Consider the following 144,179-nt stretch of genomic DNA (forward strand, 5'->3'; position numbering starts at 1 on the left):
TCTTGCATACTCTCGTTCAGGTAATATAAGTGGCGAAAAATTGAAGATCACTCCGCTCATTTAATTGAGCTGCAAAGTAATGCTTTTCGGTGCTAAACAGATTTAACGGCTCTTTCTTCAATTCAAAACATCTTTCCAGGACTCTACCATTTGACTACCAGCAGCTCTAAGTATGCAGAACCAACGTGCCATGTCGAGATCCCGCTTAGTGGCACAACTCTGTGAGCAGTCTTGTCTTAAGAGCCCTAAACTTAACGAAATTTACCATGTTAATGATTGAATCTTAAACACTTTCAAGCTCTGCTGGAATTGTCTCCACTACCAGAGCCTCACGGTGTATGAAGCAATGTGCTAAATCTACTGTTGGGAAATCATGATTCAACCTTGCAACAAAGCCACTGAATCTTCCACCCATTGCTGGTGCACCGCCTGGGCTAACAGAAAGACCCTCTCTAGGTTAACCAGTTTCGTTCCACGGTGTTTGATATAGAATTATATACATCTGATCCACCTGACGTTGACAGTTCAGTACACTCGAAAACGAATCCTCATCAACAAATTTTCTCTAACTCAGTAATTGTCATTTCTTACTTATATCGGCTGAAATGAACCATGGACCTTGCCGTTGGTGGGGAGGCTTGCATGCCTCAGCGATACAGATGGCCGTACCGTAGGTGCAACCACAACGGAGGGGTATCTGTTGAGAGGCCAGACAAACATGTGGTTCCTGAAGAGGGGCAGCAGCCTTTTCAGTAGTTGCAGGGGCAACTGTCTGGATGATTGACTGATCTGGCCTTGTAACATTAACCAAAACGGCCTTGCTGTGCTGGTACTGCGAACGGCTGAAAGCAAGGGGAAACTACAGCCGTATTTTTTCCCGAGGACATGCAGCTTTACTGTATGATTAAATGATGATGACGTCCTCTTGGGTAAAATATTCCGGAGGTAAAATAGTGCCCCATTCGGATCTCCGGGCGGGGACTATTCAAGAGGACGTCGTTATCAGGAGAAAGAAAACTGGCGTTCTGCGGATCGGAGCGTGGAATGTCAGATCCCTTAATCGGGCAGGTAGGTTAGAAAATTTAAAAAGGGAAATGGATGGGTTAAAGTTAGATATAGTGGGAATTAGTGAAGTTCGGTGGCAGGAGGAACAAGACTTTTGGTCTGGTGATTACAGGGTTGTAAATACAAAATCAAATAGGGGTAATGCAGGAGTAAGTTTAATAATGAATAAAAAAATAGGAGTGCGGGTTAGCTACTACAAACAGCATTGTGAACTCATTATTGTGGCCAAGATAGACACAAAGCCCATGCCTACTACAGTAGTACAGGTTTATATGCCAACTAGCTCTGCAGATGATGAAGAAATAGATGAAATGTATGACGAGATAAAAGAAATTATTCAGGTAGTGAAGGGAGACGAAATTTAATAGTCATGGGTGACTGGAATTCGTCAGTAGGAAAAGGGAGAGAAGGAAACATAGTAGGTGAATATGGATTGGGGGGAAGAAATGAAAGAGGAAGCCGCCTTGTAGAATTTTGCACAGAGCATAACTTAATCATAGCTAACACTTGGTTCAAGAATCATAAAAGAAGGTTGTATACCTGGAAGAATCCTGGAGATACTAAAAGGTATCAGATAGATTATATAATGGTAGGACAGAAATTTAGGAACCAGGTTTTAAATTGTAAGACATTTCCAGGGGCAGATGTGGATTCTGACCACAATCTATTGGTTATGAACTGCAGATTAAAACTGAATGCAAAAAGGTGGGAATTTAAGGAGATGGGACCTGGATAAACTGAAAGAACCAGAGGTTGTAGAGTGTTTCAGGGAGAGCATAATGGAACAATTGACAGGAATGGGGGAAAGAAATACAGTAGAAGAAGAATGTGTAGCTCTGAGGGATGAAGTAGTGAAGGCAGCAGACGATCAAGTAGGTAAAAAGACGAGGGCTAATAGAAATCCTTGGGTAACAGAAGAAATATTGAATTTAATTGATGAAAGGAGAAAATATAAAAATGCGGTAAATGAAGCAGGCAAAAAGGAATACAAACGTCTCAAAAATGAGATCGACAGGAAGTGCAAAATCGCTAAGCAGGGATGGCTACAGGACAAATGTAAGGATGTAGAGGCTTGTCTCACTAGGGGTAAGATAGATACTGCCTACAGGAAAATTAAAGAGACCTTTGGAGAGAAGAGAACCACTTGTATGAATATAAAAAGCTCAGATGGCAACCCAGTTCTAAGCAAAGAAGGGAAGGCAGAAAGGTGGAAGGAGTATTTAGAGGGTTTATACAAGGGCGATGTACTTGAGGACAATATTATGGAAATGGAAGAGGATGTAGATGAAGACGAAATGGGAGATAAGATACTGCGTGAAGAGTTTGACAGAGCACTGAAAGACCTGAGTCGAAACAAGGCCCCGGGAGTAGACAACATTCCATTAGAACTACTGATGGCCTTGGGAGAGCCAGTCCTGACAAAACTCTGCCATCTGGTGAGCAAGATGTATGAGACAGGCGAAATACCCTCAGACTTCAAGAAGAATATAATAATTCCAATCCCAAAGAAAGCAGGTGTTGACAGATGTGAAAATTACAGAACTATCAGTTTAATAAGTCACGGCTGCAAAATACTAACGCGAATTCTTTACAGATGAATGGAAAAACTGGTAGAAGCGGACCTCGGGGAAGATCAGTTTGGATTCCGTAGAAATGTTGGAACACATGAGGCAATACTAACCCTACGACTTATCTTGGAAGAAAGATTAAGAAAAGGCAAACCTACGTTTCTAGCATTTGTAGACTTAGAGAAAGCTTTTGACAATGTTAACTGGAATACTCTCTTTCAAATTCTGAAGGTGGCAGGGGTAAAATACAGGAAGCGAAAGGCTATTTACAATTTGTACAGAAACCAGATGGCAGTTATAAGAGTCGAGGGGCTTGAAAGGGAAGCAGTGGTTGGGAAAGGAGTGAGACAGGGTTGTAACCTCTCCCCGATGTTATTCAATCTGTATATTGAGCAAGCAGTAAAGGAAACAAAAGAAAAATTCGGAGTAGGTATTAAAATTCATGGAGAAGAAGTAAAAACTTTGAGGTTCGCCGATGACATTGTAATTCTGTCAGAGACAGCAAAGGACTTGGAAGAGCAGTTGAACGGAATGGACACAGTCTTGAAAGGAGGATATAAGATGAACATCAACAAACGCAAAACGAGGATAATGGAATGTAGTCAAATTAAATCGGGTGATGCTGAGGTAATTAGACTAGGAAATGAGACACTTAAAGTAGTAAAGGAGTTTTGCTATTTAGGGAGTAAAATAACTGATGATGGTCGAAGTAGAGAGGATATAAAATGTAGACTGGCAATGGCAAGGAAATCGTTTCTGAAGAAGAGAAATTTGTTAACATCGAGTATAGATTTAAGTGTCAGGAAGTCGTTTCTGAAAGTATTTGTATGGAGTGTAGCCATGTATGGAAGTGAAATATGGTAGATCACGTAACTAATGAGGAGGTATTGAATAGGATTGGGGAGAAGGGAAGTTTGTGGCACAACTTGACTAGAAGAAGGGATCGGTTGGTAGGACATGTTTTGAGGCATCAAGGGATCACAAATTTAGCATTGGAGGGCAGCGTGGAGGGTAAAAATCGTAGAGGGAGACCAAGAGATGAATACACTAAGCAGATTCAGAAGGATGTAGGTTGCAGTAGGTACTGGGAGAAGAAGAACCTTGCACAGGATAGAGTAGCATGGAGAGCTGCATCAAACCAGTCTCAGGACTGAAGACCACAACAACAACAACATCGGCTGAAATACACGACCATCGCTTAGCTTTTCATGAACATTGCACTGGAATTCTGAAGACATGCCATCAATTTGCCGGGAAAAATAGTATCGTTTGGCAATGGAACCAAAGATATTTCCATCTCGGCGCCATCACCTAACATCTATTTTACTATTTCGTTACATGCGGCGAAAAATACATCCTCTACAATAGTACGTAGTTGCATTTTTTCGCTACTATTTTGCCAACTTCGTAACTGGCCACTTCTGCTTTTTGAGAAGTAGTTGCTCTCCATACAATAGCTTTGGCCTGCTTTTCTGCTCATGAAAATCAATCGGATAAGATAACTCTTATGTTTCCCAGATAAGTGCTCATCATTGCCATTCAGATGTCTTTCGAGTTTAGTAGGGATCATGGATTCAAATCTTTGTTTTTCTCCGCACACGACGCGTTCTGCTAACAGACAGTTTTGAGGTGCACTGAACGTAAATCCAAAATTTTAATAATTCTCTTGGGACTTACGAAATATTCGAGTAGTTTGCATTGCTCTCAAGAGACTTACACCTGGAATCGGTTCGTTCTCACTTTTGCTTCTGTTATTTGTTTCTGTCACTGAGTAGTCTTCTACTTGTTTCCTTTTAATCAAAAACTTATCCATATTCGTAAATTAACATTAACAAGACAATACAAACATGTGTGTAACTAAATATCAGCCGCAAAATACGCCACAACACGGACTACGTCAGGACTTTAGGACTGCTAGTCTACAGACAAATGATTGGTGAAGGCTAGCTGTGCGCAAGCCAGACAGAGGCTCTCGTGCTGTTACTGATTCGTACGTCAGCCTCTCCTCATGTTTCCAACTGAAATGTCAGTGTGCCACGGGAACTTGCTACATTGTACAGTGCGCCACGAAAAAAAATGTTTGAGGACCATTGATCTAGAAGAATTCCAATGGAGCTGAGGAAAAGATTGCTGAGTGTTATGTCTGGAGTTTAGAGCATATTTTGTACAGCAATGAAAAATGGACAGTTAAAAAGAAAGAAGAAAAATGTTTAAATAGTTTTGAAATGTGGTTATGGGAAAGAATGCTTCAGGCGATGTGGACTGACAGACTCAGGAATGAAGAAGTGATGAAGAAATGCCACAGGGAAATAAAGATTATTTGAAGTGATTAGAGGCGGAAAATATCCTGGCTGGGACATATGCTGCGTAGGAATTGACTGCAATAAAGAATTATGCATGCAAAAGTGGAAGGAATGAGGAGAAGAGGTAGGAAGAGAATTGGAATGATGAATAACATTAGAAGAGGACGAACATACAAACAGATGAAGATGCGGAGAACAGTACACGATGGAGAGCTTCCAGCTGAAACTTATCGTAAGATCAAAGACCTTGTTAAAATAACTAGACTCCCTGAGGGCGCTGCAGTCGCAGGATAAATTGAACTTTCGGTTGGACGCCATTGTGGTGGTAAGAGTCTGTTAAGTGGAAGTGTATTGCGGATTTTAAGGGCTCGGATCGAACATTATGTATTTATCGGGGGGATAGTGTTTCTTAGACGGAATTGTACTGTCTGTACATTCCAGTTTACTTGAAGAACATTGAGGAAGAGTTTGCACAGCGTTTAAATGCGCAAATAAATTCGGGAGGCCAACCGGTATTAACTTTCATAGTTACGTGGATCTTTTAGATGTTCTTATGTCAACGCACTTGACTGATAAATGTGTCTACAACGTGACCACATAATGGACGTGCATTTAATTGCAGGTTTCCTGATTCAAAACCACCGCTTTCAGAAAAATTGTTAAAGGCTGTCAGGAGGCAAGTTTTCCGCCCTACAGAAAACGATTTTCTGTGCTCAGAACATTTCGAGTGGAGTTGTTTTCTCGCGGTCGATGTAAATTGCGTCCTATCAGCCAAGTATTCAGCGAGCCATTCGCGTATCTATGAAGACAATCCGTACGATCGTCTGTTGGTTAATATCCCTTTCTGATATCTAGGAAGACCTGTTCATCTGTATCCAAAGTCTGCAGGATGTTGACCACGAATAAAAAAAGCTTTTTTTTCTCAGGAATAACTTGTACTATATCTGTTCAGATATTATGTGAGAAGCTGCTGCTTTTCTTCCGGGAATGTATTAATGGTTGAGCTTAAAACATGCTTCAGGATCCTGCAACAGACACAGGCAGCAGCCTGAATTGACATAGGATTTGTTCGGTAGGCTATTCGACCTTGTACTGTGTGAGTAGACAACAAAATGACTCGTTTCGCGTTGAAAAGTAATGCAACACTTTTTTCTCGTCCAGTTTCGGTTGAAAAAACGCAGAATTTGTCACGGAACATCTTTGAATATCCCCGCTTGAGTCGCCATAGTTTTAACGAAGTTCCGATAGATGGTGGCGTCTACAGCTGCGGTGCGCTCCAAACAGAGAACTGTCATTGAGTTTATTTTGGCGGAAAAACCAAAGCATAGCAGATATTCATATGCGCTTGCAGAATGTCTACGGAGACCTGGCAGTGAACAAAAGCACGGTGAGTCGTTGGGCGAAACGCCTGTCACCACCGTAACAATGTCACGTAAACCTGTCCGACCTTCCGTGTTACGACCGGCCACAAACAGATATGACTTCCGCAATGTTGGAACGTGCGGACTGTCTCATTCGAGGTGGCCGATGGATCACAATTAAACACCTGACTGCACAACTCGACGTCTCCGTTGGTGGTGCTGACACAATAGGTGTGCGCCCGCTGGGTTCCTCACCGCCTAACAGAAGACAATAAAGAACAATGAAGAACTATCTGTGCCGAATTGTATGCGCAGTAGGAGGCTGATCGTGACAGTTTATTGTCGAACGAAACAGGCTATGAAGCGTGGGTCATCATTTACAACCGGAAACAAAACGACAATCCATGTCGTGGGGCCACACCACATCTCCTCCGTAGAACGAGTTCAAAGCAGCACCCTTGAAACGTTCCCTTAGAAAAATTAGGAATGACTGTGCTAGTAAACTTCAACGTTATTTGATTTTCAAACAGCTGAGCAAAACTCAACGTACTCAAACAGTTTTCTCTTTACTTATTCTGATCATCACTTCACTGAGACACAATATTTTTAGCGCAACGCAATCTGACTTTCAATGATCCCTACAAAAGAATGGCCCTGACTAGCAATACCTATACCTTTCATGAATCACTTACCTCAGAAAAATCTTCGTTACTCGAACTACTGTAATACAGCGAGCGCCAATACTGCCAGCTAAGTAAAAGATTCTAACTACTGAAGGCACTAACTACGGATAGGCATAGTTAGCAAATGAAATATTTTGATAGAGAACAAATATTGTGTTTACCTTAATAGTGTTCAAAAGTCATCATATATACACTCCTGGAAATGGAAAAAAGAACACATTGACACCGGTGTGTCAGACCCACCATACTTGCTCCGGACACTGCGAGAGGGCTGTACAAGCAATGATCACACGCACGGCACAGCGGACACACCAGGAACCGCGGTGTTGGCCGTCGAATGGCGCTAACTACGCAGCATTTGTGTACCGCCGCCGTCAGTGTCAGCCAGTTTGCCGTGGCATACGGAGCTCCATCGCAGTCTTTAACACTGGTAGCATGCCGCGACAGCGTGGACGTGAACCGTATGTGCAGTTGACGGACTTTGAGCGAGGGCGTATAGTGGGCATGCGGGAGGCCGGGTGGACGTACCGCCGAATTGCTCAACACGTGGGGCGTGAGGTCTCCACAGTACATCGATGTTGTCGCCAGTGGTCGGCGGAAGGTGCACGTGCCCGTCGACCTGGGACCGGACCGCAGCGACGCACGGATGCACGCCAAGACCGTAGGATCCTACGCAGTGCCGCAGGGGACCGCACCGCCACTTCCCAGCAAATTAGGGACACTGTTGCTCCTGGGGTATCGGCGAGGACCATTCGCAACCGTCTCCATGAAGCTGGGCTACGGTCCCGCACACCGTTAGGCCGTCTTCCGCTCACGCCCCAACATCGTGCAGCCCGTCTCCAGTGGTGTCGCGACAGGCGTGAATGGAGGGACGAATGGAGACGTGTCGTCTTCAGCGATGAGAGTCGCTTCTGCCTTGGTGCCAATGATGGTCGTATGCGTGTTTGGCGCCGTGCAGGTGAGCGCCACAATCAGGACTGCATACGACCGAGGCACACAGGGCCAACACCCGGCATCATGGTGTGGGGAGCGATCTCCTACACTGGCCGTACACCACTGGTGATCGTCGAGGGGACACTGAATAGTGCACGGTACATCCAAACCGTCATCGAACCCATCGTTCTACCATTCCTAGACCGGCAAGGGAACTTGCTGTTCCAACAGGACAATGCACGTCCGCATGTATCCCGTGCCACCCAACGTGCTCTAGAAGGTGTAAGTCAACTACCCTGGCTAGCAAGATCTCCGGATCTGTCCCCCATTGAGCATGTTTGGGACTGGATGAAGCATCGTCTCACGCGGTCTGCACGTCCAGCACGAACGCTGGTCCAACTGAGGCGCCAGGTGGAAATGGCATGGCAAGCCGTTCCACAGGACTACATCCAGCATCTCTACGATCGTCTCCATGGGAGAATAGCAGCCTGCATTGCTGCGAAAGGTGGATATACAATGTACTAGTGCCGACATTGTGCATGCTCTGTTGCCTGTGTCTAGGTGCCTGTGGTTCTGTCAGTGTGATCATGTGATGTATCTGACCCCAGGAATGTGTCAATAAAGTTTCCCCTTCCTGGGACAATGAATTCACGGTGTTCTTATTTCAATTTCCAGGAGTGTATATCTACCAATTCATGACATCCTTCTTTACAAATTTCCTTTTTCTGGCGGACACACGTCCAGATCGTCCGCTTATAGCAACCTCTCAAAACTCTGGCGTCTCTCTCTCTCCACATCCACCACTGCTGGCGGCTCACCTCCAACAGCCCAACGCTACGCGCCGTTCACATCTAACTGCCCAACACTACACAAGGGAATATTTCAACAATGAGTCCAACCAGCCACAGACTGCACACAGCGCAGTCAGTGATTTTCATGCAGAGCACTACGTGGCGTTACCAACCTAAAAACCTAAACAGCCTACTTACACCCTCAACCAGTATACTCATGGTGACGGTATTCAGAGACTCTGAAGGGATTATTCTGTTCGATGCCCTCCCTCGTCGTGCAACTGTCAACTCTGAACTATATTGTGCTACCCTCAAGAAACAAGAAACGACTGCAGCGTGTTCGTTGCCACAAAGATTTTCAAAAATGTTCAAATGTGTGTGAAATCTTATGGGACTTAACTACTGAGGTCCCTAAGCTTACACACTACTTAACCTAAATTATCCTATGGACAAACACACACACACACTCATGCCCGAGCGAGGAATCGAACCTCCGCCGGGAGGAGCCGCACGGTCCATGACTGCAGCGCCTTACACCGCTCGGCTAATACCGCGTGGTGCAACAAAAATGCAAACGAACTTCTCCTTTCCCGCCTCACGCAAGTCTGCGTATCCCAGTGGAGCTCACAAAACTTTACCCCCGTATGGGTTGGAGATTTTCCCCGCTTAGGTATTGGGCGTTTGTGTCGTCTTTCATCATTCTCATTTCATCCTCATCGACGCGCAGGTCGCCGAATTGGCGCCACCTCAAAAGACTTGCACCAGGAGACCAGGTCTAGCCGCCGGGAGGCCCTCGCCACAAGACAGTGTTTGGGATCGATGACCTCAGCAGTTTGGTCCCAAAGGAACTTACCACAAATTTCCAAAATTCCACGACATTTTCATTTCATTGGACTGCTTTTCCTCAGACAGCCTGCAACCCGGATCCCGAACCTTCCGACTTCGATCTGTTTGGCCCAATGACCGACGTATTCTGCGGGAAGCAGTACATACCTGATGGGGAGATTATTGATGCAGCAAGGCGTTCGCTCCGGCGTCGACTAGCAGAGTGGTACCATGTGGGCAAACAGGCCCTCCCAGTGAAGTGACGTAAGCCAGTCGCGTTGAACGGAGATGATATATTGAAAAATAGGGTTTTGCAACTACACTACTGGCCATTAAAATTGCTACTCCAAGAAGAAATGCAGATGATAAACGGGTGTTCATTGGACAAATATATTATACTAGAACTCACATGTGATTACATTTTCACGCAATTTGGGTGCATAGATCCTGAGAAATCAGTACCTAGAACAACCACCTCTGACCGTAATAACGGCCTTGATACACCTGGGCGTTGAGTCAAACAGAGCTTGGATGGCGTGTACAGGTACAGCTACCCATGCAGCTTCAACACGATTCCACAGTTCATCCAGAGTAGTGACTGGCGTATTGTGACGAACCAGTTGCTCGGTCACCATTCACCAGACGTTTTCACTTGGTGAGAGATCTGGAGAATGTGCTGGCCAGGGTAGCAGTCGAACATTTTCTGTATCCAGAAAGGCCCGTACAGGACCTGCTACTTGCGGTCGTGCATTATCCTGCTGAAATGTAGGGTTTTGCAAGGATCGAATGAAGGGTAAAGCCGTGGGTCGTAACACATCTGAAATGTAATGTCCACTGTTCAAAGTGCCGTCAATGGGAACAAGAGGTGACAGAGACATGTAACCAATGGCACCCCATACCATCACGCCGGGTGATACGCCAGTATGGCGATGACGAATACACGCTTCCAATGTGCGTTCACCGCGATGTCGCCAAACACGGATGTGACCATCATGATGCTGTAAACAGAACCTCGATTCATCCGAAAAAAATGACGTTTTGCAATTCGTGCACCCAGGTTCGTCGTCGACTACACCATCGCAGGCGCTCCTGTCTGTGACGCAGCGTCAAGGGTAACCGCAGCCACGATCTCCGAGCTGATAGTCCATGCTGCTGCAAACGTCGTCGAACTGTTCGTGCAGATGGTTGTTGTCTTGCAAACGTCCCCAGCTGTTGACTCAGGGATCGAGTCGTGGCTGCACGATCCGTTACAGCCATGCGGATAAGATTCCTGTCATCTCGACTGCTAGTGATACGATGCCGTTGCGATCCAGCCCAGCGTTCCGTATTACCCTCCTGAACCCAACGATTCCATATTCTGCTAACAGTCATTGGATCTCGACCAACGCGAGCAGCAATGTCGCGATACGACAAACCGCAATAGCGATAGGCTACAATCCGACCTTTATCAAAGTCGGAAACGTGATGGTACGCATTTCTCCTCCTTCCACGAGGCATCACAACGACGTTTCACCAGGCAACGCCGGTGAACTGCTGTTTGTGTAGGAGAAATTGGTTGGAAACTTTCCTCATGTCAGCGCGTTGTAGGTGTCGACACCGGCGCCAACCTTCTGTGAATGCTCTTAAAAGCTAATCATTTGCATATCACAGCATCTTCTTCCTGTCGGTTAAATTTCGCGTCTGTAGCACGTCATCTTCGTGGTGTAGCAATTTTAGTGGACAGTTGTGTAAAAGAGTGGGGAATGATACGGTGTATTGGAATCGTGAATAAAACGAAGCTTCTATCAAATTAAAATGTGTTGCATTGCTTATTGAACGACCCCGTAACTCTAGCAAACCATTAAATCGCTTTGACGTCATTTACGTAACTGCGTTTCCTGTCTGTGTCAGTCATTTCGAAATTGTAGACGTTTCGCGTCAAGAGTACTCTTGCGCCGGAACACTGAAGAAAACGGCGAGGGCCCACGTCGACGGCAGAGCTGTGACCCGACTGACTTTTGGCTACGGCAGCGGTGCACCACTAGCAGCGCGTCCCTGCGACCTCGCAGCCAGCTGTGGGTGGGAGGGAGTGCGGCAGATAATGGGTGAATGGGTGTCAGGGCGCCGCCACTTAGCAGCCAGTTACCGCACAGCCGGCGACCAGCCCGGTCCTCTGCCTGCGGCGCGGGCACAGCAAGTGTCAACAGCCGCCGTACACTGTGGCGGACCTCACGTAGGTACGTCAGTTGCAATCTTATGGCTCCCTAAAAGCCGATCTCTTTAGCTATCCTCTTCCTCGTGTCTTCAGTGGAGGTCTTACTCGGCGTGATGTGAGTGTAGGTTGGTGGTGGTGGTGGTGGTGGTGGAGGTTAAAAAGGTTTAACCCTTTCGTGGGCAAAATTATTGAGCAGTTATTTTTAATGAATGGAGAGCAGATAGTAGTTAACAGGTATGTGTATTTATCATACAAAATATCAAATTTGCTCCAACTGTGAAAGTAAGGTCACACAACAAGGTGGGAAGTATTCTTCCCACTGCCCTTCCTTGGAGTTAAATGACAAAAACAACTTTTTCAATATATGTCATATTTATTTGATAAATTTACTTCTCTTGTTACAGTGATTGTTCACAATTACTTGGCATGAAATTTTCTGAAACATGGGTCTATGCAAAGTGGTATTTGACAATATGCACAAACACAGCGAGTGCTCTTTTCCGCAGCTTTGGCACTACAATGACGGCACATCCAGTAGGTTTCTCCTAAAATGGGTTGATGCTCCCCTACAGCCACATGGCGAAAATCTTCAGGTACTTTACCCCTTTTTGCCAGAAAGACATGTTTTTGTCCACGCCTTTTTTGGGATGAAAAGCCAGCGATCAATTGTCTGGCTAGATGGATCCTGTATGTGAGCTAATCATGCTGTCCACTTTCTCTTTTACTTATTCTCCACAGGATAAAACTGTTCACTGCAGCAACGTCCACCAGGAAATAAAATATTCTGTGCCACCATTTTACAGAACGTCTGCCAATAGCATACCTTTCTCGTAATTGATCAAACTTATCGACACCACACATTATTTTGTTGTATTCTGCCACAACTTCAGGACAAGAAATCTCTGTACTAGTACCATCCTTGTTTTTCCTTTTCACTGTGGCTGTTTCTCATGGGTCATGAATTGAGGACAGGACTGGGCGGTCATCCGTCCATTTTACTGCAGAAATGGCTTCTTTTGTTTCAAATTGGAATTCTCCTCCTTCCAATTTTATGTTTTCCTTCATAAATTTGGGTAAATCAAAAGTATTTACTTTATACTATAGCTTTGAGGAAAAAATCACAAAATGTCACGCAAACAGCACCCCTACAGAGCAACACTCAGCTATACAATGCCTCTGCGCGAAGGTACAGCAAAAACGGCGGGAACTTCCGATTGGAAGTAGTACCCTATACTGCTCACTAGGTGGTAGCACCGTACAGAGGTGGGAACTGTGAATCCCACGGGACTAGGAGCGAGTTCATTGTAGTCGGTTGGTTGGTTGGTTGGGGGAAGGAGACCAGACAGCGTGGTCATCGGTCTCATCGGATTCGGGAAGGATGGGGAAGGAAGTCGGCCGTGCCCTTTCAGAGGAACCATCCCGGCATTTGCCTGGAGTGATTTAGGGAAATCACAGTTCATTGTAGTGGGAAGCATGTTTCCCACGGCTCACGAAAGGGTTAAAGGTCACTTTTTTATGTTAATCTTGAATAACACGAAAACCACGGCTTCTAGCGAAAGTGCTTTCCTATACAAAATTAAGTTATATTATACACTGAAGCGCCAAACAAACTGTTACAGGCATGCGTATTCAAATAAGGAGATACGTAAACAGGCGGTGTGCGGCGCTGCGGGCGGTAACGCCTATATAAGACAACAAGTATCTGGTGTCGTTATTACGTCGGTTACTGCTGCTACAATGGCAGGTTATCAAGATTTAAGTGAGTTTGAACCTACTGTTATAGTCGGTGCACGAGAGATGGGACACAGCATTTACGAGGTAGCGGTGAACTGAGGATTTTCCCGTACAACCTTTTCACTAGCGTACCGCGAATATCGGGAATCCGGTAAAATATCAAATCTCCGACATCGCTGCCACCGAAAAAAGATCTTCCAAGAACGGGACCAACGACGAATGAAGAGAATCATTCAACGCGACAGAAGTGGAACCCTTCCGCAAATTTCTGCAGATTTCATTGCTGGGCCGTCAACAAGTGTCAGCGTGAAAACTTTTCAACGAAACATAATCGATATGGCCTTTCGAAGCCGAAAGCCCACTCGTGTACTCTTGATAACTGCATGACACAAAACTTTACGCCTCGCCTGGGCCCGTCAACACCGACTTTGGACTGTTGATGACTGGAAACATGTTGCCTGGTCGGACGAGTCTCGTTTCAAATTCTATCAAGCGGATGGAGACAATCTCGTGAATCGATGACCCCAGCATGTCAGCAGGTGACTGTTCACATTGGTGGAGGCTCTGTAATGGTGTGGGGCGTGTGCAGTTGGAGTGATATGCGACCCCTGATACGCCTAGATACGACTCGGACAGGTAATACGTACGTAGCATCCTGTTTGGTCACCAGCATCCATTCATGTCAATTGTACATTCCGACGGCCTTGGACAATTCCAGCAGTGCAGTGTGACACCCCATACGTCTAGAATTGCTACAGAATGGCTCCAGGAACACTCTTCTGAGTTTAAACACTTCCGCTGGCCACCAAACTCCCCAGACATGAACATTATTGAGCGTATCTGGGATGTCTTGTAACGTGCTGTTCAGAAGAGATCTCCACCGCGTCGTACTGTCACGAATTTATGGACAACCGTGCAGGATTCATGGTGTCAACTCCCTCCAGCACTACTTCAGAGATTAGTCGAGTACATGCCACGTCGTGGTGCGGCGCTTCTGCGTGCTCACGGGGACCTACACGATATTAGGCAGGTATACCAGTTTATTTGGCTCTTCAGTGTATTTGCGATCAGAGAGATCCTATTCATTTTTTCTCTACGATGTCCTGAGAGGAGAAAGAGGGTGACTGTTCGTCGTCCAATGCGGCTATTGCGGCGACGTAGGAATTTTCGCATAATTTTCCGTTTCTTGGTCGGATGGAAGACGCTTTTCACCAATACACTTGAAGTAGAATTTACACAGCGGAAGGGTGATCCTGAGGATTTTATTTTTTTAATATATGTATGCTGAGGACTCACATTACAACATACAGGATTGAGCCGTGTATCGACTCGTGCTACACCTTGTGTTTGAATTGCATTGGTTTTCCTTTTCTTCCCCTGACATGTTTGTTTGGTATGTTGTCTGTCATTAAGTGGCTGCTTGGTTGTCTTTTTCCTCGGCTATCGATACCTGCGTTTTTCCTTCCGGGAAACTGCTATGGAGGAAGTGAGGTCTTTGACCGGTGGTAACTTCGTGTGGTGGCGCGGAAGTAGGTGGGGGGGGGGGGGGGGGGGGGGCGTGCGCTGAGAGAGTCTGGTGGACACGGGAGGGAGTGTGGCTCGCCAGCGCGGACCAGGCGTGGTCGGTTGTACAGAGTCGCCACGTGATGAATGTCGGTGGTGTGTAACGAGAGGGTGGAGTTGACGGAAGAGCTCCCCGCGGGTTGTTGTATACAGAATCGCCCCACGAGTAGTTGCTGTTAATTTCACCTTGGTGCGACGTTAACAAGCTTCTTTAAGTCCTCCGTTTCAACAGTGGAGTTTAAGAAGGAGACACTTAACATGAAGGAGCGGTCACTACCCGCCAACGTTGCAGAGAAGACGTGAACTCCGGTGACAGAGCGTGTTGTCGTGTGACCGTGGCGTGTTGGGTACACTGGCGACGCGAGCGCGGTCGGATGTGTGTATCCTTGCCATCGGAGGTCGTGTACTGCCTGTTCGAGCATAACTGCAAGTTAAGTTAGTGGGAGGTTTAATCATTACGTAATAAGTTTGCGTAACCAGTGTCTCTTCCGCCTTGTGGCCTCCGGCGATCGTGTTTCCTGTCCCCGCCACCGGTGTAATTGAAGACAGTGATCTTTCCTCCTCCTCTCGTTACTGCCCGATGGGAGGTGTAGTTTTGGCAGTTTAATTGTTTCGCTATTCTGTCTTGTGTTATGAGTAAATTCATGCATCTTGTTGGTTGATCATGTGGTCGCTCATTCAGGACTGTGTGGTGTAGTGTTTCCTTGCACGAGGTTAGCTCTAATTCTGACAGCAAGTTAAGCCATCTTATAACAAGTTTTCGCTGGCTAAAAGCCGGTGCAGTGACCAGCCTGAGAGTGGCAATTGTGTTTACGGGCGTATTTAAATTGTTCAGTATTCTGCCTAGCCTGAACATCCCTGAGTGGGTGATTTGTGGCCGCCTTACACGGGTCCGTCATATCTGTTATGTTCTAATGATATTCCAGGACACTTTTGTTTAAAAACCTTTTTAAATTCCTCCATCCCTTTATTGTCATTAACCCTGTGTTTGCTGAGACCTTTGATTTTTTTTAATGGTGTTGGTAGCTTCACTACCTCACCGTACTTTATTAACAAAGTTCTGTATTTACTTTAGTAGCCTTTTTACTAATGTTCTTTAAATTTTTTTAAACTGTTATATTGCTATAAATTACTTAATTACCGTTAGCGGCTTGTTTCGAAAGGCTGTTATTGCCGTATTGTTAGCTTCTCTTTTTTTTTTTTAATTTTTAAACCGTTGTATTGCTATAAATGACTTGATTACCATTTTTAAAAGAAATTTTAAAGTTGTTGTACTGCTATAAATTACTTGATTGCCGTTAGCGACGTGTTTAAAAGGCTGCTTATTGCCATACTGCTAGTTTCTGTAAAATATGAATAAAACATTTATGTGTGAAAATCTCAACTCGACAGTAAACTACTAGAAATTTGGCCCCGTTTCTCAACTTGTGGTGTGACTTGTAGTAACCGTAACCACTGTGTGTGTGTCAAGGATGTAATGGGGTTTGTTGGTAACAAGTATGCTAACATGTATGCTGATGCCATAACTAATAAGGCAGATACGTATATTTATAGAAAACAGGTACGTATTGAAAGAATTACTATGGATGGCAGTGCTTCCAGTATGTTTTGGGAGGAACAGGAGCTGATGGAAAAAACACATATTGCTTGTAGTAACAGATTTGCTCAATTTAGTGTTCACGGGGTTTGGTTGGATGTTCCGTGGAGAGTATAAATGGTAGAAATAGATGGAAATTTGTTACTTATAAGAAGCCTAAACAACTACCAGAAGTTAATAAAGTGGAATACAGGACTACTCTAGAGACTTTGTGTAAGGCAGAAAATAAACTGTTTCAAGGGGCTAATCCTTTTGATATTGCAAGCGATGGAAGTAACGCAGCTTATTAAAAATAGTGTTTTAATGCTACGAAATTATTGTTTATTGTTCTATGAAGTGGGATAATATTAAATGTGTGTACAACGTCTCAGTACAGCCTTTTCAGGGTCAAATCGTGTTTTGGGGGTGTCATAATGTGTTGAAGTTGATGGGTAGAAAGAAGTGCGAGAGAAGATAGTCCTGCAAACCGAAGAGCGAGAAGGTGACTCTCCATACTCTCTTCCTTACTCGGTCACAAGAAGAAACTACGGCGTCACTCTCCAAATTATACCGCCCCTTGCGCAGTGTGTCTTATTTTCTACAAAGTGCGTTACCACTGCACGGCATACACGTATGGATTACTAATAACACTAAACGCAAGAAACGCATATGAACAGCTTCTACGAAAATGTCTGCACGCTGTTTTACACTGCTAGATGGCAAATTGATTCTTAGTCATTATGCCCAGCAGCTGTAGCGTTGTCCCGAGAAAGCCGACTTCCCCCAATACAAGCGCTGCTTCCCTTTCAGTTTTCAGACAGGCTGTACCACCGCAGCTTTTCCTCTCTGGATGTTTTATGTAAGTAGACGAAATAAGTTAACTGAGGTTGCGTTTAGATCGTGTAGTTATTTTCAGCTTACGAAGCGAATACTTATTTGCAGATGTTAAATGAGTTATTGCAGACCTACGAAGGAGCAAAGTGCATGACCACAATCGAGCGACCTGCTTACCCTGAGACGACTACCACCCCCCTACAACCCCCTCCCTTCCAGCCCGCTACACAGTTTATCCCTTAATACGGCTGTAGTGCACTTACGTGTGATACACACATTTGATATTTGTTCTTAACCCGCTTTATTAAAAATAAGCATTAACTTCATACCATTAACACACTATTTTCAATAATCGGTGATTTTCCATCGTCTTCAACGCAAAAACTATTAGTCCTACAGAAAAAATGAATATATCTTTTTTGCGGGAGATTTATGTAGTTCAAATTTCCACTTGGGAACATTTTAGAGTTGTTCAAGAAAAACATAAAGTTATCTTTAAACACCCTCCTTCTCCACCTCCCACCCCCACGCTGATACTCCACCGTTCAGGATTTTTGGTATGTTGTTCACAACACTCCCTCCTGACACTGTACAGAAACTTGCGACTACACGAATTTTTTCAACAATTTTTTTCGTTGACTGGACTATTTTTCTTGCGTGTCTTTCCGTGATGATATGAAACACACGGAAAAAAGATCAACTGCTGTGTTAAAAGAAAAATGTGTATCTGCCAGCAAGAGTGACCACCTTGTGGCATTGTGTCGTAGCACCTTAGTGCACAGGTTGTGGATGTATCGTTCTGAGACGTCCAACATTTCTCATGGAAGACACCAGCCGATTGCCATAATCTCTCCCAGAGGTAAGGTATCTTGGCCAGCTGATGGAGTTCAGCCGTCGGGAAATGTCGAAGTGGGTGCAAATCGAGTTTGCGAACTCAATTTTGCACTCTCTGTAGGCGATCTATACGCTCATCGGCGGCGTTTCCCCACATGACAGCTGTGAAATTCAGAACTGGGGGCAGTAGCGTCTTGTACAGAATAACTTCTACGGAAGTGTGGACGTCGGGTTTAGCGTTGGGTAGAACAGACGAATCGTTAGTTTTTCTTCACGTTGAAGCCATGTTAGACGCCTGTCGGAAGTGACACATGAGACCTCGACCGTCTCTTCCATTACACAGCTGCACCCTGCATCTCTGTCAACATGAAGCCCATGTGAACTGAGCGACTCGCTACGACGAGGCTTTGGCTGTTCGCTGCCATAAGGGCCCACCTGCATCATGCCACCCAGGGCAACAGGTCGTTGCAGGCTCATGCTACGCGTAAACAGAGCAGTTCCTTTCGTGTACGGCACAAGCTTAACGTGTGGACATGTTGGAAAATCTGCTGTATACAATCTGTGCCTCAATGCATGTTGGCAAATCCAAGAATACAGATTGTATGTGAATGCGTGGACATGGGAAACAGTCCGCTCTCTGCAGAGTACAACTGAATGTGTGGGCATGTTGGTCCGTTTGCTGTGTACAGACTGTACCTGAATGCTAGAATACGATAGCAAATCTGCTGTGTGTAGAGAAAGTACTTGAATCCATGGACATAATGAGTAGTTCACAATGTACAAAGTGTACCTGAAGGTATGTACGTGTTGGAAAGAGTGTTGTGTACAGAGTGCACCTGATCGCCTAAACATGGTAGCAAATCAAATGTGTGCAGAGTATCTGATCATGTTGACATGTTGGCAAGTCCGTTGTGTACAGATTGTACCTGAATGCATGGACGTGTCAGCAAATCCACTGTGTGCGGACTGTACTTGAATGCATGGACATGGCGGGTAATCTACTGTGTACAGAGTCTACCTAAAAGTGTGGACATATTGACAAGGTTGCTTTGTACAGATTTTACGGTAACACCTGAACATGGTAAGAACGCCGCTGTGTACACAGTGCACCTGAATACGTGGCCATTTTAGCAAGTATACAGTCAACCTGAATGTGTGGATATGTTTGAACGTCTGCTGTGTGCAGATACCAAATCTGTATGGACGTGATGAGTAGTCCACAATGTACGTGAGCGTACGGACATGTTGGCAAGAGTGTTGGGTGCAGAGTATATTTTATCGTCTAGACATGGTAGTAAATCAACTGTGTACAATGTCTATCTGGCAGTGTGGACCTGTTGGCAAATCGGTTGTGTGCAGATTGTACCTGAATGGGTGGACATGCTAGCAAATCCGAAGTGTACTTGAATACACGGACATTGTCGGTATTCTACTGCGTACGGTGCATACCCAAAGTGTGAATATGTTTGGAAATCCTCTGCATGAAGAGAAGAGGCACTATAAACGTTGCTGTCGATAAGAAGAAACAAAGCTGACGCTTTAAGGTGCTGTCGACGATGAGATCATTGCAGATGAAGCTGAAGATCGGATCTGACGAGTATGTGTTGTTTTTCAGAGTAACAGTTGCGGTCCTTTCCCTAACCGAATGAAAGAAAAGCAGAAAATCTAGACTTCGATGGCCGAACGAGGTGTCGCAGTTGTTATCATAAGAGGGGAGTTCGAATCTGACTCCGACCATCGAGCTTTTCGTTCCTCCCCTAAACCGATTAAAAGCAATTCTATGATAATTCATACGGAAAAAACACTAATGATCGCCTTCTCAGTCCATTCCGAGCTTATGTTTAGACTCCGATAACCTCATCATCTAGACAGACACTGAACCCCAGTCTTCATGATCAGCTGTAGGGGGTATGAAGCGAGTTCGTCTCGAATGCGAGTCCACTGTCTAAGTAATGCGCCACCTTCGTCTGTTTGCTCGCTGAGTGTGACCACAAGACACTATTGTTCAGTTTTATTCTGTTCGTAATTGCCTGCTGTGTGAGGTTTGCAACTGTTATCTATTTCATAAATAAAGAATATTTCGTGTCAGCGACACAATAACAGAGCGACGTGGTACAGTTGTTAAGACACTGGACTCACATTGGAAAGTGCCATTATCAATCCATCTAGCTTTAGGTTTATCTCAACTCAGATAAATTATTCGCAACATCTGGCCAGCCGAACTCGAGGCTGTATGACACGACGGCCGCAGATGGCTCTCACATGCCCTTCAGCACTTACAAGCATGTTGCTTTCTGAGTATCTTATTTCCTGATATCTTGGATATTCGGGAATCCAGCCGGATGTTCGCGTCGTCCTCGCACGATATTTCAACAGCGTGCTTCGCTGTCTTCTTTAGGTGCTACCTGAGACTGGTCCTTGGGTCGATCGAGTCCAGTATTGTGTTCCGTCTGTGGTCCGCGCCCACCACACGCGGCTACATTGGCCCTCTCTTGTCCGCGCCCGGCCTGGCCGTCTTCTGAAGTCCAGTTCATGATCTGGGGTGTGTCAAATCTGGTCTCTAATGTATGACACCTTGTCTCACTGCTGTTCACTCGGTCTCCACCTCTATTTCTTGTAGAATCCCGGAGTGTCCTGCGTTGAGTTTTCACAACCTCAAGCGCTGTATTCCAGGCAGTGCTGATTTGGTATCCTAAGTCACGGTTGATTAGATTGTCTGTGACCTTAATCTCAATGGCTTCTTTAATGAAATATCGTGCGAGGACGACGCGAACATCAGGCTGGATTGCTGAATGTCCAAGACGTTAACAGATCGCCGGGAAAGCATGAAGAATTACATCTTATTACCTGTTGAAAAATGATTTATAAGCATATGTAAAGAAAGATGCAATAACAAACCTTCTATTCTGGCCTCAGAAAGAACTTCGAGAAAATAGTCGCGCCATCTAGCTCTTCAGACTGATGTGTCAATAATACGTACTCGGAGAATTGTACGTGAACCCAAAATAAACTCTTGCAAAGTGACAACAGAGCGTGCTCTCCCTCTGCCCTCCGTGAAATATCTGCAGGTCTTTTCGATAGTTTATTTTCCGAGGTTTTCCTATCCTAGAGAGGATACAGTCGATTTCGTTCCCCATCCTTGTTCAATCCAAGCTGCTGTTACGTCCACGGCGATTTCGACTTTCTGCACGATACCTTAAATTGTATTAGTTCCTGAAACGAACTTTTCGATCACATCAGTGTTATCATCAAGCGCCTTATGATTACTCTAATGTAATGGTCTCTTAGTTAATGGTGCACTGTTATCTTGAATTGTATTAATGCAGTCCACAACGTATTTCAATGGTCAAACCATCACCAGGAGAGATACGTTGTCTTTTACATCTATAATTGTGTTGATGTATGCCCCTGACAGTATTCACGTTTCGCTTCTCACTCAATCATCACCAGGTGGATTACTTTGTGTTTAACATGCTGAATTACACTATTGCAACTGCATGCCTTCATATGTTCAGGAGTGCAAGGGAAAAACGATTGTCGGCAAGCATTCGTATGAGATACATCTTCGCTGGTTTTTCCATCATTGTCATTTCACAAAATGCATGTAGTAGGAAGTAATTACTACACTCTTTTAGAGGTTTCCATTTCACTGAAGATTTATTGCTGCTATAGTGAATATGGAGTACATGAAATGTTTAATCTACAGATAAATAGCACAAGCGGTTATGAGGTAGCAGGTAATGAAACAGCCATATTATTACGTTGTCTAGCCTCCATAGGCACCACTGCAGGCACTACTCTGGCAACCACTGGATCGTACAGGCGGCGAATACTGTCCTGGGATACGTTACGCCACGCCTACTCGACTCTGCAAGGGTTGTTGATTGACGAGTCACACGAGTAACTTTTCGTCCCATCATATCCCTCAAATGTTGGATTGGAGCCAAGTCCAGAGATCGTGCTGGCCGGAGAAGTCGCTGTACATCTTGTGGAGCACTTTGAGTTTCACGGGTAGTGCGTGGGCGAGAAACAACGCATCACCTTCCTGTTACAAGAACAGCAAAAGAGCAGGCCTAATACTCTACTGGCCATTAAAATTGCTACACCAGGAAGAAATGCAGATGATAAACGGGTATTCATTGGACAAATATATTATACTAGAAGTGACATGTGATTACATTTTCATGCAATTTGGGTGCACAGATCCTGAGAAATCAGTACCCAGAACAACCACCTCTGGCCGTAATAACGGCCTTGATACGCCTGGACATTGAGTCAAACAGAGCTTGGATGGCGTGTACAGGTACAGCTGCACATGCAGCTTCAACACGATACCACAGTTCATCAAGAGTAGTGGCTGGTGTATTGTGACGAGCCAGTTGCTCGGCCACCATTGACCAGACGTTTTCAATTGGTGAGAGATCTGGAGAATGTGCTGGCCAGGGTAGCAGTCGAACATTATCTGCATCCAGAAAGGCCCGTACAGGACCTGCAACATGCGGTCGTGCATTATCCTGTTGAAATGTAGGGTTTCGCAGGGATCGAATGTATGGTAGAGCCACGGGTCGTAACACATCTGAAATGTAACGTCCACTGTTCAAAGTGCGCGTCAATGCGAACAAGAGGTGACCGAGACGTGTAACCAATGGCACCCCATACCACCACGCCGGGTGATACGGCAGTATGGCGATGACGAATACACACTTCCAATGTGCGTTCACCGTGATGTCGCCAAACACGGATGCGACCATCGTGATGCTGTAAACAGAACCTGGATTCATCCGAAAAAATGACGTTTTGCCATTCGTGCACCCAGGTTCGTAGTGAAGTACACCATCGCAGGCGCTCCTGTCTGTGATGCAGCGTCAAGGGTAACCGCAGCAATGGTCTCCAAGCTGATAGTCCATGCTGCTGCAAACGTCGTCGAACTGTTCATGCAGATGGTTGTTGTCTTGCAAACGTCCCCATCTGTTTACTCAGGGATCGGGACGTGGCTGCACGATCCGTTACAGCCATGCGGATAGGACGCCTGTCGTTTCGACTGCTAGTGATACGAGGCCGTTGGGATCCAGCACGGCGTTCTGTATTACCGTCTTGAAGCCACCGATTCCATATTCTGCTAAGAGTCATTGGATCTCGACCAACGCGAGCAGCAATGTCGCGATACGATAAACCGCATTCGCGATAGGCTACAATCTGACCTTTATCAAAGTCGGAAACGTGATGGTACGCATTTCTCCTCCTTACACAAGGCATCTCAACAACGTTTCATCAGGCAACGCCGGTCAACGGCTGTTTGTGTATGAGAAATCGGTTGGAAACTTTCCTCATGTGAGCGCGTTGTAGGTGTCGCCACCGGCGCCAACCTTGTGTGAATGCTCTGAAAAGCTAGCCATTTGCATATCACAGCATCTTCTTCCTGTCGGTTAAATTTCGCATCTGTTGCACGTCATCTTCGTGGTGTAGCAGTTTTAATGGCCAGTAGTGTAACATTCTGCACGTACCGAGCTCTGGTTAACGGCTCCTCCAGAAACACCAAAGGTGAACGAGAGTTGTCGGTCATCGCACCTCAGTCCATAATGCCTGGGAAGGGGTCAGTCTGTCTTGAACGAATGCACTTTACCCTGAGAGCGCTCACCAGATTTACGTCGTACACGCAAGCAACCACCACTTGCACGCAGGCAGAATCTGCTTTCATCCCTACAGTCCAAGGCGAGCCATTTTGTCTTCCAAGTGGTCTTCTGACTGCATCAGTCGAGCCGCGCACGTCTATGCTGTGGCGTGGTTGGAAGACGGGCTAGAGGTGTGCGTACTGATGGTCCCACTCCCAATAACAGGTTAGCAACAGTTCGTGTTGACACGTCTGGGTTCATAAGCCCTTTTATCTCTGCTGTGGTAGCTGCACGATCTGTCACTGCTGCCTTTACAATATGACGATCCTGGCGGCAGTCACTGTGCTTCGTGGACGTCTACTGTTGGAGAATATTCACGTGACCATTCATACCAACATCATTGCACAACTGACGCAGCATGTACAGCCTGTGTGGCAATTCTCCGAAAGGATCATCCCCCCCCACTCGGAACCACCGAGCGAGGTGGCGCAGTGGTTAGCACACCGGACTCGGGAGGTCGACGGTTCAATCCCGCGTCCGGCCATCCTGATTTAGGTTTTCCGTGATTTCCCTAAATAGCTCCAGGCAAATGCCGGGATGGTTCCTTTGAAAAGGCACCGCCGACTTCCTTTCCCGTCCTTCCCTTATCCCATGAGACCGATGACCTCTCTGTTTGGTCTCTTCCCCCCAAACAATCCCATCCCATCCCATCCCACTCGGAAGGCCACAATTTGACCAAACTCGCTCAGTTGGCTGTAAGAGGCACGAGCGTGTGTCTCAGTGGTATGGTTGTCTGCTGGCTTCCCACGTTTGCACCGCTATGAGCCTTCTGATCGCGAATATTTCCTTTTTTGCTGTTTTTTTGAGTCATCAGTCTTTGGACCGGTTTGATGAGGCCCACCACGAATTTCTCAATTTCTCTCCTGTGCCAACCTCTTCATCTCAGAGTAGCACTTGCAGCCTACGTCCTCACTTATTTTATGTATCTATTCCGATCTCTGTCTTCCTCTACAGTTTTTGCCCTCTACAGCTGCCTCTAGTACCATGAAAGCCCATCCCTCATGTCTTAACAAATATCCTATCCTCCTGTCCTTTATGCTTGGTCAGTGTTTTCCAGTTCTGGGCAGAACCTCCTCATTCCATACCTTTCCAGTATGCCTAATTTTCGATATTCTTCTGTAGCACCACACCTCAAATGCTTCGATTCTCTTCTGTTCCGGTTTTCCCACAGTCCATGTCTCACTACCATACAATGCTGCTCTCGAAACGTATTCCGCGCGGAGTGGCCGCGCAGTTTGAGGCGCCATGTCACGGATTGCGTGGCCCCTCCCGCCGGAAGTTCGAGTCCTCCCTCGGGCATGGGCGTGTGTGTTGTTCTTAGCATAAGTTAGTTAAAGTAGTGTGCAAGACTAGGGACCGATCACCTCAGCAGTTTGGTCTCACAGAATTCCACACACATTTGAACACTTTTTCCAAACGTATATTCCCCAAATCAAGGCCTATGTTTGATACTAGTAGGCTTCTCTTGGCCGGAAGTGCCCTTTTTGCTAGAGTTACTCCACTTTTGACGTCCTCCTTTCTCCATCCGCCATTGGTCATTTTGCTGCCTAGGTAGCGGAATTCCTTGACTTCATCTACTTCGTCTACTTCAATCCTGGTGTTAAGTTTCTGGATGTTCTCATTTCTGCTACTTCTCATTCCTTTCGTCTTTCTTCGATTTACTCTCAGTCCTAATTCCCTATTAAAGGGTAGACACAAACGGCGCTCTGGTAGCAAAGCCACTAACCTGTCTGTTAGCAGACGACGTCTTGAAACACGAACCACTTCGGCCACTTATGGAAACACCCACCAGGTGAGCTCCAACAATCTGCCCACATTCGGATTCACTTAATTCCGTCATAATGCACTGACAATTATTCAGAACACTGTCCTGTGAACGACAAACACTTGCAACGTAATGTGACTTTGCACAGGCGCCGTCTGTGATCAAATGCAACTGCACAACTTCCAGGCTTGTTAGCATCTGCATTTTCGTTCAGGCATGCATTTCTTATGGTGTTCACCTACTTTTGTCCAACACTTAAACACTGCATTCGAAAAGCATTCACCCAAAAATTTGAGAAGATAATTTGTCATGCAATTAGTTTAAGTATTATAAAGTCACGAATACCTAATAAATTTGACAATGTCATAATTTACACAATATGAAATCGAAGTGTGCGCTCACCATTATCAGCAGTTCACAAAGCACTATGACCTCCAACGCAGGTCTGAAGACGATGACTATGTGAGCTACTACAAGTGTCGAATCCTATTTCTTTCAGTTATTTCCTACAGCGTTTACTCTTATAGCAGGTGTCAAAAAATATGTTCAAATATGTGTGAATTCCTATGGGACCAAACTGCCGATGCCATCGGTCCCTAGACTTACACACTGCTTAATCTACCTTAAACTAACTTAACGCTAAGGACAACACTCACACCCATGCCCGAGGGAGGACTCGAATCTGCGGCGGGAGGGGCCTCGCAGTCCGTGGCATGACGCCTCAAACCGCGCGTCCACTCCGCGCAACATACCGGGTGTCCTCCTAAGGAGTCGTCGGGCGCATTTTCTGCGATGTTTCGACAGATATTCGCAGTTTCGTCGTTGTACGTAAAGTTTAGCTGTAGCTGGAGTCAGTCCAAACCAATACTATACACATCACGCCTTCTATGCGACGCGCAGTGCCTATGGGCGTCACGAACAAAAGATTTTAAAGCGGAATTTCACATGTCCATTCGACATAACGTCCCCTAATTAGTCTAGTGCGATATTCGTTTTATCGAAATGTATTAATAGAGGCAGCGAGTACGAAGAATAACCAAACACTCGAGCAGCCACTGAGCAGCGTTGCTGCATGGTAGCAGTAGTCAGTGCAGACTGGTACGGTACTGTCACTGCTGCAGTACTGGCTACTCTATGTGTTTTATTCTCCCTGTTAATACATATTGATAAAATGAATACAGCACTCGACTAATCGAGGACCGCTATATCCTAAGTATACGTAAAATTCCACTTTAAAAATAATTTTGTTTGTAACGGGATACAGACAGCCGTTTTCCGTCTACACTGGGCGTTGCACGAAACACGTGGTGAATACTACTTGTCTGGATTGATTCCACCTACTCATTTCAAAAATGAAATTGCACTCATCTGCCAAAGCACCAGAAAAGTTGGGTAGGAGGAGGTGGCAATCCCCATAATTCTCCGAACGTTTTCAACTCCGGATGTATCCGGCGACATTTCTGGCCAAGGAATGGTTTGGCAAGCACGAAGAAAAGCAGTAAAATCTCTTGTCGTGTTCGGGAGGGCATTGTCTTGCTGAAATGAGCCCAGGATGACTTGCCAGTAAGGGTAACAAAACGGGACGTAGAATATCGTCGCCATACCGTTGCGTTGTATAAGTGCCACGGATGACAACCAAAGAGGTCCTGCTATGAAAAGAAATGTCATCCCCGAACATCACTCCTGGCTGTCAGTCCGTACAGTTTGGTAACCCACTGCTGTCCAGGGCATCTCCAGATGCGTCTTCAGTGGTCATCGGGGCTCTGTTCGAAGCAAGACTCATCACTGAAGACAATGCTGCTCCAGTCAATGAGATCCAGGCCAAAGACGTGGTTGGACACACCCCAGATAGCAGGGGGAAACCAAGCTGACTGTTGCCTGCCATACGGCCTGATAACCAGGAATTATGGTTTTTGTTGCCATACTATTCCATAGCAGGACCCCAATGGTTGTCATCCACAGTATCCTTACAGCACAGCGGTACGTCGACAATATTCTACGCCCTGTTTTGTTAACTATCTTGGCATGTCATCCTGGGCTTACGTTTCAGAAAGGTAATGGCACCTGCACACAGCGAGAATTTCTACTGATTGTCTTCGTGCTTGCCAAAGCCTCCATTCACCAACAGTGTAGCTGGATATACCTTCAGCTGACAACGTCCGAAGAATTATGGGCATGATCCTCCAACTAGCTTGGGATTTTGACTATCCAAAGCACCAATTGGATAGAATTTGGCACGAAATCCCTCAGGGAGACATTCAACAAATCTATCAATCAATGCCCAGCCGAATAACTGCCTTGTTGCAGGACCGCCTTATAAAAGGAAACAAACGGTAAAAATCTAATGATTTAACTGAGAATATGTTCGTGGTTTCATAACTACTTTCTTACACTCTGGTGCATTCAATTTCCCCGAAAGTAATTGTACTTCACACGACCTGTTATCCGCCTGAACTGCTCGTGCAGGATAAATAGTAATAATTTCATTAATTTACTTACCAAGCTCTTCTACTGATAGAACTAGGTGCGTTTCCCGTTGTTCAGGTACAAGTAATACTTCATTAACCGTTAATCCATCTGTCAATAACTCTCCATCCAACTGCATATGAGTGAGTCGTATAACATTAAAGGTAGTGACTGGGTGTTATACGTTAATATATATACGTGCTTTATCAGAGTAAAATTTAAATGCGGAAACATGATAGTAAAATGCTTCGCTGCTCTGATTTAGGGAAACAGCATAATGCAGACCTGCGGGAAATTCCCTTTCTGCTTGCAGTAATCTTTGCCGAAATATTTTTTGTGTTAACAACGTAGTGCTTAATAGTTTATGCGGAACAATGTGGACAGATTCTTGAATTCTTTCCAATTCTTTTATAGCGCCTCTTGAACTGTTTTCTAATTTTCCCATCAACCTAAATATCCCTACTCTGCTGTTAATGTTTTCATAGGTTCTGCATCATACATAAATCCTTATTTGTGGTAATCTTTGTATAATTAGCATATTACTGTAACTCAGTTGTTATTTTATGCATCATTTTACTTATATTTACCAATCCTTGCTCCGTACCTGTAATTTGCGCCGTATTTCAGTCCACTTTTGTTTCTGTATGTCGTCCTATTTCTTGCACTTGGCCTATTGTACTAAACAAACTTGAAATATCATCATTATCTCCAATGCCATACAACGGTTTTTATTAGTTTATCACCCGCGTTCAGCCATTCTCTCTCCCTCTGCGCCAAAAATGTGGCATTGTACCTGTTACTAGATGTATCTGCTCTCCCAGCTTATCATAGAGAAACTTAAGTCCATGTTACTCACTCCATGTATCCCCTACCGTATTCCCCATTTTGCTTCCTTTGACACTTCTAAGAACGTATCTTCCAAACTTCTCACTTCGTTACTTACCTCCCAGATGTTAAAGGTCAGTCTCAACGACCATACGTCATTCGTGAGCACCACATACGGCTTCTGCGCGAACAAAACCCCATTCAGCATAGGCTGGATGACAAACCCTTCTGCTCCGAAGAGGAGCAAGATCATAACATTCGCTAAACTCAATCTAAGCATCATCAGCAACATCACCTAGAGGAAATAATTCGCATGTACTTCCTCCCTCCTTAGAACAAAGTGGGAATACAACAAAAAATACCTATATTCTTAAATACACTACATACGTCAATGAAAACAAAGAAAAAATCCTACTATTACCCATTTATCTCTTACATCTCCGACTATATATTTCTAGATCTCAACCCATATGGCCTATTCTGCTGTATTTCTCTGCTCTTTTGCTTCTGAGTTTCAGTACATGGCAATTTCGCTGGTACTTGAGGAAAGGAATCTATGGCCCCTTGAAAAAATTTAATTATACTGATATGTACAACTGAAGTTCGTCCAGGCAATTGTAACTTTACATTTACAGGCGACTTTACCTCGACGACATGGTATGGACCTTGAAACTTCGTCAAAAACATTTTTGTCCAACCCTTTGAAATTTAAGGGTTCGCAAGTAAGACCCACTGAACTATTCGATACTGTGATAAATTCCTCTTACCTAACCCCACGTGCTCTTGACGTTCTAGCTCTTTCGAGTTGACCTATTTTACCTTTTGCCAGACTTCCTTTAGAGTGTTTGCAAATATCTTAATGTATTCACCTTCTCTTCCCAACTTTCGTTGAAACGCATCAAAAGGATATGGCATTTTAGCATTTTACGTCCATATACAACCTTGTAAGGTGATAACGCTGTTCCTGTGTGAGTCTTTGAATTGTAGGCACTAACTACTAAACCTAAATATACAGCACAGTCTAGGTGTTAACAATTCGCTTAATGGCTTAGCATCTTTGAACTCTTTTCGTGTGACCATTTGCCTATCGGTGGAGTGGGATCTTACATAATTTCTTAACTTTCAGTAAGTGACACAACTGCTTAATGAGATCAGACTTGAAATTTGTCCCTTGGTCCATAATAATCTTTTGTGGTAGCCCAAAGTTAAATATCCAAAGATTTACCGTATTGTAAGCTGCTGTGCCCATTTCTGATGCGGTGTTGCTACCATTACTAAAATGCCTCGAAAAGTGATCGATAATTGTTAACACATACTTGTTTCTGATTGACTCCTGCGAAACAGTTCCAAAATATCGGCTCATATCATTTGAAATGGGTAATCAGACTCCGGTTGTCTTTGTGATTGTGTCTTTTGATGGCATAAATCAGAGTGTTGCACACACAGAATGGAGTTCTTGACATACTGTTGAACATCAGCGCATGTTGTTCTCTACCAGAACCTTTCTGCTTCTCTTTTATCTATTGTTCACTTACCCCCATGACAAAACAACATACGATCATGTGCCTGCTGAAATGCCTCTGTCTGCACAGCTGCTGGAACTACAACACGTGATTCACACTTGGTTGATCTACACAGTATTCCATATTATATGATAAACCGTGGCTGTTCGCAATACAGCCTGCATAAGTGCAAAAGGTGGACCAACGTGGGACTGACTTGCTCAATTTGTGAAGCTGTTTCTCTTGAATAAATCATCCAGTTTTTTCTGAAATTAAAATCATTTGTATGTCTGTACATCTGCATCACATCTACTAATTTCTGTCCCATTCCAATAATTCTTTGGTGGTGTGCCTTTAATGTTGTTGACGACTCTATGATAAACCGAGAAATAGCAGCTCTGTCTTTCTATCTCTGATTTCAGATTCTCTCTGATTTTAACTTTGTAAGGACGTGTGTATGCAAACAGTGGTAAGCGCCAAAAACAAGGCTGTTAATAGTAGTAATGTGTGTGGTGTTCGTGGCAAAAAATGCCTTTCAGGGACGACTTGTACAAATTTGAGGATGACGTAGATAACTTCGACTCAGATAAAGATCCTCAGTATGTTCCTGAACGTAAATGTGCTTCAGAAGTTTTTGGTGATCAGGTAAATGTGAATAACGCTTTAAGCAAGTAAAGAACGTTAAACTGCCAGCTTTAGCACTGGTTGCTAAAATTGATGTGTCTGTGTGAGGGAAGAAATGTTATCGCCCATCCTTAACATTGTGCTTAATCATAGATTAAGCTTTGAGTTTATTAATGTCATTATTTCAAACCTTGCTAACGCACATCTGAGTATTATAAATGAAACAGTCCAAAACTATTAAATTTGTATTTTTGACTGGTTTCACAGTAATACTTCGTTAACTCGCCCAGCAAGTAAGCAATGTTCAGTCAATGGAAATTGATTTTAAATGCACTCAGTTTCAAATAGCCAATGTTAAGTACCCATTGATGTATTTTTCAGAATAAAATTTTTGATAGAATTTACAGTTTTAAAAATATGTCGATACGCTTAAAATGTCTGAAAACAAGACGTGTCTTATTTATGTCTATTTATTAAACTATACTGCGCATTTTGTCAAAACAAACAACTTCCCGCTTGCGATTTCTTACAGTCAAGGTTTTCATATCAGTGTAGGGCTTTCCCTTTCTGTCTTACCTTACTCATCTTCCTGTGGTTTACTGGTTCTAGCTGTGGACTCATGAACCATATCTGATTACTTACTGATAACAAGTATGTTCGGCCTGGGGATGTGCACCTTTACCAGGCTGGAATGTTAGCAGTCACGTCGTAAACCAGTCCACGTGTGCATCATCTCACAGTGTCTACTGAAAGGTGTCCTATGTTAAACTTAGTTGTAATTTCTAGAATTCATTATTATTTGCGAGACACTTGGTTCTTGTGTTACTTTATTCTCCGAAAGTCAGCTGTGAAATTTGGAAAATGATATATTTAAAACTACAAGGTGTCTGACTATTATAGGTACAAACGAAAACGGGCGTGTAGATGACAATGAAACAATCAAATAATCCCAATAAACACAGCTCCGGAAACGAATGGTTTCTCTGATACCACTTATACACAAGTGCCAGTGCTACAGTACTGTTAACGTCTAATGCTACGGTTGGATGACGTTCCTTTCAGTGAAAGAAAGCGTATGTCATACAAGCATGATGGCGCACTAACACGCTTTCAAGTGGCTGTTCGGGAATACATAGCAGCTCCCCCATCTAGAAGCAGTTGGACTTTTTTGTGTGGGGATCTTTAAAAGCTTTGGTGTATTTCAAAACTGTTGTGTCAATGAACCCTGGGATTGCATTGTGGATGGTTGTCCATTCATTTGGAATACGCCTGGAAATTTTGAACTTGTGGAACGCTTGTTGCAATGTTTTTGTGCTCAGACACGTAGCTATGTTCATGCACTCAGTCATAATAGGTGATGTTGGGGAATCCATTTGATTGCAGACCTAAGTTATTGAGATAAATTGCATGTTCTATTGTCCCCTACACCCCTTTCGCTTCTGTCTATAACATATAATGCTTCCCCTGAAACGTGTTTGGGGTGGGGGGTGCGGGGGGGAGGAGGCGGAGGTAGAGGGTGGTTCATGACCCGCATGACATCTCCACACCCGCTGGATCCATGTCAGTCTTCGAAATCTCTTCTCAATGCCATAGAAATAAGCATATAATTTCTATGACAAAAAAACGCACCTTGGAGGGATATCCGATTGGGACAGTAACCGATAGATGTGATATATACAGGGTGCATCAAAAAAATGTATACACACTTTGAAGCGTCATAGAAAATTTATTCCCCGTTCTACAATGTTAAATGTCTGGAAATGGAAAGCTTAAAGTCCAATTGGAAAAATAAATGTACTTTGCAAATGTGATTAATGTCCAAACTGGTGGTCTTCAGCATCAATACATTTCTGAGTGTGAGTCACCACTGATTCCATACATCATACCAAAGTGTCCAATGAGATTTCTGCGCACCCCGCCTGAATCTCATTCCAAAGTGCGTCCATGTTACGTGGTTTACGTTTGTACACCCCATCTTTTACTGTGCCCCATAAGAAGTAATCCAGCGGCGTGAGGTCTGGAGAGCGTGCTGGAAACTCGATTGGTCCCCTGCATTCTATCCACTGGCCTGGCACATTGCGATCCAGGTTTGCTCGTACGTCCCTATGATAGTGCGGTGGGGCGCCATCTTGTTGGATATAAAACTCATCATTACCGTATAATGCACGAATGACAGGGAGTATGGAGTCAGCAAGCATTGTTAGGTACGTTTCTGCAGTGACAGTACCTTCAAAGCGGAAAGGCCCAATGAGTCCCCTTGCAGACAAACCACACCACACATTTACACCAGGCAAATTCACAGCCTTTTCAACTGTAATGTGAGGATTATCTTCAGCGCAATACACACAATTGTGCCTATTGACAGTTCCATTGAGTTTAAATTGGGCTTCATCCTACCAAATTATGCTACCCATAAATCCCAGTTCACGTCTCACCATCTCCTGAACCCATTCACAAAATTCTAACCTTAGATCTGGATCGTCTTCACTTAGCTGTTGCACCAGCCTTGGAATGTACACACGAAACTTGCCTTTCTTCAGAATGCATAGCACACTACTAGCACTTACATTACTCTCACGTGCCGCTTGCCTTGAAGATTTTTGAGGCGAATGCTGAAACAGTTCCAAGACCGCAGTTGTGGAATCATCACTTGTAGTTGTACGCGATCGCCCTGATCGACCTTTATGCACACCACACACTGTTCCATGAATTTCGAATTTGCCTCGTAGACGTGTAATTGTTAACCTTGAAGGTGGTTCTGTACCATACTCACTTCTCCACTGTCTTCGAACCGCAGCTACATTCTCAAACTTCCAGTACCACTTAATTATCCGCTTCCGCGCTTCAAAGCTTCAACACACGTCCACCATGTTGCAGTTACTTCCTTGCCACTGCTGCCACCTGTTGAAGAAACATGATATTACTTTCTCACAGATATTTAACCTTGTAGAACGGGAAATAAATTGTCTATGGCAGTTCAAAGTGTGTGTACATTTTTTTGACGCACCCTGTATATGCACAGACAAACAAATAATTACAGTTTCAGAAAAATTGGATGATGTTCTCAAGAGAAAGAGCTGCACAAGTTGAGCAAGTCAATGATGCGTTGGCCCACCTGTAGCTCTTATGCAAGCAGTTATTCGGCTTGGCACTGATTGACAGAGTTGTGGGACGTATTCCTGAGGGATATTGTTTCCAATTGGCTAGCTAGATCGTCAAAATTCCGAGCTGGTTGGAAGGCCCTGCTCCAAACGTTCTTATCTAGGGAGAGATGCGGTGGCCTTGCTGGCCACAGTAGGGTTTGAGTAGTACGAAGACAACCAGTAGAAACTCTCGCTGTAATATAAACCCAGGATGCTCTGCCATGAAGGGAAAAAAGGGGCATATAATATCGTCGACATACGGTTGTGCCGCGGCTGCCAACCAAAGCGATCCTGGTATGAAAAGAAATAGCAGCACAGACTACCGCCGCGCGGGGTGGCCATGTGGTCAAGGGCGCCTTGCCACGGTTCATGGGGCTCTCTCCGTCGGAGGTTGAGTTCCCCCTCTGGCATGGGTGTGTGTGTGTGTGTGTGTGTGTGTTGTCCTTAGCGTAAGCTAGTTTCAGTGAGATTAAGTAGTGTGTAAGCCTATGGACCCATGACCTTGAAACGTCCCCTTTGAACAATTATACATGACTGTGCTTAAACTGACACACAATATTTTTAGCGCAACGCAATCTGACTATCAAAGATCCCTGCAAAAGAATGGCCCTGACTAACATTAAACTATACCTTTCAGAAATCACTTACCTCACAAAAATCTTCATTACTCGAACTACTGCAATACAGCGAGCGCCACTACTGCCAGCTAAATAAAAGATTCAAACTACGGAAGGCACTAACTACTGATAGGGATAGTTAGCAAATGAAAGATATTAATAGAGAACAAACAATGTATTTACCTTAATAGTCATAATATATGTAGCAGTTCATGACAAATTACAAAACTCCGCCATCTCTCTCCCCACATCCACCACTGCTGGCGGCTCACCTCCAACTGCGCAACGCTACGCGCTGTTCACATCCAGCTGCCGCTGCCCAACACTAGAATGGCAGACAACAATGCAAACTAGACACAGACTGCACACAGCACAGCCAGTGATTCTCACACAGAGCGCTACGTGGCGTTACCAATAAGAAAACCTAAACAGCCTACTTACAACCTCATCAGTCTGGTCCCATAGTCCTTACCACAAATTTCCAAATTTCTTAGGAGTGAATTATTGTCGTCAATAATTTACAAATTAACATTGTAACACACTTTTTATAAATTGCAGTATACCGTTTCAGTGTAATGCAGCACTGAAAATTTTTTCAGAAACACATTACCTTTATCTTTAAATGTCAATAACGTATCAACGATACAAACCTTCAAGGTAAAATATGATAACCAAAACCGGAGTTTTAACATAGCACCGTAATGAATGATCTCGTAGTTTCTGGAGCCAAAAGTTGTTGGTTTGCATCCCGTTAAATGCAATTTTTTTCATGTTAGCGTTATTAACACATTCTGTTAGTTTCTTATGAATGTAGTACAAGTGTGTTCAGCAATGTTGGCTGTTATTTACATTCAGTCTTATCTGAGAACAAAGGATGGAATAAACATTTAGCAATTTCTGAGTATGTGGTTAGGCAGGAACCTATGAGGACAGCTTAAATTGCTGCGAGTGAATCGGGGAGCAATAACATTCATATTCTTCCTCGTCACAAAGTCGATAGCCGACCATGCGGTCGCCGATATACGCGTGACGTCAAAATGATGTCATGTTTGCGGGAATTATTGTGGAACGACGCGGCTATTTCAGTGTCCGATCTTCAGCGCTCCGCTATGATTGCTCCATGGAATTCTTTCTGGTTGTCAGTCCGTACGGCTTGTGGACTTACAGACTGGTATCTCAGTGCTGCCCGGGGCGTCTCCAGAAACGTTTTCGCTGGTCACTGGGGTTCATTTCGAAGTAGGATTCAACTCAGTTAATGGGGTTCCAGGCAGAAGGTGGCCGACACCACTTGCAAGAGGGCTTGTTGGTATACAGAGGTCAATGGCAGCCGGTGCAGGGGGAGCCGTGAGCTCAGACCCCATTCTGTGAGTCGCCTATAAATGGCCACTGCCGTCACTGAAGCACTAGCTGCACACCGGATCGACGATAATGGTGAGTCTGGAACTAAAAATGCCTTTCTGACGATTGCTCAGGCCTCTCGTTTTGTCGTCTCTCTAGATCGACCGCTTCCTTCTCGACGCTGTGTTCGGCCATGGTTCGCTCATTCCTGCCAACATCGCTGCTGTTCAAATGTCCAGCGATCCGCCAATTACTCCAAATGGCTTCTTTGAGTCCACCTACACGTCCTCTCTCGGATGCTGATATCTATGTTGGGAGCAACATACTAACGAACTACTAAAGCGCCTAAACAAGTCTGTGTTTGCAATGCTAATGATGTCAGACATAGAAGATATAAATATAAAAAAAACTGGCATATTTTGCTTATTTTCACTCCATTATGTCATATGGTATCATATTTTGGGGTAACTCCACAAACAGAGAATTTTTAGAGTACAGAAGCGTATAACATGAGTAATGGGTAGTGTAAATCCAAGAACATCATGTCGAAACCTATTCAAAGAACTGGGCATATTAACCACAGCTTCTCAGTATATTTATTCCTTAATTAAGTTTGTTGTAAATAATACATCTCTTTTTCCAACTAACTGCTTAGTACACAGAATCAATACCAGGACTAAGAATAATATACATAAAGATTTAAAATCACTTACTCTTGCCCAGAAAGGAGTCCAGTATTCAGCAACACATATTTTCAATAAGTTACCAGCAACCGTTAAGAGTTTAGTTTCAGACAAGGCACAATTTAAACACAATTTAAAAGAATTTTTGGTGGCCAACTCCTTCTGTTCTATCCATGAGTTTCTCAACAGGTGCAGTAGACCATTTTAATGAAAATTTATTATACTTTAATTTTTGACAATACTTGGTTGTAAAAGCCAAGTAACTACCTACTGTGTGAATGATGGATGTATGGAAAGCAGATGTAAGTCTTAAGTCTGTAAATAGTGGAAGTTTAATTTTAAATCTTGTACATAATCTTCTTAACTGAGGATCACTGAAATGAATAATTTACTTTAATTTTTGACAATACTTGGTTGTAATAGCCAAGAAACTAGCAAATGTCTGAATGATGGATTTAATGAAAGCAGATGTAAGTATTAAACCTGTAAATATTAGGAGTTTAAATTTAATTCATGTACATAACTTTACTGTTTATTGACTGAGGATCATTAAAATTAATGAAACTCAAGTTTTTATAATTACATTTTTGTAATGTGTTTATCTGACATGTTCCACACCCAGGAGGATTCCCTCTGTTATGGGTCTATGGAATGAATAATTAATCTAGTCTAACCTAATCTCTAATCTATGTGTACTGCACCCGCGCCTTTCTGTGAGGCATGCGTACTGACCAACTGGGTACTCAAAACGAAATTCTCAAAAACCTTATGCCCCGGTCTCGACATGTTCCCTGTTTGATATCCTCGCCAACTGCACGCTGAGATTGCTCTGCAGCACCACACATTCGACCGTCGCCCGCCATTGTTCATAATTTTGTATTTCCTGACGATATCTGCTTGAATATTGATTTATGACAAATTTTCATGACTTCTTAGTTGTGCATCGTTGTTTTCGTCTTAGAGTCTACTTTCTAGAGAGTATTCTGGGTTGTATGGCCGTGCTCCTGGCGACGTTGAGATTTTTCAGATTGAATCCGTAGACGTCCAGCGCAGGTCTAGACGAAACGCCAGGAAGAGAACAGTTTCTTGAACCAGGGTCTTACAACATGGAAGGCTCTGCAGCAACTAAGAAATCCGTTCGTCAAAGTCTTCATTGTATAGTTAGTATACAGGGTGGCCCATTGATAGTGACCGGGCCAAATATCTCACGAAATAAGCGTCAAACGAAAAAACTACGAAGAACGAAACTTGTCTAGCTTGAAGGGGGAAACCAGATGGCGCTATGGTTGGCCCGATAGATGGCGCTGCCATAGGTCAAACGGATATCAACTGCGTTTTTTTTAAATATTCGTGTAGTACGTAAAGAAATATGAATGTTTTAGTTGGACCACTTTTTTCGCTTTGTGATAGATGGCGCCGTAATAGTCACAAACATATGGCTCACAATTTTAGACGAACAGTTGGTAACAGGTAGGTTTTTAAATTAAAATAAATGACGTAGGTAAGTTTGAACATTTTATTTCAGTTGTTCAAATGTGATACATGTACCTTTGTGAACTTATCATTCCTGAAAACGCATGCTGTGACAGCGTGATTACCTGTAAGTACCACATTAATGCAATAAGTGTTCAAAATGATGTCCGTCAACCTCAATGCATTTGGCAATACATGTAACGACATTCCTCTCAACAGCGAGTAGTTCGCCTTCCGTAATGTTCGCACATGCATTGACAATGCGCTGACGCATGTTGTCAGACGTTGTCGGTGGATCACGATAGCAAATATCCTTCAACTTTCCCCACAGAAAGAAATCCGGGGACGTCAGATCCGGTGAACGTGCGGGCCATGAGACGACGACCGCGGGCTATGTGCCGGACATCCATCATGTTGGAAGTACATCGGCATTCCGTCATGCAGTGAAACATCTTGTAGTAACAACGGTAGAACATTATGTAGGAAATCAGCATACATTGCACCATTTAAATTGCCATCGATAAAATAGGGGCCTGATGTTCCACTTGTGGCAGCCATCGTGGATTTTCCGTTGCCCAATAGTGCATATAATGCCGGTTTACGTTACCGCTGTTGGTGAATGACGCTTCGTCACTAAATAGAACGCGTGCAAAAAATCTGTTATCGTCCCGTAATTTCGCTTGTGCTCAGTGGCAGAACTGCACACGACATGCAATTCCTGGTGCATTGAAATATGGTACGGGTGCAATCGATGTTGATGTAGCATTCTCAACACCGACGTTTTTGAGATTCCCGATTCGACCGCAATTTGTCTGCTACTGATGTGCGGATTAGCCGAGACGGCAGCTAAAACAGCTACTTGGGAATCATCATTTGTTGCAGGTCGTGGTTGACGTTTCATATGTGGCTGAACACTTCCTGTTTCCTTAAATAACGTAACTATCCGCCGAACGGTCCGGACACTTGGATGATGTCGTCCAGGATACCGAGCAGCATACATAGCACACGCCCGTTGGGCATTTTGATCACAATAGCCATACATCAACACGATATCGACCTTTTCCGCAATTGGTAAACGGTCCATTTTAACACGGGTAACGTATCACGAAGCAAATACCGTCCGCATTGGCGGAATGTTACGTGATACCACGTACTTATACGTTTGTGACTATTACAGCACCATCTATTACAAAGCGAAAAAAGTGGTCCAACGAAAACATTCATATTTCTTTACATACTACACGAATATGTAATAAAAATTGTGGGTTCCTATTTTAAAAAAACGCAGTTGATATCCGTTTGACCTATGGCAGCGCCATCTAGCGGGCGAACCATAGACATCTGGTTTCCCCCTTCAAGCTAGACGAGTTTCGTTCTTTGTAGTTTTTTCGTTTGATGCTTATTTCGTGAGATATTTGGCCCGGTCACTATCAGTGGACCACCCCCGTATAGTTCCAATATCTTAAGTGGTGTCATAATTCTGGAGCTTTAAAACCTTAAAATTACTTGCCTAACTCATACAATTTGCGACATTGTTCTCTGTAAGTTATCGAAAACCATTTCTCGATATGTTTACTCGTTCTGGAAATATCTGAGGTTGCCCGTCTTTTCTACATCACTCTGTACAAACATGCTGTTTGGGCCGTAAATAATATATTTCTATTTCCTAGCGGTAGTGTTTCAAAAACGTGCAACCTGTGTAGCACCTCCTACGCAAAATACATTAAACATTACAGTGATTTCTTTTTTAATACAACTTCTTCTGTCACCCTCTTCTGGGTAGGCACCACAGCTTCGACAAATTTCAAGAAAGCCATCGTCCCAACAGGATGTATTTTACAATTGTTCTTTCTTAAGCAATAGTAGTGCGAGGCTCATTTCCAAGTGGAATGTAGGTACATCATCCTCGTCAAACACGATTGTCGAAGTGCACAATCTCGCGATGGATAACCTCAAAACACGTATGCACACGGTTGTTTACGGTAACGCCACATGCGTACTAGTGAAGTCACCAGAATTTTGTCTTTGGTTTCAGGTACGACCACGCGACAGCTACAAGCCCGGCACCCGTAGCAAGGTCGCTGCCCCGTAACGTGTGTTATCAGACGGCGCTGTCCTGCTGCACCGTGTGCACAGCACTGTCGGCGACGCACCTCGGAGAAAGCTGTCGCGCCACAGGCCGCCCCACAAGTTCGTACACCCTCTGTCGACACTCCCACGCGGCCCAGGCGGGAAGCAACACGCACCAGCAGCAACGCAGAGGCCTCCCACTGCAGGAAGTTGCAGACTGTCTGGCTGAAGGTAGGGCCGGCAAAAGAGCAAATATCGGCAGTGGCATTGCTTTCAACGACGTGTAACGTTAATCTTCATGTACGTCAGTGGCGTGTTCTGAAAACGTTGGCCGGCCAGGGTGGCCGAGCGGTTCTAGACGCTACAGTCTGGAGCCGCGCGACCGCTACGGTCGCAGGTTCGAGTCCTGCCTCGGGCATGGATGTGTGTGACGTCTTTAGGTTTAAGTAGTTCTAAGTCTAGGGGACTGATGACCTCAGATGTTGAGTCCCATAGTGCTCAGAGCCATTTGAACCATTTGATAGGGAGAGACATATTCTATCCGCTTCTAGCTACGCCAAGTGAAGAAGGTATAATGGAAGTGTGGTCTGAAATTCACATTGAACATGATATTCCTTCTCTACCAAGTAAACGTTAGGTTGAACCAGAATAAACTCACGAGTGGCGACATATAGAAACTCTACCAGTATCCTTTCTTATACTAGTTATTTATTTTCAGTGACGAAGCAATCGCTATGTAGGGTCACAGGATACTTATTCCATCTTTTATTTGAGCTTCTGTATGCCGATAAAATTGGTTCTGAACTGGGAATGCAACTCAGACCGCTCTTAACGCGGAATTTGATCCCTTCGTGACAAGACAACTCGACTGCAATTTGTTGTTTGTTCAAAACTGCAGATTCCTCAACATCTCCACATATTGGGCGTGAATGGGTTTGAATCCTGGCCGGGCACTAAGGTTTTCATTATGAATTATCAAGCTCTAGCATGAGAACACCTATCTGCTGGTGGCAAATTATTTTGATTTTTAATGCATTTTCATTCGTTGTCAACATTAACGATATCTGACTTTTTAACTCCCAGCGAGACATATAACTATATGCGAGATCACTGTAAGTTCAAGGGTGTTATTCCGAGCTGCTGGTGGAGAAAAATTCGGTAGCTGACGTCTGTTTGTATGTAGTCAACAACGATATGTGTGGGGTTCGATTCCCAGTCAGCACTGAACTCTTCGTCATATTATTTCTAATTGAAACATGCTCACATGTCGCTGCTGGTGTAACAAACCCATATTTAACGTTCGTTTTCTTTAGAATATAACAGCGATAGGTGCCGGGTTGGAGTCCTGGGAAGGAAAAACTTAATATTTCGTCTCGTCAGTTCAGTTAAAACATCTAGCTACTGCCGAGAAAATCCAATATATCACAGCTGATTGTGCTTCGATATCAATCCGATTAGGTTCTGGGTTCGAATCCCTGTCCAACACAAAGCTTTACCTCACGGCATTTCAAGTAAGTTAGTTGTGAAGAAGCATTGTTTAACATCTCTGGTAGTTCGTTAACAGGGACAATAGACGCTGGGTAGGAATTCACCCACGTTAAAAATTTTTACGTTATGTAATTTAAAGTTGATATTTGCTAACTGATACTGTCTAAAATCGAGGTATATTACTCTCATTATGTCTAGTCAGGAATGACTGTTAGTTTCCGTCAGTCACGAAATCTTCATCTGCAAGACCTGGGTTTGAATCCATATGCAGAACGAGACGGTTCGTCGTGTCATTTGAAGTTCATACATATTCGCAACTAGCTGCTCGTGAATAACTTAAGTTTTTAATGTCATTTTTTGTTAAATAACAATTACGGTATGTTACTTTGAAGAGGAAATCATGAATACGACAAACTTCCTACGTGCATTACCTATCTGACGTCATAATGAGAGTGGTAACATTTCAGGTATGTCATTTATTGCAATAAATGTGAGCTTACAAGCCTTAAGGACAGTCTTATCTGTGATAAGGTGTTCCCTGATATTTCTAGTATCGTGGTATTACTTTACATCTTGAGTTATTGCGATACAAAGCAGTGTTTTCCAGTGGTGACTTGTTGGAACCATTTTCGATAGTCAAACGACTGTCAAACACTATGCAGTTGAATCTACTATTGTCGCTGATAGCACACGTTGTTGACATACTTACCTTACCTCCGAGCAAATAGACTCGCCCGTCCCACGTCACCGGCGTGCGCACAATCGAGGGAAACACAGCCACTTGTGAGTGAACGGTCTAACGTAACGGTGTCACTAAGTTTTCGAAACAGGAACAACGGAGTTGGATCGAGATTGAATGTGGCAGAGGTCGTACAGCATGACAGTGCCATCAAGGTCTTCAAGAGGTGTGCGGGGTATCAGCATTGCCGTACAGAACAGTGGCACGTTGGGTAAATGCCTTCAACGAAGGTCGGCAAACTGTGGCAGACATGCATCGGGCAGGTCGTCCTAGCGTCTCTGAAGAAGTGCATACTGTTGCCGCATTAGTGAACAGTGATAGACGCCATACGATTCGTGAGCTCACCCACGAAACCGGATTAGCGCATACGACAGTGCTTCGCATCCTGAAGGAACGCCTGGGCATGCGAAAAACTGCATCACGATGGGTTCCGCATGACTTGACGAAAATGCGGAAATGGATGCGTTACGACGCTGCTCAGACGCACTTGGAGCGCTATGAGCGCGAAGGAGAGTCTTTCTTACGCCGTATCGCAACGCTGGATGAGACATGGTCCACATCGTACGAGCCAAAAGTGAAACGCCAATCGAACAAATGGCGTCATTATGGGTCGCCGCCAAAGTCGAAAGTGCGTCAGAGCCCCAATATGGTGATAGACGGCAGACCGTCAATGCTCAGTATTACTGTTCGTTTTTGGAGCAACACCTGCGACCAGCTTTGCGAAAAAAAGGCGACATTTTCTGTGCAACCCACCCATCATTTTGCACAACAATGTGCAGGCGCATACAGCACAAGCTGTGGCTGCTCTGTTCGGTCGATGGGACGGGGAGGTACTGTACCATCCACCATACTCCCCGGACTTAAGTCCTTGTGACTTTGATTTGATTCCGAAGATGAAGGAACCACTACGTGGCATTCGCTTCAGAACTGTCCCAGAGATTCTACAGGCAGTAGACCGCTCCACTCGCACCATCAACAGAACCGACTCTGGTAACGGTATACTACGTCTTCCACATCGCTGGCAACGGGTTCTACACAACGTTGGTGACTGCTTTGAAAGGCAGTAACAGGAGCAAGCATGTAACTCTTTTGTATCGCTTGTGAATAAATAGTCGCCACTATTTAAGTTCCAACCCTAGTATTTAACAGAACGTGAATTGCGTTCGTGGCGAATACGCCCGCGATGTACATGTATGTCTAAGTTTCGCAAGCCGCATTGCTAGGCGTGGCGGAGGGTACATGAGTGCGATAGCCCTCCGTGTAAGCCTCGACGGCAACAAGATAGGGAGGAAGTTTAGGGCCGTCGACGATATGTCGTTATGGACGGAACACTAGCTCAGATTGGGGGAAGGATGAGAAAGGAAACTGACTGCATCCTTTTCAAACGAATCATTCCGGCATTTGTCTTAATCGGTTTAGGAAAACAACGAAAAACCGTGATCTGTATGGTGGGACGTGAATTTGAATAGCTGTCCTTAACAATATGAGCACAGTGTGCTCACTAACTGGGGGGAGAGGGTGGCGGGGCTTCTACCTTCCCCTTCACCTTCATCGGCGTCGGCTTCTCCTGCCATGTAAAAATTTTTAAAAGTAATACACTCCTGGAAATTGAAATAAGAACACCGTGAATTCATTGTCCCAGGAAGGGGAAACTTTATTGACACATTCCTGGGGTCAGATACATCACATGATCACACTGATAGAACCACGGGCACATAGACACAGGCAATAGAGCATGCACAATGTCGGCACTAGTACAGTGTATATCCACATTTCGCAGCAATGCAGGCTGCTATTATCCCATGGAGACGATCATAGAGATGCTGGATGTAGTCCTGTGGAACGGCTTGCCATGCCATTTCCACCTGGCGCCTCAGTTGGACCAGCGTTCGTGCTGGACGTGCAGACCGCGTGAGACGACGCTTCATCCAGTCCCAAACATGCTCAATGGGGGACAGATCCGGAGATCTTGCTGGCCAGGGTAGTTGACTTACACCTTCTAGAGCACGTTGGGTGGCACGGGATACATGCGGACGTGCATTGTCCTGTTGGAACAGCAAGTTCCCTTGCCGGTCTAGGAATGGTAGAACGATGGGTTCGATGACGGTTTGGATGTACCGTGCACTATTCAGTGTCCCCTCGACGATCACCAGTGGTGTACGGCCAGTGTAGGAGATCGCTCCCAACACCATGATGCCGGTTGTTGGCCCTGTGTGCCTCGGTCGTATGCAGTCCTGATTGTGGCGCTCACCTGCACGGCGCTAAACACGCATACGACCATCATTGGCACCAAGGCAGAAGCGACTCTCATCGCTGAAGACGACACGTCTCCATTCGTCCCTCCATTCACGCCTGTCGCGACACCACTGGAGGCGGGCTGCACGATGTTGGGGCGTGAGCGGAAGACGGCCTAACGGTGTGCGGGACCGTAGCCCAGCTTCATGGAGACAGTTGCGAATGGTCCTCGCCGATACCCCAGGAGCAACAGTGTCCCTAATTTGCTGGGAAGTGGCGGTGCGGTCCCCTACGGCACTGCGTAGGATCCTACGGTCTTGGCGTGCATCCGTGCGTCGCTGCGGTCCGGTCCCAGGTCGACGGGCACGTGCACCTTCCGCCGACCACTGGCGACAACATCGATGTACTGTGGAGACCTCACGCCCCACGTGTTGAGCAATTCGGCGGTACGTCCACCCGGCCTCCCGCATGCCCACTATACGCCCTCGCTCAAAGTCCGTCAACTGCACATACGGTTCACGTCCACGCTGTCGCGGCATGCTACCAGTGTTAAAGACTGCGATGGAGCTCCGTATGCCACGGCAAACTGGCTGACACTGACGGCGGCGGTGCACAAATGCTGCGCAGCTAGCGCCATTCGACGGCCAACACCGCGGTTCCTGGTGTGTCTGCTGTGCTGTGCGTGTGATCATTGCCTGTACAGCCCTCTCGCAGTGTCCGGAGCAAGTATGGTGGGTCTGACACACCGGTGTCAATGTGTTCTTTTTTCCATTTCCAGGAGTGTATTTGGCTACGTTATTTAGGACTTTTGGTTGTTGAGCTAAAAATTTGCTGAAAAGAAAATCCGTCATACGCACGGAAGTCTTTCCACCTATGGCGACTTGGTTTGGCAAAGAAATCTTCGATTAAACTGAAACAAAAGAACATGTGCATACGATGCAAGCTTAAACGGCGGGAGTTTGCGTGTTTGGTGAGTTTTCTTTAAGCCGTGGTCCAAAGCACATTTGTCTTAACCTTCCGTCTTCCACTGCTGGAGACAACGTCAGGCTCCCTAACACACGACTGCGCGATTTCACGATTTTAGACACCGCTTTGGTTATGTCACGAACCGCCCGTTCGTGGATATGTGTAAACAGTTCGGCTTGTTACCTTGTTTGAGATTGTAACAGCTTTCTGGACCGTTTTATGCACTAATGATGTGTCCAGCACTGTAGGACCAAACGTTGGGTAGAGATGATGATGATGATGATGTTTGGTTTGTGAGGCGCTCAACTGCGCGGTTATCAGCGCCCATACACATTTCCAATCCGTACACAGCCCAGTCTAGTCACTTCCATGAATGATGGTGAAATGATGAGGACAATACAAACACCCGGTCCCCGGCAGAGGTTAGTTAGGTTTAAGTAGTTCTAAGTTCTAGGGGACTGATGACCTCAGCAGTTAAGTCCCATACTGCTCAGAGCCATTTGAACCAACTGATGACCTTAGAAGCTAAGTCCCATAGTGCTCAGAGCCATTTGAACCATTTTAGACCGGCCGGGAATCGAACCCGGATCCCCGTGATCCAGAGGTAGGAACGCTAGCCACTAGACCAAGAGCTGCAGACTTGGGCAGAGAAGTATACCTGGACCCGCTACACAACAAAAATCACCAAAAACACTAGCATAACTTCATAAGCGTAATCCATGAATATGCGCTCCCTTCCTGTTGTTGTTGGTCACTAGCCAATCTAAAATGGTTCAAATGGCTCTGAGTACTATGGGGCTTAACTTCTAAGGTCATCAGTTGGTTCAAATGGCTCTGAGCACTATGGGACTTAACTGCTGAGGTCATCAGTCCCCTAGAACTTAGAACTACTTAAACCTAACTAACCTAAGGACATCACACACATCCATGCCCGAGGCAGGATTCGAACCTGCGACCGTAGCAGTCGCGCAGTTCCAGACTGAAGCGCCTAGAACCGCGCGGCCACATCGGCCGGCCTAGCCAGTTTCTCAGACCGAAAACGTAGTGTAACGGAAGTAATTATAACACAAAAAGTTAAATGCCACATCGTCTTCGGCAGTATGTAGAACCAGTACGAATATCAAGAGCTGAGATTGCAAGAGAGTACTAAGCATAGCAGGCAAAGCTGAAGGTGGAAAGAACATATAGAAGGGCTATACAAGCAGAATGAACTTGAAAGCAAGGAAGTAAATAAAAATAAGACAGGAGATGAAATACTGCGAGGAGAATTTTACAGAGCATTGAAAAACTTAATTGGTAACAAGTCCGCTGGAGTAGATAACATCCCCCAGAATTGCTGGGATCCTTGGGAGCCTCGGACATGATTAAAATATTCCACCTGGTGTGTAAGATGTACGAGGCACGTGAAATACCCTCAGACTTCCAGAATACCAATTCCAAAGAAGGCAGCTGTCGAAAAGTGAGAATATTAGCGAACTATCAGTTTAACAAGTCGTTGTTGGAAATACTGACACGAATTTTTTACAGAGGAAGCGGAAAAAAGGTTGAAACCTACCTCGGAGATGATTAGTTTTGGCGCAGAGAAATGCAGCAACACGCGAGACATTGACTTATGTTAGAAGCTATATTTAAGAAAGGCAAACCTACTTTTATTCTTGAGGGTTTGGAGAAAGCTTTTGACAGTCTTGAATGGCATATACTCTTAGAAATTCAATGTAGATAGTAGCGATAAAATACAGGGAGTGAAATGTTATTCATAACTTGTGCAGAAACCAGATGGCAGTTATAAGTGTCTAAAAACTAAACTAAACTCTGCCCGAACAGGTCATGAAGGCCCAACGGTTCCGACCGGCCGCCGTATCATCCTCAGCCCAGAGGCGTCACTGGATGCGGGTATGAAGCGGCATGTTGTCAGCACACCGCCCTCCCGGCCGTATGTCAGTTTACCAGACCGGAGCCGCTGCTTCTCAATCAAATAGCTCCTCAGTTTGCGTCACAAGAGCTGAGTGCACCCCGCTTGCCAACAGCGCTCGGCGGAACGTATGGTCACCCATCCTAGTGCTAGCCCAGCCCGACAGTGCTTAACTTTGGTTATCCTACGTGAATCGGTGTTACCGCTGCACAAGGCCGTTGGCAGTTATGAGAGTCGAAGGACATGAAAGAGAAACAGGAGGGAGCGAGACAAGTTTGTAGCCTACTCTCGATGTTATTCAATCTATACACTGAGCAAGCAGCAAAGTAATCAAAAGAAAAATTTGCTGAAAAAATTAAAGTTCAGGGAGAAAAAAAAAAATCTTGAGATTTACCAGTGGCACTGTAATTATGTCAGAGACAGAGAAGGACTTGGAAGAGACCATAAGATGTATATTAACAAAAGTAAAATAAATTGGAAAATGAGAAACGGACCAACTATACAGGTTCTCGAAGTTAATTCTATTTTCTTCACTTATAAGACTAATTCTACAGTCATCACAATGTGTTCAATTTTAAGATGATTTCTATAGACAATTTTTATTTCTTGAAGATTTTCTTATATCTTGATTAACTTTAAACTGTAAGAACACAAATAGATTTTTTATATGGTTAATTGTAATTTTTTTCTTACTTACATACAACTGAGAATATTTTACAGAGATGTACTTTTAAAGTAACCTCCTTTAAATTGTTTTGTGTTATTATCTGGTACGTTATGCATGCATCAAAGACCTGTTTGATCAGCTAGCGAGAGTTTATTTTCTCAAGATGATTCAGAAAAAAATTCAATACGAGTAGCTCTCCACCTTCCTCGAGTAGACTCAGAGGTACAAAGACGGCCGTGTTTCGACCGTTGGAGTCAAGGCAAGATGGAAAACCTCTGTGGACAGAAGACGTTTTCGGTTCTCTTAAGTCTCATCACGTACTCCTTGGGCACTGCTCCTCCCAGCATTTGGTATCTATTGACGTCGGAAGCTCACCGCTGTGCAGGCATTCCGAAGTCATCTCGGAGCGCAGCCACACCAACCTAAGTATGTCAGCTTCTCTTTGGACCAAAGGAAGCAACAAGATGAGTCCCACGCGAATGTGATATACTCTTGGCACTTGGCGCCTTGTGTCAAATTGTCCAGATAAACGGTTCTTCTTACAATTTGCTCAGTGAAGAAAAATGATCTAACTATGTTATCATCAGCGTGCACTACACATTCACGTTTTTGCTGCCTGTGAAATGTTCCGGAAAACTGTGCGGATTTACCTAATCCCAGATGCGAATATTGTGCCGATTAACTTTTCCAAAACCTTCGCCAGAAAATATGGCATTTCCTAGATAGTTGGCACTTTGTCCTATCTGATCCAACGTCTCAATAGCAAACCGTGGTGAAGATGCAAGTCGTTTCGTTTGAAGGCTTGCGCTATTTGATTTTTGTAAGCGTTCAAGCGAAGTCGTTTATACAGCACCGTCTCAAATAGTGGGCGAAGGAGTTTTAGTTCGGCGAATTGACTTTAATGAGCTTCATTGGAAGATCTCTCTGATCTCCTGTTTTCTTGAGAGGTGCGTTTTCTGCCGGAACCTGTCTGTCTGTTTGCACTACCAGTAGCTAACAACTTGTCATACCGAGCCATAATCGCCTTAACGTTTGGTGACTCACTCTGGAATTCACTTTGGAAATTTCTTCGTACAGCAATGAATGATTTCGTTTCCCCATACCGCACCATACATTGGGCTTCTCACTTGAGGTGAAGTCCTTTCTGGTAATTATTTTCACCTGAAACAGAACAGACGTAATCATTTGAAAAAAATCTACACAAAACTTTCTGAGTTGCTTTACATGATTCACACTGTACAATACTTGTAGTACTACGAATAGCCGGCCGCTGTGGCCGAGCGGTTCTAGGCGCTTCAGTCTGGAACCCCGCGACCGCTACGGCCGCAGGTTCGAATTCTGCCTCGGACATGGATGTGTGTGATGTCCTTAGGTTAGTTAGGTTTAAATAGTTCTGAGTTCTAGGGGACTGATGACCTCAGATGTTAAGTCCCATAGTTCTCAGAGCCATTTGAACCATTTTTACTATGCATATTTGTATGTATGTCAAACACTATGCTTCATTTTATGTATGTCGTACAGAAGTAAGCTCTGGACTGAACTGAATTTATAGTAACCTTTTGGCCTTAAGATGAATTTGTGACAGCCGGCCGGTGTGGCCGTGCGGTTCTAGGCGCTTCAGTCTGGAACCGCGTGACCGCTACGGTCGCAGGCTCGAATCCTGCCTCGGGCATGGATGTGTGTGATGTCCTTAGGTTAGTTAGGTTTAATTAGTTCTAAGTTCTAGGGGACTGATGACCACAGATGTTAAGTCCCATAGTGCTCACAGCCATTTGAATTTGTGACAGTCGAAATGGGTATAGTATTTATGTGTCAAACAGTATTAAATTCTGAAATGAACTGCGTTTTGCAGTGACCTTTCAAATCTGAAAATCAGTCTGCGAGACACGAAGCTGTGACAGTATTTCTTCGTGTGTCAAACAGTAGCAAGCTCTGAAACGGCTGAATTATGCAGTGACGTTCTTGACCTGTAGATTGCTCCACGATAGTCGAAACCCGTACAGTATTTCTACGTATGACAAACATTACTAACGTCTGGAACAAAATGCATTCGGCAGTGACTTTTTTTCATCTCGAAACTGGTAGCCAATACAATTGCTTTCTGATGAAGATGTACTATTGTTCTGTAATAAATTCTTCTTGCTGTTCCTCTAGCACGCATGAGGAAGTGACAATCCCTGCCGTTGCAGGATACTGCACGGTATGCAGCATTTTCTTAAGGTGTTTATATGACGTCACTCCTAGAATTTCCTTATCTGTTTTCCAATGCCTTTCTGCGGTAAGAAATTCTTACCGTAAAAAGTGAGTAAAACAGGAATAGTCTCTATATCGCACTCTTGCCACAAAACCGTCACAACTCACAAGTCTTAATTTTTGAGTTTTTAATGTGACAGGGTTGAAAAAACAATACCTGATCAATCATCAAATGTGTGTTGCTATAATTAATAATATGACCGTTAGAGAACAGATGTATCACTTTAACTGTTTGGAGTGGGAACATACTCAAAACAAGAGCGCTACAGTGTTAGTTGAGTTGTGAATTCCACATAGAACGGATCATTGTTAAGAAACTCAAAACAGTGTTGTACTGTTGTTCTGAGTTGTGCCATTCTTTTGTATTGAAGTCACAAAAAAAAACAGCGCAATATTTCTGTTTGTGTCACTGTAGTCAATGGAAATGGAAATGAGCGTTTGGCGTCATTGGCCGGGAGGCCCCTCGCGGGGCAGGTCCGGCCGCCATATCGCAGGTCTTATTACAGTCGGCGCCACATTGGGCGACCTGCACGCCGGATGGGGAGGAAATGATGATGAACACAACACAACACCCAGTCCCTGAGCGGAGAAAATCTCCGACCCAGCCGGGAATCGAACCCGGGCCCAGAGGACGGCAATCCGTCACGCTGACCACTCAGTTACTGGGGCGGACTGTAGTCAATCATGCTAAGCGTATTATGCCCATTTTGAAGAATCTTTTCAGAGAATTTTAAGTTACGTCTGTTTTAGTTAATAAATTGGAATGTTCCATTTATGTGCTTTGACGATAAAACGCTCCTAATTTTCTACTGTATCCACTGTTAGCACTCTAAACAAACGCACTACTTTTGACCACCTACCACCAATAACATTGCCAGATCCGGAATAACACGCCGACCTTGTGAAGACGCGAGAAAAGCCTAGGAAAAAGATACGGTACTAAGGTGGAGAACGAACTGCACATTGCAGTGAACTTTTCTACCTGGAGATGACTTCGTGACAGGTGAAACTGCTGTAGTATTTATACGTACAGGGTGACAATTATTAAACTAAATGAAAAAAACGTAAATTAGTTATAAAACTACAGCTTGCACACACTATATTCAACATTTAAACGTCGCTACAGATATTCAGGTTTAGGTTATGACATGCTCGGTGTGCTTGCCATCCTTGGTAATGATGTGGCGCAGACGAATGGCGAAATTCTGCAAGACACGCTGAAGTGTCGTAACATCGATGCTGTCGACAACCCCCTGAATGGCTGTTTTCAGCTCAGCAATGGTTTTGGGGTTATTGCTATACATCTTGTATTTAATATAGCCCCACAAAAATGAGTCGCATGTGTTCAGATCCGGACAATGTGGCGGCCAATTGAGGCCCGTGCCTGTGGCCTCTGGGTACCCCAGAGCCAGAACGCAATCCCCAAAATGCTCTTCCAGGACAAAAAATAATTTTCTGCCTCGATGGGGTCGAGCTCCGCCGCGCATGAAACGCATCATATTGAAATTAGGATCATTTTGGATAATAGGGATGAAATCATCTTCCAAAACCTTCACGTACGGCTCGGTAGTCACCGTGCCATCAAGGAATATCGCACCGGTTATTACGTGGCTGAACATTGCACACCACAGTCACTCGTTGATGGTGAAGAGACTTCTCGATCGCGAAATGCGGATTCTCAGTGCACCAAATGCGCCAGTTTTGCTTATTGACGAACCCATCCAAATGAAAGTGGGCTTCGTCGCTAGACCAAACAACAACACGCATACTAATTTCCATCATATTCTGCGGCCAACCGTGCACTTTGAACATCCTAACGCTAACCGTTCAGAAGTTATGACGATTTTATTTCATATAGTTCAATCGTCGTCACCCTGTACCTCAAACAGTAGTAAACGGTGGGTCGAACTTTGCATTTTACGACATTTTTGTTATGAAGATGAGTCTGTGAGAGTCGAAACTGATAATCAGTAAACTGTTCCTATGATCAAGACGAAATAATATTTTGTAATGAGTTTTACTAGCTTCTCTGCTGGCATGCATGAGTTAATGAAATCCTTGTTACAGCACTATCCTGTTCGAAGTGCAGCCTTTCGTTACCTGTTGTGCGTTGCATGTCCAAGGTACGAAATTCCTGTCATGCCAAGTGAGTAAGGTTGGTATATTATCTATACAGGATGTCCCAGGAGGAATAGTCAATACCCAGGGGTATCACAGGAATGGTCATTTGAAGCAATAAACTTCATATGGACATATGCCCTATTCCGAATGTTTTCCGAGACAGAAATCATTTGATGTACATTTGTTTTTGGGCCAGTTGCACGGACGTATGTGTCTCACACACCCAGCCTCTTTGCGTTTTATTAAAAAAAATCATCTACGGTAGCAGGAAAATCCACATGCTACAGTTGAAACCTGTTTGCAAGTTCGTTTTTCGATCGGTGTTTGGTGCGGCATGGTCGGTATCATGTTGATAGGTACAGCCATTTTAAAACAGCGAATGTCGGGGCTAAATTACTTGCATTTCTTGGAAAACTGGTTTGTTGAACACTTTGAGGACGTTCCCGGGCCCATGTGGACTGCAGTGTACTTCTAGAATGACAGAATCCGTCCACATTTCACCAGCCGTGTGAGGGAAGATTTTAATCGCACTTATCCTAACAGCTGGATTGGTCGTCGTAGAAGAATTAGATTTTTGTTTATGGGGTTGGATGATGACTAAGGTGTACAAACGAAAGGTGAGTACGCGAGACGAAACGTTTGGTCGCATCATTACGCTGCTGCTCATCAGGAAACTTGTACAAGCACTCAGACAATCAATGCAACATCTTCTCCCAAGAGTGCACAATTGCACTGAAGTTGAAGTGGGATATCCCAACATTAGCGTGCATTTCAGGGACATCAAGGTTGGTTGGTTGATTCGGGGGGGGGGGGGGGGGGGGAGGAGGAGTGGACCAAACAGCGGGGTCATCGGTCCCATCAAATTAGGGAAGGATGTGGAAGTAAGTCCTTTCACAGCAACCATTCCGGCATTTACCTGAAGCGATTTAGGGAAATCACAGAAAACCTAAATCAGGATGGCGGAACGCGAGTTTGAACCGTCGTCCTTCCGAATGTGAGTCCAGTGTGCTAACCACTGCGCCACCTCGCTTGGTTATTCGAACATTTATTATAAACAGTACAAGAGCTGTAATGTGACGTGTACGATCATTTCTTAGAGGTGAGAGGGTAAAAGATAAGTATTTTTTCAGTTGATACTTTATAAAACGCATATCGTAACGTATATTGACTGTTGTACATACGCACATATGCAAACTCGACAATGTACTGAATAATACAGAAAGTAAATAATAATGTGTTCTATCTCTGGAACAATTCAGAATAGGGCATATGTCCATATGAAGTGTTTTGTTTCAAATGATCGTTCCTTTCATATACCTGAATATCGACCATTCCTCCTGGTACACCGTGTATATGTTCAGTTGGTACAGTCCCGTAAGCAGGATATAAAAGAAACGATACGTAACAAAACATGATCGTCCTTCGGCAGTTCACGAGGCATGCTTTGTGACCCTCGGAGGCTGTTGAGCGTCCCAGATTCCCTCAGCGCGTAGAGCAGATGAGAGATGAGTCAGCTAGGTGCTTGGCACTAATCTGTAACGCCCACTGTGCTGGCAGGCCCGTTCGCCGCGTCCTCGCCGTGGGACAGAAAGAGAGAGAGAGAGAGAGAGAGCCTGCTGAGTTCGGTGGCTGTCAGCAGGACTGGTCCAGTGGCAGCACAGTTCCCGTCAAACGGGGCCCTTCCAGCAGCGACGCAGGATGCGCCCGCTGTGCCTTCTGCCGCCACTGCAGCTGCTGCTGATAATCGCGGGCGTCAGCGCTCAAGACTGCAGGCCGCCAGGACACGGGGTGAGTCGCATCTACTCCGCCTGCGCCTTCTAAAGCACCGCCAGCACTGTCGAGCAATAGTTAGTAGCCTAACGACTTGCGAAGACGGATTATCTGCATTACGTATTAAGTGCACACCACATTTATTGTAATGACTTGAATATCAAACTGTAGCGATGGCAGTGAGCAGAAAAAAAGAATGAAACAATCTCACTCCTCTCACGTCTCTACCTACATACAAGACAATTTACTAACTTTCTCTCTCTATCTCTCTCTCTCTCTCTCTCTCTCTCTCTCTCTCTCTCTCTCTCTCTCTCTCTCACACACACACACACACACACACACACACACACACACACACAAAATCGTTTCGTAGGTTGGCAACACTCACAACGTGATCGAAAACAAATAGGTATAAACACTGTGGCAGTGCAAAAAGAGAAACAGTTAAAAAAGTCAATTGTAAGTAGTGCACTGCAGGAAATACAGCAAAATGCCAAAAACTGCCAAGTGCAGATGTGAAATGAACACTGTCGACACCAACCACTGCTAGCAAGAGGGGAAGGAGCAGATTATGGAAAGAAACACCGTAAGTACCTTGCAGACCAACTTTATAAAGAAAACGCTCTTTTTAACCTATAACAGTCAAATAATGTACCTACGTATGTACCCAAGGTACAGAATAACAACGGAAGGTGCTTTGTAAATAAAAGCGAAACGCGTCTGGTGTAGTTCTTTTTAATTAGATTGCAGTCAACTCAAGGCGGATTACTTACAGTGACATGTTAACAGCTGCTGCGGAAGATGGCCACGCAAACAAACGTATTAGAAAAATATTATTTCATCTTATCTTGTTTCGGCGTCATTGTACAGGGGCAGCTAAATTCCATTCAGATAGTCCAAAAAAGATGTCCAGGTTTGCCACGAAATGACTGAAATACTTTTCTTAGAACTCCACACTTTTATTACAGTTTTTGCTGTCACGTGTATAAAGTTCTCAACTCTTCTCCTATGGTCTTGCTACAATCATGAAATAGTTTCAGCAACAGCAATCACTGCTCACAAGTTCAACACACCGTCCGTAACTTAACCACAACTCAGAACAACTCTCTCTACCGTACTTGGCGCCAACATACTACCAAAGACAATAATGATACAAAGATAGCCTTCAAAGATGTTACATCGATATTCAAATGTTAACTCTGATAATAATTTTTAGGTACATTAAAAAGTAGTAATTCATGCGTTATTGTAGAAGATAATTTGCATTAATATTTTTTGATAATTATAAGGTATATTAACATTTATTAATTATATTAATTTTTATAATTATTATTTTAATCAATTCTGTTTTAACTGAATGTAAGAATCCCTGCATTAATAACGTTTTCGGAGTTACCATAGTTATGCCTTCTTATAGTATACAAAATGTTCAAGTAAGTTTCGGTTAATACAAAGGAATGCTGATGACTGAAAATCATGTGTATACAACGAGCTCCCCAGCGAAAACTGAGATACGCACGAAATTACACCAAACGGTATCGAAAATTTTAGTTGAGAAAACTGATATCGGTGGATTCGGGAAAAATTAAAGAAAGTCAACCAACGATTGATACAATTTCCAACAGTTTATTCATAAATCTGTACCTCATCTACAGAGACTTCAATTCTTACAATGACACAAAAATGAAATTTGTTTCCAACACGGCGTAACACTCATTTTGTTTCGAACACTAATCTGATACAGCTCTCCATGCCAATGTGTTCTGTGCCAGTCTATTCATCTATAGGGCGTTTCACAGTTGCTATTACAGATTTCTGGGGCTGTAGAGGGCGCTTAGGAGATAAAGTTTTAATAAGGGACCCTTTCTGGAAACGTAGTGTTTGGATGTAAAATAACCTTGAAGATTGGATCACTTTCAGAGCTCCTGTTCACGGTACGCCCATAACGAAGACAATGAGCTCTGGTATGTGTGCTTTACAGGAGCCCAAGCATTGACAATGTTTGGAGTCTTCATCGCCGCGTTCTCTTCTACGTAACAAGTGTGCCCGTCTTTTCCCAGGTAAAGACGGATAAACCGCCTGACGGTCCCAGTAGCAGTGATCTAAATGTAGTGAACATTTTGAGCATACCCCACAAGAAAGCTGTCAGCTAATATGGGTTTGGCGTGGCAGAGACAGAATGTCCATTCGTGGTGCTGAGAACAGTGACGGGGGTAGTATTGGTGATGATGTTACGGCAAATTGAAAAAGAGAGAGGGAGAGAGAGTGTGAGATATATGTACGTGCGTATTACAAACCCTTGCCCTCGAAAATTTCTTCCCTTCATACGTCCTCAGTGTTACCACAGATGACGTGTCACTGACCTCATTTGTACTAAGACTGCAGTACACTTTAGGTGCCTATTTGCTTCCACCACCTTGAGTGGAATGCATAGGTTTTAATAAATGTTCACCAACCCGCAGTCTTCTACAGTTGTTGCCCCCCTACGCAGAAAGCAGCACGTAGTTCGTGAGTCCGTTATCTTGAGGCTGTAAGAAACTCTTAGCGAGGAATTGATGTTGTTGTTGTGGTCTTCAGTCCTGAGACTGGTTTGATGCAGCTCTCCATGCTACTCTATCCTGTGCAAGGAATTGATATTATGTGAATAATGAAATTTCCAATTAATTTGTTTATGTGGGATGCCACTCGTTTTTTATTGGCAGAACAGCAGAAACTACACGCTCTAGAATCACAAATAATTTCCATTCTTCAACAAAACAATGAACTGCGTCTTTCCGTAATTACAATCACACTATTCCCAACTGCATGTCCAAATAATCATAGATTGGTAATAAAGTCTTAACCTGATGCCGGCAGCGGCAGACAATGTGTGTGTGTCCTCTGAGACGGCCAAACCAGCTACGACATTTGCAAACTACAGATAACCAATAAAATCTTAACTGACACCGACCGCGGCAAACAACATGTCTGTCCGCCGGCGCTGCCGAACCGGCTCTGATTTTACAGCCGAACCACTTCGCCTGCCGGCCGGTGTGGCCGTGCGGTTCTAGGCGCGTCAGTCTGGAACCGCGTGACCGCTACGATCGCAGGTTCGTATCCTGCCTCGGGCATGGATGTGTGTGATGTCCTTAGGTTAGTTAGGTTTAAGTAGTTCTAAGTTCTAGGGGACTGATGACCACAGATGTTGAGTCCCATAATGCTCAGAGCCATTTTGAGCCACTTCGCCCGCCATCCAGTTTAGGCGCGATCTGGAGATCTCTGAAGTGCTTCTGAAACGTCCCCTTTGGAAAATTATGAATTACTGTGCTGGTAAACCTCTTACGTTATTTGATTTTCAAACACCTGAGCAAAACTGAACGTACTCAAACATTTCTCTGTTTATTTATTCTGATCACCACTAAACTGATACAAAATAAATTTTTAGCACAACGCAATCTGACTTTCAATAATCCCTACAAAAGAATGGCCCTGACTAACAATAACCTATGCCTTTCATGAATCACTTACCTCACAAAAATCTTCGTTACTCGAACTACTGCAATACAGCGAGCGCCAATACTGCCAGCTAAATAAAAGATTCTAACTATTGAAGGCACTAAATACTGATAGGTATAGTTAGCAAAAGAAAGATTTTGATAGAGAACAAACAATGTATTTACCTTAACAGCGTTCAAAAGTCATTTTATATATATATATATATAAAATATTGTGACATCCAATTAAACAAATTTCCTTTTTCTGACGGACACACGTCCAGATCGTCCGCTCAAAACTCTGGCATCTCTCTCTCCACATCCACCACTGCTGGCGGCTCACCTCCAACTATATATATATATATATATATATATATATATATATATATATATATATATATATTTTGTGACATCCAATTAAACAAATTTCCTTTTTCTGACGGACACACGTCCAGATCGTCCGCTCAAAACTCTGGCATCTCTCTCCACATCCACCACTGCTGGCGGCTCACCTCCAACTGCGCAACGCTACGCGTTGTTCACATCCAACTGCCCAACACTACAATAGAGAATATTGCAACAATGCCCACCAGCCACAGACTGCACACAGCACAGTCAGTGATTTTCATACAGAGCGCTACGTGGCGTTACCAACATAAAAAGCTAAACAGCCTATTTACACTTCCTCTGCTTTTTCGTTAGCAGTTGTTTGTTGTTCTGCTGGTTATTAATACTTGTGAAGTAAGTGAATGGTAGCACGCTATCGAGAGGTGCTTTAATTTGAAATGCATGTGAATACGCTGTTTACTTTATCTAGTATTAAGAACAGAAGATTATCATTTTGGCGTGCAACTTCCGAACGCAGCAAACGATCGCAGAGAAGGAGCGCAATGTAGGCGGTCTTTCTCAAGACACCAAACCATCTGCCATCGGCAACTCACACCACATTACGTCATCTTGCCACTGCTGCCTTCTTAACTGCTCTAAGAAGAGCTCCTTGTGCCTGAATATGATGGCTCCAAAGCCAGAAATATTGGAGTGTGCATCTTGGGAATAGCTGCAGTTGTGAGTAAGCAGATGTGGTAATGGAATTGGTAGTGAAGTCGAGAGCGGTGGCGGTTGAGGAAACTGTGGAGCTAGAGATGACTGCAGTAATGGGGACGGCGACAGCAGTGGAGGACTCAGCAGCAGTAGTTGACGAGACCACCTAGGGTGCATCTGGTCCTATTGACGCCGTCCAGTGCCGTACGTACCGGCCACCATATGCTCTAGGCCGTGGGGGTTAGGGGATGTGAGAGGGAGAATATTTTATTGTTAGTCTTCCAGTACTGACAACACACGGGGTGAGCTTGCTATGATATAAATTTTGACACAGAAGTAACGTGGGTGCGTGAATGCGCATAACAGAGACAGTCATCTTCAAACGCGGTAACTTACGCCTGTTTGTAGAAAGAAACGTTCATTACGACTGTTGTAATGCAACACGAGTAGAAGAATTACATTCAAAATATTTAGTAAACATTTGCGATCGTGTCTCATATTGCATAATGCATTTAAATATAACTACAATTGTCGTATTAATCAGTTAGCTGGGATGCCCGACTTCGCTCATTGAGTTGATATGAGATTGTGTGGTAGTTGGAATAAAACGATAAACTTTAAAGTATAAGAGGAAGAAAAACTACTGAAAACAATTCATTTTTATTGGTCTTTATTCATCTAACTAAAAACAACTTACAATACCTATTAAAGAATACGACGTAAAAAAATTTATTGAAACGTATTCTTACTATTTACAATTCTTGTTTACAAACAACATTTTTCATTTTGTTATCCTGGGTGTACATGTAACAATTTTCCGAATTTCCTACTGAGAGCAAGCTACATATGGTTACCATGAAAGAAGCAGGAGTCTTTGAGATTGATGAGGCAATATTTTAAAGTTTGCCATTGCGCTTTATTAATTGTAAAACTGTAAGATATTTGAAACTTCCTGGCAGATTAAAACTGTGTGCCGCACCGAGTCTCGAACTCGGGACCTTTTCCTTTCGCGGGCAAGTGCTCTACCATCTTTTTTTTCTTTTTTTCCTCCATTTTGTTACTTGTTGTTCGTTGGGTTTGTTCGTTGCGAACGTCACATGAAATCCGGTCAAGTTCGTTTGTTGATCGTTTCACTCAGTTTTTTTATTACAGAGGCCAACCCGCTCTCTGACCGAACACGCTGAGCTACCGTGCCGGCGGTCTGTACTGGTCGATGAATTTGTTCGTGGCGGACGTCCGATGACAGCCGTTCAGGTTCTTTGTTGATCCGTTCACTCAGTTTTTTATTACAGAAGGTAGCTAACCCTCTGACCGAGCACGCTGAGCTACCGTGCCGGCTTAAATCTAACTAACCTAAGGACATCACAAACATCCATGTCCGATGCAGGATTCGAACCTGCGACCGTAGCGGTCGCGCGGTTCCAGACTGTAGCGCCTAGAACCGCTCGGCCACTCTGGCCGGCACCATCTGAGCTAACCAAGCACGACTCACACCCCGTCCTCACAGCTCTACTTCTGTCAGAATCTCGTCTCCGGCGCTCCAAACTTTACAGAAGCTCTCCTGCGAACCTTGCAGAACTAGCACTCCTGAAAGAAAGGATATTGCGGAGACTTGGCATATCCACAGCGTGGGGGATGTTTCCAGAATGAGACGAGATACTGGCAGAAGTACAGCTGTGAGGACAGGCCGTGAGTCGTGCTTGGGTAGCTCAATTGGTAGAGCACTTGCCCTGGCAAGGCAAAGGCCCCGAGTTCGAATCTCGGTCTGGGACAAAGTTTTAATCTGCCAGGAAGTTTCGTATCAGCGCACACCCCGCTGCAGAGTGAAAATCTCATTCTGTAAGATATTTGATTGGAAATTGCAGTATTTTAAATTGGAATGGCGATTCAGAAGAGATCAGCGGTATTCTGGGGATAAATAGTGTGTGTCTTCCATCATAAGTTCGGCTTCGATGATGTTATTCGATAGCTGTTTGACGATCATTCTTGTTCGACTCTACTGTTTGTCTTTAGTCACTTACTGCACTAGTTTTTCGGTTTCTCCCCCCGCCACTGATGAGAAACTGACATTCGAACCCACAAGTGGCGAATTTCAGAACATCCAAAAAAGGCTTCAAATGGTCCACGATGTTTCAGAACATTCTACAACTTCGAGGGTGTTCTGGAATGTTCCACAATGATCTGGCACATTCCAGAACATTCTGGAATCTTCCCGAATATTCCAATTCCCGAACATTCCAGAACATCCCGGATCATCGTGGAAATATTCTGAAACATGAAATGCTCTCGAATACTCTCGCATATTCTGGAATGTTTTGTGATGTTCTAGAAATTTCTAGTGGGCGAAACTCCCCAGTCCCCATATCTTCAAAAGCACGCCCTTCAGGTAAAAACGGAAACCTTCATGGATGTCGCATAGAGGGCAAAGAAACCATATAACTCCCTTGATCTTACCAGGACTCGTTTCTGAGTTTTGGCGACATGCTCATTGTACACTTACTTTTACACTGACGCGCCAAAGAAACCGGCATAGGCACGCGTATTCAAATACAGAGATAGATAAACAGGCAGAATAAGGCGCTGTGGTCGGCAACCGCGCAGGTGTTGGATAGGTTACTGCTACTACAATGTCAGGTTATCAAGATTTAAGTGAGTTTGAATGTGTTGTTATAATCGGCGCACAAGCGATAGGACACAGCATCTCCGAGGTAGCGATGTAGTGGGAATTTTCCCGTACGACCGTTTCATGAGTGTACTGTGAATAGCAGGAATAGGATAAATCGTCACATATCCGACATCGTTGCGGCCGGAAAAGGTCCTGCAAGAACGGGACCAACGATGACTGAAGAGAATCGTTCATAGTGACTGAAGTGCAACCCTTCCACAAGTTGCTGCAGCTTTCAGAGCTGGGCCATCAATAAGTGTCAGCGTGCGAACCATTCAACGAAACATCATCGATATGAGCTTTCGGAGCCGAAGGCCCACTCGTGTATCTTTAATGACTGCAGGACACAAAAGTTTTACGCCTCGCCTGGGCCTGTCAACACCGACATTGGGCTGTTGATGACTGGAAACATGATGCCTGGTCGGACGAGTCTCGTTTCAAATTCTATCGAGCGGATGGACGTGTAAGGGTATGGAGACAATCTCATGAATTCATGAATGAACCAGCAGAGGACTGTTCAAGCTGGTGGAGGCTCTGTAATGGTGTGGGACGTGTGAAGTTGGAGTGACATGGGACCCCTGACACGTCTAGATACGACTCTGACAGATGACGCGCACGTAAGTATCCTGTTTGATTACCTGCATCCATTCCTGTCCATTGTGCATTCCGACGGACTTGGGCAATTCCAGCAGGAAAACGCAACACCCCACACGTCCAGAATTGCTACAGAGTGGCTTCAGGAACACTCTTCTGAGTTTAAACACTTCGGCTGGACACCACACTCCACAGACAAGAACACTATCGAGGATATCTGGGACGCCTTGCAACGTGCTGTTCAGAAGAGATCTCCACCCCCTCGTACTCTTACAGATTTATGGACAGCCCTGCAGGATTCATGGTGTCAGTTCCCTCCAGCACTACTTCAGATGTCAGTCGAGTCCAAGCCACGTCGTGTTGCGACGCTTCTGAGCGCTCGCGGGGGCTCTACACGATATTAGACAGGTGTACCAGTTTCTTTGGCTCTTTAGAGTATAATATATATTGATTAATCATACAGACAACGCAACAACACATCGTCAGGCAATTATAGCGCCACAGCTTTGGGATAGCTGAGGGTGACAGAAATTTGAAATAAAACCGTTAACACGAATTCTTTCGAATGTTGCCGGCTGTTAATGATCTGCACTTTGAGCCAACATATCGCGACCTTGCTATTGGAGGCCCACGAGATACTAATTTATGTAGGTTACCAATTAATAACAAAATCAGTAAAAATGTGGCCCGAGGCGCCTCCCCACAGTGTCAGCATAGCCTGTCGAGTAAAAAAGTTTGATGACCAGTCGTATAAATCCATCACCTGCATGCCTGCAGAAAGATCTGGTCCAGACCGCTCCAGCAGGGGGGAACCATAGGTTGTGGCGATAGTGCGAGCAGACGTGGCAGAAGTGTCCACAGCTGCCAGTTGTGCAAGACCTCTGCTACATCAAATACGTAGGAGGCCGGAAAATGTCTCTAGATTCTTCACTTAACAGCGTTCTTGAAATTTTGTAAGTAGGCTTTCGCGGAATAATTTGAGTGTATATTCACGAATCTGCAGATTCAGATTTTTCAACGTTTCAGTGACGCTATCCCGTGAGTCAGACAAAACCTGTGAGCATTCTACATCTACAACTACACACATACTCCGCAAGCCAATGTATGGTGCGTGGTGGAAGGTACCTTGTACAGTTACGCAGCTACTAGTTACTTCCTTTCCTGCTCCATTCGCAACGACTGCCTATACGCCTCCCCACGGACCCTAAGTTATCATTATCTTAACTCCATGATCCTCACACGAAATGTACGTTGCCGATAATAAAACCGTTGTGCAGTCAGCTTCTAAATTTTCGCAATAGTCTTTCGCGAAAAGGTCTTCCTTCCGCGGATTCCCACTAGCATCCCACTTCTGAATTGCTTCGATGTCTTCCTTTAATCCAACTTGCAGGGGGAGGGGGAACGGGGAGGGGGGGGGGGGGGGGGGGGGGATGAGAGTCAACAAACACTCGAGCAGTAATTAGAATGGATCGAACTCGTGTTCTCAATGCAGCCTCCGTCACAGATGAAACACGCTTCCCTGAAACTTTGCCAACAAACCGAAGCCGACTATTCGCCTCCCCTATTACCGTCTTTACGTGCTGTTTCTGCTTCATACCGCTTTGCAACGCTAATCGACGTGGCTGTGTCAAGCAGTTCACTGATAATGCTCTATATTCGACATTACGGGATACTTTTTTGTACATTTGCAGCCAACTGCCTTTCATCGCACCAACTAGAAATTTTATCTAAGTCACCTTGTACACTCCTACACTCACTCAACGACACTTCCCCGTACACCCACAGTAGTTTCAGCAAACAGCCGAAGGCTGCTGCTCAACCTATACTTCAGATCATTTACAAGTATGTACATAGAGAGTAATAGAGGTCATTGGGCAGTTCTTACGACGCCCTAGTCTCTGACGAACACTCGCCGTCGAGGACAACGTACCGGCGTTTATTACTTAAGAAGCCTTCGAGCTACACACGTATCTGGGAACCTGTCCCGTATATCCGTACCTTCGTTAATAGTCTGCAGCGTGTCAAAGGCTTTCCGGAAACATGGAATCTGTCTGTTGCTCTTCATCCGTGGTTCGCAGGATATCACGTGAGAAACGTGCCCTCCTTTATATACGAGGGTAATCCCAAAAGTAAGGTCTCCTATTTTTTTATAAGTTTTAATCTGCCAGGAAGTTTCATATCAGCGCACACTCCGCTGCAGCGTGAAAATCTCATTCTCGGTACATAGACCTGTTTATTTCTACAACGATTTACATCAGTTTACAGGTTGAACATTTAGCTATTTTTCGACATAATCACCATTTCTGTCGATGCATTTTTGTAGATGCTGTGGCAGTTTTTGTATGCCCATGTCATACCAGCTCGCCGCCATGCTGTTCAGACAGCTATGAACCTCTTCTTTCACCTCGTCGTCGGAGCTGAATCGCTTTCCGGCCAAATGTTCTTTTAACCTAGGGAACAGGTGATAATCACTGGGTGCCAAGTCAGAACTATAGAGTGGGAGGGTGATTATGTTCCACTGAAACTGTTGCAGGAGAGCAACGGTTTGCCGAGCGATGTGTGGGCGAGCGTTGTCATGGAGAATGTGTACGCCCTTGCTCAACATTCCTCTTCCCCGGTTCTGAATCGCCCGTTTGAGTTTTTTCAGTGTCTCACAGTACCTGTCAGCGTTAATTGTGGTCCCAGTGGGCATAAAGGTCGACCAACAATACCCCTTTCCGATCCCAAAAAACGGTTGTCATGACTTTACCGGGAGACAGTGTTTGAATTTCCGCGGCTTTGGCGAAGAAGGATGCCGCCACTGGCGTGATTGTTGCTTGGTCTCAGGTGTAAAGTGGTATGTCCAGGTTTCGTCACCCACGACAATTGAGTCCACCAAGTTGTCCTGTTCGGCTGCAAGGCGGTGAAGGAATTCGCGGGAAGCATCAACTCGTTACCGCATGTGGTTCTCAGTCAGCATGCGGGGACCCATCTTGCGCACACCTTCCGGTAGTTCAATGTTTCCGTGAGCGTTGCTTCGGGGAACCTCACGAACCAACGAGCAGAGATCGTCCAGGGTGAGCTGCCGATCTTCTCGCATGCTTTGCTCAACCTTCAGAAATTGACGGTCTCCCGCTCCTTTGTTCGTCATGAATTTCGGTCCGACCAGCTGCAAACTCTCTACACCACTTACGAACATTTCAACGTCGATGCACGACCCACCATACACTTCCGTCAATTGGCGATGGATTTCAATCGGCGCAGTGCCCTTTGCGTTCAAAAATCGAATAACTGCGCGCATTTTGCACTTGGCGGTAACATCCAACGGGAGCTCCATTCTCAACGGCTGCCAATCCAAGGCTGAGCGCCTGAGCGCGGCGTGCGCATGTTTACACACAGCGCGTGAAGCACTCTTCATAACTGTGTGACCAACTGCCACACAGAGTTTTGTACTTATAAAAAAATAGGAGACCTTACTTTTGGGATTACCCTCGTACGTTCAGTGTCCCCTTTTAGTCCTACTGGGTTGCTGCTATTATTAACAAAATGTAAAGTGCATCGTTAGCATAAACGTCGCCGTGGAAATGGGAGGGGGGGTGGTGGTGATGAGGACATGAGGGCGGGGGGGGGGGGGTTAAGTGGGAGCATTCGCCCCTTCTGCAATCTAAGGGTATATATGTTTTATTCATAACAAAATTCTTAGGAGTTTATAACAATAGCTGTCCGCAGATTTAACATTGCAAAAAATGGTTCAAATGGCTCTGAGCACTATGGGACTCAACTGCTGAGGTCATTAGTCCCCTAGAACTTAGAACTAGTTAAACCTAACTAACCTAAGGACACCACAAACATCCACGCCCGAGGCAGGATTCGAACCTGCGACCGTAGCGGTCTTGCGGTTCCAGACTGCAGCGCCTTAAACCGCACGGCCACTTCGGCCGGCTTAACATTGCAGAGGACGGCTGCATGATGTGTCGAATTGGAGAGACGAGGACTGGCAGGGTTCAGTTCTGATCTGTTAAAAGTCCGTTCTACCGGTCAATTTGAGGGTGGTTTAGAGCGGTTTCTCAAATACATCTACCCTTTATCCAAACAACCCAAAAAATGTAGCTCGAAACACATTTAGTGCAACGTTAATTATGCCGGTCAATGGAAGACATGAACATAATGCAAAAAGTCCCTTAGCATATTCACATGTCAAACAGTAATCAAGCAAAGTATTAGGCACTGAAGAGCCAAGAAACTGCTACACCTGCCTATTATCGTGTAGGGCCTCCCGCGAGCACGCAGAAGTGCCGCGGCTAATGTCTGGACTAGTGCTGGAAGGAGCTGACTCAATGAAGCATGCAGGGCTGACAATAAATCCGTAAGAGTACGAGGGGGTGGAGATCTCATCCGCACAGCGCGTTTCAAGGCATCCTAGGTATGCTCAATAATGTTCATGTCTGAGGAGTTTGGTGGCCAGCCGCAGTTGTTAAACGCAGAAGAGTGTTCCTGGAGCCACTCTGCAGCAATTCTGGACGTGTCGGGTGTCGCATTGTCCTGCTGGAATCGGCCAAGTCCGTAGGAATGCACAATCGACATGAATGGATGCTGGCGATCAAACAGGATGCTTACGTACTTTTCACCTATCAAATTCGTATCTAGACGTATGAAGGGTCCCATATCACTCCAACTGCAATCGCCTGTCACCATTACAGGGCCTCTACCAGCCTGAACAGTCCCCTGCTGACATGCAGCGTTCATGGACTCATGAGGTTATCTCCATACCCGTAAACGTCGATCCGCTCGATACAATTTGAAACGAGACTCGTCCGACCAGGCAACATGTTTTCAGTCATTAACAGTCCAATGTCGGTGTTGACGGCCCGAGGCGAGGCGTAAGCTTTGTGTCGTGTAGTCATCAAGCGTACGTGAGTGGGCCTTCGGCTCCGAAAGTCAGTATCGATGATGTTTCGTTGAATGCTTCGCACGCTGACACTTCTTGATGTCCCAGCATTGAAATCTTCAGCAATTTGCGGAAGGGTTGCACTTCTGCCACGTTGAGCGATTCTCTTCAATCGTCGTTGGTCCCGTTCTTGCGGGATCTTCTTCAGGCCGCAGAGATGTTGGAGATTTGATGTTTTACCGGATTCTTGATATTCACCGTACACTCGTGAAATGGTCGTACGGGAAAATTCCCACTTCATCGATACCTCGGAGGTGATGTGTCCCATCGCTCCTGCGCCGATTATAACACCACGTTCAAACTCACATCTTGATAACATGCCATTGTAGTAGCAGTAACCGTTCCAACAACTACGCCACACACTTGTCTTATACAGGCGTTACCGACCGCAACGCCGCATTCTGCCTGTTTACACATCTCTGTATTTGAATAGGCATGCCTATACCAGTCTCTTTGGTGCTTCGGTGTAGATAGCCTAAAAGCTGAACACGCCTTTTTTGAAGTTCACGTCTTGTTTACTCACCTTGTGCAGAAAAAAATGGTTCAAATGGCTCTGAGCACTATGGGACTAAACATCTGTGGTCATCAGTCCCCTAGAACTTAGAACTACTTAAACCTAACTAACCTAAGGACATCACACACATCCATGCCCGAGGCAGGATTCGAACCTGCGACCGTAGCAGCCGCGCGGTTCCGGACTGAGCGCCTAGAACCGCTAGACCACCGCGGCTGGCCTTGTGCAGAAATAGTGTGGCATTTTTGCTGGTTATTTTTGTTACTATCCAATATGATTTTGGGTTAATTATTGCTTTTTTTCAATTTCAAGCTTTTAATTTTTAATGTAAACCTAACATTCTTAGTGTATGGATAAAAATATTTTTTGTGAATAACTAGCCGGATCATCTTAATTTAATCATAAGAAGGATGTAATTTCAGGTCAGTATATAGCAAAAAGGCAACATTCATATTCGTGTTAATGATACAGAAGTGTTTACGGCGCATGTACTAATGGAATATGCTAATCATTTAGGTATTAAACTAAAGAATATGGAGTGAAACATATGTAACATAATAATACCTTTTGTGTAATGTGACGTCCGCGAAAATAAAATCCATAGCGTATAATATTAATAAATAAATAAGGCTATAAATAGTTATTTCAGTGAATAAATAACACCAAAGAAAAAGTTTTATATCTCCCATCGTATATTCGCAGAATTTTTAATTACCAGCAATTCAGCTATTCTGGGAAGACGGAAATATTTGCGCACTAATTTCTTCCCATGATCCCATTTTCAACGTGTCTACAGATGTCTAAGATTTTAGTGCTAAAATAATAAAATACGTATAATGTTTCATACAGTAATTTGTTTACATCAGTGTATCGAAAGTACGGTCTATGGGGTGTCAAGCGAAATTTGTGACTGCATTGGGGCTGTGAATAATCAAAACTTGTGAGTTTTATGGCTGGCTCGTTGTGTGTGTGGGGGCGGGGTGGGGGTGGGGGGGGGGGGGGGGGGGAAATGGGGTTCTTGTACAGTATCAGGCACTAACTGAGAGTATAATTTTAAGTATTCGTTACACAGTGTTCTCGACAAAAAATGTTGTAATCATTTTCTCACCTCTGATGCCGTAGCAATACTTCTGTTTTGCAATTTGCGAAGTAGTAAATGCATGTACGGATTATTTGTTTCAGTCGAAATGGTTCGAAAGTCTGCAGAGCCGTCTTTCACTATTACTGGGCTTTTCTGCTTGGTCAGAATCAACTTCAACTTCTTTAAGTGGTAGAGGCCGTTTATTTGCCACTACTCCGAAAGCTCTTTCAACCACTAGTCATACGTGCGACAATCGTTTGTTGACTAACTCACGCTTGTATGTCAAATCTGTGAGGTGGTACTGGGGAAACCCTTGTCACCTAGCAAGACATTTAGTAATCTTTTTTCACTTCCAGGAAGCTTTCAGCCCTAAATTGCAGACCACCACGTTTGAGCCGTTTGCGTAACCTCAAGTTCCGGGACACTCCACTGTCACCCTGTTTGCCTTAGGAACCAGCATCGGCACAGACGAACTTGTAGTCAGCTCCCACGACTGCTTGCACCACAACTGACAAAAATTTCTTGAAGCTCTAGTACATACTTCCAGAATGCTTCGGCACTTGACTCTGATACAAGATGTTTCGGTGTCTTTCTAACAAACCTCTAGGGATGATAGACCATGTAATGGGAAAAACTGTTGTTAGAGACAAAATGTTTCTTGGCGCTGCCCGGCGACGATAGGTGTCTTTTATAATTGATTATGCCGCTGAGAGGCGGCACGGCGTACGCATTCTGTGGGTTTTGTTTCCAATTCGTGTTGCCTATAACCCAGTCACCTACTCTGCGTGAGAGGCAATAGGCCAGCTTTCTAAACTACACTGTAAGAAAGAAAGAAAAAACATACACAGCACTAAAGAATTACCCGAAGAGGACGGAAATCGGCAGATGTGAGGTACTTGTGTAGGGAGCTGCACACAATCCTCCAAACGTTCCCAGTTGGCGAGAGGTACGGCGACCTTGCTGGTCGAGGTAGGGTTTGGCAAGCTCGTCGTGTGCAGCCAGGCACTAACTTGCTGAAATGTAAGCCCATGATGAGGGGCAACAAAATGGGTTGTAGAATATCGTTGACATGCTGTAAGGGTGCCGCTGATGACAACCAAAGGTATCTTGCTATGAAATGTAATGGCACCCCAGATCCTGATTGTCGAGCCGTATGGCGGGCGCCAATCAGGTTGGTATCCCACCGCTGTCCGGGGTGTGTCCAGACACATCTTCGCTGGCCATCGGGATTCAGTTCGAAGCGGGATTCACCACTGGAGACAGTTCTATCTCAGTCAATGAGATTCCAGGCCGAATGCGCCCGACACCATTGCAAGCTGGTTTGTAGGTGTACAGAGGTCAACGGTGGTCGGCGCTCAGCCCCCTCTCTGTGAATCTCCTGTTAATGGCCCTTGTGATCGCTGAAGCACCAGTTGCACGTCGTATCGACGGTAATGATGAACCCCGGGCTTTGAGTGCCTCCCTGACGATCACGTGGTTCTCACGTTCTGTAGTCTCTCTAGGTCGACCGCTTCCTTTACTGACGCTGTGCTCGGCCACGGTTCACCCTTTCCTGCCAATACCGTCGAGTCGTAGTATCGCTCCTGTTCAAATGTCGAGCGATTCGCCAATTACTCCAACTACCTGCTTTGAGCCCAACTGCACGTCCTCTGTCAGATGCTGATATCTGCGTATATTGTTCACGCAGCTGTCTGCAAGGCCTACAGGTAGATACTGTCCAACTGAGTACACAGAATGAAATTTGCAAACACTCTATGGCCTGGTATCGACATGTTTACTATCGTTGCCAGCGGTGCGGTGAAATTGCATTCACCCATTGGCCGCCAAAGTTCACAGTTCTGCAATTTCCATCAATACCAGTGTGAATATCAATTTGTGACCAATTTGCGTAACTTCTTCGTTGTGCATCTTTTTTTGTCTTTCTCCGCTTAGAAACTCAGCCTTAAGATTTTTCTTGTTGGAAATCGCTCTATCAATTTACTGGGGCAGGTAGTATGAACATGCAGCTCACCTGGTTAGTAGACTCAATTCATTCGGCGAAAACACGTCGTCTCAGGGTGCCGAATTCAAAGAATAGACGCAAAGCGTCGCCAGGAAGCGTCAGGGAACGTTTTAACGCTAATAAAAGTTGTTCCCGTTGACATGATTTGTCACCAATAGAAGTGTATCGCAAGGACTTTGTTCGCCAACGACTCATTTGTCCCAATTACATCTACTGTGTTGAAGGAAATGGCATATGCTCGTTGTTTAAAAATTCCCATATCGCGCGAGCGTTTCGTGAATGATCGTCCCAATTGTAACATTCCTCTTTTCCCTGCAGAATCCTGTTTTCCGACGTAATCTCTATCCAATGCAACGGCCTTCGCCATCTTAGACATACTGGGAAGGCCTATCTGCCCGCATGGGACGACTCTACTGGTCGACGTCGTAGCCGACGTCTTTCTGCATCAAGAACTTACCCATCATCCACGTAGTGCTTCCCGCAGAGTGCATCCTCCATTGGGCCAACCATATGGTAGTCAGAAGGTGTGAGATCCGGGATGTAGGGTGGTTGAGGAAGAACAGTCCAGTGAACTTCTGTGAGTTCCTCTCAGGTACGCAGAGTTGTGTGAGGTCTTGCGTTGTCGTGGAGGAGGAGAAGTTCGTTTGCATGTTTGTGTGGCGCCGAGCACGTTGAAGTCGTTTCTTCAATTTCCTGAGCGTAGCATAATACCTGTTGAAAAAAATGAGGTGACTTTTCAAATTGCGCGGGCAACGCACATTCGACTATCGATCTTTTTTTTGTTATGTTGGTACACATGTCCCGAGCATATGTTCACAGTCACAAGTGTATAGCATACTTTGTTTGTTTCTGACAGATGGAAAGGTTAGACGTCTTTTTTAGTGTGCTCGGCGATTTTCGATTATTATAAAAAAAATGGAGCGAAGAATTTGCATCAATTTTGTGTGAAAATGGAAACAAGTGCTCTAAAACACTTCATATGTTTACAGTGGCATACGGTGAGTGTGCTCTAAGTTAAAAAAAATATTTACAAGTGGTACAAGCTCTTCCAAAATGCCCAAAAAGATGGCAATGACGAATCTCGCTCTGGACGCCCCAGCACATCAACAATAGATGATAACGTCGAAGCTGTGAAGAAAATTGTTCTGAAGAATCGTCGATATACCATAAGAGATGTTGCTGAAGATGTTGGCATATAGGTTGGCTAGTGTCGTGCAATTTTTTCGGATGTTTTGGGCATGAGACGTGTGCCAGTGAAGTTTGTTCTAAAACTTCTTCATTTTGATCAGAGGAACCGTCGCACGAACATCGCTCAGGAGCTCTGGAATGACGTCAGTGGTAATCCTGTTTGTTCAAAAGAGTCGTAACTTGTGACGAAACGTGGGTTTACGGTTATGACGTCGAAACCAAAGCCCAATTGTCCCAATGGAAGCATGCTGGAGAGCCGAGACCGATAGAAGCACGCAAAGTTCAATCAAATGTCAAAGTTTTGCTCACTGTTTTGTCCAATTACTGTGGTGTAGTGAATCATGAATTTTTGCTTCAAGGTCGTACGGTCAATAAGGAGTATTGCTTTCTCGTTATGCGCCGTTTGCGAGAAGCAATACGCAAAAAAGTCCGGAATTGTGGAAAAACAGTTCATGGTTTTTGCATCACGACATTGTACTTATTCATCGTTGCTTGTGAGAGATTTTTTGGGTAGAAACAACAATCGTGTCTCAGCCACCATATTCGGCGGATTTGGCCCCCTGCGACTTTTTCCTGTCCACAAAACTGAAGACGCCTACGAAAGGACGAAGATTTTCAACGACTGAGGAAATAAAAACTGCATTGCTTGAAGTGCTCAAGGCTGTACCAAAAAGTGCTTATGAGAAGTGCTTCGCGGATTGGAAGAAGCGTTGTCAAAAGTGTACTGTATCTGAGGGGGATTACTTTAATGGAGACATTATGAGTATTGATGAATAAATAAGTATTTTTAGGACATCAAACAGAACAACGCCTTCAGAGCCCCAAAAGACCGACGCCATGACTTTACCGGCCGAGGGTGCGGCTTTGACCTTTTTCTTCATAGGAGAGGTTTGTTTCCGGTTCAAAGTGCTGAACCAATGTTTCATTACCTGTGACGAGGTTCGACAGAAAATTATCGCCATCATCCTCGCAACGCGCAACCAAATCTGGAGAGTTGGTCCTTCGTTGCTCTTTATGGTCTTCTGTTACTCGGCAAGGAAATCAGTGGGCACACACCTTTGAGTACCCCAACTGGTGGACGAGTATGTCAGCACTACCAACAGAGACGTACAGTTGAGCAGCGAGGTGTTTGAATGTGATCCGTCGATCAGCTCGAATGAGAGTGTCCGCACGTTCCAACATTGCAGGAGTGAGCTATGCGCTGCCGGCCGGCAAGCGGGAGATCGGACAGGATTACGGGAGGACCTTGTTGCGATTATGACTGACGTCTCACCCAACGACTCACTGTGCTTTTTTTGTTCACTGCGAGATCTCCGTACATTCTGTAAGCGCATATGAACAACTGCAATGCTCTGGTTATCTGCTAAAGAAACTCAATGACAGCTCTGTGCCTGGAAGCCACCTCCATTTTCAAAGCTACGTATAGCGCCGCCACCTATCGGAACCTCATGAAGCTATAGAGGATAACGTGAATATTCCACGATGTCCCACAATAAATACCGCATTTTTTCAACAGAACTGTCCGAGAAAAAAATGTGTTGCATTACTTACTGAACGCCCGTCGATCATTTTATTGCAGTTGCTGAAGTCAAGGAAGTCCGACGGATTATTTTCGGAGTGAGAGAGCAAGAAATGTAACGATAATTATATCTGGTAAAGCTAGAATACATCAAACAGTGGCTTGTCTTCCCTCACATGATGTTCCAGACAGACAGCATCAATGCAGACAACACTCAAAGCAGCACTAACCGGTGAAAGTCAAAGCACTGCTTCTCATGACGAAGATGCGACAAGTGATGGGCTAACGTGAATTAAACCTGTCGTAGTGAAGAGCAGTATACCAATAATGGAGATCATTTAGATGATATTCTGAGACAAAGATCACAACCTGAAACCCAGGCAACATCTACAAAATTTTCAAACACCCTCGCAGTAACATGATTTAGTAGATCAATTACGATGATAAATTACAGGAAACTGAAAATGAGCTTTCCTTAACAAAATAAAAAGAACGCCGAACATAATGAAGACAGTGATGATCTGTTTTTCATGTGTTCGTTGTGACATCTATGTACATAAAAGCTGAATATACATGTAAAACTAATGAACGCCCACATAAGGGAAGAAGAGCAGCGGATCTTCATTTAACAATATTCATCATCTGAAACTTTCATCTCTTCTGTATATACCACTGCAGTCGAGAACAATACTACGGGTTTGTGTTGCAGTGAATTCAGATTACCTTTGACAACTTCTTTTCTAAACACTTCGTTTGAAATTTTTGTATGTGCACATTGAACGAATGAAGCACGTACTTTAAAGTAACTGCCAGACAGCCTTCGGGTGTCACAGTTTCTCTGAAGGTGCTCTATTTCTTCAAGCGATCTTCAGTAGGTGTCAGTATGTATCCAAAAATATATTTAATAATTGTAAAATAGGCGAAATGATGCTCATCATTTTCTTGCATGTCCTTATCCAGGGTGATTCAAAATCCCTATTACTGGCTTCTAGGTGTCGTAGAGGGAACTTAGTAGATGAAGTTTTGAGGAGGAAATGTCCAGAAATGTACCGTTTGGATGGAAAATCGGTTTGAAGATCGGATCACTTTCAAACCTGCCGCTTCGTGGTACGCACACAAGCTGGGAAGCAGTGGCGGATTTTAAATTTCTGCTGCCTGAGGCACACTGTAACATTTGCGCCCCTCCAAAAATATGTTTCAAATAATAACTTTTGTGTCATCTCATTGTCACTGTGGGCTTGTTACATGAGAAGCAAGGAGAGGATTTTGTTTGGTGACCGGTATCCTCTTCCTGTAACACAACTGCTCACATACATTAATAGGGTTCTTTATGTATCAGAACAGAAAATTACGTATCTTTAAGCACATTGTTGTGGTACAAGCTATTCTGTAATAGACCACATTAGCCTCACTGCTAGTGAAGTACAAGTCCGCTATGCACACGACTCTGGTCGCCAGGTACTGACTGTCTCCGAACTAGAGGCTGAGCTAACTGCGACTGTGACTCCCATTGGGCTGCGGCTGATGACTCGACTCGTTGATTCACTGGGTGACCGACTGACTGGGCCCTCCAGTCCGTAGCGGCGATCTAAATACTGGCAGTTGAGAGGGCGTTGGGGGCACGTTGCTTGCAAGTCTGTCTTTGGCCTCTCTCCTGACAGGCACAATGCTTGTGCCTACTATGGATCTTCTCACAACCTCTTTGCCACCTGGCGTGCTGGCGACAGCTTACACCAGCACAATAACTACGTAGTTTTTAAATCACAATGAATGTGTTCTAAATTTCTACTAAAAATCGCATTATAACCTGAAGTTTTTAAAAGTAATATGAAGAAATAAACAAAACTCACCAATCAGCCAAATTTTTGCATGGCTTTGATGGCAGCAAACCCATTAATCATGTCCTCATAGTGTTTCGGGGTGTTGATGGTCGAACTCGAGACTCCAGATGGCTGAGCTGAAGCCAGGGCCCACTGCGCCGCTTCTCGTTAGGTGGCCGAGCAAGTTCAATAGCGTCAGGGGCAGTGCAGAGTGATACGGCGGTATTTGGAAGCATTGCTTTATTTACCTACTTTACAGAAGCGTAATGTCGGTGCGGCGCCCGTGCGCTGTTCCGCAAGTCTGGCCGTCTCAGCATTTCTAGACTGCTGACACTGCTGCTGCGCTCATCGAGGCTGCCCGACGATAGAAGTCAGCAGCACTCACCCGGTCGCCGCTCGCCGAGGCATGGCAACAGGCGACGTTCCGTCCACAATCCGGAGACTGTTGCAGTCCCTGGTACCCGCCGCCCTCAACTCTGTTTGGCCTGCTCTGTCTGACCGTGGGACGAAGCTGGTTGTACTGGTCACCTGTGGCCCTCGGGCCTTTGCTGCTCCCGGGGCACGTCCGGACTCGAACCCGCGCCCTCCTGGACGCTGTGCCACAGCTTGCCAATAGTGGTGCTTGCCAAATGGCAACACCCACTGCCGTCTACAACACTGTTTCAGCGTTACTGCACCTCCCACAGCGTACTCCTCACCTGCAACCTGGTACGTGAGATGGGGAGCGAATGTGGCCCAACCTGGAATTGCTGCTGACCGTTGTCACTGCACTCCTTCAGGCAGACCGTGCAATCTCCAAATAACCGGCTGCAATTCCCTCCCACCCCAGTCTTGCGTCCCCCGGAGGCAGAATACAGCCCAAACAAGTACATAGAAATAAAGAACAGGTTACACAGAATATTCACAGCATCACTGCCAGACTGCCCCTATAAGCCTAGATCAGGTCCGACCCGAATCTCGACTGACCTGGCGCACACTTGTCTCTAGTTAAAATTGCCCATCTATTTATATTGCTTTTCCCCTCGCTTCTGATGTAGTGTCAGAGAGAGACAGAAACTATGGCAGGGGTAAATTCCCATACGTCAGCCATTTACACATCGCCCTCCTGGCTCTGGCCTACTGCCTCACCTCCTACATCGCAATAACTTAAAGCAACGCTGCAGTTTCCTGCCTCGTTGTTGCACCACTCAGAACACGTTGTGTGTGCAATAACTCCATCGCAGCTCCATGCCATGTTTACCCTGTCTGGCCTACTGGCTGCCGACTTTTACTACACACTGCCAGCGGCCCCAGACTTCATCGCCCAGCTATGCCTTTACTGAATTTTAACAGAATTCCCCTTTTATACGACTAATACTAATACTAGCGCAGCAATAGTTGAGACGGTTGTCAGTTAGCAGGTCAGCTTCCATTTGAATAACAGACAAGGTGTTCAGTCTCCCTTCAGACAAGGTAGAGTGCAGGAACGATTTCAATCTTTTAAGAGCCGAAAACTAGCGTTCTGCTGAACAATTTGTAAGTGCCATAAATAGAGCAATGTCAGCATTCGGAAACACGGACTTTCGTAGGAATTTAGTTATTTCGACTCATACATCACTAATCTCACAAGACTTCACAAGTGCTGTGGAATGCACACATTCTCTTGGGAAGGGAGGTTCTAAATCAGTTTCATATGATGCTTAGAGTTTTGCTGTGCATCCAGAAATAACGTCTGGTGAATTATTCTAAAGTTTACTGGTAACTGAGACGGACCCTAACAGTGTTTTATAACTTGCCTGCCTCCACACTAATTCAGCATACAAGTTGTCGAGTATTGGGAAAAATGCTTCGACTCTAAATTTCTCTCACCCAGTCAGAAAAACTTCTTCAGTGTCCGCTTCTTCACCAATATGAAGTTTGCCCTTCCTTGATCTTTTGCTGGTGCATTCGTAGTCCATATCAGTCATAATCTCTATGGATTTATTTTCGTAACAGTCGCTAAAGCTACGAATAGAGTTAATAAACCCTACAAGTGATTCATATAATTCGCACACTATTTCAGTATCAATATTTACACTTTGCAATTTCATATTTATGCTATTAAATCTGTGGAGTATGCCCTCCCAAACTGTCATCATAACTACTGTCTGTAGTGTACTGAGCTGATTCAGTAGAGCTGGAGCACTATTTCGCGCAAGTAGTTTCTGGGAGGTATTATTGGGAACATGTGTGAGGGCATTGATAACGTTCTCAAAACTTTCTTTTACACATGCTTCCTCTCTTGGTGACCGACGTGTTTCTCATAACCTTTTAACTGTTTTCCGTCCTAGTTTCATGAAAGGAAGAAGTTGATCACAGCTTTGTGTAGAACCACAGAAAAAATTGTAAACGTTTGTCACTAAACTGAAAAATGAACATGCTTCCTGCAGCAGTTTGCAGCACAGGTACCGACTAAATTCAAAGAACGTGCTACACAAGGCACAGAATACGCCTTTGGCTTTCGTACTTTAATGCGTACCTGCAAACCGGTGTAGGTTCCTGACAAGTGGTTTGCACCGTCTTATGACTGGCCTGTACAATATCAATGGAATTTGTATACAGGGCTTTCTCTAGGGCCTCAGCTAAGTTTTCAGACTTGTGCCCCAAGTTTGATAAAATCAGAAGGAAATGCTCAGCCAGATCACCATCCTCGTCCACATATCTTAATACGAAAGGTAACTGATCAATACGTGAAATGTCTGCACTGGACTCTACTATTATAGCCGCTCATGATTGGCATCACGTTCTCTTCACCCACGAGTGTCGCATATGCCTTCAACCAGACAATCGTCCGAGATGTGTTTGGGGGCAACCTGGTCAGGCTGAACGCCTTATACACACTGCCCAGGGAGTGCAGCAAGGTGGAGATTTCCTGCTATTTTGGGGTGGCATTATGTTGGGCCGACGTACGCCGCTGGTGGTCATGGAAGGCGCCGTAACGGCTGTATGATACGTGAATGCCATACTAAACCGATAATGCAACCATATCGGCAGCACATTGGCGAGGCATTCGTCTTCATGAACGACAATTCGCGCCTCCATCGTGCATATCTTGTGAATGACTTCCTTCAGGATAACGACATCGCTCACCTAAAGTGGCCAGCATGTTCTCCAGACATGAACCCTATCAGACATGCCTGTGATAGATTGAAAAGGGCTGTTTATGGACAACGTGACCTACCAACCGCTCTGGGGGATCTACGCCGAGTCGCCGTTGAGGAGCGACAACTGGACCAACAATGCCTTGATGAACTTATGGACAGTATGCCACGATGAATACAGGCATGCATCAATGCAAGAGGACGTGCTCCTGGGTATTAGAGGTACCGGTGTGTACAGCACTCACCACCACCACCTCTGATGGTCTCACAGTACGGCGGTACAACATGCAATGTGCGCTTTCCATATGCAATAAAAAGGGAGGAAATGATGTTTATTTTGATCTCTGTTCCAATTTTCTGTACAGGTTCCAAGAACTCTGGGAACCGAATTGAAGCAAAACTTTTTTTGATGTGTGTGTGTGTGTGTGTGTGTGTGTGTGTATACAGGTTGAGGAAGTTAAGTCATAACACCCCTTGTATCTCCCCAACCGTAATAGATACAAAGATGCCGTTTGGACAGTGAATTGCAGGGGCAGGGGCTACTTGAATACATCACATTTCATGTTTGCGCTATTTTTTATTACAGAGATATGAGGCCATCTTTGTTTTTTTAAATGGAACCGTATGTTAAATTTTAGCGTAACATGATGGGCTTAAAAAGACGGTTTCAAATATGTGTGTATCATAATATTTAGGCGAATAGTTTTCGAGACACAGATATGTTCTCATATCGTGTTCGTCCTTCGAAGCGGCGTTGTCCAGTGCGACCTTTCGTGTTGTGTAGAGTACATGGTAAACGTCGCGAATCCGTCCTTACACAAACACGCCCATTTATCCGACAATATTAATACATACTGCGATATTTTGCGCAAAAATTAACTGATGATGTCGCGCAAATATTATTCAGTTATTTGACAACTGTGGCACCAAAATAGTAGACAACATACAGTATTAAAATACTACAAGATGTTAATACATTTTAAGTAACAAAAATACAATTGTAAATGAGGAGGCTCTTATTGGTCACAATTATTTCGTACATATGTGTTTTTTATTTGAAAATATTTACTATTTATCACAATACGAAGCAAATACTCACAAAGATGCAAAATACATACTGTACGTGATACAAAACTTAGCATTTGCTCAAAATGCTTGCCCTCTGCTGCAATGCACATTTGTAGTCGCCGTTCGAATAATTTGCGAATGGCTGCGAGGGTGTCACGTGAGATATCAGCGCTCGCTTCAATGATACGTTGCTTCATATCGTCTGGCGTAGTTGATATTTGAGCACACACTTTGTTTGATTGCTCCCCACTGAAGAAAATCAAGAGGGGTCAAATCAGGAGATCGGGTTGGCCACTTCACTTCAGCACGTCATCGTGTCCAACAATCCGGGAACTTCTCATTTAACAGCTCTGTAGCCACACTGGAAGAGTGAGCAGGACAGCCACCATGTTGGAACCACATGCACTGACGCGTAGTTAGTGGTACCTCTTCCACCAAAATGGGCAGAACGTTTCGCAGAAACTGTGCATAGTTATTGCCATTTAGTATACCCGGAATGACGTACGGCCCCACAATGACATTTCCGACGATGCCGCACCACATGTTAGCACTTCACAGTTGCTTATGCTGTACCTGTCGAAGCCGTTGAGGGTTCTCTATGCAAATTCACTCTACCGTGGTTGGTGAAAGTCGCTTCATCAGCAAAAAGCACCCGTTGAAAAAACGTTGGATCATCTTGTAGGCGCCGAAGTGGCCGTGCGGTTAAAGGCGCTGCAGTCTGGAACCGCAAGACCGCTACGGTCGCAGGTTCGAATCCTGCCTCGGGCATGGATGTTTGTGATGTCCTTAGGTTAGTTAGGTTTAACTAGTTCTAAGTTCTAGGGGACTAATGACCTCAGCAGTTGAGTCCCATAGTGCTCAGAGTCATTCATCTTGTAGGCACTGCAGAGCAAACCGGCAAAATTCCTGGCGCCGTTCGAAATCCACACCGGAGAGTGTTTGATGTAATGAGAGGTGAAACGGGTGAAATCTAAGCCGGTGCAATATGCATAGAACGCTTCTCTGACTTATACCACATTCCGAGGCGATATGTCGCGACGAAACAGTAGGGTCGTTATGCGCCAACGCTAGAACGCCCTCTTCATGTACCTCGCCAGTTGCTGTTTTCTGCCTTGTCCTCTGTATGGCGTTCCATGATCCTGATTCAAGTAGTTTCTTGCCAATACGTGCAAGAAGCTGGCGCGTAGGACGCTCACCATCAGGATACAGCTCTCCATATCGCTTTATTGCTCTAACAGCATTTCTTCTGCTTTCACCATACACTACAAGCATACCTTACTTTTTTTCGTTGGTGTACATGTCTGCTCCAAGAAACTGTTACAGAAATGCGATGTCTCATTACCCCAGCAGCACATTTATACCCTTCTCTTCAACTACCTCGTATGTCACCTTGCGGGGTTATCGAGAAGCAGGGAAACAACGCCTTCCCTGTTAAGTTCCTCAGTGGTCAACAGGAAAGGTCGCACTGGATAACGCCGCTTCGGAGGACAAACACGATGCGAGAACATATCTGTATCTCAAAACGTATTCGCCTAAATATTATGATATACACATATTTGAAAGGGTCTTTTTAAGCCCTTCGATTTACGCTAAAATTTAACGTAGGGTTCCATTTTAAAAAAGCAAAGATGGCCTCATATCTCTGTAATAAAAAATAGCACAAACATAAAATGTGATGGCCCGCATCTCGTGGTCGTGCGGTAGCGTTCTCGCTTCCCACGCCCGGGTTCCCGGGTTCGATTCCCGGCGGGGTCAGGGATTTTCTCTACCTCGTGATGGCTGGGTGTTGTGTGCTGTCCTTAGGTTAGTTAGGTTTAAGTAGTTCTAAGTTCTAGGGGACTTATGACCATAGCAGTTGAGTCCCATAGTGCTCAGAGCCATTTGAACCATAAAATGTGATGCATTCAAGTAGCCTCTGTCACTGCAATTCACTGTCCAAACGGCATCTTTGTATCTATCACGGTTGGGGAGATACAAGGGTTGTTTATTTATTTATTTATTTGTGTTACGACTTAGCTTCCTCACCCTAGTGTGGATAGTCAACAAATGAATAAAAGACTTCAGTTTGCTTTCCCAGTTGTGGTTAATGATAAAATTGAACAGTTACTCTTGTAACTAAACAGAAACAGCTAGTCGTTTGGAACTTAGTTTTGCCAACTACGTTATTTTATATTATAGTCTTATCGCTTCCATTCTCTTAACGCATAACGATACAGTTCATCTCCCTTTCTTTCCAGAAATATTTTTATGTTAGCGGCAAAAGTCTGTTGCTCTCCGATTTAATCATACAGCCAAGTAATTTATAGAAATCCACAGAATCCAGGTAAGGTTCATTTCACAACAATTCCCGCAAACGTGACGTCATTTTGGTGTTATAATATCGAAGACTGCGTGATCGACTTTCGGTACTAGCATTCGATACAGACCTCTACCAAGATTTCATGCGCGCATACCGGAGGTTTACAAAAACACGTTCTTGGAATGGTTTATTATAACTATTGCTATCATAAAATGGCAAGCAATGATTTTTTTTACAGTTAATGCTTTTATAGAAGAGTGTTCTCCTAGGAATGAGTTATTATCGTCAATAATTTACAAATTAAGAATGAAACACACTTGTTTCACTTGTTTTATAAATTGCAGTATGCCGGGGAGTGTCTCCCGACAGTACGCACTTGGCTGTTTTGACGTTTACTGACCGGAAGTTGGTCTCACGTGACGAGGCATCCTGTTCGAAGACGCCATTCAAGTTGATGTTTATTATGCTGATAACCAATGTTTACACAGACACAGTAAAATTGGCTTCACTTCTATAAAGAGTGATAACACACTTAGTTCTAAGACACAGGCACTGCTTGCGATTATGGGAGTAACTTTCTGAGCAGTATGTGATCCGCTTACACTTAATTCTTCTTTCTGTTTGTCACAGAAAAGATTATTTCACTGGAATAAAAAAACGATAGAACGATAGATCACAGTATTTTTGTGCCATGTAGCATTATCCATTACATTATATCTAAGCTCAGAGTAAACACTTTCAAGCTTTTCAGCTGTCAAGTTGTAATGTTTACGGAAGTTTTTTTTATTTTGCTGGAAGCTAATGACTGTTCAGGTGTAGCCATGATCTTTTTTCACCATACAACATTCCTTATGCAGGCTCTCAACAGGGCTGGAACTATACTGTGGCTACTTAAAAGCCGCTTTTCGTCGTCCAAAATATTAAAAATACTTCATATTCCCTGGTTTGGTCCCCCTACATGTGAATGCGAAATAAACCGAGGTAGCAAACTTACGAGCAGAATAGCCTTGTGTTAAGTTTTTAACCACATTTATTTTCCATATTTAACGCACATTTCGTTATAACAACTAAGATCCACAGAAAAAAAACCGACACTAATCGACTGAATATTTCGGCGTATCTGTACGCACATATATCAATTACGTAAATTTCAATATGGGCCTACTGCGGAACTTTTATACTATTCTGTTTATTGAACATGAAGGACTAAAAGATAAGATAGAAATTACTTCAAGCTTAACTAATTCCTTCAGTCTTCACGGTTGAAACTGCATGATAACCGTCTTCGCAGCCAAGTCACGTGACTTCCGGCAGCCAAACGTCAAAACAGCCAAGTGCGTACTGTCCGGAGACACTCCCCAGTATGCCGTTTCAGAGTAATGCATCATTGAAAATTTATCGCAAACATATCAGCATTAACATTAAATGTCAATAACGTATCAGCAATACAAACCTTCAAGGTACAATATGATAACCAAAATCGGAGTTTTAACTTCGCACCGTAAAGTGCTAGTGTAATGAATGATCTCGTAGTTTCTGGAGCCGAAAGTTGTTGGTTTGCATCCCGTTACATGTAATTTTTTTCATGTTTTCATTGTTAACACGTTCTGTTAGTTTCTCATGAATGTAATACAAGTACGTTCAGCAATGTTTGTTGGCTGTTATTTACATTCAGTCTTATTTGAGAACGAAGGACGAAATAAATATTTAGCAATTTCCGAGTATGAGGTTAGGCAGAGGCCGTAGAGGACAGCTTAAAATTGCTGTGACTGAAACGATCAACAATATAATTCATATTCTTCCTTTTCGCAAATATTTGGCTCTTTATTTCTGAAAACGAGGCACCTTTAGAGTGTGTGGTCAGGCAGTAACCTAAGCGACAGTTTAAATTGCTGCGATTGAATGGAGGAGCATTTACCACAGAACAACAAGAAAAGAGAAGCTCAACTCCCGTGTTAAAAGAGGGCAACACCACAGTCTAACATAACAGTCGCGACTCTTCGCCCCGATTTTGTTGCCTACAGCGTCAGCAGCGCCCCAAGCGGCCGGTAGGTTAAACTGTGAGTTCGGCGCGATCGTGAAAGCGAATAGTGATTGTTTATTTTGATTTATACAATGGTTTTTACCATCGGGAGCGTTTGTAATAAATTGCAGCAACAACAGGAAGAAGACACCACAGCTGTCTTTTTTTTAGGTTTCCTAAGGATCCTGAGAGGTATATACCATCATGTTACTAAACTCTATCGTCAGGACTCACTTGCAAACTATATGTGTATAAATGATGAATGTTTCGTTTTAGGAGCAGAAAATGGCTAGTTAATAGCAGACGAGAAGACCTTATGAAGAAAGACCCAGTTTACCTGTATAATAATATTAGGATTTGTTCGCTACATTTCGAACAAAAAAATGGTCCAAATGGCTCTGAGCACTATGCGACTTAACTTCTGAGGTCATCAGTCGCCTAGAACTTAGAACTAATTAAACCTAACTAACCTAAGGACATCAGACACATCCATGCCCGAGGCAGGATTCGAACCTGCGACCATAGCGGCCGCTCGGCTCCAGACTGTAGCGCCTAGAACCGCAAGGCCACTCCGGCCGGCACATTTCGAACAAAACCAGTTCATGAACTCAGACAATAACAAACTCGTTGGAATGCAGTACCCACACTGTTTGACATTACAAATAAGCCACCTCAACTGACGATGAAGAGGAAACTAACACAAAGATTCGACAGTTTTTATTGCCATTTCAAAAGCTATGAAGACAAATTTGGAAACTTGGTTATTTGCAGTGAAAATGTTTGTTTATTTTTGAGGGATTGTGAAAATCAGATGGCTTCAGTTTTTGATGAACATTCTCACAAGAAAAACTGTGGTGAATTATATGTGGACTTGTTGATGGCTATCCCAAGTTTTCCTCCTGGATGTTGTGAAGAAACTAAGCTGCTGTTGATCAAGATATTTGTTAAAGTGAGACTCGTTTACCGGCTCAAATATTGGAATTAAGACTTAGTTTCTAACAACAAGAAAGCAAATAAGAAGCTGAAGAGGTTGGCTCATTTGGCTGCTGATTTCTTTGGTATGTATTTCATTCACTTCTGTTGTTAGTCACTTAATTTTCGTTGCTTCTTTCGTGTGATGACATTATTTTGTTAGTACCTTGTTCACTGACAGATTGTTTGAAAATTAATCAAATATTTTGTTTTTCGTGATAGGTAATGTAATCAAATCATTATAATGTTTTCAGCATATTTCTCCCACTATTTGGCAGTTGGTTGTCCCACTTAGAATAATATAAAGATGTAGGTCATACTTGTGGCAACAGGCGACAATGAGAAACACAGTAGGCCTACAGAACGATAAACGAGCTGTCGATCGCTTTTGCATGTAGAGATACATGTCTGTGCTTCTTACATGTGAAACTGTATTTTTATATTCTTTTGATATCAACGTGGTAAGCTGCAATTCTGTCCAATGTCACAAGTGTTTCTTCACGAATGTGTAGTAGTTTGTCACTCTATTAATGGTTTTTGTCCGTACTTGCGCTTATTTTAGAATTATTTTTAGAAGGATATATGCCTTCTGATACTAAACAAAGCCTTGGAGGCAAGAAAATAACTCAAAAAATTCGGAAATGACGTAGGAAATGGATGCAAACAAACATTATGCTTACGACGCGTCTGACGTTCACCTTACCTGCCGCTTGGAGCGCTAGTGTCGCTCCGTCTGTCAAACGGCAACAACTTTTACACCAGTGAGTGTCGCGACTGTTACGTTAGACTGTGGCAACACTGACCGATAGCAGCGCCCCTAGTGGTATGGAGGTGAACTAAAAAAGGATAACATTGTGTGTTGCATCCCTCCTAGCTTATGTACGCTGCTTTTTTTTCTTTTAATTTTCTTATCTCAGTTTTATGGGCGTTTTATGTAATTATTTTGGCTAGCATAATAATAGCTAATATAAACACAGCTATAGCACACTGCAATACAGCAGTGACAACCTATTATTCAGGAATATTTGTACCGGTAGTCCAATTTAACTGCAACAATTTTATTTAGCTTCAGCTATTTAAGTTACAAGCTTGTTTCGACTTACTGTCAGTTTCAAATTTTGCGTCTAGTTTTCATGACGCACAAAACATCCTGGAGCTCTTATATGTTGATATAAATCAATATAAGTGTGTCAGTTTACAAGTCTATTCTTGACGTTTGCGTCTGACAGTCGCTGCTTCTATGATCTTTACTTGAGCAGCAACTGTCAGGCGCAAACATCAAGAATAGACTTGCTAACTGACACACTTACATTGATTTCTATCAACATATAAGAGCTCCAGGACGTTTTGTGCGTTACAAAAGCTAGACGCAACACTTGAAACTGTAGTCTAAATAACTGTCACAGGCTAAATAAAAAGTGTTGCATATAAATTGGACCACAAATATTCCTGAATAATGTCATACTTTGACATCTTATAAGCTGTGGGGTCAATGGAAGAAAAAAAACTATTATTAAGAGAATAATTGGCAGTTAAAGAGGTTCAATTAAGAAATCTTTGTCACAGTGTTAATGAATGAAGAACTCTAAAATTTGTTACAACCATGTCCAGGACTGTAATTTCTGAGTAATTGCCCAGGAAACGTGCACTACTGACCATTAATTTATTAAAAAAGTTCCTACATCTTACAACTGTAAACGCTTCAACACAAAAAAGAAGACGTCAACATTAAGCACCAAAAATAGGAAAGGTGGATAAAAACAGTGAAATGAAAACAAAACTTACTTTTTATTTGTTAAGCACACAATAAAAAGTTCACTATGAGCAACAGTTTCACCTGATTCACTACTGATATTAACAATTTCACATGGAACACCTGCCACACGTTTTGGAAACTCACCCCTGTTTAGCCTATGCCTAGTTTTATTCATAAAATCTTCCTCGAAAAAATGATCTTCACAAACAAAATAAGTAGCACAATTCATATCAGGTCACAGTTTACAAACACTTATCCGCTTCAGACACAATCCTTGAAGTAGTTTGGAAACCTGTTGAAATGCTTGTTCCTAACTTTCTCCGTCAAACCGACGTAATATCCAGATGAACAGCCAGGGAATTTACAGTACTATTTCTACGTCAATTTTTTGTGTTGATTATACTGAAAAACATAACATTCTTCATCAAATAATACTCCTACTGAAATATCAAAGTTATTTAAGTAAGCAAACAGAAATCACACAGCTTCATTCACAACAGAAGACAATACATTTCACTTATAGGCTACGAGATTACTTACTGAAAATTAAATGTCTTACTTAGGATTAATTGTGGACATTTTTTCTGCAGGAAATCTCTTGAGTTGCACAGTGAACTTTGTGAAATTTAAAGCAATAAACCTGTTTATAATGAAGATGAGTAGTAATTAAATATGAAACATATACAAAAACGACTGTAAAGGCAGGTCCACACTGAGCGCGCCATGCCGTGCCGCGCTGCGCAGTGTTTCGGCTGTTGTCGGTACATCAAAGGAAGTGGCGTGTTTGCACGCACTCAGTTTAGACGGGGCTTTGGCTCGCTCCATCTTCAGACCGTGTGCGCGATCCAACTGGAACACAGTTCGGGCCTCGGAGCGGCGCGGTGGGGCGCGGACGGCGCACTCCTCTCTGCTACAGCTGTGCACGGGCTGCAGCAGCGCGGCGCAGCATGGCGCGGCGGGGCGCGGACGGCGCACTCCTTTCTGCTACAGCTGTGCACAGGCTGCAGCAGCGCGGCGCAGCGTGGCGCGGCGGGGCGCGGACGGCGCACTCCTCTCTGCTACAGCTGTGCACAGGCTGCAGCAGCGCGGCGCAGCGTGGCGCGGCGGGGCGCGGACGGCGCACTCCTCTCTGCTACAGCTGTGCACGGGCTGCAGCAGCGCGGCGCAGCATGGCGCGGCGGGGCGCGGACGGCGCACTCCTCTCTGCTACAGCTGTGCACAGGCTGCAGCAGCGCGGCGCAGCGTGGTGCGGCGGGGCGCGGACGGCGCACTCCTCTCTGCTACAGCTGTGCACGGGCTGCAGCAGCGCGGCGCAGCGTGGCGCGGCGGGGCGCGGACGGCGCACTCCTCTCTGCTACAGCTGTGCACAGGCTGCAGCAGCGCGGCGCAGCGTGGCGCGGCGGGGCGCGGACGGCGCACTCCTCTCTGCTACAGCTGTGCACGGGCTGCAGCAGCGCGGCGCAGCATGGCGCGGCGGGGCGCGGACGGCGCACTCCTCTCTGCTACAGCTGTGCACGGGCTGCAGCAGCGCGGCGCAGCATGGCGCGGCGGGGCGCGGACGGCGCACTCCTCTCTGCTACAGCTGTGCACAGGCTGCAGCAGCGCGGCGCAGCGTGGCGCGGCGGGGCGCGGACGGCGCACTCCTCTCTGCTACAGCTGTGCACGGGCTGCAGCAGCGCGGCGCAGCATGGCGCGGCGGGGCGCGGACGGCGCACTCCTCTCTGCTACAGCTGTGCACAGGCTGCAGCAGCGCGGCGCAGCGTGGCGCGGCGGGGCGCGGACGGCGCACTCCTCTCTGCTACAGCTGTGCACGGGCTGCAGCAGCGCGGCGCAGCATGGCGCGGCGGGGCGCGGACGGCGCACTCCTCTCTGCTACAGCTGTGCACAGGCTGCAGCAGCGCGGCGCAGCGTGGCGCGGCGGGGCGTGGACGGCGCACTCCTCTCTGCTACAGCTGTGCACGGGCTGCAGCAGCGCGGCGCAGCATGGCGCGGCGGGGCGCGGACGGCGCACTCCTCTCTGCTACAGCTGTGCACAGGCTGCAGCAGCGCGGCGCAGCGTGGCGCGGCGGGGCGCGGACGGCGCACTCCTCTCTGCTACAGCTGTGCACGGGCTGCAGCAGCGCGGCGCAGCATGGCGCGGCGGGGCGCGGACGGCGCACTCCTCTCCGCTACAGCTGTGCACAGGCTGCAGCAGCGCGGCGCAGCGTGGCGCGGCGGGGCGCGGACGGCGCACTCCTCTCTGCTACAGCTGTGCACGGGCTGCAGCAGCGCGGCGCAGCGTGGCGCGGCGGGGCGCGGACGGCGCACTCCTCTCCGCTACAGCTGTGCACGGGCTGCAGCAGCGCGGCGCAGCGTGGCGCGGCGGGGCGCGGACGGCGCACTCCTCTCTGCTACAGCTGTGCACGGGCTGCAGCAGCGCGGCGCAGCATGGCGCGGCGGGGCGCGGACGGCGCACTCCTCTCTGCTACAGCTGTGCACAGGCTGCAGCAGCGCGGCGCAGCGTGGCGCGGCGGGGCGCGGACGGCGCACTCCTCTCTGCTACAGCTGTGCGCGGGCTGCAGCAGCGCGGCGCAGCTTGGCGCGGCGGGGCGCGGACGGCGCACTCCTCTCTGCTACAGCTGTGCACAGGCTGCAGCAGCGCGGCGCAGCGTGGCGCGGCGGGGCGCGGACGGCGCACTCCTCTCTGCTACAGCTGTGCACGGGCTGCAGCAGCGCGGCGCAGCATGGCGCGGCGGGGCGCGGACGGCGCACTCCTCTCTGCTACAGCTGTGCACAGGCTGCAGCAGCGCGGCGCAGCGTGGCGCGGCGGGGCGTGGACGGCGCACTCCTCTCTGCTACAGCTGTGCACGGGCTGCAGCAGCGCGGCGCAGCATGGCGCGGCAGGGCGCGGACGGCGCACTCCTCTCTGCTACAGCTGTGCACAGGCTGCAGCAGCGCGGCGCAGCGTGGCGCGGCGGGGCGCGGACGGCGCACTCCTCTCTGCTACAGCTGTGCACGGGCTGCAGCAGCGCGGCGCAGCATGGCGCGGCGGGGCGCGGACGGCGCACTCCTCTCTGCTACAGCTGTGCACAGGCTGCAGCAGCGCGGCGCAGCGTGGCGCGGCGGGGCGCGGACGGCGCACTCCTCTCTGCTACAGCTGTGCACGGGCTGCAGCAGCGCGGCGCAGCATGGCGCGGCGGGGCGCGGACGGCGCACTCCTCTCCGCTACAGCTGTGCACAGGCTGCAGCAGCGCGGCGCAGCGTGGCGCGGCGGGGCGCGGACGGCGCACTCCTCTCTGCTACAGCTGTGCACGGGCTGCAGCAGCGCGGCGCAGCATGGCGCGGCGGGGCGCGGACGGCGCACTCCTCTCTGCTACAGCTGTGCACAGGCTGCAGCAGCGCGGCGCAGCGTGGCGCGGCGGGGCGCGGACGGCGCACTCCTCTCTGCTACAGCTGTGCACGGTCTGCAGCAGCGCGGCGCAGCATGGCGCGGCAGGGCGCGGACGGCGCACTCCTCTCTGCTACAGCTGTGCACAGGCTGCAGCAGCGCGGCGCAGCGTGGCGCGGCGGGGCGCGGACGGCGCACTCCTCTCTGCTACAGCTGTGCACGGGCTGCAGCAGCGCGGCGCAGCATGGTGCGGCGGGGCGCGGACGGCGCACTCCTCTCTGCTACAGCTCTGCACGGGCTGCAGCAGCGCGGCGCAGCATGGCGCGGCGGGGCGCGGACAGCGCACTCCTCTCTGCTACAGCTGTGCACCGGCTGCAGCAGCGCGGCGCAGCATGGCGCGGCGGGGCGCGGACGGCGCACTCCTCTCTGCTACAGCTGTGCATGGGCTGCAGCAGCGCGGCGCAGCGTGGCGCGGCGGGGCGCGGACGGCGCACTCCTCTCTGCTACAGCTGTGCACGGGCTGCAGCAGCGCGGCGCAGCATGGCGCGGCGGGGCGCGGACGGCGCACTCCTCTCTGCTAGAGCTGTGCGGCGCAGCGTGGCGCGGCGGGACGCGGACGGCGCACTCCTCTCTGCTACAGCTGTGCACGGGCTGCAGCAGCGCGGCGCAGCATGGCGCGGCGGGGCGCGGACGGCGCACTCCTCTCTGCTACGGCTGTGCACAGGCTGCAGCAGCGCGGCGCAGCGTGGCGCTGCGGGGCGCGGACGGCGCACTCCTCTCTGCTGCAGCTGTGCACGGGCTGCAGCAGCGCGGCGCAGCGTGGCGCTGCGGGGCGCGGACGGCGCACTCCTCTCTGCTAGAGCTGTGCGGCGCAGCGTGGCGCGGCGGGACGCGGACGGCGCACTCCTCTCTGCTACAGCTGTGCACGGGCTGCAGCAGCGCGGCGCAGCATGGCGCGGCGGGGCGCGGACGGCGCACTCCTCTCTGCTACGGCTGTGCACAGGCTGCAGCAGCGCGGCGCAGCGTGGCGCTGCGGGGCGCGGACGGCGCACTCCTCTCTGCTGCAGCTGTGCACGGGCTGCAGCAGCGCGGCGCAGCGTGGCGCTGCGGGGCGCGGACGGCGCACTCCTCTCTGCTACAGCTGTGCATGGGCTGCAGCAGCGCGGCGCAGCAGTGGCGCGGCGGGGCGCGGACGGCGCACTCCTCTCTGCTACAGCTGTGCACGGGCTGCAGCAGCGCGGCGCAGCATGGCGCGGCGGGGCGCGGACGGCGCACTCCTCTCTGCTACGGCTGTGCACAGGCTGCAGCAGCGCGGCGCAGCATGGTGCGGCGGGGCGCGGACGGCGCACTCCTCTCTGCTGCAGCTGTGCACGGGCTGCAGCAGCGCGGCGCAGCGTGGCGCTGCGGGGCGCGGACGGCGCACTCCTCTCTGCTACAGCTGTGCATGGGCTGCAGCAGCGCGGCGCAGCAGTGGCGCGGCGGGGCGCGGACGGCGCACTCCTCTCTGCTACAGCTGTGCACGGGCTGCAGCAGCGCGGCGCAGCATGGCGCGGCGGGGCGCGGACGGCGCACTCCTCTCTGCTACAGCTGTGCACGGGCTGCAGCAGCGCGGCGCAGCATGGCGCGGCGGGGCGCGGACGGCGCACTCCTCTCCGCTACAGCTGTGCACAGGCTGCAGCAGCGCGGCGCAGCATGGTGCGGCGGGGCGCGGACGGCGCACTCCTCTCTGCTGCAGCTGTGCACGGGCTGCAGCAGCGCGGCGCAGCATGGCGCGGCGGGGCGCGGACGGCGCACTCCTCTCTGCTACAGCTGTGCACAGGCTGCAGCAGCGCGGCGCAGCGTGGCGCGGCGGGGCGCGGACGGCGCACTCCTCTCTGCTACAGCTGTGCACGGGCTGCAGCAGCGCGGCGCAGCTTGGCGCGGCGGGGCGCGGACGGCGCACTCCTCTCTGCTACAGCTGTGCACAGGCTGCAGCAGCGCGGCGCAGCGTGGCGCGGCGGGGCGCGGACGGCGCACTCCTCTCTGCTACAGCTGTGCACGGGCTGCAGCAGCGCGGCGCAGCATGGCGCGGCGGGGCGCGGACGGCGCACTCCTCTCTGCTACAGCTGTGCACAGGCTGCAGCAGCGCGGCGCAGCGTGGCGCGGCGGGGCGTGGACGGCGCACTCCTCTCTGCTACAGCTGTGCACGGGCTGCAGCAGCGCGGCGCAGCATGGCGCGGCAGGGCGCGGACGGCGCACTCCTCTCTGCTACAGCTGTGCACAGGCTGCAGCAGCGCGGCGCAGCGTGGCGCGGCGGGGCGCGGACGGCGCACTCCTCTCTGCTACAGCTGTGCACGGGCTGCAGCAGCGCGGCGCAGCATGGCGCGGCGGGGCGCGGACGGCGCACTCCTCTCTGCTACAGCTGTGCACAGGCTGCAGCAGCGCGGCGCAGCGTGGCGCGGCGGGGCGCGGACGGCGCACTCCTCTCTGCTACAGCTGTGCACGGGCTGCAGCAGCGCGGCGCAGCATGGCGCGGCGGGGCGCGGACGGCGCACTCCTCTCCGCTACAGCTGTGCACAGGCTGCAGCAGCGCGGCGCAGCGTGGCGCGGCGGGGCGCGGACGGCGCACTCCTCTCTGCTACAGCTGTGCACGGGCTGCAGCAGCGCGGCGCAGCATGGCGCGGCGGGGCGCGGACGGCGCACTCCTCTCTGCTACAGCTGTGCACAGGCTGCAGCAGCGCGGCGCAGCGTGGCGCGGCGGGGCGCGGACGGCGCACTCCTCTCTGCTACAGCTGTGCACGGGCTGCAGCAGCGCGGCGCAGCATGGCGCGGCAGGGCGCGGACGGCGCACTCCTCTCTGCTACAGCTGTGCACAGGCTGCAGCAGCGCGGCGCAGCGTGGCGCGGCGGGGCGCGGACGGCGCACTCCTCTCTGCTACAGCTGTGCACGGGCTGCAGCAGCGCGGCGCAGCATGGCGCGGCGGGGCGCGGACGGCGCACTCCTCTCTGCTACAGCTGTGCACGGGCTGCAGCAGCGCGGCGCAGCATGGCGCGGCGGGGCGCGGACGGCGCACTCCTCTCTGCTACAGCTGTGCGGCGCAGCGTGGCGCGGCGGGGCGCGGACGGCGCACTCCTCTCTGCTACAGCTGTGCACGGGCTGCAGCAGTGCGGCGCAGCATGGCGCGGCGGGGCGCGGACGGCGCACTCCTCTCTGCTACAGCTGTGCGGCGCAGCGTGGCGCGGTGGGGCGCGGACGGCGCACTCCTCTCTGCTACAGCTGTGCACGGGCTGCAGCAGCGCGGCGCAGCATGGCGCGGCGGGGCGCGGACGGCGCACTCCTCTCTGCTACGGCTGTGCACAGGCTGCAGCAGCGCGGCGCAGCGTGGCGCGGCGGGGCGCGGACGGCGCACTCCTCTCTGCTACAGCTGTGCATGGGCTGCAGCAGCGCGGCGCAGCGTGGCGCGGCGGGGCGCGGACGGCGCACTCCTCTCTGCTACAGCTGTGCACGGGCTGCAGCAGCGCGGCGCAGCATGGCGCGGCGGGGCGTGGACGGCGCACTCCTCTCTGCTACAGCTGTGCACAGGCTGCAGCAGCGCGGCGCAGCATGGTGCGGCGGGGCGCGGACGGCGCACTCCTCTCTGCTACAGCTGTGCACGGGCTGCAGCAGCGCGGCGCAGCATGGCGCGGCGGGGCGCGGACGGCGCACTCCTCTCTGCTACGGCTGTGCACGGACTGCAGCAGCGCGGCGCAGCGTGGCGCGGCGGGGCGCGGACGGCGCACTCCTCTCTGCTACAGCTGTGCATGGGCTGCAGCAGCGCGACGCAGCATGGCGCGGCGGGGCGCGGACGGCGCACTCCTCTCTGCTAGAGCTGTGCGGCGCAGCGTGGCGCGGCGGGGCGCGGACGGCGCACTCCTCTCTGCTACAGCTGTGCACGGGCTGCAGCAGCGCGGCGCAGCATGGCGCGGCGGGGCGCGGACGGCGCACTCCTCTCTGCTACGGCTGTGCACAGGCTGCAGCAGCGCGGCGCAGCGTGGCGCTGCGGGGCGCGGACGGCGCACTCCTCTCTGCTACAGCTGTGCATGGGCTGCAGCAGCGCGGCGCAGCAGTGGCGCGGCGGGGCGCGGACGGCGCACTCCTCTCTGCTACAGCTGTGCACGGGCTGCAGCAGCGCGGCGCAGCATGGCGCGGCGGGGCGCGGACGGCGCACTAGTCTCCGCTACAGCTGTGCACAGGCTGCAGCAGCGCGGCGCAGCATGGTGCGGCGGGGCGCGGACGGCGCACTCCTCTCTGCTGCAGCTGTGCACGGGCTGCAGCAGCGCGGCGCAGCATGGCGCGGCGGGGCGCGGACGGCGCACTCCTCTCTGCTACAGCTGTGCACGGGCTGCAGCAGCGCGGCGCAGCATGGCGCGGCGGGGCGCGGATGGCGCACTCCTCTCTGCTACAGCTGTGCACGGGCTGCAGAAAGCGCGGCGCAGCATGGCGCGGACGGCGCACTCCTCTCTGCTACAGCTGTGCACAGGCTGCAGCAGCGTGGCGCAGCGTGGCGCGGCGGGGCGCGGACGGCGCACTCCTCTCTGCTACAGCTGTGCACGGGCTGCAGCAGCGAAGCGCAGCATGGCGCAACGGGGCGCGGACGGCGCACTCCTCTCTGCTACAGCTGTGCACAGGCTGCAGCAGCGCGGCGCAGCATGGCGCGGCGGGGCGCGGACGGCGCACTCCTCTCTGCTACAGCTGTGCGGCGCAGCGTGGCGCGGTGGGGCGCGGACGGCGCACTCCTCTCTGCTACAGCTGTGCACGGGCCGCAGCAGCGCGGCGCAGCATGGCGCGGCGGGGCGCGGACGGCGCACTCCTCTCTGCTACGGCTGTGCACAGGCTGCAGCAGCGCGGCGCAGCGTGGCGCGGCGGGGCGCGGACGGCGCACTCCTCTCTGCTACAGCTGTGCATGGGCTGCAGCAGCGCGGCGCAGCGTGGCGCGGCGGGGCGCGGACGGCGCACTCCTCTCTGCTACAGCTGTGCACGGGCTGCAGCAGCGCGGCGCAGCATGGCGCGGCGGGGCGCGGACGGCGCACTCCTCTCTGCTACAGCTGTGCACAGGCTGCAGCAGCGCGGCGCAGCATGGTGCGGCGGGGCGCGGACGGCGCACTCCTCTCTGCTACAGCTGTGCACTGGCTGCAGCAGCGCGGCGCAGCATGGCGCGGCGGGGCGCGGACGGCGCACTCCTCTCTGCTACAGCTGTGCACGGACTGCAGCAGCGCGGCGCAGCATGGCGCGGCGGGGCGCGGATGGCGCACTCCTCTCTGCTACAGCTGTGCACGGGCTGCAGCAGCGCGGCGCAGCATGGCGCGGACGGCGCACTCCTCTCTGCTACAGCTGTGCACAGGCTGCAGCAGCGCGGCGCAGCGTGGCGCGGCGGGGCGCGGACGGCGCACTCCTCTCTGCTACAGCTGTGCACGGGCTGCAGCAGCGCGGCGCAGCATGGCGCGGACGGCGCACTCCTCTCTGCTACAGCTGTGCACAGGCTGCAGCAGCGCGGCGCAGCGTGGCGCGGCGGGGCGCGGACGGCGCACTCCTCTCTGCTACAGCTGTGCACGGGCTGCAGCAGCGCAGCGCAGCATGGCGCGGCGGGGCGCGGACGGCGCACTCCTCTCTGCTACAGCTGTGCACAGGCTGCAGCAGCGCGGCGCAGCATGGCGCGGCGGGGCGCGGACGGCGCACTCCTCTCTGCTACAGCTGTGCACGGGCTGCAGCAGCGCGGTGCAGCATGGCGCGGCGGGGCGCGGACGGCGCACTCCTCTCTGCTACAGCTGTGCACAGGCTGCAGCAGCGCGGCGCAGCGTGGCGCGGCGGGGCGCGGACAACACACTCCTCTCTGCTACAGCTGTGCACGGGCTGCAGCAGCGCGGCGCAGCATGGCGCGGCGGGGCGCGGACGGCGCACTCCTCTCTGCTACAGCTGTGCACAGGCTGCAGCAGCGCGGCGCAGCGTGGCGCGGCGGGGCGCGGACGGCGCACTCCTCTCTGCTACAGCTGTGCACGGGCTGCAGCAGCGCGGCGCAGCATGGCGCGGCGGGGCGCGGATGGCGCACTCCTCTCTGCTACAGCTGTGCACGGGCTGCAACAGCGCGGCGCAGCATGGCGCGGCGGGGCGCGGACGGCGCACTCCTCTCTGCTACAGCTGTGCACAGGCTGCAGCAGCGCGGCGCAGCGTGGCGCGGCGGGGCGCGGACGGCGCACTCCTCTCTGCTACAGCTGTGCACGGGCTGCAGCAGCGCGGCGCAGCGTGGCGCGGCGGGGCGTGGACGGCGCACTCCTCTCTGCTACAGCTGTGCACGGGCTGCAGCAGCGCGGCGCAGCATGGCGCGGCGGGGCGCGGACGGCGCACTCCTCTCTGCTACAGCTGTGCGGCGCAGCGTGGCGCGGCGGGGCGCGGACGGCGCACTCCTCTCTGCTACAGCTGTGCACGGGCTGCAGCAGTGCGGCGCAGCATGGCGCTGCGGGGCGCGGACGGCGCACTCCTCTCTGCTACAGCTGTGCGGCGCAGCGTGGCGCGGTGGGGCGCGGACGGCGCACTCCTCTCTGCTACAGCTGTGCACGGGCTGCAGCAGCGCGGCGCAGCTTGGCGCGGCGGGGCGCGGACGGCGCACTCCTCTCTGCTACAGCTGTGCACGGGCTGCAACAGCGCGGCGCAGCATGGCGCGGCGGGGCGCCGACGGCGCACTCCTCTCTGCTACAGCTGTGCACGGGCTGCAGCAGCGCGGCGCAGCATGGCGCGGCGGGGCGCGGACGGCGCACTCCTCTCTGCTTTAGCTGTGCACAGGCTGCAGCAGCGCGGCACAGCGTGACGCGGCGGGGCGTGGACGGCGCACTCCTCTCTGCTACAGCTGTGCACGGGCTGCAGCAGCGTGGCGCAGCATGGCGCGGCGGGGCGCGGACGGCGCACTCCTCTCTGCTACAGCTGTGCACCGGCTGCAGCAGCGCGGCGCAGCGTGGCGCGGCGGGGCGCGGACGGCGCACTCCTCTCTGCTACAGCTGTGCACGGGCTGCAGCAGCGCGGCGCAGCGTGGCGCGGCGGGGCGCGGACGGCGCACTCCTCTCTGCTACAGCTGTGCACGGGCTGCAGCAGCGCGGCGCAGCATGGTGCGGCGGGGCGCGGACGGCGCACTCCTCTCTGCTACAGTTGTGCACGGGCTGCAGCAGCGCGGCGCAGCATGGCGCGGCGGGGCGCGGACGGCGCACTCCTCTCTGCTACAGCTGTGCACTGGCTGCAGCAGCGCGGCGCAGCATGGCGCGGCGGGGCGCGGATGGCGCACTCCTCTCTGCTATAGCTGTGCACGGGCTGCAGCAGCGCGGCGCAGCATGGCGCGGTGGGGCGCGGACGGCGCACTCCTCTCTGCTACAGCTGTGCACAGACTGCAGCAGCGCGGCGCAGCGTGGCGGGGCGCGGACGGCGCACTCCTCTCTGCTACAGCTGTGCACGGGCTGCAGCAGCGCGGCGCAGCGTGGCGCGGCGGGGCGCGGACGGCGCGCTCCTCTCTGCTACAGCTGTGCACGGGCTGCAGCAGCGCGGCGCAGCGTGGCGCGGCGGGGCGCGGACGGCGCACTCCTCTCTGCTACAGCTGTGCACGGGCTGCAGCAGCGCGGCGCAGCATGGCGCGGCGGGGCGCGGACGGCGCACTCCTCTCTGCAACAGCTGTGCGGCGCAGCGTGGCGCGGCGGGGCGCGTACGGCGCACTCCTCTCTGCTACAGCTGTGCACGGGCTGCAGCAGCGCGACGCAGCATGGCGCGGCGGGGCGCGGACGGCGCACTCCTCTCTGCTACAGCTGTGCACGGGCTGCAGCAGCGCGGCGCAGCATGGCGCGGCGGGGCGCGGACGGCGCACTCCTCTCTGCTACAGCTGTGCACAGGCTGCAGCAGTGCGGAGCAGCGTGGCGCGGCGGGGCGCGGACGGCGCACTCCTCTCTGCTACAGCTGTGCACGGGCTGCAGCAGCGCGGCGCAGCATGGCGCGGCGGGGCGCGGACGGCGCACTCCTCTCTGCTACAGCTGTGCACAGGCTGCAGCAGCGCGGCGCAGCATGGTGCTGCGGGGCGCGGACGGCGCACTCCTCTCTGCTACAGCTGTGCACAGGCTGCAGCAGCGCGGCGCAGCATGGCGCGGTGGGGCGCGGACGGCGCACTCCTCTCTGCTACAGCTGTGCACAGGCTGCAGCAGCGTGGCGCAGCACGGCGCAGCGGGGCGCGGACGGCGCACTCCTCTCTGCTACAGCTGTGCACAGGCTGCAGCAGCGCGGCGCAGCATGGCGCGGCGGGGCGCGGACGGCGCACTCCTCTCTGCTACAGCTGTGCACAGGCTGCAGCAGCGCGGCGCAGCATGGTGCGGCGGGGCGCGGACGGCGCACTCCTCTCTGCTACAGCTGTGCACAGGCTGCAGCAGCGGGGCGCAGCATGGCGCGGCGGGGCGCGGACGGCGCACTCCTCTCTGCTACAGCTGTGCACAGGCTGCAGCAGCGCGGCGCAGCATGGCGCGGCGGGGCGCGGACGGCGCACTCCTCTCTGCTACAGCTGTGCACAGGCTGCAGTAACGCGGCGCAGCATGGCGCGGCGGGGCGCGGACGGCGCACTCCTCTCTGCTACAGCTGTGCACGGGCTGCAGCAGCGCGGCGCAGCGTGGCGCGGCAGGGCGCGGACGGCGCACTCCTCTCTGCTACAGCTGTGCACGGGCTGCAGCAGCGCGGTGCAGCATGGTGCGGCGGGGTGCGGACGGCGCACTCCTCTCTGCTACAGCTGTGCACAGGCTGCAGCAGCGCGGCGCAGCGTGGCGCGGCGCTGCGCGGACAGCGCACTCCTCTCTGCTACAGCTGTGCACGGGCTGCAGCAGTGCGGCGCAGCATGGCGCGGCGGGGCGTGGATGGCGCACTCCTCTCTGCTACAGCTGTGCACAGGCTGCAGCAGCGCGGCGCAGCATGGCGCTGCGGGGCGCGGACGGCGCACTCCTCTCTGCTACAGCTGTGCACAGGCTGCAGCAGCGCGGCGCAGCATGGCGCGGTGGGGCGCGGACGGCGCACTCCTCTCTGCTACAGCTGTGCACAGGCTGCAGCAGCGTGGCGCAGCACGGCGCAGCGGGGCGCGGACGGCGCACTCCTCTCTGCTACAGCTGTGCACAGGCTGCAGCAGCGCGGCGCAGCATGGCGCGGCGGGGCGCGGACGGCGCACTCCTCTCTGCTACAGCTGTGCACAGGCTGCAGCAGCGCGGCGCAGCATGGTGCGGCGGGGCGCGGACGGCGCACTCCTCTCTGCTACAGCTGTGCACAGGCTGCAGCAGCGGGGCGCAGCATGGCGCGGCGGGGCGCGGACGGCGCACTCCTCTCTGCTACAGCTGTGCACAGGCTGCAGCAGCGCGGCGCAGCATGGCGCGGCGGGGCGCGGACGGCGCACTCCTCTCTGCTACAGCTGTGCACAGGCTGCAGTAGCGCGGCGCAGCATGGCGCGGCGGGGCGCGGACGGCGCACTCCTCTCTGCTACAGCTGTGCACAGGCTGCAGCAGCGCGGCGCAGCATGGCGCGCCGGGGCGCGGACGGCGCATTCCTCTCTGCTACAGCTGTGCACAGGCTGATGCAGCGCGGCGCAGCATGGCGCGGGGGGGCGCGGACGGCGCACTCCTCTCTGCTACAGCTGTGCACAGGCTGCAGTAGCGCGGCGCAGCATGGCGCGGCGGGGCGCGGACGGCGCACTCCTCTCTGCTACAGCTGTGCACAGGCTGCAGCAGCGTGGCGCAGCACGGCGCAGCGGGGCGCGGACGGCGCACTCCTCTCTGCTACAGCTGTGCACAGGCTGCAGCAGTGCGGCGCAGCATGGTGCGGCGGGGCGCAGATGCCGCACTCCTCTCTGCTACAGCTGTGCGCGGGGGGTACAGCAGCACGGCGCAGCACGGCGCGGCATGGCGCACTTTGTGTGGACCTGCCTCAACCATGGACTTCAGTACAGAGCAAGACGATGTGATATCAATAATCGCCATTGGACAGTTCTCATTGGTCAATTGCAGCTTCATTTGACCCATAGCGGCTCTAGTGGTCTGGAAGGAACTACCTGGCTTGTTGCCTCTGCTCCCACATAGCTTTCACCCCTGTGCAATTACATTCATATTCTTTCTCGTCACAAAGTCGATAGCCACTCATGGGTTCGACGATATTACGCGTGGCGTCAAAATGACGTCATGTTTGCGGCAATTATTGGGAAAAGGTGCGGTAATTTCAGAGTCCACTCTTCATCGGTGCACTGTGATTGCACAATGGAATTCTTTCCGAAGCAGTCCATAATTCGTATTTATTGTCTCTGGCTATTGCCATGGGTACTGCTTTGCTCTCTGTTGATTGATACATTTAACTGTTTTTGTATACGTACTTTGCTTAGTTCTTTATGACAAGATAACATAGTCCCAGAACACTTTGTGCTAAATATATCTCACACTGGACAAGTTGTGCATAAATACTCTCCATGTTGATACTTCACTTCGGCCATCCTCTCTCACCATATTCACCGCCACCTTAACCAGCACCACCTCCTGCCCCTTACCCAATGTGGCTTCTGGCCTTCCTTCTCCACTGACGACCAGCTCCTTAACCCTACCAATCTTCTTTCCACCCAACTTAACTCCCGTCGCTCCACTATCTTTGTTTCCCTTGATCTCCAGAACGCCTATGACCGTGTCTGGCATCCCGGGCTCCTCTTCAAACTCCAGACCTATGCTCTCCCCATCAACTTTGTCTGTCTCGTTGCTTCCTTCCTCTCCCATCGTCCCTCCTACGTGACTATCCACAATTCCAACTCCCGTACTTTCTATCCCTCTGTCGGCGTGCCCCAAGGTTCTGTCCTTTCCCCTCTCCTCTATCTCCTGTACACTGCCAATATGCCCAAACCTCCCCCACCTGTCCATCTTCTCCAGTTTACTGATGACACCACCTTCCTAGCCTTTTATCCTACCCTTCAATGGTCCCAACGTACCCTCCAAACCCACTTCGACCAATTCACCGCATGGTGCAACCAGCGGTTCCTCCATATCAATGCCTGCAAGACCCAGGCGATCATCATAGGCCGCACCACCCGCTCCTTCTGCCTCCATGATTTCTACCTCACCATTTATGGCCGTCCTATCCACCTCACTCCTACCCTCAAATACCTTCGCCTCACACTCGACCGCCACCTCACCTGGACTCCTAATCTCCTTACCATCCAAAACAAAGCTCACAACCGCCCCCACCTCCTGAAATTCGGTCCGGCCAGATGTGGGGTCTGCATCCTTCCACTATTCTTCACACCTACAAATCCTTGATCTGCCCCATCCTCTGTTATGCCAGCGTAGCTTGGATTTCCTTCCCTCCCTGATTCTATAAAGCCCTCCAAATCCTCGAACGCCATGCGCTCCGCCTCGCCTTCCGCATCTGCCTTCCGTCCCCTACACGCATTCTCTACGACCTCATCCCCTTCCCCCCGCCCTCCCTCTCTTGTGCACCCTTTCAGTGTCTCTGCACTCCATCCTGCCCTGTCTTCCCTCTTCATCTCCCACCACACGTGTCTCCTGCCTCTTCGTGTACCCACTGACGCCCCTACTCTCTTCATCCCGCCGCTTCCCCAGCTGCCCCATGCTCTCCCCTCCTTTTCCATCCTCTCTGACCTTTCCCTCGGCAGGTCCCACCTGGCAGTTTTACTCTTCGTCGTGTGTGCTACAAGTGGGTTTTAAGTGTGTTGTTCTGGAGTGTTTTTGATACTGTGGCCGACTTTTAACCTGTGCATGTCCATTCAGTGTCTTCTCTGTGTTTTAAGAATCGCCGACTGTGTTTTTTTTTAACTTTCTGGTGACTTTTTTAAGTGTCCCCCATGAACGTCTCCACGTCAGTCTATTTTTACTTCCATTTTCTCGCTTTACTCTATTTTCTGTTCCCCTTTTTTATCGCCTTATGTATGTAACATTTTATTCTTATTTTAGTTGCCATGTCACTCGGCTGAAGAGTGCCAGATTGTGCGCTGACAGCCCTCCCCTGCCCATATGGGGCAGGGGAATGAAATCACAAGAAAGAAAAAAAAAATACTTCACTTTGCTGTGCCACTCACAGAGCGTGTGTTATTCATCTTTTTTCACACTGTAAACTCCATGACAAAAATGTACAGAGATAGAAAAAAAAACTTTATAATCTTAATTGCAGCCCCAGAATATATTTGTCGCTCACTTCCAGAGGAGAAGAAAAAATTATAGAAACAAAATAAGTTCAAGTCTTGCAGAATGTGATTGAAAAAAATGTCTAACAACTGAAATGGGCACGTAAGCTCAGTGGCCCCATTGGTGTTACTTGAGAGGAGTAGGCTATGTGGTGGCATTAGGTTTCACCCTCTCCCTTCTCTCATCATCATCCAATGCAGACATAACACTATACTATACATGCATATGTTCCACTCACCTACACTCCACAAATACACATACAATACAGCTCTCATACATCTGCAACCATGAAGGAAGGAAGGTTATAGTTCCAGAATGAGATTTTCACTCTCCAGTGGAGTGTGTGCTGATATGAAACTTCCTGGCAGATTAAAACTGTGTGCCCGACCGAGACTTGAACTCAGGACCTTTGCCTTTCGCGGGCAAGTGCTCTACCATCAGAGCTACCGTAGCACGACTCACACCCGGTCCACACAGCTTTACTTCTGCCAGTATCTCATTTCCTACCTTCCAAACTTTACAGAAGCTCTCCTGCGAACCTTGCAGAACTAGCACTCCTGAAAGAAAGGATACTGTGGAGACAAGGCTTAGCCACAGCCTGGAGGATGTTTCCAGAATGAGATTTTCACTCTGCAGAGGAGTGTGCGCTGATATGAAACTTCCTGGCAGATAAAAACTGTGTGCCCGACTGAGACCCGAACTCGGGACCTTTGCCTTTCGCGGGCAAGTGCTCTATCCTTTCTTTCAGGAGTGCTAGTTCTGCAAGGTTCGTGGAGAGCTTCTGTAAAGTTTGGAAGGTAGGAGACGAGATACTGGCAGAAGTAAAGCAGTGAGGACCAGGCATGAGTTGTGCTACGGTAGCTCAGATGGGAGAGCACTTGCCCGCGAAAGGCAAAGGTCCCGAGTTCGAGTCTTGGCCGGGCACACAGTTTTAATCTGCCAGGAAGTTTCAAAGGTTATAGTGTTTAACATCCCATCCACAATGAGGTCATTGGTGAAAGAGCACAAGCTCAGATTTGGGAGTATAGGGACGTAAGTCGGCGATGCCCCTTCAGAAGAGCAAGATCAACATTTTGGGGAAATCACAGGAAACCTAAATCTGGATGACAGGATGAGAATTGGATTGTCATCCTCCTGAATGTGAGTCTAGTGTGGTAACCACTGTGCCACCTTGCTCCGTCTCCACAAGGAAAGGGGCCAGTGTAAGCAGAAGGAGATTATGCTCTCCAACAGGTGGGTGAACCCAACCTGTGTGATATCTCAGCCAACAATGCCACATGAAATTTAAATTTTTACTGTGTTATAACAACTCTGGCCAAAGCCTTAGGCGAAATAAATTCCACCAAATGCACAACACCGCTTTAAGCATTAACTCAATTAGTTCATTCATGTTGCACATTCCTCTGATCCCTTACAAACATTTCAATAGCCAACAATGATGGTAATAACTATGAAAATTCCAAAAGAGCAAACTGTATAAATAAATAAATAAATAATTTGTGCAACAGTCTTGAGTTACCATCGTTTTAGTATTGACATAATTTGTATGTACATTTTGTATCGATAAATATATGAATGTGATCAAAAGATATGCAAGTTATAAGTGTAGCTGTAGAAAAAATTGTAGGTAAAATATTGATGTATCATGGTGTATCCTAGAATAGTGTATTGCATTGTGTATTAGACAGTCAGAGCATAGCACTGACTATTTTCATTTTAATGTTGAGCAAGTTTGAAATTTTATCACATAATTGTGACAAAGTGAAGAACTGACTGGGATGAAGAAACTAATTCCTCAAACTGGGAGGGTCCCAGTTAAAGAGGGATGTCTGTTAGCTCTGTTTACAACTTTTATTTGAAATATTTATCTATTCCTTTTGTGCTGCATGATCCATGTTGTGATGTATCTCTCAGATGAGGACCAATATGTTTCTGTATTTGCACACACTCAGTAGAAAATTATATTAGAGATTAAATAAAATGTAGAATGAACTGTATGGTTACTGTCAGTGTTAATAGATTTCCTACCACAAGTGCATCATTTATTAATGGAAGTACTGTTAATTCTATTATCTATTATAATTTAACCAATAAACTATTTACAATGGTGTGTACGTGCTAATAATAACATTGTTTTGTAGTGTGCTGATGATTACGCCTGCTGTGACGGTTGCTGCCTCTCAGGAGTATGTGAGTACAGTGAGTATATCACATATAAACCATTACAGCTTCTCAAAGTAATAGAAAGTTAAAACATTCACACTCCTCGAGAGCTGATGAAAATTACTTTAGTGTATTTGAATGAATCTTTTAATTATTCTCCCTTTCCTAACTTAGGTACTTCTTATGATCAGCTTCAACAAATCCCCCCTTCCAATTCTAGGAAGTTTATCTGCATCTAAGACGTCAGAAGCTATATACACATTTTTAGAACATTGTGACTAGTTACAGAGGTCCTTGTGTTCACATGTTAGCAAGCATGATTAAAATAATTACTCACTAATGTTAAAATTTGTGTGAAGCTACAATTATCACACATGTCTGAGAGAACAGGACATATGCCCATATTCTGAGTTCTTTCATCATCATGCTACTTGTAACATGGGAACTTCCATTTGTAATACTATGCTTTCGTAGCTTCCAAGTGCCTTAATGCTAGACCGTAAAGAAAAATATTACTACAATAATGGAAACTCATAACAGAAATATGAACAATTAAAAAACATGCACATGCATGTACACAAAAACACACACACACACACACACACACACACACACACACACACACACACACACACACACACACATGTTGGTGTAACAAAAGTCATGGTATACCATCTAATATTGTGTTGGACTTCATTTTGCCTGGCGTAATGCAGCAGTTCGACATAGCATGGACTGAAAAAGCCTTTGGAAGTCCCCTTCAGGAATATTGAGCGATGCTGCCTCTGTAGCCATCCATAATTGCAAAAGTGTTGCCAGTGCAAGATTTTGTGCACAAACTGACCTATCAGTTATGTTCCATAAACGTTCAATGGGATTTACGTCAAGCGATTTGGGTGGCCAAATCATTCACTCTGATTGTGCAGAATGTTTTTCAAAACAATCATGAACAATTGTGGCCTGGTGACATATTTGGGAATATCATGCTCTTGAATGACTGCCAACAGTCTCCAAGTAGCTGAACATATGAACACTAAATACTTTCAACTGCCAAAATAGCTAAAATCATTTATTCATATAGATGACCAGTTTTGGCAATTCTCTGTTTCCACCTTCTGATCTGAAGATGGCAACAGAAAATTGCCAAAACTTATCATCTGTATTGATAAATGACTTTTAGCGATCTTGACAGTTGAAAATTTATTCAGTTTTCATAAAACTACAGGTTGCCCCCACACTAATGATGTCAGAAGTGTATAGCTTGAACATAATCATTTCCAGTCAGTGATCAGTTCAGTTGGACCAGAGGACCCAGCCCACACTGTTATGAAACTAGAGTGCCTTGTTGACAACTTGGGTCCATGGCCTCATGGGGTCTGTACCACACTCAAACCTAACGATCAGCTCTTACCAACTGAAATCTGGGCTCATCTGACCAGGCCACAGTTTCCAGTCATCTAGGCTCCAACCGACATGGTCATGAGCACAGGAGAGACGCTGCAGGCAAAGTCGTGCTGTTAGCAAAAGCACTCACATCGGTCTCTGCTGCCATAGCCCGTTAACACTAAATTTCACTGCACTGTCCTAACGGATACATTCAGCATTGTTGCTTGTCTATTAGCAGTGACAACTCTACACAAACGCTGCTGCTCTCAGTCATTAAGTGAAGCCATTGGCCACTACGTTGTCTGTGGTGATAGTATTCTCTTGTCAGTGTGGATCTCAGAGTACTGAATTCCTTAACAATTTCTGAAACAGGATGTCTCACGTGTCAAGCGCCAGCTACCATTGTGCATACAAATTCTGTTAATTCCCATTGTGTAGCCGTAATCATGTCTGAAACCTTTTTGCATGAATCTCGTGAGCACAAATGACAGCTCTGCCAATGCACTGGCCTTTTATATCTCATTTATGCAATGTTACCACTGTCTGTATATGTGCAAATCACTGTCCCATGACTTTTGTCACACAGTGTACACATGCACATGCACAGGTACTATTACCCATCTTGTCAGTCTAGGATGCTCCTGTGTACTCTGAAGCAGAATGAATATTCAAATGGTGCAACTTTTTGTTTATGAGCCCATTTACTATTCAGTTCCTCCAATGTATGGTGTAGCATTGCCTTTACTTATTTTTATTACTTTCACTCTATATACAGCAAGTACTCAATTATCCAAGTTAATACAGACCTGTGAATGCACTAACAACTGAAAACATGGATAATTTAAAATTCGCGTGTTTTTACTGGAAACTGCTGTTTACTGTATTTGTAAAACATGGTAATGTCAGATTTGAAAGCCCACTTCATTACTTACACATTACTTCTTGTAAAATGACAACTTATCTTAAAAATTAAATCTAAAACACACAGTATTTTGTGTCACTTGTTTTCAGTTCACTTTCAGGAAATACTTGTCTAGTTTTCTAATGTTTTCTATATTATAATATTTCTGCTCTGGTTCAGAGTTAAGCATCAAAAAAGTTTAGTAATGGAACTGACAAAAGCAGCAATATTATGAGGAAAGACAAGATATATTGATAAAGAAAATGAAATGAATAAAAGTTTTACTTTAAATTTGACATAGCTGATTTACAACAAATTGTAACTGGACTTCGTAAATCATGAAATGATAATGAAGGCAGTTTCTATGATTGGTCATGCAGATTTACGTATAGGCTGCTACAATGGTGACCAATTAATCATATCATCTCAACAATTTGTTGAATGTATTCTAATCTCTGGCTTAGTTTGTACCCTATATATCTCCTTTCTAATACCTTGAAAGATATTCTCTGATGACTGCCCAGCCAGTTATGTTTGCTGATGATATTTCAGAACTCTTTGAAAAGCAAAATGTTTGAGAAGTTCCGGAATGGTGTTATAAACACACTCAGCAACCTAGATACATTATTTCAACAAAATGGCCTTAAACTTAACTTTTCAAAATCCTTGTTTACACAATTTAGAACTAAACAATCAAAAATAGCATTGTGTATAATACTGCATGCATGTATAAAGATAATGCACTGTTACATCATAAGAAAAAAAAATTTAATAATGTTACTATGGCCATCATTTGAGTAGTCGGACTGTTTAATATTATAACATTGTGTATAATATTGTATAGATATATAAAGATAAGGTACTGGTGCATCATAAGAAAAACAATTTAATAATATTGCTATGTCCAATATCAACCTGTTCTGGTAAAAATTAGTTATGTAATTATGTATATCATAAGGCAAAAATTGACATGTCTCCTGTACAGCATGATCAGATGATCTACAAATGTATGTTATGAGACAAATAAAATACAAGTACCTATCATCTTGTTCCATCTTCTACTGAGCGTTTTCCATACGTTCCATTCTTCACAAATTCTGCGGAGAACATCCTCATTCTTAATCTTATGTGTTCTCCACATAATCCTTGTTTCTTATCTTAGTCCACCTAATTTTCAATGTCCTCCTACAGCACCTCATCCCAAAACACTCAGATTCTCTTATATCCAGTTTTCCCACAGTCCCTGATTCACTACCACACAATGCTGTGCTCAAAACATACATTCTAAGAAATTCCTTTCTCAAATTAACGGTTATGTATGATACTAATAGACTTGTTTTGTCCATGGATGCCATATTTGCCTATCCTGCGCTACTTTTTATATCCTCTATACTTCACCCACCATGTGTTATTTTGCATCTGAGGTAATGGAATTCCTTACATTCACTGATTTCATGTTCACCAGTTTGATGTTAAGTTCATCACTAAGCTCATTTCTGTTACTCCTAGCTACTTTTGTCTTTCTTCAGTTTACTCTCAGTCCATATTCTGCAGTCATTATATGGTTCATGCCATTAACAGGTCCTGTAATTCTTCTTCACTTTCACTGAGAACAGCAGTCATCATCATCATCATCATCATCGTCATCATCTCAGCCTTTTCCCACGTCATGTCGGGTCAGCATTGCTTTTCTGGATCCTTCTCTCCTGTAAATGCCTATCCAATGCTTCTTCTTTGAGCCATCCTTTCGCCCATAATTCCCCTGCTATCTTGCCTTTCCATCTCAATTGCGGTCTTCCTCTTCTCCTTGGCCCTTCGATTTCTGGGTCTTCAATTCTTCTCCCCAAGTAGTACTCCACTCTTCTCTGCACGTGTCCATACCATCTTAGCCTACTTTCTTGGATCTTCTTCCCTGTGGGCCCCACTTTCACTGTTCCCCTGATGTACTCTTTCCTTAGTCTATCTTTTTGTGTCACCCCACTCATCCACCTTAACATTATCATTTCTGCCACTTCCATATTTTTCTCTTGGGGTTTTGTAATTGGCCAAGTTTCTGCCCTATACAGCATCACAGGCCTTGCCACAGACTTGTAAAGCTTTCCTTTTATTCTGCAGCTAACCTTCTTATCACACAGTACTCCGCTCAGTTTCCTCCAGTTCATCCATCCACTATTTATCCTGTGCTGTATTTCGGCCTCCAGTCCTCCATCACTTTGCATATAAGAGCCTAGTATTTTAATTTCTTGACCAGCATCAGTTGTTCTCCTTGCAGGTTAATATATAGATCTTTGGCATCCTTTGTACCCATATACTCTGTTTTCATCCTGCTAATTCTCATTCCCCTTTCCTCTAGAGCTTTCCTCCACTGTTCAAGCTTGTCTTGAAGTGCCTCCTGGGTGGGTTCACAGATTACAACATCTTCAGCAAACATCATGGTGCCTCTTTTTTCACATCTTTGACTAGTAGATCCATGACAAGGTCAAAGAGATATGGGCTGAGAGCAGATCCCTGATGTAGACCTACTCTCACTGGAAATGCCTTTGTTGCACCTGCACTGCTCCTGACTTGTGTCATTGCACCTTCCTACGTGTCTTCTATCACACTGATATAGTTTTTGGGCAGGCGTTTACTTCTCAGACATCTCCATATCACTTGCCTCGGCACTCTGTCATTTGTCTTCTCAAGATCGATAAAGGCCATGTGCAGTTCGGTTTGTACTTCTCTGTGCCTCTCCATCAGTTGCCTTAGTGTAAATATTGCGTCAGTTGTTCCTCTTCCCGGCAAAAATGCAAACTGTTCTTCATATACTCCAGTTTCTAGATGCAACCTCTTCTCCATTATCCTTTCCCAGATCTTCATTGTGTGGGACGTCTGTTTCATCCCTCTATAATTGCCACAGTTTTGGATATCCACTTTCCCCTTGTATATGGGAACCAATATACTGTTTCTCCATGCATGCGACATTCTTTCTCCTTTCCAGATCTTCTGCATGAGATCCCAGAGAATATCAGTTCCCTATTCTCCCAGACTTTTCCATGCTGGGATTTGGTCTGCCCCTAGAGCCTTCCCATTTTTCATTTTCTTCTGCTGAGAACAGCAGTATCATCAGCAAATCTTATCATTGACATGTTTTCATCCTGATTTCTAATCACTCTTTAACTTTTCTGTATTTCCATCATCGCTACTTCATTGTATAGAATAAAAAATAGCAGTGAAAGACTGCATTCCTGTCTCACACCCTTCTTAGTCTGAGCACTTACATTCTTGGTCTTCCATTCTTATTGTACTCAATAGATTCATGTGCATATTGCATATTATCCGTCTTCCACCATAGCATACCCCTGTTTTTCTCAGGATTTTGAACATCTTGCACCATTTTACATTGTCAAATGCTTTTTCTGTGTTGACAAATCCTATGAACATATCTTGATATTTTTTAAGTCTTGCTTCCATTATCAAATGCACTGTCAGAACTGCCTCTCTCTTGCAAAATCCAAAAGCCAAACTTGATTGTGATCTAACAGGTCCTCTGTTTTTCCCATTGTTCTGTATATTGTTCTTGCCAGCAGCTTGAATGCATGAGATGTTGGGCTGACTGGGCAACAGTTCTCACACTTATCTGCCCTTGCTGCTTTCAGGATTGTGTGGATGTTCTTTTACCAAATGTCTGGTGGTGTATTTCCAGTCTCATAGATTCTGGATACCAACTTGAGCAGTCATTATATTGCTGTTTGCCCCAATAATTTTAAAAGTTCTGAAAGTATGTTATCTATTCCTTGTGCCTTATTTGTTTGCAGCTCTTCCAAAGCTCTACTAAGCTCTGACTCTAATACTGGACTCAATATGTCTCTCCTTTCGACTCTCATTTCTTCTTCTGTCATGGCACCAGACAACCCCTCTCCTTTGTTGAGGCCTTTAGTATATTCTTTCCACATATCTACTCTCCTCTGCATTTAACAGTGGAATTCCCATTGCATTCTTAAATGTTGCTGCCTTGCTTGTAACTTCATCAAACATTATTCCAACTTTTCTCTATGGTCCTCCCAAGATTACTTTTTCTATTTGTTTACTTTTATGTGCAGCCATTTCTCTTTTCCTTTTCTGCACTTCATATTTATCTCATTCCTAAGTGACACATTGCTGTATTCCTGGCTTCCCATGAACATTTTTGTATTTCCTTCTTTCATTGATCAATTGAAGTATTTTTTCTGCTACCTGAGGATTCTTGGCCATTACATTTGTTGTGTGTATGTTTGTGTGTCCAACATTTGTCATTGCCCTTTTTACATATGTCAATTTTTCTTCAACTGATCTGCCTACTATGGTATTTACCACAAAATCTGCAACCATAGATAGTTTCAAATGCATCTTATTAACTGTATTTAACATCTCATTAACATCAAGGTCTCTTTAAATATACTTACTTACTTTAGTGGCCCATGTCTTTCGTAATTGATTGTTCCAAATGATTCTCATAACCTTCAGTGTAATCTTCATCATTACTAAATTGTGATCATAGTGTACATCTGCCCATGGGCGTGCTTTACAATCCAATATCTGATTGCAAAATCTTTGTTTGACAATGATGTAATCCAGCTGGAATCTCCCTTTATCTCCAGGACTTTTCCAACTACACCTCCTCCTCTTGTGAGTTTTGAACAACATATTCACAATTACTAACTGCCATTTGTTGCAGAACTCAATATCTACTGTTGCTCTCCCACTCGTTCTACCAAGTATATAATCTCCCATTACTCAACTTCTATAACTTCTTTTACTACTGCATTCCAGTATCCTTTGATTGTTAGTTTATCATCTCCCTTTACATACTGAATTGTCTGTTCAGTATTGTCATGTGTTTTCTCTGCCTCGTCATCTTCTGATTGTAACATTGCGTGTATACCACAGCTATAACTCTTGGTGTTGGTTTGCTGTCATTTCTGATGACAAGAAACCTATCACAGAAATGCCCACAGTGACTCACTCTCTGTCCTACTTTCCTGTTTATAACAAATCCTACTTCCGTCTGCTGTCACTGATATTACTCTACACTATGCGATCAAGAGTATCCGGACACCCCAAAAAACATATGTTTATCATATTAGATGCATTGTGCTGCCACCTACTGTCAGGTACTCCATATCAGCGATCTCAGTAGTCATTAGACATCGTGAGAGAGCAGAATGGGGCACTCCTCGGAACTCATGGACATTGAACGTGGTCAGGTGATTAGGTGTCACTTGTGTCATATATCTGTACGTGAGATTTCCACATTCCTAAACATCCCTAGGTCCACTGTTTCCAATCTGATAGTGAAGTGGAAACATGAAGGGACACGTACAGCACAAAAGTGTACAGGCCGACATCATCTGTTGACTGACAGAGACCGCAGAAAGTTGAAGAGGCTCGTAACGTGTAATAGGCAGACATCTATCCAGACCATCACACAGGAATTCCAGACTGCATCAGGATCCACTGTAGGTGCCAGGCTTCACTGACTGTCATTGATACCTTTCCTCAGTGCAGCACTCTGTGAAGAATGGGCTGCCTTTCCCCAAGAAACCTTCCAGCAACAGTTAGGTGGGAGATGAGAAAAAACAGGAAATGACCTGGGGGGATCTCTGCAGACATCATGAGACTCTGGCATAAAATGGGGGTGATACGCGATTACAAGAACTCAGCAAGAGAGTTCTCACAGCCTCTGTCACCTCAATTCTCCAACTTCCTACCTACACGTGGTGCCCCTGTTAAGCCGAGCAACTCAGCGGAAGGTTGGGTAACCAACCCCAGCGGGAAACTGAGTCGGTGAGCAGATAGGAGTTGGAGGACAGTGGAAGGCAACGGGAAACCACCACTGAACTATCCCAAGAAAACCCCATGGCTTCGCTCAGCTCAAAATGTTCCGGAGTTTCAAGTTCCTCGATCGGATCTCCGGGGGGGAACCAGGTTGAGAGGAGCTTCACGAAGAGTAAGATGGTGCAAAGAGAAGCACTGCATAGGAACATGGAATGTAAGATCCATGTATCAAGGAAAACTAGACATAGTGAAAAGAGAAATGGAGAAAATTAACATCGACATATTGGGAATAAGTGAAATGAGGTGGACTGGCATGGGAGAATTTGCTTCGGATGGCCATATGGTGTATTATTCTGGGCACGATAACAACAGAAGTAATGGAGTAGCCTTCATAGTTACTGATAAAGTGAGAAAAGCTGTGATGGGATGCAAATATAAAAATGATAGAATGATGTCCATCAGACTTCAAGGTCAGCCCCCCAACATCACAGTAATTCAAGTTTATGCACCAACAACCGATGCTGAAAAGGAAATTATTGACCAGTTCTATGGAGATTTACAAGAATTACTACTGTCAACACCAAAAAAGGATATCGTCTTCATAGTTGGAGATTGGAATGCAAAAGTGGGAAATGAAGCTGTAGAAGGTATAACAGGGAAACATGGTCTTGGTACAACAAATGAAGCTGGACAGAGTCTCCTAGAATTCTGCCAAGAAAATTCATTGATAATTACTAATGCACTATTTCAACTACCAAAACGACGCCTATATACCTGGACTTCGCCAGATGGCCAACACCGGAACCAAATTGATTACATACTTTGTAATCAGAGGTGGAAGAGCACGGTTCAGTCAGCTACAACAAGACCTGGGGCTGACTGCGGATCAGATCATGAGCTCCTGATTGCAAAATTTCGGCTGAAACTTCAGAATGTAGCAAAAAGTATCCCAACTTGCAGATACGACCTTAACTCTATACCCTCCGACTATGCTGTAGAGGTACAAAACAGATTTAATGTATTACAGCTGGAGGACAAAAGCTCACAAGAGATGTGGACAGAAGTAGCTAATACTGTCAAGGAGGCCGCAGAGAAACACATTCCCAAGGAAAGGAACAGTAAAAAGGCTAGATGGCTATCAGTTGAGGCACTTCAAGTTGCAGAAGAACGAAGGAAAGCAAAAATCAAGGGAGATAGATCAGCTATGTTTGAATTAAATAAAGATTTTCAGAAATTAGCTAGAAGAGATAAAAATATATTCTTTAATGAACAGTGCAAGGAAGTTGAAGATAGTAACGTAATGGGGAAGACAAGAGATCTTTATAAGAAAATTAAAGGAAAATTCCAGGCAAAAATTGGAATGATAAAAGATAGAAACGGGAAAGATCTGAGTGAAGCAGAGGATGTTAAGGAAAGATGGGCAGAATATGTAGAAGACCAATACAAGAAAGAACTGCATCATGACAGGGCTCCTACTGCTGATGTTAATGTTAATTTAGAACTAGAGCCAGATATTTTGGAGAGCGAAATCCAGTGGGCCCTTGAAAATATGGCTGATAACAAAACTAGTGGACATGATGAAATACCAGCAGAATTGTTTAAAGTCACTGGAAAGGATGCAGTGAAAGTGCTGCACTCAATATGTCAAAAAATATGGATCATGCAGCAGTGGCCAGAAGAATGGAAAAGATCAGTATTCATCCCCATTCCAAAGAAGAAAAGTTCTAAAGAATGCTCAGATTACCGAACAATCGCACTTATTTCACATGCTAGCAAAGTTATGTTGAATATCTTACAAAATAGACTTCGCCAATATCTAGATCAAGAGCTACCAGAAGAACAAGCTGGATTTAGGAAAGGAAGAGGAACTAGAGATCAAATTGCTAACATTCGGTGGATTATGGAAAAAGCGAGAGAATTCCAGAAAGATGTGTTCCTCTGCTTTATTGACTACGCCAAAGCCTTTGACTGCGTCGATCACAACAAATTATGGAACGTACTGAAAAACATGGGGGTACCAGATCACCTCATTCATCTGATATGGAGTTTATACCTTGACCAAGAAGCCACGGTGAGAACTATGTATGGAACAACGAAATGGATAAAGATTCAGAAAGGGGTCCGACAAGGCTGCATACTGTCACCGTACTTATTCAATCTGTATGCAGAACATGTCATGAGGAATGCGAGGCTAGATGAAGGAGAAACAGGAATTAAAATAGCTGGAATAAATGTAAACAACCTCAGGTACGCGGATGATACGATCCTGTTGGCAGAAAGTGAAGAAGAATTGAGAACACTCTTACTGAAGGTGAAAGACGAAAGTGAAAAGGCCGGTCTTATGCTGAATGTGAAGAAAACGAAAATTATGGCAACTACACCTACCAATTCGTGGGATATAGCAGGAGAAACCATGGAGGTAGTGACCACATTCAGTTATCTCGGTTCCCAGATCTCTGCTGACGGCGACTGCAGCCATGAAATCCGGAGACGCCTGTTGCTCGGTAGACAGGCGATGTCAAACCTTGACAAGGTTATAAGGTCCAGAGATATAACACTAGCAACAAAGATCCGTATTGTGAGGGCTATGGTCTTTCCAGTTGTGATGTATGGATGTGAGACCTGGACCATTAGAAAGGCTGAACGGCGAAGAACTGACTCCTTCGAATTGTGGTGTTGGAGGAAACTTCTTAGAGTTCCATGGACTGCAAAGAGAACCAACAGATCAATATTGGAGCAAATTAAACCAGATTTCTCCCTGGAAGGTCTAATGTTAAAACAAAAGCTGACCTACTTTGGACACACAATGCGAAGGCATGCCTCGCTGGAAAAAACATTAATGCTGGGGAAGATTGAAGGAACTAGAAGAAGAGGACATCAGAGGATGAGATGGATCGATGGCATCACAGAAGCAATGTGTACCAACCTGGAAGGTCTACGGGAGAAAGTGCAAGACAGGAAAAAGTGGCGTGATTTGGTTCATGGGGTCACGAAGAGTCAGAACCGACTAAACGAATAGAGAGAGAGAGAGAGAGAGAACGTGAATTTCACGGTCAAGCAGCTGCTCATAAGCCACATATCACGCCAGTAAAGATAAACTACACCTCACTTGGTGTAAGGAACATAAACATTGGATGATTGAACAGTGGAAAAACATTGTATGGAGTGACGAATCACGGTACACTATGTGGCAATCAAATGGTAGGGTGTGGATATGGCGAATGCCCGCTGAAGGTCATCTGATAGCTTGCATAGTGCCAATAATAAAATTCAGAGGTGGTGGTGTTACGGTGTGGTCATGTTTTTCATGGAGGGCGCTTGCACCCCTTGTTGTTTTGTGTGGCACTATCACAGCACAGGCCTATATTTATGTTTTAAGCACCTTCTTGCTTTCCACTGTTGAAGAGCAATTCAAGGATGGTGATTGCATCTGTCAACATGATCAAGCACCTGTTCATAATGTACGGCCTGTGATGGAGTGATTACACAACAATAACATGCCTGTAATGGACTGGCTTGCACAGAGTCCTGACCCTGAATCCTATAAAACACTTTCGGGATGTTTTGGAACGCCAATTTCGTGCCAGGCCTCACTGACCAACATCGATACCTTTCCTCAGTGCCACACCCTGTGAAGAATGGGCTGCCTTTCCCCAAGAAACCTTCCAGCAACTGATTGATTGTATGCCTACAAGAGTGGAAGCTGTCATCAAGGCAAGGGTGGGCCAACACCATATTGAATTCCACCAATACCGATGGAGGGCACCATAAACTTTTAAGTCATTTTCATCCAGGTGCCCAGATACTTTTGATCACGTGGTATATATGTGTCTGATCTGGGATCCTCATCGTCTTTCCATTTCACTTCACTGAACCCTACCGAGTATCCTCGATACTCTAATAACAGATCAGTGCACTTCAGTGCCTCAGTGTGTGTGATAATGGATTTGTGGATTGTCTCGTCTTCACTCTCTTCCTCTACCAAACCACTTTGTTCACTACATCCACATCACTTAGCTGCTCAAATCCCAGTCAATAGACACTGGTATTTAACCATTCATTGATGTTACATCATCTGCATCTTCATAACCAGAAAGTAGTATCCTAACTGAAAATATTCATTCAAATTGTAACATAATCCTTCAGGTTTCATTGGTATTTCTTCAAAAATCACTGAACTTTACTCCTTAGTGTAAACCTGCACCCCTTGTCAATCTGAAGTAAATACTGCTGTTTGACATTGGACATAGTAAATACCATAGTCATGAATCTGGGGGAAAATATATTATCCATTCTTAATCTGTGCACAGCTCCCTTTCGCTGTGGCCAGAACATGATCATCATTGAAACTTCCCTCTTCCCTTGTTTTGTGTAGCTGCTGCCTCCTTCTGTCACCCACCCTTTCCTAACCCTTGCCTACACTCTAGCATCCAATGTCTCCTCACCCACTCTATCCAGCACAAACCCTCCCTCCACTTGAGTTCCTGTGCCAGTACAATGTAGTCAGCCAGAACAATGTAGCAATCCAAATATGTGTGTTTGCGTGCGTGCGTGCATGTGTATGTAGATTCATGCAAAAACTAGGTAAGTTCTAAGTCATGTTTGTGTGCCTTTCAATGACTCAGTGTCCCTACTAACAATTGAATTCCTTCAGGTCTTGTTATTAGCATATTTAACAAAAATATAGTTCAGTTTACTTTTACCAGAACATAGGAGCTGTATAAATAACAGAAACACAAGAAAGATTGTAGTACCACATAAATTAATTTGCTCTTACAGAAAGTTTGGCCTGTTAGCTGTTATCTCCTTCATTTAAAAAAATACACAGCTTTGTCATTGTAAATGATCAATAAAGAAAAAAATTGGTTAAACTACTGTCACTCATTTTCCAAAGAATTGCTGGATTTTTGCATTAACAGCTGTTATATCTCAGTAAAATTATACTATATGAAGAGGAGATGAAATAGTAAAAAATGTTTAAAATAAATCTGATGTTCAGTAGTTGTACTCACCACGTTTTGAATGATAAAGAGTTAAGTATCTGTTTGCCACATCAAAACATGGTAGATGAATGTCCTCCTGCTATATATTTATAGACCTATTCTCTTGCCATAAATCATGGTAAAAAAACAATAAGTAAAAATTTAAAAAATTCAAAACAATATGCCCAGCAAAAGCTCTAAACTGACGTATTTGCTCTTGTTCTTGTTCATTAGTCCCCTACAAAAGGTAGCACATGGGAAGTTTTGGACACAATAAACTGAAAAATATGCATCTTTCACCTGTCTGTGAAGCAAAAAAAGAAAATTATCATGATTTCACTTTAGGACGTTCAACATAAAGATCATCATTATTCATACATCGACAGTTGGCCCTAAATGCCTTTTTTTTCCATCCAAATACCATTTTTCAGTATGTGTGTGTGTGTGTGTGTGTGTAAGGGGGAGAGGGGGATGGAGCCTACTATGTGATATAATTTTCTATTACAATTTTCACATTTTTTAATGTGAAACAAAATTTAAATTACTAACAGATAATGAAACTTTCTCATATGTTGCAGCAAGGGCACCTTGCTACATTGATCGAGATGATATGTGTCTGAGTCATTACTGTCCTGGTGGTTTCGAGTGCTACCTGTACCAACCACATGTATCAGTGGCACCATATCCAGATTGTCGACCAGTTAAAAACTAAAGAAAGTTTGATAGAATGTTGATCTGCAGTGAGTTTCTTGAATGTGTTTCAACAATGATATCAGATAATTCACTTTTAAAAAGTGATTCAAATTCAATAAACATTACTCATATCATAAGATGTCATTTTTAAATAAATCACTTCTCGTGCAATCAATTGACTGTAACAACAGTTAGTGCCATTAAGAAGGTAAAAAATGGAAAATATTGAACAGATACTAAACATGTACAATCTACCTCCAAGGAATATAAGCAGAAAAATAGTGATTAATGCTTAAGTGGTAAATAGTACTTTTGCTTATCCTGTGTGGATGAAGAACCTGTGAGAACGAAACCCTATGATATAATAAATGTTATTTTCGCATTTAAATGTCTACTTAATACTAAAACTAAACATGTAATAGAACAGATGTGTTGATGAAATGCTTGTGCTTGAGGAATAGTCATAAAGTTTTAATTATCACATAAAAGAGTTATGCAATTAATTTTAAACACTGGAAACTCCAGGTAGGAATATCAGCAATGTAGGAAAATATAAATTGCTACCTACTGTACAGAAGACTCATCAAGTAGCAGACAGGCACATTTAAAATACACTTACATATAGCTTTCAGCAACTATCTTCATCAGCAAAAGAGAGACACATGCCATTCACACACACAGCAAGCACACCTCACGCACATACAACTGCCACCTCCAGCATCTTCGGCCCGAGATGCTGGAGTTGGTGGTTGTATGTGCACAAATTGTGCTTGCTTGTGTGTCAGTGGTGTGTGTCTCTCTTTTACTGATGAAGGCAGTGGTCGAAAGCTATATATAAGTGTTCTTTAATTGTACTGTCTACAACTTGATGTGTCTTCTTTACTGTAAGTAGCTATCTGTCTTTTCCTACATTGTGTGTAATTATTTTTAAGTTTTTTTTGGTAGCTGCATATCTGCAGTTCTGGCTCACAATGAAAGTCCTGCACCATAGTTCAACTGTGTAACGCTCAAGGAGCCATAATAATGTGAAGCAGCACGCTGATAAAGAGGAGCTGCCCTGGCTCCCACGCATCTCTTCCTGATTTGTTTGTACATCTGTCTCACAAAGATGAACAATTTATTGATGAAAGTGAAAGTGATTGAGGTGAAGAGAAATGAGATCATAGTATTTCATTCATTATGTCACTATTTAATGTAATATTCAGCACCAGAAAGACAATACACAAGGACAATGTCAGTAAAGGAAGGAAGGAAGGGAGACAAGGATTTAACACCATTTCAACAATGAAATCAATAGAGATGTAACATGAGATTCAATTAGGAAAGAAAATTGTCCAAGTCCTGTTCCAGGAAAACATCTTGGCATTTGCCCAAAACAGTTTAGAAAAATGTTGGAAAATTTATTTACTTATTTTTATTTATTTATTTATTTACATTTTCTTTGCGTGGAGCCATCATAATGATGGCTTTTGCAAACGTCAGACTTAATACTATGGTTATATTTATACTTATAAAATACACTATATTCTGTAGCTGTTGCTTCTTATATCGATTTTTTACATTTATCACATTACAATTGATATGCTAATGCTTCATGTTACAATCACTATCTTAAAATTCATTGAAAGAATATAAACATTTTGTATTAGAAAAGATTTTAGTTTTGTTTTAAAAACATTTCCTGTGTACGTTCTTAGAGAGTTTGGAAGCTTGTTATACCAAATCAAACCACTGATATATGGACTTCTATCAGTCATTTTTAACGTTGTTCTGTTACGGAAATAGTTACACTTTGTTCTAGTGTTGTGATCGTGTACATCACTGCCCTTGATAGCTTCTGTTACTTGACTTATAAAAAAATACAACTATTTTGAAGATGTACGGAGAATATATTGTCAGATATTTGTGCTGCACAAACACTTCACGACATGTTCAATTCAATTGTGTGTGAAATCTTATGGGACTTAACTGCTAAGGTCATCAGTCCCTAAGCTTACACACTACTTAACCTAAATTATGCTAAGGACAAACACACACACCCATGCCCGAAGGAGGACTCGAACCTCCGCCGGAACCAGGCGCACCGTCCATAACTGCAGCGCCTTAGACCGCTCGGCTAATCCTGCGCGGCTTCACGACATGAATCTTTATGTCCCATCCCATGTATAATTCTTATTGCTGGTTTCTGTAGTAGTAGTATTCTTTTTAAATGTACATCAGCTGCACAGCCCCATAGTTCAATTCCGTAATTGAGAAAGGGGTAAAGTGTTCCATAATATACTAATTTCAGTGCTAGGAACTATCTTTGCGAGCTGGCTGAGGAGATATATGGCACTACTGACTTGTCCGCATACAAAATTAATGTGGTATGTCCACCGCAAATTTTCATCAACATATACACCAAGGAATTTACAGTTACCATTTTCTGTTACAGAGATATTACACACACTATTCATATTGTTGTGATGAGAACTGCCTGTTTTAAATGTCAGTAGTTGAGATATGGTGACATTCGCCTTGCGTCCCTGATCATTGAAGTATTTTGTTACTTCTGTTACACCACTAGTAGCAAGAGAGTCTAGCTCTTTAGATTTGCTCCCATAGAACAAGATTGACATGTCATCTGCATAGCTTACAATATGGGAGTTAATGGGTTGTGCAATGTCGTTAATATATATGAGGAAGAGAAAGGGTCCAAGGATTGAGCCCTGTGGTGCACCTTGTAATACAGGTTCACTGGTGGACTGGGAGTTCATGATTTTATTATCTAGTTTGTATGACAATTTAGTGCTTAGCTTTCCACAAGATTTTAGCTTTTTAAGAAGTACCCTACGGTTTACCGTATCAAATGCTCTTGTCATGTCCAAAAATATACCTGCAGTCTGCATCTTCTGGCCCAACAGACAGTAAACTTCATGGATGAACTGTGTAACTGCTGTGGTTGTACTTAGCTCTTTTCTGAAGCCATGCTGCGAATCTACAAGCAGTTCATGTTTTGTGAAAAAGGCACTTAGCTGAGAAAGGATAATGCTTTTGAATGTCTTACTAAAAGTGGGAATTAATGATATTGGTCTACAGTTAGAGACTTCTTCCTTACTTCCCTTTTTATACACTGGTTTCACTACACTCATTTTTAGAAATATTGGATACATGTTTTCTCTAATGCTGCAATTAATCAGGTGAGTAAGAGGTTTAGAAATTTCTTTTAAGCATGCTTTAGTAATAGCACTGGATATGTCATCCCATCCAGTTAAAAAAAATTTCTTTAGCATGTATATTGCCCTGCGAACCTCCTGCTCATTCACTTCCACTAATTCAAATTCGGTACACTGGGTGAGATGGCACCGGATCTCTATCTGTGAATCTGTAATATGCATTGACTGTTCACCAGAAATGTAGTAGTTATTAAAAATATTACATATAGTATCTGGGTTTTTTACAATGTTACCATCATGTCTTATGCTGAGTGGTTCAATAATTCATCTTGTTGGGACCTTTTCATATTTGTCAATCAGCTTCCAAGATGCTTTGCTTATGTTATCAGACTCTTCTATTGTTTTGCTGTTAATCTGCTTCCTTAGATTGACAATTTCAGTTTTAAAAGTTTTCTTGGGCCTATTGTATTTTTCCTTGAAAACCTGCATAGTAGTAGCTTTATAAAGCTGGTTTAGATCATGTACTTGCTGCCTGAGCCTAATCAGATTTGTTGGGAGTTTTAGTCTAGGATTACTTCCATTTTGACAGCGTTTAACTACCTTCTGGATTTCTCTGACTGGACAACTATATTCATAATGATGCAATAGGGTTGAGTAGAATTCATTCCATTTCCCATCTGACCCTTTTACCTGGTACACAGAATCCCATTTTTCATTCACTAGTTTGTCTTTAAGAGCATTAATATCTGAGGTATTCAGCATTCGTTTCCATAGCACAATTTTTGTTATTTTAGGCACAATTGAATTTTTGTATTCTATCACCTGACAGAAGTGGTCAGAATAAAGAAAATCTAAGTTTCTGTAATTTACTTTATCTATAACATCTTTGTTGATTATAGCATAATCTATTCTAGTGGAACATGTGTCCGTCACTCTGGTGTCAGAGTTCACTATATTTACAAGGTTGTTTGTGGTCAGTACATCACTGAGTTTCAAGTTTACTATACTATTAGAGTTTGCATCTATATTAAAGTCACCTAATATAGTAAGGTCATTAGACCAGATGAGGATTTGAATCTGTGTCCTCCTGACAGCTTCATGGTAAATGTGGAAAATAGATTTGACCTGTTGCTTCAGTTAGAAGCTGGTGAGCCTCAAGAAGTTGCAGGTGTAGACAGGGCACAACAAACTTTCAGCAGCAAATTGAAAAGTAAGAATGTAGGGAAATCAGTAAAGAGAAAGAAAGTGTTGTTGTTAGGTAGTTCCCATGGAAGAGGTGTTGGCCAACTTTTGCAGGATGAACTAGGATCAGAATATCAGGTCACCAATTTTTTAAACCTAGTGCTGGTCTGGAGAAGGTGACAGAGGATTTAGGATCACTTTGCAAAGATTTCACTTAACAAGACACCATGGTTATAGTGGCTGGGGCAGGTAACAGTATTGACAGAGATCCTGGGTACAGTATAGAGTGTGACCTGGCAAAGATTGCATCAGCATCGAAGTGTACTAGTGTTGAGTTTGTATCTGTTCTTGGGCACCATGATCGACCTCATTTGAACTCTTCTGTCAAGAGAGTTAATTTGCAGCTGGAATGGGTGCTTATGTCGGGTGCAGGGTCACACATTGGTGTGGTTCCTGTTGATTCTCTCAGTAGGTGGGATTATACTATGCATGGCCTTTACCTCAACAGGAAGGGGAAGGGTAAATTGGCTGGGAAAATACCAGGAAAATTAAGGGGGGGGGGGGGGGGGGGGGCACTGTCATGGGTGGTAAAATACCAATGGTTATAGGGTTCAGAAAAGACCCTTTTTAGGGTAGGGAGGACAGAAAGAAAGCAAATTTTAAGAGAGGTTAGAACTGAGACAAACCTTCAGTTTGAGAAAGAAATCAAAAAACAATTCCAGCTTATTACATCAGCATAAACAGCTATTGGTTAAGAATTTTCAACAGTCAGCAGATATTTTAACTCTACCCAATTTTAACTCAGTTAATGTGAAATGTCAGCTATTTTTATTGCATCAAAATATTCGAGGACTGAGAAATAAAATTAATGAATTAACTATCTGCATAGATGAATTAGAGTCTTCAAACCCAGCTGACATAATCTGCCTCTCTGAACATCATGTGACCACTGGTATAGAACTTTTAAGTGTTACAGGGTTTAGGTTAGCATCTCACTTTTGTAGATCAGAAATGGAGAAAGGAGCAGTTGCCACATTCATCAGAAACTGTCATAAATTTAAGAACATAGACATTCATAAATTTTGCCTAGAACAGTGTATGGAAGCATGTGCAACAGAAGTAGAATTTCACAAAAAAATCCTTCATAATATTAAGTGTATATTAAGCACCTGCAGGTAACTTTAATCTGTTTGTAAACCACCTTGAAGCTGTACTGATCCATTTAACAACCAAAAACAAAGAAATAGTGGTTGCTGGTGATTTCAATGTAGATTTCCTTAAAGACTCTCCCAATAAGAACTTATTTGAGTTAGTAACACTATCATTCAACTTAATTCTCACTGTAAAGTTTCCCACTAGGATAGCCAATTGCTCACAAACAGCCATTGATAATATCTTTGTAGAAAAGTCCAATGATCAAAATTATATTACAAAACCAATAGTCAATGGCCTCTCAGACCATGACATGCAGTTTCTTCTGTTAAATGTTAATACTGAACAGGATATAAAATCTGTTAAATCTGAGCTCAAGAGGGTAATCAATAAGCCAAAAATTGATTATTTTGGGACACTCCTCAGAGACATTCAGTGGACTGATGTTTACAGTGCTTATGGCATGAATGAAATATATAACACTTTTGCTAATAAAGTGCTTACCTTATTCGAACACTGTTTTCCCCCAAAACTTACCAGGGTTAGAGCAAAATGTACAAAGAAGCCATGGATTACTCAAGGAATAGGGGTATCTTGTAAAACAAAAAGAAAACTGTATCTGTCAATCCGAAACAGCTCCGATGTTGATGCTATAGCACATTACAAGAAATACTGCAAAATATTAAAGACTGTAATATGGACGTCAAAGCAATTATTTTACAAGGAAAAGATAGACATATCAGATAACAAAATAAAGACAATATGGAATATGGTGAAGGAGGAGACCAATAGAACCAGACATGAAGAGGGACAAATAGCATTAAGAGTGAATGATACATTGGTGACAGATGTGTATAGTGTTGCAGAACTTTTTAACAAACATTTTATAACTGTTACTGAAAAGATGGGGTTGTCAGGTTCGGTAGATGCTGCTATGGAATACCTCAGACCAGACATTTCAAGTAACTTCCATAGTATGAATTTGACCCTCACTACCCCAACAGAAATAATGTCCATCATAAAATCTTTAAAATCAAAAACATCATTAATTAAATAATGTGATTCTGAGCTAAGTAAAATATTAAGCTACCTGTGTAACCAGTCGTTTATCAGTGGAATATTTCCTGAATGGTTGAAATATGGTGAAGTTAAGCCACTAACAAGGGAGATAAAGAAATAGCATCAAATTTCCGTCCAATTTCACTGTTGCCAGCATTCTCAAAAATTTTAGAAAAAGTAATGTACAGTCAGCTTTATAACCATCTTATCTCAAATAACATACTGTCAAAGTCACAGTTTGGATTTCTAAAAGGTTCTGATATTGAGAAGGCCATCTACACTTACAGTGAAAATGTGCTTAATTCATTAGACAAAAAATTGCAGGCAACTGGTATATTTTGTGATCTGTCAAAGGCATTTGACTGTGTAAATCACAATATCCTTTTAAGTAAATTAGAATATTATAGTGTAACAGGAAATGCTGCAAAATCGTTCAAATCTTATATCTCTGGCAGGAAACAAAGGGTGTTATTAGGAAAGAGACATGTATCAAGCTATCAGGCATCATCCAACTGGGAACTAATTACATGTGGGGTCCCACAAGGTTCCATTTTGGGGCCCTTACTTTTTCTTGTGTATACCAATGACCTTTCATCAGTAACATTACCAGATGCCAAGTTCATTTTGTTTGCTGATGATACAAACATTTCCATAAATAGCAAATCAAGTGTAGTCTTAGAAAGATTAGCCAATAAAATATTTGTAGACATTAATCACTGGTTCCTAGCCAATTCCTTGTCACTAAACTTTGAAAAAACACACTACATGCAGTTCAGAACTTGTAAGGGGTGTCCTACGAGTATATGTCTAACATACAATGACAAGAAGATAGAAGAAGTGGACAGTGTTAAATTCTTGGGATTACAGCTAGATAATAAATTCAACTGGGAGGAGCACACCACAGAACTGCTGATGCGTCTTAACAAATCTCTGTTTGCAATGTGAATTTTGTCAGACATAGGGGACATAAAAATGAAAAAGCTGGCATACTATGCTTACTTTCATTCCATAATGTCATATGGGATTATTTTTTGGGGTAATTCATCAAGCCAAGCTAAAGTTTTCCAGGCACAAAAATGTGCAGTAAGAGTTATGTGTAGTGTGAACCCAAGAACATCCTGCAGAAGCCTGTTTAGGGAACTAGGGATACTAACTGCTGCTTCCCAATATATTTATTCCTTAATGAATTTTGTCATTAAAAATATATCACTTTTTCAAACCAACAGCTCAATTCATGGAATCAATACTAAGTCACTTAGTCTTGTACAAAAAGGTGTGCAACTCAGGAACACACATTTTCAATAACTTGCCAGCAACCATAAAAAGCTTAACAACCAATGAAATTCACTTTAAGAGAAGCCTAAAGGACTTATTAGTGGCCAACTCCTTCTATTCCATTGAATTTCTCAGTAAAACCAATTGATTTGTATATATATAACTTCTGCACAATTTCAGTGCAGTAATGTGTTCATTGTAAATATATATATATATATATATATATATATATATATATATATATATAAAAAATTATAATAGAGGGAAACATTCCACGTAGGAAATATATATCTAAAAACAAAGATGATGTGACTTACCAAATGAAAGTGCTGGCTGGTCGACAGACACACAAACAAACACAAACATACACACAAAATTCAAGCTTTCGCAACAAACTGTTGCCTCATCAGGAAAGAGGGAAGGAGAGGGAAAGACGAAAGGATGTGGGTTTTAAGGGAGAGGGTAAGGAGTCATTCCAATCCCGGGAGCGGAAAGACTTACCTTAGGGGGAAAAAAGGACGGGTATACACTCGCACACACACACACATATCCATCCACACATATACAGACACAAGCAGACATATTTAAAGACAAAGAGTTTGGGCAGAGATGTCAGTCGAGGCAGAAGTGCAGAGGCAAAGATGTTGTTGAATGACAGGTGAGGTATGAGTGGCGGCAACTTGAAATTAGCGGAGATTGAGGCCTGGTGGATAACGGGAAGAGAGGATATATTGAAGAGCAAGTTCCCATCTCCGGAGTTCGGATAGGTTGGTGTTAGTGGGAAGTATCCAGATAACCCGGACAGTGTAACACTGTGCCAAGATGTGCTGGCCGTGCACCAAGGCATGTTTAGCCACAGGGTGATCCTCATTACCAACAAACACTGTCTGCCTGTGTCCATTCATGCGAATGGACAGTTTGTTGCTGGTCATTCCCACATAGAATGCGTCACAGTGTAGGCAGGTCAGTTGGTAGATCACGTGGGTGCTTTCACACGTGACTCTGCCTTTGATCGTGTACACCTTCCGGGTTACAGGACTGGAGTAGGTGGTGGTGGGAGGGTGCATGGGACAGGTTTTACACCGGGGGCGGTTACAAGGGTAGGAGCCAGAGGGTAGGGAAGGTGGTTTGGGGATTTCATAGGGATGAACTAAGAGGTTATGTGGGTTAGGTGGACGGCGGAAAGACACTCTTGGTGGAGTGGGGAGGATTTCATGAAGGATGGATCTCATTTCTGGGCAGGATTTGAGGAAGTCGTATCCCTGCTGGAGAGCCACATTCAGAATCTGATCCAGTCCCGGAAAGTATCCTGTCACAAGTGGGGCACTTTTGTGGTTCTTCTGTGGGAGGCTCTGGGTTTGAGAGGATGAGGAAGTGGCTCTGGTTATTTGCTTCTGTACCAGGTCGGGAGGGTAGTTGCGGGATGCGAAAGCTGTTGTCAGGTTGTTGGTGTAATGCTTCAGGGATTCCGGACTGGGGCAGATTCGTTTGCCACGAAGACCTAGGCTGTAGGGAAGGGACCGTTTGATGTGGAATGGGTGGCAGCTGTCGTAATGGAGGTACTGTTGCTTGTTGGTGGGTTTGATGTGGACGGACGTGTGAAGCTGGCCACTGGACAGGTGGAGGTCAACATCAAGGAAAGTAGCATGGGATTTGGAGTAGGACTAGGTGAATCTGATGGAACCAAAGGAGTTGAGGTTGGAGAGGAAATTCTGGAGTTCTTCTTCACTGTGAGTCCAGATCATGAAGATGTCATCAATAAATCTGTACCAAACTTTGGGTTGGCAGGCCTGGGTAACCAAGAAGGCTTCCTCTAAGCGACCCATGAATAGGTTGGCGTACGAAGGGGCCATCCTGGTACCCATGGCTGTTCTCTTTAATTGTTGGTATGTCTGGCCTTCAAAAGTGAAGAAGTTGTGGGTCAGGATGAAGCTGGCTAAGGTAATGAGGAAAGAGGTTTTAGGTAGGGTGGCAGGTGATCGGCGTGAAAGGAAGTGCTCCATCGCAGCAAGGCCCTGGACGTGCGGGATATTTGTGTATAAGGAAGTGGCATCAATGGTTACAAGGATGGTTTCTGGGGGTAACGGATTGGGTAAGGATTCCAGGCGTTCGAGAAAGTGGTTGGTGTCTTTGATGAAGGATGGGAGACTGCACGTAATGGGTTGAAGGTGTTGATCTACGTAGGTAGAGATACGTTCTGTGGGGGCTTGGTAACCAGCTACAATGGGACGGCCAGGATGGTTGGGTTTGTGAATTTTAGGAAGAAGGTAGAAGGTAGGGGAGGTGGGGTGTCGGTGGGGTCAGGAGGTTGATGGAGTCAGGTGAAAGGTTTTGTAGGGGGCCTAAGGTTCTGAGGATTCCCTGAAGCTCCGCCTGGACATCAGGAATGGGATTACCTTGGCAAACTTTGTATGTGGTGTTGTCTGAAAGCTGACGCAGTCCCTCAGCCACATACTCCCGACGATCAAGTACCACGGTCGTGGAACCCTTGTCCGCCGGAAGAATGATGATGGACCGGTCAGCCTTCAGATCACGGATAGCCTGGGCTTCAGCAGTAGTGATGTTGGGAGTAGGATTAAGGTTTTTTAAGAAGGATTGAGAGGCAAGGCTGGAAGTCAGAAATTCCTGGAAGGTTTGGAGAGGGTGATTTCGAGGAAGAGGAGGTGGGTCCCGCTGTGACGGAGGATGGAACTGTTCCAGGCAGGGTTCAATTTGGATAGTGTCTTGGGGAGTTGGATCATTAGGGGTAGGATTAGGATCATTTTTCTTCCTGGCAAAGTGATACTTCCAGCAGAGAGTACGAGTGTAGGACAGTAAATCTTTGACGAGGGCTGTTTGGTTGAATCTGGGAGTGTGGCTGAAGGTGAGGCCTTTGGATAGGACAGAGGTTTCGGATTGGGAGAGAGATTTGGAGGAAAGGTTAACTACTGAATTAGGGTGTTGTTGTGCCAGATTGTGTTGCTTGGAATTTTGAGGTTTTGGAGGGAGTGGAGCTGGAAGTGGGAGACTGAGTAGATGGGAGAGACTGGGTTTGTGTGCAACGAGAGGTGGTTGAGGTTTGCTGGAAAGGTTGTGAAGGGTGAGTGAGTTGCCTTTCCGGAGGTGGGAAACCAGGAGATTGGATAGTTTTTTGAGGTGAAGGGTGGCATGCTGCTCTAATTTGCGGTTGGCCTGTAGGAGGATGCTCTGAATAGCCGGTGTGGATGTGGGAGAGGAAAGATTGAGGACTTTTATTAAGGATAGGAGTTGACGGGTGTGTTCATTGGCTGAGTTGATGTGTAGGTGAAGGATTAGGTGGGTGAGGGCAATGGATTGTTCAGTTTGGAACTGGTATAGGGACTGATGGAAAGAAGGGTTGCAGCCAGAGATGGGAACTTTAAGTGTGAGGCCTTTGGGGGTTATGCCAAATGTCAGACAAGCCTGAGAAAATAAAATATGCGAGCGTAATCTGGCTAGGGTGAAGGCATGTTTGCGGAGGGAATGTAAAAAAAACGTAATGGGGTCGTTGTGGGGGTGTTGTGAGGGTGACATGGTATTAGAAGGTGGAAAGTGTAACATGAGGTTGAAATGAAAATGAAAGATAAAAATAGTAGTTAACCTTTCCTCCAAACCTCTCTCCCAATCCGAAACCTCTGTCCTATCCAAAGGCCTCACCTTCAGCCCCACTCCCAGATTCAACCAAACAGCCCTCGTCAAAGATTTACTGTCCTACACTCGTACTCTCTGCTGGAAGTATCACTTTGCCAGGAAGAAAAATGATCCTAATCCTACCCCTAATGATCCAACTCCCCAAGACACTATCCAAATTGAACCCTGCCTGGAACAGTTCCATCCTCCGTCACAGCGGGACCCACCTCCTCTTCCTCGAAATCACCCTCTCCAAACCTTCCAGGAATTTCTGACTTCCAGCCTTGCCTCTCAATCCTTCTTAAAAAACCTTAATCCTACTCCCAACATCACCACTGCTGAAGCCCAGGCTATCCGTGATCTGAAGGCTGACCGGTCCATCATCATTCTTCCGGCGGACAAGGGTTCCACGACCATGGTACTTGATCGTCGGGAGTATGTGGCTGAGGGACTGCGTCAGCTTTCAGACAACACCACATACAAAGTTTGCCAAGGTAATCCCATTCCTGATGTCCAGGCGGAGCTTCAGGGAATCCTCAGAACCTTAGGCCCCCTACAAAACCTTTCACCTGACTCCATCAACCTCCTGACCCCACCGACACCCCGCCTCCCCTACCTTCTACCTTCTTCCTAAAATTCACAAACCCAACCATCCTGGCCGTCCCATTGTAGCTGGTTACCAAGCCCCCACAGAACGTATCTCTACCTACGTAGATCAACACCTTCAACCTATTACGTGCAGTCTCCCATCCTTCATCAAAGACACCAACCACTTTCTCGAACGCCTGGAATCCTTACCCAATCCGTTACCCCCAGAAACCATCCTTGTAACCATTGATGCCACTTCCTTATACACAAATATCCCACACGTCCAGGGCCTCGCTGCAATGGAGCACTTCCTTTCACGCCGATCACCTGCCACCCTACCTAAAACCTCTTTCCTCATTACCTTAGCCAGCTTCATCCTGACCCACAACTTCTTCACTTTTGAAGGCCAGACATACCAACAATTAAAGGGAACAGCCATGGGTACCAGGATGGCCCCTTCGTACGCCAACCTATTCGTGGGTCGCTTAGAGGAAGCCTTCTTGGTTACCCAGGCCTGCCAACCCAAAGTTTGGTACAGATTTATTGATGACATCTTCATGATCTGGGCTCACAGTGAAGAAGAACTCCAGAATTTCCTCTCTAACCTCAACTCCTTTGGTTCCATCAGATTCACCTAGTCCTACTCCAAATCCCATGCTACTTTCCTTGATGTTGACCTCCACCTGTCCAGTGGCCAGCTTCACACGTCCGTCCACATCAAACCCACCAAAGCAACAGTACCTCCATTATGACAGCTGCCACCCATTCCACATCAAACGGTCCCTTCCCTACAGCCTAGGTCTTCGTGGCAAACGAATCTGCCCCAGTCCGGAATCCCTGAAGCATTACACCAACAACCTGACAACAGCTTTCGCATCCCGCAACTACCCTCCCGACCTGGTACAGAAGCAAATAACCAGAGCCACTTCCTCATCCTCTCAAACCCAGAACCTCCCACAGAAGAACCACAAAAGTGCCCCACTTGTGACAGGATACTTTCCGGGACTGGATCAGATTCTAAATGTGGCTCTCCAGCAGGGATACGACTTCCTCAAATCCTGCCCAGAAATGAGATCCATCCTTCATGAAATCCTCCGCACTCCACCAAGAGTGTCTTTCCGCCGTCCACCTAACCTTCGTAACCTCTTAGTTCATCCCTATGAAATCCCCAAACCACCTTCCCTACGCTCTGGCTCCTACCCTTGTAACCGCCCCCGGTGTAAAACCTGTCCCATGCACCCTCCCACCACCACCTACTCCAGTCCTGTAACCCGGAAGGTGTACACGATCAAAGGCAGAGCCACGTGTGAAAGCACCCACGTGATCTACCAACTGACCTGCCTACACTGTGACGCATTCTATGTGGGAATGACCAGCAACAAACTGTTCATTCGCATGAATGGACACAGGCAGACAGTGTTTGTTGGTAATGAGGATCACCCTGTGGCTAAACATGCCTTGGTGCACGGCCAGCACATCTTGGCACAGTGTTACACTGTCCGGGTTATCTGGATACTTCCCACTAACACCAACCTATCCGAACTTCGGAGATGGGAACTTGCTCTTCAATATATCCTCTCTTCCCGTTATCCACCAGGCCTCAATCTCCGCTAATTTCAAGTTGCCGCCACTCATACCTCACCTGTCATTCAACAACATCTTTGCCTCTGCACTTCTGCCTCGACTGACATCTCTGCCCAAACTCTTTGTCTTTAAATATGTCTGCTTGTGTCTGTATATGTGTGGATGGATATGTGTGTGTGTGCGAGTGTATACCCGTCCTTTTTTCCCCCTAAGGTAAGTCTTTCCGCTCCCGGGATTGGAATGACTCCTTACCCTCTCCCTTAAAACCCACATCCTTTCGTCTTTCCCTCTCCTTCCCTCTTTCCTGATGAGGCAGCAGTTTGTTGCGAAAGCTTGAATTTTGTGTGTATGTTTGTGTTTGTTTGTGTGTCTGTCGACCTGCCAGCACTTTCATTTGGTAAGTCACATCATCTTTGTTTTTTATATATATATATATATATATATATATATATATATATATATATATATATATATATATATATATATATATATATATATATATATATATATGTGTGTGTGTGTAAATACAATCCAACTTCTGCACCTTTTCAGAGCAGTAATGTGTTCATTGTAAATAAGTATTATAGTAGTTGTATTACATGTTTATTACCTTATAAATAAATGTAAAAACTTTTTTATTTTAAATTCAGTGCATTAGTATTTGTAAAATGACTCTTTCATATAGTGTTCATTAAAAAATGACAATCATTCCACTTGGGACCTGTGGAATGGTACATTAGCTTATTTGTTTTAGTTGTAAATATTTGTCATGTATTGTTGTTTTTCTGACATGTTCCACATCCTGGAGGACCTCCTCAGTACGGATCAATTGGAATGAAAGTAAATCTAACCTATTCTAAAAACCTGAATATGAGCTCAGCATCGAGAACATTAAGAATGTAATTAACATTCTCAGATATAAGTAAAATCTTTGACAGAGTTGATAATGTCTCAAGTAAAATTCTAAAATCCTGTTCTTCACACATTGTCACATATGCAATATGTCAGTGTCACAGGGTATATTTCCAAGAAAGGTAGTAACACAGACAATAATAATAATAATTACTGACTATCTCACAACTTACCTCCATCTTGAGGGTGCTGGAAAAGATTATATGAGTATATGTAAGAACCATAACAAATCTCTCTTAAAAAAAGATACTTAGTAAGTATTTCTACAGATGTGCTGTGCATACCAGAATATCATCTTAAAATCACAGAGACTGAACAGATGCATGTACATGTATACAAGTTGGTAGATTAGATTAGATTAGATTAATACTAGTTCCATGGATCATGAATACGATATTTCGTAATGATGTGGAACGAGTCGAATTTTCCAATACATGACATAATTAGGTTAATTTAACAACATACTTAAGTTAATATAACAACTTTATTTTTTTTGTGTTTTTTTTTGTTTTTCTTTATTTTTTTATTTTTTTAATATTTTTGTTTTGTTTTTTTTCTCTTTTTTTCTTAATTTATATCTAAAAATTCCTCTATGGAGTAGAAGGAGTTGTCATTCAGAAATTCTTTTAATTTCTTCTTAAATACTTGTTGGTTATCTGTCAGACTTTTGATACTATTTGGTAAGTGACCAAAGACTTTAGTGCCAGTATAATTCACCCCTTTCTGTGCCAAAGTTAGATTTAATCTTGAATAGTGAAGATCATCCTTTCTCCTAGTATTGTAGTTATGCACACTGCTATTACTTTTGAATTGGGTTTGGTTGTTAATAACAAATTTCATAAGAGAGTATATATACTGAGAAGCTACTGTGAATATCCCTAGATCCTTAAATAAATGTCTGCAGGATGATCTTGGGTGGACTCCAGCTATTATTCTGATTACACGCTTTTGTGCAATAAATACTTTATTCCTCAGTGATGAATTACCCCAAAATATGATGCCATATGAAAGCAATGAGTGAAAATAGGCGTAGTAAGCTAATTTACTAAGATGTTTATCACCAAAATTTGCAATGACCCTTATTGCATAAGTAGCTGAACTCAAACGTTTCAGCAGATCATCAATGTGTTTCTTCCAATTTAATCTCTCATCAATGGACATACCTAAAAATTTGGAATATTCTACCTTAGCTATATGCTTCTGATTAAGGTCTATATTTATTAATGGCGTCATACTATTCACTGTACGGAACTGTATGTACTGTGTCTTATCAAAATTCCGTGAGAGTCTATTTACAAGGAACCACTTAGTAATTATCTGAAAGACAGTATTGACAATTTCATCAGTTAATTCTTGTTTCTCAGGTGTGATTACTATACTTGTATCATCAGCAAAGAGAACTAACTTTGCCTCTTCATGAATATAGAATGGCAAGTCATTAATATATAATAAGAACAACAAAGGACCCAAGACTGACCCTTGTGGAACCCCATTCTTGATAGTTCCCCAGTTTGAGAAATGTGCTGATTTTTGCATGTTACGAGAACTACTTATTTCAACTTTCTGCACTCTTCCAGTTAGGTACGAATTAAACCATTTGTGCACTGTCCCACTCATGCCACAATACTTGAGCTTGTCTAGCAGAATTTCATGATTTACACAATCAAAAGCCTTTGAGAGATCACAAAAAATCCCAATGGGTGGTGTTCGGTTATTCAGATCATTCAAAATTTGATTGGTGAAAGCATATATGGCATTTTCTGTTGAAAAACCTTTCTGGAAACCAAACTGACATTTTGTTAGTACTTCATTTTTACAGATATGTGAAGCTACTCTTGAATACATTACTTTCTCAAAAATTTTGGATAAAGCTGTTAGAAGGGATATTGGACGGTAATTGTTGACATCAGATCTATCCCCCTTTTTATGCAAAGGTATAACAATAGCATATTTCAGTCTATCAGGGAAAATGCCCTGTTCCAGAGAGCTATTACACAGGTGGCTGAGAATCTTACTTATCTGTTGAGAACAAGCTTTTAGTATTTTGCTGGAAATGCCATCAATTCCATGTGAGTTTTTGCTTTTAAGCAAGTTTATTATTTTCCTAATTTCAGAGGGAGAAGTGGGTGAGATTTCAATTGTATCAAATTGCATAGGTATGGCCTCTTCCATTAACAGCCTAGCATCTTCTAATGAACACCTGGATCCTACTATATCCACAACATTTAGAAAATGATTATTAAAAATATTTTCAACTTCTGACTTTTTGTTCGTAAAGCTTTCATTCAATTTGATGGTAATACTGTCTTCCTCTGCTCTTGGTTGACCTGTTTCTCTTTTAATAATATTCCAAATTGTTTTAATTTTATTATCAGAGTTGCTGATTTCAGACATGATACACATACTCCTGGATTTTTTAATAACTTTTCTTAATATAACACAGTAGTTTTTATAATTTTTGATAGTTTCTGGGTCACTACTCTTTCTTGCTGTCAGATACATTTCCCTTTTCCGGTTACAAGATATTTTTATACCCTTAGTAAGCCATGGTTTGTTACAAGGTTTCTTACGAGTATATTTAACTATTTTCTTGGGGAAGCAGTTTTCAAATGCATTTACAAAAATGTCATGAAATAAATTATATTTTAAATTGGCATCAGGTTCATGGTACACCTCTTCCCAGTCTAACTGCTGTAGGCTTTCCCTGAAATTTGCAATTGTTAAATCGTTGACTGAACGTACTACTTTGGAGGACTGTTTAGTATTGCTGAATGGAGCTATGTCATATATTGTAACTAGCTGTGCACCATGGTCAGAAAGACCATTCTCAACAGGCTGAGCATTTATCTGGTTAAACTTATCTTGGTCTATAAAGAAGTTATCTATCAGTGAGCTGCTATCCTTTACCACCCGAGTAGGAAAATCAATAACGGGTGTCAAATTGAAAGAACCGAGTAATACTTCAAGGTCATTTTTCCTATTACCCTCTTTCAGAGAATCTACATTGAAGTCCCCACAAATAATAATTTGCTTCCCCCTGACTGACAGATAGCACAACAAGGAGTCCAAATTTTTCAGAAATAGATGAAAATTTCCTGATGGGGACCTATATACAGTTACAATTATAAATGTGCCTTTATTTAATTTAAGCTCACAGGCACATGCTTCTATATGTTTCTCTACACAAAACTTTTTTGTTTCTATACTTTTTGCACAATGATAACTTTTGACATATATGGCAACTCCTCCTTTCTCCATATTTTCTCTCATTACATGTGCAGAGAGCTTATAACCACTTACATTTACCTTATCCATATCAGTAACAATGTGATGCTCAGACAGGCATAGTATATCTATTTCATTCTCAGCTTCTAAATCTTCTAAACAAACCAGAAGCTCATCTACTTTATTCTTTAAACTCCCAATATTTTGATGAAATATACTTACATTATTTTTAATTATACTTTTATGAGAACCTTTCCTTATTCTAACATTTGCAGTACTCTCCTGTCTGAGTTTCTCATTGTGCTTAGGCCTAGTTCTTATACCAGTGGTCACATGGTGTTCAGAGAGGCAGATTATGTCAACTGGGTTGGGTGACTTTAATTCATCAATGCAATTACCTAGGACTGAGATACAACTTGGTGGAGATAAAATTTCTGGTGATTGGTGAAAATTTGTAATTGGTAGCTGTGATTGGTGATCCAATGCGCTAGAATTGTGCTGTTTAATTTCTTTCCTAAACTGAAGATTTGTTTCAATCCTGACCTCTCGTAGAACTTGACATCTTTCTGTCTTACCTATCCTAAAAAAGGTGCTGCTCCAACACCTGTAACCACTGGTATTTTACCATTCATGGCAGTGCCTCCCTCCCCTTAAATTTCCTGCTATTACCCCAGCCAGTTTCCCCTTCCCTTTCCTGTTGAGATGTAGGCCATGCCTGGTATAGTCCCACCTACTGAGATAATCAACAGGAACCACACCAATATGAGCCCCCGCACCCGACCCAAGCAGCCGATCCAACTCCAAATTAACTCCCCCAACAGAAGAGTTCAAATGAGGCCGGTCATGGCGTCTCAGGACAGATACAAATTCAACATTGGTGTGTCTCGATGCCGACGCAATCTTTACCAGGTCACACTCTATACTGTACCCAGGATCTCTGTCGATGCTGTTCCCTGGCCCTCCCACAATAACCATGGTGTCTTCCCTGGTAAATCCTTTACAGAGTGAACCTAAATCCTCTGTCACCTGATCCAGACTAGCACTTGGTTTGAAAAAATTTGTGACCTGGTATTCTGGTCCTAATTCCTCCTGCAGAAGTTGGCCTACACCTCTGGCATGAGAACTGCCTAACAACAAAACTTTCTTCCTTTTCGATGGCTTTCCTACATTCTTTTTGAATTTCCTATTGAAAGTTTGTTGTGTCCTGTCTACACCTACCTCTGCTTGAGGCTCATCAGTTTCTAACTGAAGCAACAGGTCAAACTTATTTTTGACACTCACCACAAAACTGTCAGACTTAGTTCTAGGCCTGTTCCTTCTGCTACCTGTTGCCACTTCCCACCTCTCTTTGCCCTTCTCCCACCTTAACCTGTCCAGATCTTCCCTAGCCTGATCTAGCTCAGCCTGAAGGGCAGCAATTTGCCCCTCCTGTTCCACTATCTTCCTATCTCTGCTGCAAATCCTGCATAACGACTGATGAGCCTGATCCACTTTCCCAACACCCACGCCACTGCAGTCCCCCCAGTGAAAAAAACTACTGCATCCATCACACCAAACCCCGGAACTAACAATTCTACGGCAAGTCAGGCACTTCTCACTCGTGGCAAAAATAATACTTTAGCTAGAATAAATCAATTAAATTACCGAAAATCAAAAAAGACGTTACCAGAATTAAGCCTATTCACAAATGTATATAAGCAAGTTTCTGATTTAAAATTCCGCTGTTTTTCTGAGATCTGTATTAAAACAACGAAGGTATACGCTATTTATTATATATTTCACTCGATGGAATGAAAAAAAGGACAACTAAACGAGATACTTTAACTTTGATTCTCCAAAAACTTTACGAGAATTAGGCCTATAAACAAATGTATATAGGCAAGTTTCTGATATAAAGTTACGCTGTTTTTTCTGAAATCTGTATTAAAACAATGAAGTTATACGCTATTTACGGTAGTTTAATTATTTTTTACCGAGAAACTAGTTAAATTACCGTGAAACAAAAAACAAACACGTTTACAAAATTTAAGCCTAAGCGCGACTTCGCGAAGTTACGATCTTTTCGTGTTTTCTGAAAAAATACGCAAAGAAAAGTCAAACCTTTAACGGCAAGACTAAACGATACACTAATGCACGTATTTAATTTGTTGTCGGCGTTAAACTAAATTATATTCCTGTCTAAATCACTTAACTTTCTGGAAATGGTTTCTGGCGTCACTTACTCGGCGGCCATCTTGGAACACATACTATAGGTGTAATGTGGGGAAAGAGGATCAGCTTTGTACACAAAAAGTGGAATAAAGCTCCAGGCCATAGACTTCCATGAATATTGTACTGAAAACCCATTTGTGTGCTGTACTTTAGTAATGTACTTGAAATGTAAAAGACAGCAGTTCTGACAGTCTGTAATCCCCAACAGAAAATGTTCAACAACTTCATTCAACAATTAGAATGGGTACTAATTAGTATAAATAATTGAGAAGTGATTGTGTGTGGATATTTCAGTATAGATTTCATCTTTGATGGGTATTTTCTTTCCCAAAAATATTCCTACATCATGAATCCAGTTTTCCTTTATAATGGGATTGGAAAATTTACACTGGAAACTGATAAAAAGGGTAACTAACATCTGGGATCAAAATATCTTGTGTTATAAAGAAAGAGTTTTATTCAATGCTAAGGACTAGCTCTAATCAAGTACTAAAATTGCCATAGCACCTCTCACATCGACTACCATTGACCTCTGTAAACCAACAAGACCAATTGCAGTGGTGCCATGCACATTTGGTCTGGAATCTCACTGACTGGAATAGAACTGTCTTCAGGTGATGAGTCCTGCTTCAAATTGAGCCCTGATGACCAGTGAAAATGTGTCTGGAGATGTCACGGACAGTAGCGGGATGTCATCCTACCTGTTACACACTGTAAGGCCTGACAACCATGAGTGCTGGTCTGGGGTGCCATTTAATTTCATAGCAGAACTGCCTTGCTTACCATCCACAGGACCCTTACAGCACAGTGGTAAGGTGGCAATACTGTATGTCCCATTTTGTTGCCTTTCATGGCAAGCTATCCTGGGCTTACATTTCAGCGAGATAATATCTACCTGCACAAGGCAAGAATTTCTACTGCCCCTCTTCCTGCTTATCAAATCGTACCTTGGCCAGCAACATTCCTGGATCTGTCCAAAACTGAGAACGTTTGGAGCGTTACAGGCAGGGTCCTCCAACCAGTTCAGGATTTTGACTATCTGATACACCAGTTGGGCAGTATTTGGCAAGAGCTCTGTCAGAAGGATATCCAACAACTCTACCAATCAATGCAAAGCCAAATAACTGCTGGCATAAGTGCCAGAGGTGGACCAACACATTACTGACATGCTCAATTTGTGTATCTATTTCTCTTGAATAAATCGCCCAATATTTCTGAAATTGTAATCATTTTTTTCTGTACATGCACAGTAAAAGAATACCTCATTAGCCACTCCTCCAATATACCTGACTAGTTGCATTCAGGAATGTAAATTCTCCCTAGTTCTAATATTTATACCAAATGATCCTGATTTGCCAGTATACAGACATCTAATAGAAATCTGTGTAAAATTAAAATGTTTTGTTTGAGGTATTAGATAATAACAACAGCTGAGTAGTATAAAAGGAAGAGCAGTGGCATTTTTCAAAATAGCTACTTTTCTCCTAACATAGACAGATAAAACATTGAAACTTCCTGGCAGATCAAAACTGTGTGCCTGACCGAGACTTGAACTTGGGACCTTTGCCTTTCATGGGTAAGTGCTCTACCAACTGGGCTACCCAAGCATGACTCACAACCTGTCCTCACAGCTTTAATTCTGCCAGTACCTTGTCTCCTACCTTCCAAACGGTTTTAATCTGCCAGGAAGTTCCATATCAGTGCACACTCCGCTGCAGAGTGAAAATTTCGTTCTAGATAAAACATTCTAAGAGTGGTAACCATAATTATCAATTTTAGCAGATTAATGTTGGTCATAAGTTGCTGTTAATATACACTCCTGGAAATGGAAAAAAGAACACATTGGCACCGGTGTGTCAGACCCACCATACTTGCTCCGGACACTGCGAGAGGGCTGTACAAGCAATGATCACACGCACGGCACAGCGGACACACCAGGAACCGCGGTGTTGGCCGTCGAATGGCGCTAGCTGCGCAGCATTTGTGCACCACCGCCGTCAGTGTCAGCCAGTTTGGCGTGGCATACGGAGCTCCATCGCAGTCTTTAACACTGGTAGCATGCCGCGACAGCGTGGACGTGAACCGTATGTGCAGTTGACGGACTTTGAGCGAGGGCGTATAGTGGGCATGCGGGAGGCCGGGTGGACGTACTGCCGAATTGCTCAACACGTGGGGCGTGAGGTCTCCACAGTACATCGATGTTGTCGCCAGTGGTCGCCGGAAGATGCACGTGCCCGTCGACCTGGGACCGGACCGCAGCGACACACGGATGCACGCCAAGACCGTAGGATCCTACGCAGTGCCGTAGGGGACCGCACCGCCACTTCCCAGAAAATTAGGGACACTGTTGCTGCTGGGGTATCGGCGAGGACCATTCGCAACCGTCTCCATGAAGCTGGGCTACGGTCTCGCACACCGTTAGGCCGTCTTCCGCTCACGCCCCAACATCGTGCAGCCCGCCTCCAGTGGTGTCGCGACAGGCGTGAATGGAGGGACGAATGGAGACTTGTCGTCTTCAGCGATGAGAGTCGCTTCTGCCTTGGTGCCAATGATGGTCGTATGCGTGTTTGGCGCCGTGCAGGTGAGCGCCACAATCAGGACTGCATACGACCGAGGCACACAGGGCCAACACCCGGCATCATGGTGTGGGGAGCGATCTCCTACACTGGCCGTACACCACTGGTGATTGTCGAGGGGACACTGAATAGTGCACGGTACATCCAAACCGTCATCGAACCCATCGTTCTACCATTCCTAGACTGGCAAGGGAACTTGCTGTTCCAACAGGACAATGCACGTCCGCATGTATCCCGTGCCACCCAACGTGCTCTAGAAGGTGTAAGTCAACTACCCTGGCCAGCAAGATCTCCGGATCTGTCGCCCATTGAGCATGTTTGGGACTGGATGAAGCATCGTCTCACGCGGTCTGTACGTCCAGCACGAACGCTGGTCCAACTGAGGCGCCAGGTGGAAATGGCATGGCAAGCCGTTCCACAGGACTACATCCAGCATCTCTACGATTGTCTCCATGGGAGAATAGCAGCCTGCATTGCTGCGAAAGGTGGATATACACTGTACTAGTGCCGACATTGTGCATGCTCTGTTGCCTGTGTCTATGTGCCTGTGGTTCTGTCAGTGTGATCATGTGATGTATCTGACCCCAGGAATGTGTCAATAAAGTTTCCCCTTCCTGGGACAATGAATTCACGGTGTTCTTATTTCAATTTCCAGGAGTGTACTTTACAGAAGAGGTGTGTCTGCCTGTTAATGTTAACTTGGCTTGTTCCACAACCCTGAAGGCTCATCTTCATCATGGAGTTGATGTAAGAGTGGTAACCATAATTATCAGTTTTAGCAGATTAGTGTTGGTCATAAGTTGTTGTTAATATACTTTACAGAAATGCTGTGTCTGCCTGTTAACATGTAACATATCAATACTAGAAATAAGAATAATCTTCACAAGGATTTAAAGTCACTTAGTCTTGTACAAAAAGGTGTGCAACTCAGGAACACACATTTTCAATAACTTGCCAGCAACCACAAAAAGCTTAACAACCAATGAAATTCACTTTAAGAGAAGCCTAAAGGACAACCTGAAGGCTCTTCTTCACCATGGAGTTGATGATGATGATGATGATGATGATAATAATAATAATATTAATAATAATAGTAATCTTGAAGGAATACATTGTGTGAATAAATGCTTGAGTGAATCTCAATTTTAATTTCTAAAAGGTCCCCCCACAGAACACAGTGCTTTTCAATTCAAAAATCAGATTACACAAAATTTAAATGACAAAATATTGCCAACTGATATTTTCCATTACTTTGCAAAAGCATTTGATTGCAGTCCACAGTGTTCTAGAGAAACTAGAATATTATGATATCAGAAATCTTGCTGGTAACTGGCTTTCATTATGTTTAAGTAAAAGGGTGCAGAGTATCACATTAAGAAACACAGAAAGTGTACACAGTGAAGAACCATCTTCATCTTTAGAATGGGGAAAAAGTTGTACAGGTATACCCCAGTAATTGAATTGGTTCTACTCTTGTTCTTGTTACTTATAAATTATCTATCTTCATATAAGCAAGAAACAAGAATTTTTTCTCTTTGATGTCAGTGCAAGCATCATAATCAAGCCCAACAGAGTGACTTCAACACAGATAAAGCAAGAGACAGGCAACAACAACTAACATTAAAAATAATGTGTGACAGTAAGTCAATAAAAATATCACATTATTCAGGAAATCACATGTTACAAATCTAAGGTCTGCAACTTTCATGTTACAGACAGTATCAGATATTGAAGATGAAAATCACCAATAATTGCGTGGATATTCAAACACACTCACTTAGAAACAATAGCTCGTTACATGATAACAACTCAGTATCTCTTATTCGACTGCCGTGCCGTGACATGCGGCCGGTGCCGTTTGTAGCTAGGTGGCACTCCCGCGCTCAGCCGAGTTGCGGAGTTCCTCTATCGCCATTTGCGCGTACTGTCGTGGCGGCACTGTTAAATGTCATGGCACTGTCACAACACTTTTCCCCCCTTGAAAAAAAAAACACTCACTTCCTTGGAGACACGGACAGTGCGGAGACATCCATGGCCTCTTGTGAGGCCCCGAGAAGATCCCGCGGAGAGACACGAGAGTATGGCCGAAAATGTCCAGGACGGAAGCTCATGCGTGGAACGTGCCTCCTGGATGAGATGATGGGTGAAAACTCCGGAGCAGCATCCATAGGTGTCGTGGACCTGGGGTGTGCTCCAGCGAGATGGGTTCCAGAGTAGGCGGCGTCACGACTGGGGCCGGTTCCGGCGTACTCGGAAGCGGTAGCAACGTCGGCTGCATCAACACATACGGTAGACCGGCAGCAGTGACAGGACTGGCTTCTCGGGCTGGTGGAGGCGAAGGAAGGGGTGGTGGCACCGGCGTGGCCACCACTCGTGGGCGTATCTGGTCGTAATGGCGAAAAACCATGCCATCATCCGTACATATTTCACAAAGCCGGCGGCCGCGAAGAGCCTTTACCACCCCTGGAATCCATTTAGGGCGAGATCCATACCCTCGTGCCCACATTTCCCGCATTAGGGGACACAGCACAAGGCCTGACAGGGTGAAGCAGGTGCAGTAAAGTGCGTGGTTGGCGGCCATGCAAGAGTTCAGCAGGGCTGCGATCACCCAGAGGTGTGAAGCGATAAGAACTCAGAAATTGTAGCAGAGTGTCATCTGTGGAAAAATCTCTAAGGAATTTTTTCATCTGGCTTTTGAAAGTGCGGACAAGGCACTCGACCTCCCCATTCGATTGCGGATGGAAGGGCGGTGCTGTAACATGATTAATCCCTTGTCCGGTACAAAAATCATGGAAGGCCTGTGAAGAGAACTGAGGGCAATTGTCCATGACGGTCGTGGATGGAAGACCTTCTAGCGCAAAGATTTTGGACCAAGCCAGCGTCGTCACCACAGTGGTGGACGACGGACATCGAACAACAAACGCAAACTTAGAGAAGGTGTCGATCAACAGTAGCCAATAAGTACCGAGGAAGGGGCCGGCAAAGTCAGCGTGCACCCGTTCCCATGGCTGCGCCGGATCAGGCCACGAAGAGGGCATTGTACGAGGTGCAGCCAGTTGTTGAGCACACTGACCACACGCAGCAACCATGTGGGCGATGTCCAAATCAATACCGGGCCAATAAACGTGCCTGTGGGCCAGAAACTTAGTCCAAGAAATACCCCAATGGGCTTCATGCAACAGTTTGAGAACATCTTTGCGAAGAGAGGCTAGCACCACGACCCGTGGAGATGCGCCATCCATGGCCAGAAGAACAACACCATCACGAACAGACAGACGAAGGCGCAAGGCATCGTAGTTGCGAAGGGGATCTGATGCCCGGCCCTTGGTCCTGTCCAGCCAACCCCGTTGAACAAAACCGATCACCTGACACAGGACCAGGTCCCGTGCAGTAGCCGACGCGACCTGCAAACCTGTAAGTGGAAAACCCTCGACCGCACGACGTTCTTCCTCATCAATGTGGAAACAGAGTAGTTCATCACGATCGAAAACCGGGTCGGG

The 144,179-nt window shown here is 45.9% G+C and overlaps 1 protein-coding gene and 1 non-coding gene across 2 annotated transcripts; both read left to right on the forward strand.

Annotated features, from left to right (window-relative positions):
* Positions 1-612: 612 nt before the first annotated feature.
* LOC126484670 (uncharacterized) lies at positions 613-119,622 on the forward strand. Its single transcript, XM_050108263.1, has 6 exons — positions 613-624; positions 11,647-11,741; positions 40,408-40,673; positions 54,460-54,611; positions 104,354-104,411; positions 118,019-119,622. Exons 1-6 carry the CDS (start codon positions 613-615, stop codon positions 118,150-118,152), a joined length of 717 nt encoding a protein of 238 aa, XP_049964220.1. The 3' UTR covers positions 118,153-119,622.
* Trnaa-ggc (transfer RNA alanine (anticodon GGC)) lies at positions 60,806-60,880 on the forward strand. Its single transcript has one exon. It is a non-coding gene; the product is annotated as a tRNA-Ala (tRNA).
* Positions 119,623-144,179: the final 24,557 nt, after the last annotated feature.

The sequence above is a fragment of the Schistocerca serialis genome, chromosome 6 (genome assembly GCF_023864345.2).
Source record: "Schistocerca serialis cubense isolate TAMUIC-IGC-003099 chromosome 6, iqSchSeri2.2, whole genome shotgun sequence".
In the NCBI taxonomy this organism is placed as follows: Eukaryota; Metazoa; Arthropoda; class Insecta; order Orthoptera; family Acrididae; genus Schistocerca; species Schistocerca serialis.

Excerpts from the sequence above, each read along its gene's own strand:
- LOC126484670 (XM_050108263.1), top strand. Across the intron at positions 11,742-40,407 it reads TACACTGTGGCGGACCTCAC|GTACGACCACGCGACAGCTA; the intron begins GTAGGTACGTCA and ends CTTTGGTTTCAG. Across the intron at positions 40,674-54,459 it reads TGCAGACTGTCTGGCTGAAG|CAGGACTGGTCCAGTGGCAG; the intron begins GTAGGGCCGGCA and ends GGTGGCTGTCAG.